Below are 144,179 nucleotides of genomic sequence, written 5' to 3'. Positions count from 1 at the left end.
TCTTTGGGCCGTCCATGACAGAAAAAACCGTGGTAGAAGCGAGGGGGAGGAAAATTTCAGGGAGTTGCCGGTTATGGTGGGAGGTCGGGGGCCGAGCGATGCACGTTTCTCTCGTACACGTACGCGCGTGTGTGCGAGGCATTGGCTCTAACTGAACCCGAGCGAGGCGTTGGGCTCTAACTGAACCCGACCGATTGCACTGCAGGCTAGACGTTACTGAACCCGAGCGATCGACCGATGGCTGTTAACTGAACCTGATCGAGCGATTCCTTCGCTACTGCTGCTAACTGAAGCCGATCGATTGGATGAACAATGAGTGTTGTGGGGGGGCTGGATGAACAGTGACGGTGGCATTGCCCCTGGATGAACAGGACCCCGTGGTGTGGAGGGCTGGATGAATAGTAGACGGTGGAGGGGTGCCCGTGGAGAGGTGGTTGAATAGGACCCCATCATGTGGAGGGCTGGATGAACAGTAGACGGTGGAGGGGTGCCCATGGAGGGGTGGTTGAACAGTAGCCGGTGGAGTAGCGCACGGTGGAGGCTGGATGAACAGGAGCCCATGGAGGCTGGAGGAGGTCGACGGTAGCCCGTGGAGGCTGGAGGAGATCGACGGTGGAGATGAACAGTATCCCGTGGAGTCCTGTTTTGCGGTACGCCACACCCTCCCGATGAACAGGGCCCCTATTTCGACCGTAGCGCTCCAACACAAGTCCGTTTCCTCCGTTTTGTGGTACGCCACACCCCTCCCGATCAACAGGACCCCCGTTTCGACCGTAGGAGGTCCGTTTTGTTTGTTTTGCGGTACGCCACACCCCTCCCGATTAACAGGACCCCCCGTTTCGACCGTAGGAGGTCCGTTTCCTCCGTTTTGCGGTACGCCACACCCCTCCCGATCAACAGGACCCCCGTTCCGAATGTAGGAGGTCCGTTTCCTCCGTTGTGCGGTATGCCATGCCTCGTTTCCGTCGCCTGCTCCGTCCAAGCCGGTTGGCTCCCACGCGTTCCGTTGCCCCCGATGAACACGACGCATTTCGTTGCCTCCCGATGAACACGACGCATTCTGTTGCCTCCCCATGAACACGACACATTCCCTTGCCTCCCCATGAACACGACAACGATGTTGTTTCTCCGTTTCGACCCAGCCATGTACACCGAGCCCTCGCCGTACGTATGCGCGAGTAGGCGTTCGAGACCCCGCCCGTATGTACACATACATGGCCGTATTTTCTTTCTTGCACCCTGGCCGTTGTACGTATGTGTACATGCTACGTGCGCGCCTCTACTACGACACGTGCGCATCTCTACATCCACCAGTATATATGTACATACACGTTCATGACCAGAATAAAAATGCTACGTACGCTTCGACCAGGTGGGTCCCGACTATCAGGCACTTCCTTGCGTGCGAAGATGTAGCTGGTGGGTCACAGCAGTCAGCGGGGCGAATCGTTTTTTTGCCCGGACGCACTTCCTTGCGTGCGAAGATGTAGCTGGTGGGTCCCAGCAGTAAGGGGGGCGAATCGTTTTTTTTTTGCCCGTACGCACTTCCTTGCGTGCGAAGGTGTAGCTGGTGGGTCCCAGCAGTCAGAGGGGTGAATCGTTTTGTTTTTTTGCCCGGACGCAGTTCCTTGCGTGCGAAGATGTAGCTGGTGGGTCCCAGCAGTCAGGGGGAAATATTTTTTTCACGAAATACAGTGGCCCGTCCGGTGGGTCCCAGCTGTCAGGTGGAGGAATCATTATTTTCCTCGTAATAAGGAGGCACTTCCTTGCTGCAGCCGTGGACCCAGCTGTCAACCTCTCCATGTACAGTCCACGTCCGATGGAAGTCGTTTCTTGACCATGTTGACCACACCGCGCCGAGAGCACCAGGGCGGTGGACAACGGTGAGGCCTAGGAAGGGAACGATGAGGAGCCGGGGAAGACGCGGCAGTGGAAGCCCGCGCGGAGAGGAGTACGAGGGTTCACTGGTTCGGCTGCGATGTGAGGCTGCCGTTGCCGCAGGGCCTGGCCAGCGGTGGGAATAGTATGGGGCAGTGAGGCCTCCGCAGCAGCACAGTCGGCCACGGGAGGCAGGAGCATGCGGCATGACCGGCGCTACTTTGGGCGGCTGGAGCAACAACACCAGAGGTTGAAGAAGCACTACGGCCGTTGGATGGACATCGTACGGTCACTGAAGCTAGAATCGTTCATATTGACTAAAGTTGAAAAAGGCCCCCGTCCCAGTCAACTTAGTAGGCCCACAAGTCAGCCTCCCACCATGGTGGGTCCCAGCTAGCAGGGGGAGTATTCATTTTTTTGTGCGTAATAAGGAGGCACTTCCGGTGGGTCCGAGCTGACAACAAGGGGAACGTTTTTTTCACGAAATACGCTGGCCCGTCCGGTGGGTCCCAGCAGTCAGGGTGGAGACGTTTTTTCGCGAAATAAGGTGGCCCGTCCGGTGGGTCCCTGCTGTCAGGTGGAGGAATAATTATTTCGCGCGTAATAAGGAGGCAATTCCTTGCGGCTGCCTGGACCCACCTGTCAGCCTCTCCACGTATAGTACTCTTCCGATGGAAGTCGGTCATTGACCACATTGACCACGCTGCACCAAGAGCACCAGGGCGGTGGTCTGGATGACAGCGAGGCCTAGGAAGGGGACGACGCGGAGCCGGGGAAGACGTAGCAGTGGAAGCCCGCGCAGAGAGGAGTACGAGGGTTCACTGGTTCGGCTGCAGTGTGAGGTTGCCGTCGCCGCAGAATAACAGGGGGTGTGGGTGAGTAGAGGGATGGCCTGGCCAGCGGTGGGAGTAGTATGGGGCGGTGAGGCCTCCGCGGCATCACAGCCGGCCACGGGAGGCAGGAGCATGCAACACGACCGGCACTGCTTTGGGCGGTTGGAGCAAGAAGACCAGAGGTTGAAGAAGCACTACGGCCGTTGGATGGACATCGTACGATCACTACATCTAGAATCGTTTATATTGACTAAGTTGACAAAGCCCTTGGTACGCGTCAACTTAGTAGGCCCACAGCTCGGATTTGGCAGAGAACATATGGCCCATTTGCGATTTGTAAGAATGTACAGCCCATTTTTTAATTCTAATGGAATTTACTACAGCCCATTTACAGTTTGTTAAAAGTACAGCCCAACTTCTAGCTAGGACAACGATTAATAATTTCAAATAACCGCTCAAAACAAAATTCAAAAACAGTTCCCACATTTTGATGAGATCCGAAATACTTTTATACGAAATTTCTAGTCATGTTAAATATAATTTCAAAATAAAGTTGTATCACATTAAAATCCAACGAAATATTGCGCATGCAACAAGTAATGAAATTAAAATTTCCAAATTCCAAAAATAATATATTTTTCAAACTAATTACGTGTTTGGTGCATAGTAATTGCCCAGTTATTATAATTACATCCCATTTATTATTTCTTAAAGTCCATTTTCTTGTTAAGCCTAATGCATACCTCCTAGGAAACTTTGCAGCCCAGCGGGGCGGATAACAAGTTGACTCGGATATTGTGTACAACTGTCGGCCCAGTTGCATTGCTGATGTTGAAAAAAAAGGCCTGTGTAGTACAGTACAACCTAACATGGTTACTCAGCCCACATTCAGCGACGCCGGAAAGGCCCAAGCAAGGCTTCTGTACAACTTTTTGAAGTCACTGAGCTCAATTAATAACTTAAGAAAAAAGTTACTCCCTCCTTCCATGTATATAGGGCCTAATGTGTTTTTCGAGACTAACTTTGACCACATGTTAGAGCAATAATATATGACATGCAAGTTACACAAAGCACATCATCAAATTCGTACATGGAAGGAGCTTCTAATAATATAATTTTCACATTATACATCTCATATATTATTAATCTTATCAATAGTCAAAGGCAACCTCAAAAAATGTATTAGGACCTATATATATGGAAGGAAGGAGTAGATTACAGTGGAACCTAATTAAAAGCTGTCATGAGCAATTAAATAATTCAACAGGTCCCACTTGTGCGTGTGCGCGTGTGTGCGTCTGTGTGTGTGTGTGTGTGTGTGTGTGAGAGAGAGAGAGAGAGAGAGACCCATCGGTCGATGCTCGTAAATACATCTTTCAGCCATATGCATTGCTGATGCTCAGTAAAAACTTATATAGTTGACACAATCATATAGAACATCATAGCACACTGAACTTGCATACAAAAATTTCACGCAGGCGGCACAATCAGGATGGAAGCAGTGGATCGCTACGGGAAGGGCTATGTTGAAACCAACGAAGTCGTACATAACGGTTCCTCGTCTTTATAAATGACGGAGAAATATCTTGAATGTTGTGCAAATAAAACAGATAGACAACACAATAAGTTCTGCTAGCACATTAAGTTGACGTACAACCCTTTCTAAAAAAGTTCAGGTACAAAATTAGAACAGGTCACAATCAAATGTACTGGCATATTAGTGCTTCAGACCCATAGCTCGGATTTAACTAGTACTATCTGACAAGATTTAGTTGTTACCTCAAATTAGAGCACATCCAGGCAGCCAGCCCTGCCTCTTCTCCCAAAGAAGCAGTGGCCTCCACCACGCGATGGAGTAGGCCCTATGCCATCCATCGTTCTGAGCAACACTGGGAAAGTCTGACGTTGACTCCTGTAATGGACGTCGTCGACGGACCCTGGCACCAGCGATGGCGGCAGGACTTCGATTGATGGATTGACCACTTCTTCGACATGCACGAACACTCGATACAAGTACAAGATGTATGTGGCAATTTCATGGAACATCGCAAAAAAAGGAGAGGCAGCGGTGAGCCTATACAGAGTGCTATGGTACGTCACTCCTCCATTGCAATCATCATGACATGTTATTTGTATGCCAGTTCTATTAGCCAAGTTTCTTAGGGACAGTTATTACGAGTTATCCTAAGAAAATAAGCACCTATGAATATAAGCTCCATGTAATAAGCCAACCAGTTCTTTTCATTGCGTTTTCAGCTGATCTTTGGTATGATCAGTGGAAAGTCTAGATTACATTATATATTTTTCATTTTGCTGCCCATATGGAAATTAATTTGACTTGCAAACATCACAAATTGAACCCAGTGCAGTAATTAATATGATAGGAAAACAGAACATCACTATTTGCTCAAAATGCAAATACAAAGATACCATCTACTTGGCAGAATCTACTTTGGTCAATGTTTTCCATAGAGATCCCATTGCCTAATTTAAACGAAGAACGCATGACCCACATTTAAATGAAGAACAATTATTTATTCAAATTCGATGGTCCAAGTGGCTGGTTATTATCATATAGCAGCACCACCTAAAAGTATCATATAGCAGCAGTAGCTCATAGCAACTCATCATACAGCAGCAGCAGTCTGCAATTCCTCATATACCAGCAGCAGTAGGAGCAGCTCATAGCAATTCATCATATAGCAGCAGCAGGAGCGGCTTATAGCAATTCATCATATAGCAGCAGTAGGAGCAGCTTGTAGCAACTCATCATATAGCGGAAGCAGCAGCTCATAGCAATTCATCATATAGCAGCAGCAGCAGCTCATAGCAACTCATCATACAGCAGCAGCAGCTCATAGCAATTCATCATATAGCAGCAGAAGGAGCAGCTCATAGCTTGATATTTGTGCAGACAGAGATGTCTGCCCGTTGCTATTTGGCAAACAAACAAAGTGTCCGCAATTTTGGTTGAACTGCACAAGAGAATAGTATAGTCACTGCATGCAGTGCCATTTGAAAATAGACACAGAAAGATTGGATAGTCACTTCATGGACTGCAGATAAGTAGTACTGTACTATTTATTGGCCAACACTAGGTTCTTCATTGCTTTGGTCTGATTATACAATAGGCATCATTTTGCCTAAGTTAAAGTTTGTATTCCAAAAATAGTCTCACGGTGTGATCGAGAGAAGACCAAATCATATTGCAGTGGATGTTCCTCCATCATGTGTGGTTCATTCTCATGGTTCCAGCTGTTGGTGAAACCACTTACATTTGCAAGAGGAATTGTAGAGTTCACAAACAAATTTTTCTTTCAGTATGTACTGAATGTTGGCCAGGAGAAGCATCCATTAGTAGGAAGAACAGATGTTTTTTCTAGATCTTTGCTTTTGGAGCTACATATTTGTATATGATCTGTGAATCATTGAGATGCATTAACATGTTGATCTTATGTATGGGAATCGTACTAGTTAGTTTTAGTTGCGACATAAGATCCGAAGTGGCTGATCTTTGCTTTTGGAGCTATATATTTGTATATGATCTATGAATCATTGAGATGCATTAACAGTTACTTATTTCTGTTCGCTTAGTGTTTACAAGTTACTGATCAATCACTAGCTAGCCTACAAATGCGCTCCTGGCAGTTTTATTTGCGACGCAAGATGCAAGGTGGCAGTTTTTTGAATAAAAATGCCTACCTCTGAAGAAACTGACAAGCTACACTATCGATCCTACACGGATAAAAATGCCTACCTCTGAAGAAACTGACAAGCTACACTATCAATCCTACACGGATAAATAGCGGATCACGCACGTACTACCTCCTTTCTGGTTTGCAGGGCTCAATTCAAGAAACGACCTACTCGATCCTACACGAATAAATAGCGGATCACGCACGTACTAGTACCTCCTTTCAGGTTTGCATGGCTTAATTCAAACCACTCACCAACCAATGTACTCCCTCCATCCGGGTTTATTAGTCCTGTGAGCAAAGCAGCAAGACCAAGGCATGGAAATAATTAACGGCATGCAGAAGTTTAAGCCTAATTAATTCCAGCGATTTAAGTGGCGCCATGCGTGTCCTCGGCTGCGACTCGTTGCATGCTGCTTCGCGTACTGCCTGCATGCGATTCTGAGTGCCTGCATGCAGCCGGCTGCAATTAAGGCAGCTAACTGATGCGAAAAAAGATACGCTTTAATTGTTTCGGGCTTTTTAATTCCGTGGAATCATTATTGACAAGGAGGGAGATGATTCGAGTGCACTCGTTTGACTGCCATGCCGGCGTGCGACCCAGAGGGACAGGACGGTGCAGTCATAATTTCAGTTTCTCTAGTTTTCCACAGCAAGCTGGCGCGCTAAGCCATTATGCATTGAATTCCGATGACCGTCGCGCTACCTTCCGCCTATAAGTACTATTTCCCGGCCTTCTCCGGTGCCACCGTGACCCAACTCGCCATATCCTCATAAGCCCCCACTGGCCCGACGTCGCTCGCTATGTCCGCCATGCCCCTGCCCGTTCGCGGTAGGCGACGCCGGAGGCGTTCACCGCCGGAACTAGTGTTCAGTTTTTCACCGGAAGGCAGACGGAGGGAGGAGGCTTTCTATCTGTCTTTAGATGGCAATGTGGAGATCGAGGAGTTGTTGGAGCGCGACCACATGGCAAAGGAGCAGGAGTTATTGGAGCGCGACTGCCTGGCCGAGGAGCAGCGTATCGCCGATTTGCGCCGCCAGCGAGACATGGAGCAGCAGCGCATCAACGCTCTGAGTCGCGAGGAGAGCGCCCGCAACTGGGCCGACTACGTGGAGGCCGGCTCCCGACAAATAGCCCTGGAGGCTGTTGGGCACGCAGGCGTTCGCGACGCCAATTTTTACTACCAGCTCGTCAAGTGGGTTTCCCTCTTGGAAGCCGAAGCTTCGGTGGACCACGCCGGCATTGAAAGGGCCAACGCGCGCGAGCAACGCGCCCTATCGCACCTCTTGCAAGTCCGAGGCGAGGCGCAGGACGCCGATGCCAGCATTTAGCGTGTACAACAGATGGAGGCCGACATCGTCTAGTAAGTTAGTACTTGTATGCTACTAGAGTATTAGTGGGAGTAGATAGTTAACTTGGCTATGATGGTTGTCAACGTGGAAGTTCAGTACTCTATATGTGGATCAGACCTGTTACTTTGCTCTTAGTGTTGAACTTTCCGTTTGAACGTATGGAATGGGTTGTTATTTTCTAAATGTGTTGTATTTGTCCTCCACGGGTTTAGAGGCTGACTTGTGGGCCTAGCAAGTTGACGCGTACACAATCAGGAGATGATTGTACGTGGAGAGGATGACCGCAGGGACCCGCCAAGGTCATGGCAGTACGCAAGCAAGTGCCTCCTTATTTCAAGCCAATAAAAAATGGCTCCTCCTAGTGGATTCCTGACATCTGGATCCCATGCCATTGTCAACGTAGTCAATAAATGAGAGAATTGCACAACGAGCGGTTGACACCAGGGACCCAGCAGCTCGCCCAGTTATTTTTGTTTTGGGTTAATTTGATAAATGCCACTCCAAATCTGATGTATCCGAGAAATGCCACTACAATTTCCAAACTTTGAAAAATTCCATTTCTAGTGGCATTTTTCGAAGTGTGGAGTGGCGTTTTTCAAAGTTTGCAAACTGCAGTGGCGTTTTTCAAAGTTTGCAAAAATTGCAGTGGCATTTTTCAAAGTTTGGAAATTGCAGTGGCATTTTTATGAATCGCCATAATTGGAGTGGTATTTATCTAATTTGTTTTTGAGACGCAAGCAGGGTGTCAACTGGGCTGCGCGGGACACTTTGGCCTGTCTAGACAACCTTTTCTTTTATGTTTACCACAGACCAGCCCAGTAGTTTTTTTTTCTTCACTGATATTTTATAGTATTTCATTGGATTTAACATGACATAGTACTAATTTATTTTTAAATTTGTTTTAGTATGGCTACTAATTTTTGGATTAAGCATATTTTTTCCCCAGACAAAATTTGCGAATTTTCAAAATTGCGCACATATTTAGTTAATTTTTTTAACCCTGGTACTGACCAGAAAATGGACAGCAATTCTAAAAATGGAAAACGGGCTGCAATAATTTCCATATGAATTAGAAAATGAGTAAAAATTATAAAAATAATAACAAATGGGCTATACACGCCACAAATTTCGAGGCTGACTTGTTTACGCAAGGCTTTGTCAGTCAACACACGATTCTAGCAGCAGTGACTCTTGGATGTCCATCCAACGGCCGAGGTGCTTCTTCAATCTCTGATCTTCTTTCTCCAGCCGCCTAAACTAGCGTCGCCGGGACTGCTTGCTCCCTCCTCTTGTGGCCCGCTGTGATGCCGCGCAGGCTTCCCCGGCCCACCCTACTCCCTCCGCAGGCCTGGCCGCACGCAATCAACTGCCTCCTTATTACGTGAAAAAAATGATTCCTCCCACTGACATCTGGGGCGCACCAGTTGGGAGGCTGACCTGTGGGCCTACTAAGTTGACACGTACACAGGGCTTGTCAACTTAGTCAACAAATGGTTGTAGCATCAGTAACTGTTAGATTTGAATCGAACGGTCCTGCTGCTTCTTCAAGTGCCGCTCTTCTTGCACCAGCCGTCCAAACCAGCGTGGGTGAGATTGCCTGCTCCTGCCTCCAGTGGCCGGCTGTGCTGCCGTTGAGGCCTCACCGCCCCCTACTACTCCCACCACTAGCCTGGCCCTGCGGCGACGGCAACCTCACACCGCAGCCGAACCAGTGAACCCTCATACTCCTCTCTGCATGGGCATCCACTGCCGCGTCTTCCCCGCCTCCGTGTCGTCCCCTTCCTAGGTCTCGCTGTCGTCCACCGCCCTAGTGCTCTCTACGCGGCGTGGTCAACGTGGTCATGGAACGACTTCCATCGAACGTGGACAGTACGTGGAGAGGCTGACAGCTGGGTCCACGACCGCACACAAGGAAATGCCTCCTTATTACGCGCAAAATAATGATTCCTCCAGCTGACATCTGGGACCCAACGGAAGGTCCTCTGTATTTCCCGAAAAAATGTTCCCCCCACTGATAGGTCGGACCCACCAACTATATCTTCGCATGCAAGGAAGTGTCTCCTTATTACGCACAAAAAAATGAATACCCCCTGCTAGCTGGGACCCACCATAGTGGGTGGCTGACTTGTGGGCCTACTAAGTTGACGGGGACGGAGGGCTTTGTCAACTTAGTCAATACTCCACTGACCGTATGATGTCCATCCAACGGCCATAGTGCTTCTTCAACCTCTGGTCTTCTTGCTCCAGCCGCCCAAAGCAGCGCCGGTCGTGCCACCTGCTCCTGCCTCCCATGGCCGGCTGTGTTGCCATGGAGGCCTCACCGCCCCCATACTACTCCCACCGCTGGCCAGGCCATCCCTCCACTCACCCACACTCCCTGTTATTCTGCGGCGACGACAGCCTCACACCGCATCCGAACCAGTGAACCCTCGTACTCCTCTCCGCGTGGGCATTCACTGCCGCGTCTTCCCCAGCTCCGTGCGTCCCCTTCCTAGGCCTCGCCGTCGTCCACCGCCATGGTGCTCTCGGCGCGGTGTGGTCAACGTGGTCAAGGAACAACTTCCATTGGACATGGGCTGTACGTGGAGAGGCTGACAGCTGGGTCCACGGCCGCGGCAAGGAAGTGCCTCCTTATTACGCGGAAAATAATGATACCTCCACCTGACAGTAGGGACCCACCAGACGGGACACTATATTTCGCAAAAAAACATTTCCCCCCTGACTGTTGGGACCCACTGGCTACATCTTCGCACGCAAGGAAGTGCGTTCGGGCAAAAAACGATTTGCCCCTTGACTGCTGGGACCAACCAGCTACATCTTCGCCGCAAGGAAGTGCCTGACAGTCGGGACCCACCTTGTCGAAGAGTACGTAGCGTTGACATTCTGGTCGCGAACGTGTACGTACATACTGGTGGATGTAGAGGCGCGCACGTGTCATAGTAGAGGCGCGCACGTAGCATGTACATGTACGTACAGCGGCCAATGTGCAAGAAAGAAAATACGACCACGTACATACATACGGGCAGGGTCTCGAATGCCTACTCGCACATACGTACGGCCAGGGCTCGTGTACATGGCTGGGTCGGAACAGAGAAACAACGTCATCGTCATGTTCATGGGGAGCCAACCGGCTGGGTCAGAACGGAATGCGTCATCGTGTTCATCGAGAGGGCTTGGACAAAACAGGCGATGGAAATGAGGCATGGCGTACCACAGAATGGAGAAAACGGCATTGTGTTCGACCGGCCACGTTCGAAACAGGATCCAGTTCACTGGGAGGGGTCCGGCGTACCGCAAAATGGAGGAAACGGACCTCCTACAGTCGAAACGGGGGTCCTGTTGATCGGGAGGGGTGTGGCGTACCGCAAAACGGATGAAACGGACTTGTGTTGGAGCGCTACGGTCGAAAGGGGGTCTTGTTCATCGAGAGGGGTGTGGCGTACCGCAAAGCAGGACTCCACGGGATATTGTTCATCTCCACCGTCAACCTCCTCCAGCCTCCACGGGCTACTATTCATCCACCGTTGACCTCCTCCAGCCTCCACGGGCCCCTGTTCATCCAGCCTCGACCGGCGCGCTACTCCACCGGCTACTGTTCAACCACCCCTCCACGGGCTTCTGTTCAACCACCCCTTCACGGGCTACTGTTCATCCACCCCTCCTCCATCTACTGTTCATCCAGCCCTCCACGGGGTCATCCTGTTCATCCAGCCCTCCACGGGGTCCTGTTCATGCAACCCCAACCGGCTCGATCGATCGGGGTCCTGTTCATCTAGAGGCAAAGCCACGGGGTCCTGTTCATCCACCCCCACCGCTCACTGTTCATCCAAACCCCCCTGCAACGCTCACTGTTCATCCAGAGGCAGCATCGATCGGCTTCAGTTAGCAGCAGTAGCGAAGGAATCGCTCGATCGGGTTCAGTTAACAACCATCGATTGATCGCTCGGGTTCAGCAACGCGTAGCCTGCAGTGCAATCGCTTGGGTTCAATTAGAGCCCAACGCCTCGCTCGGGTTCAGTTAGAGCCAACGCCTTGCACACATGCGCGTACGGGTACGAGAGAAAAGTGCATCGCTCAGCCCCCGACCACCCACCGTAACCGGGAACTCCCCGAAATTTTCCTCGCCCTCGCTTCTACCATGGTTTTTTCCATCATGGACGGCCCAAAGAATGTCATGCAGCTGCCTCTCCGGCCCGCCCAGGACGAAAAGCCCATTTTTTGTCATGATTTTTTGTCATAGAAGTAGGAGCCCACCACATCTATGATGATACCGGGTTTTGTCACAATTATCGTCATAGAAGTGTCATAAGTATGACAGAAAAAAAATTCATTCGTCCCAAAATTTCACGGATGTTTTTTGTAGTGATTATTCGATTTGACAGCGGGCGGCGCAGTTCCCGATACGGATTTAATGCAAACGAGGGAGAGGGTAGCGGTTCCTAAAATGTTGAACGGCCAATGATGCATCCTCCATCAATTAGCATCGTGTGAATGCATGAGGGAAGTAATGGGAGGAGGACCGGGAAAAGAGGCAGCACGATGTGAATGCAACGTAGTTTGCACTCATATAAAGGCGCCCCTCCATTCCAATGCATCTACCACATCGTATGCACGTAAGCATTTGCTTAAGCACCTACACTAATAAGCGCAAAAGTACTCACTCCAGACCCATGGCAGCGATGTGCGCGAGCGGCCAGCGGCTGTGCCAGATGGTCCATGACGCCGGCCTGCGGCATGGCACCGAGGATCGGCTCCAGACGGTGTTGGTGACTAGCTGGTGGATGGCCGCCTTCGCAGCCAGCTACGACTCTCAGTTGTACCAGGTGATCGTTTTCACCACCAACAAGTTCACCATCGTCAAGAAGCTCGCAAACGACATCGCCGTACTCCTCCAGCCCGTGCACCCGGGCTCCTCATGCCTGCCACCCTAATCGGCCTCCATGGTCGAAACCTCTTTTAAGCACTGGTGGCCCTACGACTGCCCGCCGATGCCATGAAGAATGTCCACCTGGAGGTCGCGCTCGCCGCGAGGTGCCTCGCCCTGCAGAAATTCGTCGACCTACACATCCACGTGTACGAGCAAATCATGTACATAGGTATCTACAAGGCCAGTGAGGACACTACGGTGTTGGCCTTCTTCAACCGGCTGGAAGCCTTGGATGCCTTTGCTGAGAAGCACCTTAACCTTGCCACAAAAGCCACCGCACCTTAGCTGCTGGTCGGTGGCTCGGCACACTGAGTTGAGGAGGAGGAGGTCGTAAAGTTGATTGATGCATCTTTCTTCTTGCCTCCTGTAACCACCATTGTGATCTCATCATCGTGGCCTTAATTCTTATTGTGCTATTGCATTCTTGTTTCAGTCAATACAGACATGTGCGATCCCTTTGCTTAATTATATGCATCACTGTAACTAGTACTCCATCCATCAATTTATAAGTTGTGCTACCAGTGTTTGGGGTCGGCGCACGATCATGCATGTTCGTGTGCATGCCGTTGCGCCGGGAGCGGCGCGACGATGCAGTTACCCGCTGCCAAAACTACCATGCCAGGGACATGGCATTGACCATTGGGCGGCAATAGTCGGTCATCCGGGTGCCCAATAAAGGATGCAAAGAGGGATCCTACAGCAGCAAGGACCAGCTTCCCTACCGATAGCTCATCTAACAGAACTCCCAAGTTAACTGTGCTGAGGCTTGAGTAGTCATCAGATGGGTGACCAGATGGGAAGTGGCCTCGATGTTAAGTTAACTGATTTGATGGGTCACTGATTTGATAACATTTAGTTGCATTGAATGTATATAGTGCTCCATCATATTAGTTGAATTAACCTCGAGGTCCTTGTCTTGTAATTTTTGACATTTTTTTGTTTTTTGTACACATGTTGATTGGCTTGAAGAAGGTCTATCTCGTTACTTCTTGATAAATTTTGTTTTTTTGAACACATGTTGATTGGCTTGAATGAAGGTCTATCCTGTTACTTTACGACATGTTTCCAAAACATGGACCTCGAGGTTAATTCAAGTAATAGGACGGAGCACTATATACATTCAATGCAATTAAATGTTTTCCAAAAAAAGTGATATGGTTTCTGTGAAATAAGTCATGTATGTCAAATTAACCTCTGTGTACTTGTTCTCGAATTAACCTCCAGGCCTTTTTTCCGCGTATCACACACATCTTGTTAAGTTAAACCATTTATTTTCTCTTCTGTAATCGAAAACAGCTCATTCGACTGAACTGTCACTACAAAAAAAAGACACATCCGTGACATTTTGGGCCGAACGAAAAAAAATTCTGTCATACATATGACACTCTATGACGATAATTGTGATAAAACCCGGTATCATCATAGATGTGGTGGGCTCCTACTTCTATGACAAAAAATCATGACAGAAAATGGGCTTTTGTCCTGGGCGGGCCGAAGACGCAGCTGCATGACATTCTTTGAGCCGTCCATGATAGAAAAAACCGTGGTAGAAGCAAGGGGGAGGAAAATTTTGGGGAGTTGTCGGTTATGGTGGGAGGTCTTGGGGCCGAGCGATGCGCGTTTCTCTCGTACACGTACGCGTGTGTGTGCGAGGCGTTGGCTCTAACTGAACCCGAGCGAGGCGCTGGGCTCTAACTGAACCCGACTGATTGCACTGCAGGCTACGCGTTACTGAACCCGAGCGATCGACCGATGGCTGTTAAGTGAACCTGATCCAGCAATTCCTTCGCTACTGCTGCTAAGTGAAGCCGATCGATTGGATGAACAATGAGTGTTGCGGGGGGGGCTGGATGAACAGTGAGCGGTGGCGTTGCCCCTGGATGAACAGGACCCCGTGGTGTGGAGGGCTGGATGAACAGTAGACGGTGGAGGGGTGCCCGTGGAGGGGTGGTTGAACAGGACCCCATGGTGTGGAGGGCTGGATGAACAGTAGACGGTGGAGGGGTGCCCGTGGAGGGGTGGTTGAACAGTAGCCGGTGGAGTAGCGCACGGTGGAGGCTGGATGAACAGGAGCCCGTGGAGGCTGGAGGAGGTTGACGGTAGCCCATGGAGGCTGGAGGAGGTCGACGGTGGAGATGAACAGTATCCCGTGGAGTCCTGTTTTGCGGTACGCCACACCCCTCCCGATGAACACGACCCCTGTTTCGACCGTAGCGCTCCAACACAAGTCTGTTTCCTCCGTTTTGCGGTATGCCACACCCCTCCCGATCAACAGGACCCCCATTTCGACCGTAGGAGGTCCGTTTTGTCTGTTTTGCGGTACGCCACACCCCTCCCGATCAACAAGACCCCCCGTTTCGACCGTAGGAGGTCCGTTTCCTCTGTTTTGCGGTACGACACACCCCTCCCGATCAACAGGAGCCCCATTCCGAATGTAGGAGGTCTGTTTCCTCCGTTGTACGGTACACCATGCCTCATTTCCATCGCCTGTTCCGTCCAAGCCGGTTGGCTCCCACGCGTTCCGTTGCCCCCGATGAACACGACGCATTCCGTTGCCTCCGATGAACACGACGCATTCTGTTGCCTCCCCATGAACACGACACATTAGGTTGCCTCCCCATGAACACGACGACGATGCTGTTTCTCCGTTTCGACCCAGCCATGTACACCGAGCCCTCGCCGTACGTATGCGCGAGTAGGCGTTCGAGACCCCGCCCGTATGTACACATACGTGGCCGTATTTTCTTTCTTGCACCCTGGCCGTTGTATGTACGTGTACATGCTACGTGCGCGCCTCTAGTACGACACGTGCGCGCCTCTACATCCACCAGTATATATGTACGTACATGTTCGCGACCAGAATGACAATGCTACGTACGCTTCGACCAGGTGGGTCCCGACTGTCAGGCACTTCCTTGCGTGCGAAGATGTAGCTGGTGGGTCCCTGCAGTCAGCGGGGCGAATCGTTTTTTTGCCCGGACGCACTTCCTTGCGTGCGAAGATGTAGCTGGTGGGTCCCAGCAGTAAAGGGGGCGAATCATTTTTTTTTTGCCCGTACACACTTCCTTGCGTGCGAAGGTGTAGCTGGTGGGTCTCAGCAGTCAGAGGGGTGAATCATTTTGTTTTTTTGCCTGGACAAAGTTCCTTGCGTGCGAAGATGTAGCTGGTGGGTCCCAGCAGTCAGGAGGAAATGTTTTTTTCATGAAATACAGTGGCCCGTCCGGTGGGTCCCAGCTATCAGGTGGAGGAATCATTATTTTCCTCGTAATAAGGAGGCACTTCCTTGCTGCGGCCGTGGACCCAGCTGTCAGCCTCTCCATGTACAGTCCACGTCTGATGGAAGTCGTTCCTTGACCACATTGACCACGCCGCGCCGAGAGCACCAGGGCGGTGGACGACGGTGAGGCCTACGAAGGGGACGAGGAGGAGCCGGGGAAGACGCGGCAATGGCAGCCCGCGCGGAGAGGAGTACGAGGGTTCATTGGTTCGGTGTGATGTGAGGCTGCCGTCGCCGCAGGGCCTGGCCAGCGGTGGGAATAGTATGGGGCAGTGAGGCCTCCGCAGCAGCATAGCCAGCCACGGGAGGCAGGAGCATGCGGCATGACCGGCGCTACTTTGGGCGGCTGGAGCAACAAGACCAGAGGTTGAAGAAGCACTACGGCCATTGGATGGACATCGTACGGTCACTGAAGCTAGAATCGTTCATATTGACTAAAGTTGAAAAAGGCCCCCGTCCCAGTCAACTTAGTAGGCCCACAAGTCAGCCTCCCACCATGGTGGGTCCCAGCTAGCAGGGGGAGTATTCATTTTTTTTGTCCGTAATAAGGAGGCACTTCCGGTGGGTCCGAGCTGAGAACGGGGGGAACATTTTTTTCACGAAATACGCTGGCCCATCCGGTGGGTCCCAGCAGTCATGGTGGAAACGTTTTTTTCACGAAATAAGGTGGCCCGTCCGGTGGGTCCCTGCTGTCAGGTGGAGGAATAATTATTTTGCGCGTAATAAGGAGGCACTTCCTTGCGGCCGCCTGGACCCACCTGTCAGCCTCTCCACGTACAGTACTCTTCCAATGGAAGTCGGTCGTTGACCACATTGACCACACTGCACCGAGAGCACCAGGGCGGTGGTCTGGACGACAACGAAGCCTAGGAAGGGGACGACACGGAGCCGGGGAAGACGCAGCAGTGGAAGCCCGCGCGGAGAGGAGTACGAGGGTTCACTGGTTCGGTTGCAGTGTGAGGTTGCCGTCGCCGCAGAATAACAGGGGGTGTGGGTGAGTAGAGGGATGGCCTGGCCAGCGGTGGGAGTAGTACGGGGCGGCCTCCGCGGCATCACAGCCGGCCACGGGAGGCAGGAGCACGCAACACGACCGGCGCTGCTTTGGGCGGTTGGAGCAAGAAGACCAGAGGTTGAAGAAGCACTACGGCCGTTGGATGGACATCGTACGATCACTACATCTAGAATCGTTTATATTGACTAAGTTGACAAAGCCCTTGGTACGCGTCAACTTAGTAGGCCCACAGCTCGGATTTGGCAGAGAACATATGGCCCATTTGCGATTTGTAAGAATGTACAACCCATTTTTTAATTCTAATGGAATTTACTACAACCCATTTACAGTTTGTTAAAAGTACAGCCCAACTTCTAGCTAGGACAATGATTAATAATTTCAAATAACCGCTCAAAACAAAATTCAAAAACAATTCCCACATTTTGATGAGATCCGAAATACTTTTATCCAAAATTTCTAGTCAGGTTAAATATAATTTCAAAATAAAGGTGTATCACGTTAAAATCCAACGAAATATTGCTCGTGCAACAAGTAATGAAATTAAAATTTCCAAATTCCAAAAATAATATATTTTTCAAACTAATTACGTGTTTGGTGCATAGTAATTGCCCAGTTATTATAATTACATCCCATTTATTATTTCTTAAAGTCCATTTTCTTGTTAAGCCTAATGCATACATCCTAGGAAACTTTGCAGCCCAGCGGGGCGGATAACAAGTTGACCCGGATATTGTGTACAACTGTCGGCCCAGTTGCATTGCTGATGTTGAAAAAAAAGTCCTGTGTAGTACAGTACAACCTAACATGGTTACTCAGCCCACATTCAGCAACGCCGGAAAGGCCCAAACAAGGCTTCTGTACAACTTTTTGAAGTCACTGAGCTCAGTTAATAACTTAAGAAAAAAGTTACTCCCTCCTTCCATGTATATAGGGCCTAATGTGTTTTTCGAGACTAACTTTGACCACATGTTAGAGCAATAATATATGACATGCAAGTTACACAAAGCACATCATCAAATTCGTACATGGAAGGAGCTTCTAATAATATAATTTTCACATTATACATCTCATATATTATTAAGCTTATCAATAGTCAAAGGCAACCTCGAAAAATGTATTAGGACCTATATATATGGAAGGAAGGAGTAGATTACAGTGGAACCTAATTAAAAGCTGTCACGAGCAAATAAATAATTCAACAGGTCCCACTTGTGCGTGTGCGCGTTTGTGCGTCTATGTGTGTGTGTGTGAGAGAGAGAGAGAGAGACCCATCGGTCGATGCTCGTAAATACATCTTTCAGCCATATGCATTGCTGATGCTCAGTAAAAACTTATATAGTTGACACAATCATATAGAGCATCATAGCACACTGAACTTGCATACAAAAATTTCACGCAGGCGGCACAATCAGGATGGAAGCAGTGGATCGCTATGGGAAGGGCTATGTTGAAACCAACGAAGTCGTACATAACGGTTCCTCGTCTTCATAAATGACGGAGAAATATCTTGAATGTTGTGCAAATAAAACAGATAGACAACACAATAAGTTCTGCTAGCACATTAAGTTGACGTACAACCCTTTCTAAAAAAAGTTTAGGTACAAAATTAGAACAGGTCACAATCAAATGTACTGGCATATTAGTGCTTCAGACCCATATCTCGGATTTAACTAGTACTATCTGACAAGATTCAGTTGTTACCTCAAATTAGAGCACATCCAGGCAGCCAGCCCTGCCTCTTCTCCCAAAGAAGCAGTGGCCTCCACCACGCGATGGAGTAGGCCCTATGCCATCCATCGTTCCGAGCAACACGGGGAAAGTCTGACGTTGACTCCTGTAATGGACATCGTCGACGGACCCTGGCACCAGCGGCGGCGGCAGGACTTCGATTGATGGATTGACCACTTCTTCGACATGCACGAACACTCGATACAAGTACAAGATGTATGTGGCAATTTCATGGAACATCGCAAAAAACGGAGAGGCAGCGGTGAGCCTATACAGAGTGCTATGGTACGTCACTCCTCCATTGCAATCATCGTGACATGTTATTTGTATGCCAGTTCTATTAGCCAAGTTTCTTAGGGACAGTTATTACGAGTTATCCTAAGAAAATAAGCACCTATGAATATAAGCTCCATGTAATAAGCCAACCAGTTCTTTTCATTGCGTTTTCAGCTTATCTTTGGTATGATCAGTGGAAAGTCTAGATTGCATTATATATTTTTCATTTTGCTGCCCATATGGAAATTAATTTGACTTGCAAACATCACAAATTGAACCCAGTGCAGTAATTAATATGATAGGAAAATGGAACATCACTATTTGCTCAAAATGCAAATACAAAGATACCATCTACTTGGCACAATCTACTTTGGTCAATGTTTTCCATAGAGATCCCATTGCCTAATTTAAACGAAGAACGCATGACCCACATTTAAATGAAGAACAATTATTTATTCAAATTTGATGGTCCAAGTGGCTGGTTATTATCATATAGCAGCACCACCTGAAAGCATCATATAGCAGCAGTAGCTTATAGCAACTCATCATACAGCAGCAGCAGTCTGCAATTCCTCATATACCAGCAGCAGCTCATAGCAATTCATCATATAGCAGCAGCAGGAGCAGCTCATAGCAATTCATCATATAGCAGCAGCAGGAGCAGCTTATAGCAATTCATCATATAGCAGCAGCAGAAGCAGCTTGTAGCAACTCATCATATAGCGGAAGCAGCAGCTCATAGCAATTCATCATATAGCAGCAGCAGCAGCAGCAGCTCATAGCAACTCATCATACAGCAGCAGCAGCTCATAGCAATTCATCATATAGCAGCAGAAGGAGCAGCTCATAGCAATGCATCATAGAGCAGCAGCAGAAGCATCTGATAGCAATTCATTGTATAGTGGATCAGAATGAAAATTTGGCAAAAAATCAGAGGAGATCCTCACCTTGTTGGATGAGCTCATCCTTCAACAGCACCTCAAGGCCATGGCCTGGGAGGAGGGGAGGGGGAATAAGATGCCTTCTGCCGCAGTGTGGCATCAGCCGTAGTTGTGCAGCGCCCGCCGGAGTAGTGCGTTGGACGAACCACAGTGGAGCAGCTACTGAGACCATGAGAATGAGGGGCGGCGCCAGAGGGAGGAGCAGCCAGGGAGATTTTCCCCTACCCGCCGGCCATGTAGCCTAGCTGGACATAGCATCATCAGGACCAGGCCAGATGGGACCAGTGGCGACAGCTCACTGGAGTAACCCTAGTGTTGCAGGCAGGGGATCATGGTAGAGGGAAAGGGGAGAGGAGATGCAAGCGGGCAAGGCAATGAATGCTTGCGTGTTTGTTTTTACTTGAGGGTCAGGTGTGACACGGGCGTTAACAGTTGCATTTTGAGTGTAATATAGGCAGACAGCAGAGTCATTTCACATTCCCCTTCCCTCCAATTTTTAGTGAGGTTCTACCCGAAACACCCCCCTCCAAAGCGAAATTAGTGAAGCCCAATCCCATAACTCAAAAATGACTTCTTTACATCTTTTATGGCTTATTTTGACAATATGCCCTGAAAAAACTGAATCGAACTGGCCCCTAACCTGCAATTTAATTTTGCGTGCAATGATGAATCACTCCTGCCTGCTATCTGTACATTTAGGCATCATCATACATGGCATAACCTAATATACGTGCATTCCATTGTAAAATCTGGAATATGCAGTGTTTATGTTAGTTCATACGTTGCACATGATGTTTAAATGCCCCTTAAATCTGGTCAGTCAAGTGATGGTCTTTAAGCCTCCTTCTTTGCTTCTTTTCTTGATATGTAAGATTTGCTCACACATCTGTTCAATTGCTTGTTTGCATCAGCTAGCCATACTAGGACTGTTTGCTTTGATTACTTGCTGTTCTTGACCTAACACTCTAACAGAGCTTGTCAACAATTTAAACACTAAGGGCTGTTGTAGTGGGGCCTTGTCTAACTCATAGGTGACATAAAGGTTTGGTTGTACACTACATTAGGCTCTCCAAGAGTACCTGGAGATCCAGTTCGAAGGTATGCCTAGTTTTTACATAGTGCAGACATAGTAAATGCTCATTTCATTGTGTGCAAGTGCAAGAGATGCGGCATGTTTCATTATGTGGTATTGTTTTGTTATAATCTCATCCTTTTGTGTTCACAGACTGGAAAGTATGCTTTATCTCCCAAGGAGACGAGTAACTAGTTTGTGTCACCTTGCAGAGGGGGTGCAATGAAGATAAGATTGAGGATTTCCAAGTACAAGATGTTAGGAAGGAGCCTTGCAAGAGAAGTAGGAGCTGTGCTGAGCCTCTTCAACTTGCTAAGGTAAGTCACTATATGCGACTCAACAGTTCCATTCCTTGTTTGTTTCAGGCATAGTTAATTTTCTCTTTTCAATTGCTTTATTTGTTCTCACTTAATGAGATGCCCAAATAATCATGCCTGATCTTCGGTACTTGTATCACTATTAGTTGACATAATTAAAGGCCTTACCATTTAATTACTCTACCGCGGTGTGCCTGAAGCTTTGAAGTCTATTAACCAACTATTATTGCATGAGGCTCATAATCTAGTTTATACTGCATTAATGATTGCATAGTTCTGCCTGCTGTAGTATGTTTGTATGAAACCCTCTTTTGTTCATTATGCTTCCTAAGACTTTAATTGAGGTACAGAATGGCCAACTGCTTGCTTACTTATACGCAACGTGCTGTCTAAATTTGTAACTTGTCTGTGTTTTCGATTGAGCCCCAACATCATGCTCCTCTGGTGAGCTAAGAGGGATTTCTGTATGCAGGCTGCACAGACTATCTTTTTTATAATTTTTAAAATATCACCTGCTTATGCTTCATGACGTGTAACATTTTTTTTGTGAAAGTGACGTGTAACATTATTGTTAGTCTTGTTTTGCCATGTAGTACAAAATAGTGTCTTGTTCGCTTCACTGTTGTAACTATATTTTTGCCCTAGTCATGTGTACTTACAGAAACATTTCAGGATGAAGTGACATCAACACAAAAATCTGCGAGCAGTGTGGCATGGCCGTTACCGAATGATTATGGATTGGAATTGGAATGTGCTGATGTTCTCGAGCATCAACTAGAGGTGGCAAGACAATGTGTACATGATTGTCAACGTATAATCAACAAGTTGAGACTGAACATGCAGGTATTAGATGCAGGAGTCAAAAAAATGAAACAAGACACCGAGGTAACCATGAAGGAATTGGAGATTTTGCAGACTGAAATTTGTGTTATCTGAATCTGGCCAATCCTATTTTCTGAAGAGATTATAGTTCAAATGGAGTTAAGTTGATGCGCGTCCATGATGTATGAGCTGTATTTGCCCAGTGTATGTAATTTGATGTTTGTGTATGCTTTATTATCACCTGTGCCGAACCATAATGTCCAGTGGGTATAATCGGTTGTAATTTCTTTATTGTATAGTATAGGATTATTCTACCTTTCTATGCCTTGATCTCTTTGTTGTATAGTGTATGCTTTTTAGAGGTGATAGTATTGAGTAGGATAATTCTTTGAATATGCTATATCGTTCAAACGGGGGCCAACTCGCCTGACCATGGGCCTTCACGGGCCGTCGGATCCATGGGCCTTCTACGTCTCGTAGGATCCATGGGCCTTCTACGTCTCGTAGGATCCATGGGCCTTCTACGTCACATAGGATCCATGGGCCGCCGACTCATTTATGGGTCTTGTACGGGCCTTTAATGGGCCGTAGATGGGCCTATAACAAAAATCGTACGTTTTATGGGCTGACCATAACGGGCCGTTAATAGGCTATATTTGGTGATGCTATGAAAATGCCCCAACAGACTAACGGACCACAAACGGGCCGACTGTAACGACGGGATGAATTTGGCCCACAAGCAGAAAATGACAGTAACGGGCCGTAAGTAACCAAATGCTGCAAATGAGCCCAAGAATTAATGGGCCCTCAGAAGGCCAAAAGTTAACTTGGGCGTGAAACGGCCCAACGGAATAAAGGCCCGTTAATGGGTATAATGTGTTACACTGTTCATTACGGGCCAGTTTCACCGCGGGCCGTTAATGGGTGTAAAGTAATACACTGTTCATTACGGGCCAGTTTCAGCACGGGTTGCTAATGGGCCAAGAGTTACAAAGGGCCTCATATGGGCCGAAAGACATCATGGGCCATACATGGGCCAGAAGTGAAAACGGGCTGGAATCATATTGGACGGCCGAGATGACGCTACTGGTCCTAATTCACATAGGCCGTAACGGGCCTTGGGTTAGCGGGCTGTAAATGGGCTATATGCTAACATGCCGTTAACAGGCTTTCCATGGGCCGGCCCGCCAGCTTTTGACCAAGTCAAACGGGTCGGCCTTTTCACAGGAATGGGCCACTGTTGGGCCGTGCCTCGTGTCTACGTATCATAGGCGCCTTCTGTCCAGTGAGTGGATGACATCTGTCCCAATGATGAGCCGACACGTGTTTCCTCCAGCCAATGATGATTTTACACGTGGAAAATCCCCATTGGTCGGGGCTGTTAACGGGTTATCGGATCCAAAACCCGACCCGATAGCTTAACGGCGTTCCGTTACGGTGGATGCCACGTGTCGGTCACCCTTGACGAACACACTTCTGTGACGCGCGATTTATCGTCATGGAAGTGGACACTTCCGTGATGATAATTTTGGTAATGTCATGGAACACTTCTACGACAGCACAGGTATGACTATCTTGATTCTGTCATAAATTTGTCATGGATGTACATGCATGACAAAAAACGCGACCTACTGTGACAAACACGTATCATCACGGAAGTGTATTTTTTTTGTAGTGTGTATGTCATATATGACACACACCTTGATCTGGCTAACCATTTCTTTTGTGTTGCCTAATCACAAACAGTTCATCCGAGTGAATCGTATGTTGTATATCACACACACCTTCATCTGGCTACCCGTTTCTTTTGTTCCTCCTCATCGCAAACAGTTACTTGAACTGAACCGTATGCCTTGTATCGCACACGCAACTAAAATCTAAATCATGTTCGATGCATCCTGCATCGCAAACGTTTTGCACCTTTTCTGATGTTTTTTACCACCGTTTGCAATTATCACACCACCGTTTGCAATTATTGCATCACAACAGTTTCGTCGAAGGGTCTCTGATCGTAGTGTCGCGTTAGCAGCATCCTGCAGTAGTGATTTGTCATATGAACCATTCCTTTTGCGTCACGATATATGTTATCAAGCTCAAGGCGAGTATTTGTCACCCTTGTTGGTAGAAGCTCGACATCTATTCTCAAAAATGTGATACAAGTCACCAAACTGAGTTAACACTTAACCCAAGTCGCATGGCCATGTTTTCTAAATCTGATCACTCGATAGGACCCAGAGAATATCTCTCTGAATTGGAAGGGCAAACCCCATCTTGGTCAACCATGTCTCACGACATGTCTCACTACTCATCAGGAAGATACCCAGTTACGGGGTAGCGTTTGATATACCCTAAGTGAGTTGGTCCTCATCCCGAGAACCTGCGAGGACCTCAAGTCTAGGACTTGGAATATACGTTGTACTTGAGACTACCAAACGATAATATCTCACTATGTCTCAAAGTGGGTATGTCCGACTCAGTGATCCCCATCCCTAGGTCCATACGATGGGGTTAGCATCTCTATGCCCATGACTTGTGAAACATAGTCATCAACTGAATCGTATACTAGCCAAAGGATATGTGTATGCATATCCTGATACGGGGTTGCCCGATCTTCATGGAGGATCTGCTTGACGAACAAATCAACGCCACCTGAAGGGTGCGAAGGAAACCTCGATCCTAGTCAACAACGTTTTCGGGTAAAGGATAAGTAGCGCAACCTAACGAGACCAATGCAAGCTACTGTATATGCAACAACAAACAAAAACTATTCCCCCAATGACACTCTTAGTTTCCAATCCACACAACCACGCACGAAGTTGGAAGCATGAACTGGTCGCCACCTCTATGGCTACTGTTGTAATATCACAAAGTGAGTTTACCCTCTCACAAGGCAAGATTACAAGAGCTAAGTAGGAAGTGAACTCTCAACCAAGATTCACTTATCTATGTCATTGTCTGCGTCTGTGTTATGTAGGTACATCATGGTGTTCATAGACACATCTAGAAGATGGTCTTAGGTGTGTATATCCACACATAACCATGCGTTTACTAAATTAAGTGCTCAGATTGACAAATTTAGAGTAACTTATCCTAAGGAATTGAAATGTCGTTGAAGTTGATTCACGAGAATTCAATGGTTATATTTAGTATATCGTACATAACCAGAATGGTTTGGCTTGATCTCTTTTGAAAGAGAGTCAATATTGCATAGCCAATGTTGCAGAATTGTGATTTACCAACATTTTGTTGATGGTAACATGCCGTCTCACACTCCGCATATTTGGTCAAAATGAGATCAAATGATACTGCACCCCCTTGCAGTTTGTATGTGGAAATAAGTGAAGTATTTCCCATCTGCGGTAACTCGGTTGCATATCGATATCACCACCCCAGCGTATATCATGGGCCTTCACATATGGTTGGGATCTATGTGAGGAATAATTGCGGTATGATCATTAATCGGTCGAATAACTCAACCCTATGAAGAGAGTTATTTACAACCCATACATCGATTGCTTTTGCAATAAGAACATTTTCTGGCATTAGGGGGAGATGTGTACCACAAAAGATGCCAAGAAATGAAGAAGAAATGTAATAGACATTTTGTCCACATACTTAAGAATCTGAACTGCAGGTTCAGGTTATGAGAAATTTGCAGCATATTGCAAGTAATCTGCCAAGTATATTTACTGATGACAAAGGTGTCATTGTTGTCAAGTACCAGAATGAGTGAAGGTACATAATAAATCACTCATCTCCCTAGATGAGAGCAAGAGGGGGAGAATTCTGGTCGCATGAGATTAGATACTCATATATTTTAGCAAAAGCAGAGGAGATTGGCCCCTCAAACGGTAAATATGATTCAACCTCGGGTTGAATGACGCTTGAGGGATGCGTGGCATCCAAAGTCCAACACATATGTGCACACATTTTTAGGTGTTGAGACATCGAAACACCTTGACCCTGTTGTTGTGGGAAATCACAAGGAGTTAAGAGGCGTAATAAGAATTCCACAATTATATTGATTCATGAGAATCGTATATGAGAAAATCTACATATGTGAACATAAAATTCTTTTCGAGAATTGCTAGAATCCTTTTGGGCCCTGAAACAAATCCATGGAGAGTGTTGTTGCACTTATATTGGTTCAAGTTAAAAGAAGCAATTAAGGAAGAGTGGCACTCGCTCATCAAAAGAGAGGTTTTACCATTGTAAAACCTGCTAATCATAAGTATCTTCCAGAGGGAAGAGAAGTGATTTTTTGTTTGGAAATGAAGATAAATAAGGTGGTGAGAAAGCGGGGCTTGTAGCACAAGGGTTTTTCCCTGAAACCCGACATCACTTACGATGTAGCATACCTTCTTGGTATGAATGGAATTATGTTTCGATACTGAATGTTAATGGCAGTACAGATCCATATGGTTGATGTATGTAATATCTACATACTCCCATGGGTCAATTAGTTTGGATGTATATATTGAAGTCATCGAATGACTTAATATTTTGAATCCAAAGGTAAATTGGAACATGCATGTGTGGAACTTCTGAAGTCATTCTATGACTTGAAGTAGTTGGAGAATTGTGTGGTGCAACCGACTAAGTGAGTTACTCCTTGACAAGGATTACTATCAAACTAATGATTGTTGACGTGTATTCATGAAGAAATCCTGGATTGGATTTTATATCATCTTAATTTGTGGTGTTGATGATCCTATCATCAAAGTATATATAAGACATGAAATACACACAATCATGTTAAGACAGATATTTGGGTTAAACCAAATTATGCTAAGTTTATGACTTGAGAATGTCCCCCTAAATATCAGTCTTAATATATCCAGAAGTAATGGAGAAGTTCAATATGGATATATTATATCAAAGACACATATGGTCATATTATACCTAATATGGTATACAAATCCTTGAGACATATGGGAGACGGTGAAGTGATAGTTGGACATGAAGTGCCATATCTAAATACCTCCAAAGCACTCATATATATTACAAAATATGTCAGGCCTGACAATATAGTTTTTGGCAATTTATTGAGATTGCAATTCATCAAAAGGTATAAGGAATATTCTTGGATATATGCAGGGCACAAAGGGTCTTGATCAATTCCATCCGGAAAATCAAGATGGGGCCATGGTTTGATATATTGATAGTAGCTAATTATCTGATCCCACAATGCCATATCAAAGACTGGGTTTCCTGGAAGAGAATTTTGAGGGAAGTCTTCAGAATAGACTCTAAACGAGTCCTTCCAGTGATCATTATATTTTATTTGAAGCATCATAAAATGTGGATGACTTCATAGAATGATTGGACACATGTAAAATCATGTGGAGATTATCATTATATACCAAGATAATGTCACTTGAATTGCTTATGGGTTATATTTATCCTCATGAGTTACATAAATGTGAGAGGGTAATTGCAAATAAATTATTGTGATATTCATAATATATCTACCAATGTTTATATTCCAGAACTAGGTTCGTGGAATTGGTATGAGATAACCTTGAGGTTTACAAAGTTCAGGGGGAGTAATATCCCAAGTTATAACCCGTTGGTGATCTTTAGATCACTCATATTGTACTCTTTTTCCCTTTATGAGTTTTCCATGATGGTTTCTCATATAAGGTTTTTAACGAGACAATATAAATACAAGTGCGGATATATGCCATATTGGTTTCTCCTTATATTTTTCCTACTAGGTGTAAAGGAGTTTTTGATGGCATATATATTATAAGGTTTTTCCTCAATTTTTCCCACACAGTTTTTGGAGGATTTTTTCAGTTTGCAATACACAGATGACGAATTGATCAAGGGGGAGTGTTGAGGAGTAAAACATGTGACCAATTGTATGGGAGGGATGCCTCCCAGGAGGTGTCTATTAGGAAAAAGGTGTCTCCCCAACACACCCCTTCATTATGTACTCCCTCCGTTCCTTTATATAAGGTGTATTTTTTTCAGCGACCAAAGAATTGAGGATGAAAATACCCTTGACTAATTCATTGATTAGTGGGAAGTAAATCAATTAGAAAGGAAACGAAGAGATCCAGACAATCAGGACATAGATACTTTTCTTGTTTTCCTATAAGGAGAGATACACACAATCGGGACAGAGATACTTTCCTTTTTTCTATAGGGCTGAGAAGGGAATTATGAGGAATTGAAAGAAAGGCATCTTACATTGTGGAATTTTATCAAAAAACAAATACACCTTATACGTAAAAAGAAATGGAGGGAGTATATAAGTGGGTCTCCCACATTGCAATGAAACCAGCAAATCCTTTGGAGTCTTCATTTGTCTCCTTTAGAGCATCTAAAACAGGCGCGCTATCTTAGCCGCGCGTTGGAAAAAACTGCTTTTTTGCGTGCGCGGAGCCGAAACGGGTGCTCCAGCAGCCGCGCAATAATCGCGCGCACGGTATAATGGGTTCAATGCGCGAAGGAAAAAGACATTGCATGTCGCTTATTTTGTGCGCCCCTCCCGCGTGCTGGACAGTCGAGCGTCCGCGACCAACTACCGCCAACCTCTCTGGCCACCCCGCCTTCGCCCCACCCCGCACCGTCGCCGGCGAAATTCGACAGAGGGCCGCCCCCACATCCCCCAACCCCTTACTACACCCGCGACCCCTCCGGCGCTGCCGGCGCCGCCGCAAACCCTAGCGTAGGGTTGAGCTTCGGCTTCGCCACCGACGGTCCTCCTCCAAGCACCGGTCTCACACGCGGCCTTTTCATGGCGCCACGGACAACCTCGCAGGGTGACGTCATGCCAACCCCGTCGTGAAGCCACAGGCCCCCGTCTCCAAGCGACCGAATGCGGCGGCGACGACCACGGGGAAGGTGTCCGGGAAGAAGAACAAGGCGGATGGCTCTTCTAGGCGGCCGAAGAAGAAGCTTGTAGGGTGTCTGGCCGTGCCTCCGCCAACTGAAGCGCCGGAGAGCTTGCAATTTGTTGCGCCGGCGGCTGATGCGCACAAGGTGCTTGATGAAGTGCCCGCAAGGTATAATTTCGCCCCCTTTTTCTGTTGGTGTTTTTTACATAAATGTATACATATGGATAGCTTAGTTTTCTTCTACATATTTTGTAGTTTCAATGATGACACCTATATGTCAACTATGGGTGTTGGCTCCAACAATTCTCATTGGTCTCAAACCAATGTAGTGCATGAAGATGATCATGAGTTTGAGGTGGAGGAGGATGGTGAGGATATCGTCGATGCATCAAAAGGAAGAGCGGGCAACTACACCATGGACGAAGACATCTTGCTATGCAATACATGGTTGCATGTGTCTATGGATGCAAACGTTGGAGGGGACCAAAGTAGAGATACATATTGGGTCCGGATGAAGGAGCACTTTGATATACACAACAAGAGTGGAATTGACCGCACCGATAAATCTCCTCGCTCCCAGTGGTCAACAATCAACAAAGATTGTCAAAGGTGTGGGCGATGACACTTAAGGCGGTTGACACGATAAACCCAAGTGGCACTAGTGATAGAGATAGGGTAAGTGTCATTTCTTTATGTTCCTTCCATGTTCATGCTTCTTCTTTGGTGTTTCAAGTGCTAACTTGTTCTTTTGTTTGTAGCTCACTATTAGACAAAACTTATTTAAGGAGAAGAGAACAAGACCAAGAAAGGGAAGGTCAAGAAAGGGAGACCATTTGTGTTGCATCATTGCTACAATGTGTTGAAGGATGAAGAGAAATGGAAGCCCCGTGATGACCAAGAGGAGAGCAAGAAAAGCAAGGCAACTATTGATTTGGATGAGGAGGAAGAGGCATCAAGTAATTGTGGCAAGAGAATCCCTACACCAAGATCCGTAGCCTACTCCAAGCCAAAGAGACCAAATGTATGCAAGAAAGAAGAAGAAGAAGAAGAAGAAGAAGAAGAAGAAGAAGAAGAAGAAGAAGAAGAAGAAGAAGAAGAAGAAGAAGAAGAAGAGAGGAGATGATGATTTAAAGAATGTCATGGAAGCTATTGTGAAGGCATGAAAGGAAGCAAACAAGGTGAGGATGATGGCAAGGAGCCAAGATGCGGCGGCCGAGGAGAGGAAGGTGGCATTGTAGGAGAAGAAATTGGCCATGGAGGAGCGAGCAAGATTATTGGAATGGGAGAAGTACTCATTCTTCATGGACACATCGACCCTCGATGATAGGCAAAAGGAGTACTTCAATCTTTGCCGTGATGAAGTCTTGGTCCAATAAAGAGCCAATGCCATGGGAGGCATGGGAGCTACCTTGGGAGGCTTTAGAGGCATGGGAGCTACCATGGGAGGCTTGGGAACATCTACGGGAGGCATGGGTGGCTTCAGAGCTACCATGGACGGCATGGGAGGCATGGGTGGCTTCAGAGCTCTCATGGGAGCCATGGGAGGCATGAGTTTTGGGTCTCTCATGGGAGGCATGAGAGCACCTCCGGGTAACATGGGTTGCTTCGGAGCTACCATGGGAGGCATGAGAAGCATGAGTTTTGTGTCTCTCATGGGGGGCATGGGAGCACCTTTGGGTGACATGGGTGGACGCATGGCTTCCGGTGTGCCTCACATACCTTAGTATGATGCCGTTGAAGATCTTGCGAACACCATCCAAGCTCCCGATGACGATGTGGCGCTTGAAAATAAAGAGGAGGAGGAAGAATCGTCATCGATGAGGAGGAAGAAGAGGAGGAGGATGATGATGTGGCATGATTGTTGATGTGCCATTTGTTTGTGTGAACTTTTATTTGTCATGAACTTGGTTAGATGATTTTTGAACTATGCCGTGCAATTAAATTATGCTATGTTGCTCCAACTCTTATTTTGCACATTTGTTTAATATTTGAAACATCATCATATTGTCAAATGGACATGTAAAATCATATTTGCAATCGCCGACTGCTCGCGTGCTGGAAATTTAACGTGTCTGCTGGAGCTGCTCGAGCGCGCCATATTTTGCAGCGGCCGCTAGAGCCAGCTACCTATTGCACGTAAAAAAGACTATTTTGACACTGTAAAAAAATTAGCATGCTGCACGGTAAAAATGCGATGGGCAAACCATGGAAATTGAACCCGCGCCTATTGGAATGGGAAATGTTGTGTGCCGGCTGACCGGCCGAAGCTTCGGTCGGTCGCTCGCGCACCAATCAATCCCGCAGCCCTACGCTAATACGTCTCCTGATCCATGCTTTGGGTTGTTGGGTTTTTCTCCTCGGCCCATCACGTGCCCTTGGCCCATCAAGACTGCTGTTTTCTTTCCTCATCATCTCCAATGCGTCGTCCTCTACTTTCCTGTTATCTTCTTACCTGCATGAGGAGTGCACCCCATATGTCGCCTCCAAGCTCCATCTCCACCACAGCTTGCGAAGCTCCGACGTGGAGGCGGGGAAAGGAGCTGCAACCCGCAGCTCTACGAAGTTGCATCCACGGAATTGCCACCGGTGAGCTATGACCGTGGTGGCCGCATGCTGGAACGAGTGTCTCAGCGTGCTAGAACCAGCGACAAGTTTTGCTACATGCATTCATGGCAGAGCTACGATCCACGATGGCGTAGATGGTTTTTTGCTGCAACCGGCGTCAGTTTTTGCTACAACCGGCGAGAAAATTTGTTACATCCATTCATGGCAGAGATGCTACCGGGGACGGCGGCGACGATGATTTTTGTTGCAACCGTCATTGTTTTTTGCTACTACCGGCGAGGTTTTTTGCTACATACATTCATGGTAGAGATGCAACTCGGGACGACAGCAACGACGATTTTTGCTACAACCGTAGTTGTTTTTGCTATGATCGGCGATGTTTTTGCTACATCCATTAAATGACTTTGACTGGTTGCTGCCGTTCGTGCAACCCCGTGCAGCGAGCATCGACGATGAGGGTGGCGGCTGCTCACCGAGCTGTCGTAACCAAGATACTTTGGTTTGCGGTAAGTGTTTGGTGATTCCGTAGTTCCTCGTGCTGGAATCTGCTTCAAAGATATTCTCCATGAGGATTTTTTTAGTGTTGGAATTTTTTAATTTTAATATTTTTGTTGCAAACAACTTATGAATATACTCCAAAGAAATTTCTGATGGAGATTTTTAAATGATTGGAATCATTATTGTTTCGTGATGGAATGCTACGTGGGTGCTTTTTAGTTGTAAAAATATAGAAAATATACTGGAAACATATGCCAATTTTGCTCCGTATTTTTTTGATTTTTTGTGTGCTTTTTTGCTGTAATCCTACATATGCGTTTTTTCGTTCTAAAAGTACTGAAATTTATGCTACAATGCTACATAAAACTACTTTTCCTTTGATTTTGTATTCTTCGGTTTTGTTATAAAGTATTGCTGCAATGATACATACTGACACACTTTTAATAACAAAGCACCGAGTCACAGACTTCCAGTGTAGATAGCAGTGAGAAGTTGTAGCTCCATTTGGATGGGCTCCACGCACGTGGCCATATGCAGCATCCACGGCATGGTGCTGATGTGTGTGGGGCAGGCGACGTGACTTCCGAACGTATAGGTGGACCGAAATGGCTTCACACACGACACGGACTGCACGATCTGCGAACGATACACAGTATGCATGCATCAGCGGACAGAAAAACCAACTCCCTCCTGCATGTACGTGCGCTGCTGTGCTGCCACATGGGATCGTGCACACGTCGGCTGGAGTTTCATCGTGTGTATAGCATCGCTCTAGGTGGACAGAGTGTACCGGAGCAAAGAAAGAAATAACTTGCGCAGCTTTTATCCCACCAGTTTAATTAGACGGGATTAGAAAAACCGTACGTGCTCGGTGCGACCGGCCGAAATTTGGGCCGGCCCACCAGCGCCTATCACTGGTCTATTGGAATGCTCTTACATCCGCTCTACAACAACCGCCTCACCCCTCCCCGTTGCCACAGCTGGGCCCCACGGGGTGATACATTCTCACCCGTCTCCCTTCGAGAACAGCATAGAAGGGGTGTTCCGCTGAAGAAAAGCGCCGTGGCTACAGTAGTACGCGACGCCCTCACCATCTTCTCCCGCAAGCCAGCCAGCCAGCCAACCCACTCACTTTTCCCCTCCCGTCTCTCCGCCGCCACTTCCGCCATGTCCGCGCCGGCGCCTGCCTCGTCGGACTGGACCACGGAGGAGGGGCAGTGGGTACTCCTCGTGTGCATGCCGCACGTGGTCTCCGACACGGTGCTCCCGCCGGGCACCGATCTCTCCATCGAGCGCGAGCGCCCGCCCCGCCCCTTCCGCCTTACCGTGCCCCGCCGCGTCGCCCCCGACCCCAAGGACATCTACAACCACCCGTACGTCTCGTCGGTCGGGGATTTCGGTCGCTTCGTGCTCTACGCCACCCACGGCACGCAGACTCAGCCGCCGCCGCCGGTCTTCGTCGACGATTTCGACACCGGTCCGGAGGCGCGGCTCGACCACAAGGACTTCCCCAGAGTATTGTTCCTCTGCGACCTCAACACCCGCTCGGTCACCCGCCTCCCGCAGCCCGAGCGCCCCATCTTCCGCCCAGACCCAGGCAGGGTCGGCCTACTCGCCACCAGTGCGACGAACTCTATCATCCTGCACCTAGAGCATTTGCTCGGCACCAACCAGGCCACTCTCCTCTGCTACATCTCCGACCACGGCCGTTGGACCGTCCAGGATCTCTACTGCCCTCCAGGCGCACCAGGCCAGCGGGAGTGGAGGGGAGGGAACGGCGTCATCAAGTTCATGGATCTCATGCTTTGGGTTGATCTGGCGTGCGGCATCCTCGCCCTCGACACCAACGGCCTCCTCCTGCAACGCCAGCCGGAACTGCGGTATGTGCCGCTCCCTGATGAATGCCAGAGTCCAGGCAACATTGGTCTAGCACGAGAGCGATGCCTTGGTGTGAGCGAAGGGTTGGTCCGATTCCTTGAGATCTCAAATTATGAGAGGATTAGGTTGTGGACACTTGTTGACATAGGCACAGGGGGCTGGACTCTTGATCATCAGCTTGACCTCGAGAACCTCCGGGACGAGGATGGTTTCAAGGCCATGGGCCTGGAACTGCCTAATGAGTGGCCCGCTGTCGCATTTATCCACCCTGAGCATGCCACCATGGCATACTTCTTTCAGGAGTCTCGACTATTCCATGTTGACATGAGCACCGGCAAGTTTATGGATGGCCAGTACTTCATGATGGACAACCCGCCGGCTGATTACCACTCTTCCAGATTTGTTCGCCCTTGGAAGCTTCCACAGCAACTCTTCTCAGGTAATCCTCTCATCACATTCTTCAGGTTAGATGTTCAGCCCTAGCTTGTAGTAGTGTTCAGTTGCTATATGGATAATGTACATGCTGCTTCAACTGCATTGCTCTGCTCTTATTGAAATTATGTTGCTGTCTTGCATTTGGAAGATCATTTTGTCGTGCCCAGCCAGTTGCCCACATCTCATATTGTCAGGCATACTAGACCCATCAGAACAAGATATTTCGTTGAGCCTTAGCAGTGTGATATTATTTGTTGGTGTGATACATTAGCTGGCAATGTGATCTTATTTGTTGGTGTGATATATTAGCAGCCTACAAGAATAGGAGACTAACTAATTGAAATTCATTTACATATCTCTGCACAAGCATGTTAAGTGGCTAAATGCAACGGGTATTTTTTTTTTAAGAAAATGCATGGATTTTTCGTAGCTTCTTAGGTTAGCTATTCAATAATCAGCTATAACTGACATAGTTGATAGTTCATGCACTAGTAAGAGATGAGGGCTTGTGGTTAATGACTATACATCTGAAATCTCTATCTTGTTGTGCTTCAGCAAGGCCTTAGAGGCTGCATTTGTCTTGGCTCGACGTCACGAAGAGAAGCACATGTTGGAAATATTACGTCGGTTGGTTGTATGTTTTGTACAATGTTGTATGCCTTGATGGTATAATAACTAGCATGTGCATAGTCTGATGTTGATGCTTAACAGAGGATAGGACTGATAACTACTCGTAGTAAAATGCATGAAATTGCGGCGCTTAATTGTCTCTTCTTTTTTTGCGGGGTGATGCTTAATTGTTACATGTATGTAAGATCTTAGTTGTACCAAGTAGCGTCGGAACTAGACAGTCAACTACTTTTTCCCACGTATAACTCTGTTCTGTTTGCATCTACTTCCCGTTGCTAGAAAGATATGAATGATCTACAACAGATATCTCAGTTAGTTAGTGCCATCAAAATTTCCCCATATGATTGATCGGCAATATCTAGATATCTGATGGCTTGTGTGTTTTGACTAATGTTCTTGTCTGTCAACTTTTAAAGGGATAGTTAATTTGTCTAATGGTCCGATTCGGAGAGCAAAAGACAAAACACCACCTGGTGGTTACCCACTGGAGGGACTTACCAGGCAGACATTCGTAGGATGAATTGGAGGAACATGAAGCAGCAAGTGTTATGGCTAACTGTCTCCTAGGTGAGATCGATTTCTCATATTGATCTGTTACGGTTTCTTGCTCTAGCTTCCAACCTCACACAGCTTTAGTGGTACTAACTTTTTGTTATGCCCGAATTTCCTTTGATGCAGGTGGATTTATTACTGAATTCCGGTTGTGGAGTGGTCTCATGGGATGATATGGTCTGTTCTGGTGGCATGCGTGTGCTGGCAATCGTGGAGTTCTGCGCTCAAAATCAAACTATGTTGCTGTCGTTTTTTTGGTCCTGTCAGACAGTGATAGCATGTTGAAACAGTATCGTCGCAATGTCGCATAGTTTCTATTCCTCCTCGAACGGAACGCTGATTCTCAGAGTAGTTTTGTCTTGGTTGATAGTGATGCTTCCAGACTTTTAAGTGATCACCTGAATCTGCTGGAGTGATATGAATCTCTCCACTGAATTATTGCTTCTTCATTTCCCCTCTCATTGTAGTTTAATCGTGGGGTTGAACCCTGGCCGGATGCTACTTGTTGCTCTTGAGTTTTTTTCTCGTATCGGAGGACAACAGGGAGAGCCTGTTGCTTGGCATCGAGCTTTATTACCCGAGGAAGGGAATGCAACATAGGCATATAGGTTGTCCCCGGCGCCGGAAATTAGTTCTTTTACTGTTACTTTAATGACTGTGATGTTTCAATAATCCTCGTGCGCACGTCGCGGATGCGTCCGCCTTACACATCGGCTGTTCTGTCTCATTTTTAGACTTTCCACCATCAAACGATGTCTTTGGTCGATTGGCTGATCTGATGTTCCCCAAGGAGGCTTTGCACTCTGACGAACTGTCTGTTGCTCTGGAGTTTCTTTTTTAGGTGTGTTGTCCTGGAGGGTTTGCGTTTCAGAATTTCTTTTGGAGGGAGACGAAAGGGTGAAACATGCGCCTTGGCGGGAACTTTTTTTGAGGGGATGGCGGGAACTCCTGTCCCACGTGGGATAGTGAGCAAACGCTCGTTGGGCTGCCGCCCATTATGCCTCGGTGCGTTTTGCCGGCGTTTCTTTTTTTTTCTTTTTTTTTCCGGGGTGAAAAGGGATTTCATTACTCAAGGTGGAGAGATATCCTCCAAACAAAGTTGAGGTACATTAGCAGGGCCTGATCGAGGCCAAACTGCTGTCCTAGCTTCTACACGACTAAATAAGGCTAGTCTATGACCGACAACATTTTGATGCCTGCTTACATGAGTAATGGAACACTCCCTTTCGCCAAGAAACTCTTTAATTTCCTTGATTATCATCGCGTTCTGCGATCTGTCCTCCGTATGCGCACGGATGGATTCAACAACAATGAGACAATCCATCTCCACATCTACTGGAAGCTGGGACCACTGCAGAGCAAAATGAAGGCCCTCCAAACAAGCTAGAAGTTCAGCCTGAAGTGGACTCGCACAGTTTTGTAGACGCCTACAGGCCGAGAAGATGATGTCCCCCTTACTATCACGTAGCACCATGCCTGCTCCCGCCTCGCCCGATTCCTGACAAAAGGACCCATCCACATTAAGCTTTACTCTCTCTGAGTCCGGCGGCTGCCACTGAGGCCTTGGTTTGGAATCAATCCCAGCATGCGATGACATCTTCTGTGGTCCTCCCCACAGTGGCATCTTGCCTTTAGACAGATCATCGTTTGGACAATGCTTGATGGCCAGAATGGATCCCTCGTAGCTGAGAAGGAAGCGCGTCGAGGCATCGGTCGGCGGAGGTTTTTTGTCATGGACGATCTCATTCCTGACGTACCAGATACGCCAAAGAACCATAAGCATCCGCATCCGATCATCCTCATTCATGTCAGCCAACACGTCGAAGATCCATTCCTTCCCTGTCGGCCGGACAGCAGAAGGGTCTGGCAGCCTCCAGAAGTTGCACATATTACGCCATAGCTCCACGGCCCGAGGGCATCTACAGATCACATGGTATGTGTCCTCTCACTCTATTCCACAGAGTGGACAAACATCTGTGATTTCCAGCCCATCGCCAGAGAGTTGGATGCCAGCTTCCACGCGAAAATACGCACCTTCGGAGAAGCCGGGCACTTCCAAATGAATGCCCAAGCGGCGCGCCGCCCGTCCGGGGCCCTGCTAGCAGCTGCCGAGGATGGTAGGAGTCGCTCTTCCAAGCCCATGCGGTAAGCACTCTTGACGGAGAAAGAGCCATTCCGCTCTGCCGCCCATGCGATGCAGTCCTCTTGCCGTGGGGGGGGGGGCCTTAATCTTGAGGGTTTCCATGACATCTAGGTGCATAAAATGTTGGTTCAACAGCGCCACCTTCCCGTTGCCATATTCGTCCATAAGCTGACTCACCCGCCGCAGCCGGCACCGGCCCTAGACAGAGATTGGTCCACGAGCCAATGGGTGAGGGATCCACTGATCTCTCCAAATGCGTACCGAAGTCCCATCACCAATACGCCAGATTAGGCCTTTCTTGAGGAGCTCAAGTCCATGCACAATGGATTGCCACGTTGTTGAAGCATTGCCTGAGAAGACGGTGTCTTCCAGTCGTCCTTCTGGGTAGTACCTTGCCTTAAGCACATGCGTGCACAAACTGTTGGGATTAGAGATAAGGCACCAAGCTTGCCTTGTGAGCAAAGCTTAGTTGAATAAGCGGAAGTCGCGAAAGCCGAGCCCTCCTTTCTCCTTTGGTTTGATCATACTATCCCAAGCTCTCCAATGTGTCTTCCTCTTTCCTTGCTTCGATCCCCACCAGTAGTTCCTGACCATCCTGGTAAGATCATCGCAGACACTCCGGGGCAGGCAGAACACCCCCATGAGATAGGTAGGCAAGGACTGAGCGACTGCTTTAATCAAAATTTCTTTACCTCCCTGCGACGCACAGTCCCCTCAAGCCAAAATTCTTTTCGTGAGTTGCTCCTGGAGACTTTGGAATCGGCCTTTAGATATGCGACCAGTTGGGGTTGGGAGCCCCAGATATCGTTCCTCGAAATTCAGGTTCTAAACCTCCAAAACTTGTGCTGCTGAAGTTTGGTCAGCCGGTCGACACCTCTTTCCAAAGAGAATAGAACATTTCTCCGGGTTGATGAATTGTCCAGTGCCTCTCTCGTACGTACCAAGGACGTCCCAGACTGCCGTTGCCTCAGCAGCCGTCGCACGAAAGAAAAGGAGTGTGTCGTCCGCAAAGAGCAAATGTTAGATGCCCGGCGCCCTCGGGCATACCCGTAGGGGGGCGATCAAGCCCTGCTATACTTTACGTTTAAGTAGTGCGTCAAGCCCATCCGCCACAAACAAAAAGAGGAAAGGTGAAAGCGGGTCTCCCTACCGTAGCCCACGCGATGGGACGAACGAATCTGAGTTGGCTCCATTCACTTTGACAGAGTATATCACCGAGGTTATGCAAAGCATAATCCATTGCACCCATCGGTGATCAAAGCCAAGCTGTTGCATCATCCGCCTTCACTAAAAGAAAAGACACATCCGTGACATTTTGGGCCGAACGAATTTTTTTCCTGTTATACATATGACACTTCTATGACGATAATTGTGACAAAACCCGGTATCATCATAGATGTGGTGGGCTCCTACTTCTATGACAAAAAATCATGACAGAAAATGGGCTTTTCATCCTGGGCGGGCCGGAGACGCAGCTGCATGTCATTCTTTGGGCCGTCCATGATGGAAAAAACCGTGGTAGAAGCGAGGGGGAGGAAAATTTCGGGGAGTTCCCAGTTACGGTGGGAGGTTGGGGGCCGAGCGATGCGCGTTTCTCTCGTACACGTACGTGCGTGTGTGCGAGGCGTTGGCTCTAACTGAACCCAAGCGAGGCGTTGGGCTCTAACTGAACCCGAGCGATTGCACTGCAGGCTACGCGTTATTGAACCCGAGCGATCGATCGATGGCTGTTAACTGAACCCGATCGAGCGATTCCTTCGCTACTGCTGCTAAATGAAGCCGATCGATTGGATGAACAGTGAGCATTGTGGGGGGGGGGTGGATGAACAGTGAGCGGTGGTCGTTGCCTCTGGATGAACAGGACCCCGTGGTGTGGAGGGCTGGATGAGCAGTAGACGATGGAGGGGTGGTTGAACAGGACCTCGTGGTGTGGAGGGCTGGATGAATAGTAGACGGTGGAGGGGTGGTTGAACAGTTGCCAATGGAGTAGCGCGCGGTGGAGGCTGGATGAACAGGAGCCCGTGGAGGCTGGAGGAGGTCGACGGTAGCCCGTGGAGGCTGGAGGAGGTCGACGGTGGAGATGAACAGTATACCGTGGAGTCCCGTTTTGTGGTACGCCACACCCCTCCCGATGAATAGGACCTCCGTTTCGACCATAGCGCTCCAACACAAGTCCGTTTCGTCCGTTTTGCGGTATGCCACACCCCTTCCGATCGACAGGACCCCCGTTTCGACCGTAGGAGGTCCGTTTCATCCGTTTTGCGGTACGCCACACCCCTCCCGATCAACAGGACCCCCGTTTCGACCGTAGGAGGTCCATTTCCTCCGTTTTGCGGTATGCCACACCCCTCCCGATCAACAGGACCCCGTTCCGAACATAGGAGGTCCGTTTTCTCCGTTGTGCGGTACGCCAGGCCTCGTTTCCATCGCCTGTTCCGTCCAAGCCCTCCCGATGAACACGACCACACATTCCGTTCCGACCCAGCCGGTTGACTCCCACGCGTTCCGTTGCCTCCCGATGAACACGACGCATTCCGTTGCCTCCCCATGAACACGACGCCTTCCGTTGCCTCCCCATGAACTCGACGACGACGCTGTTTCTCCGTTCCGACCCAGCCATGTACACGAGCCCTCGCCGTACGTATGCGCGAGTAGGCGTTCGAGACCCCGCCCATATGTACAAATACGTGGCCGTATTTTCTTTCTTGCATCCTGGCTGCTGTACATACGTGTACATGCTACGTGCGCGCCTCTACTACGACACGTGCGCGCCTCTACATCCACCAGTATATATGTACGTACACGTTCGCGACCGGAATGACAATGCTACGTATGCTTCGACCAGGTGGGTCCCGACTGTCAGGCACTTCCTTGCGTGCGAAGATGTAGCTGGTGGGTCCCAACAGTCAGGGGGGCGAATCGTTTTGATTTTTTTGCCCGGACGCACTTCCTTGCGTGCGAAGGTGTAGCTGGTGGGTCCCAGCAGTCAGGGAGAAAACGTTTTTTTTTTCGTGAAATACGGTGGCCCGTCCGGTGGGTCCCTGCTGTCAGGTGGAGGAATAATTATTTTGCGCGTAATAAGGAGGCACTTCCTTGCTGCGGCCGTGGACCCAATTGTTAGCGTCTCCACGCATAGTACTCTTTCGATGGAAGTCGTTTGTTGACCACATTGACCACACCGCGCCGGGAGCACCACGGTGGTGGACGACGGCGAGGCCTAGGAAGGGGACGACACGGAGCCGGGGAAGACGCAGCAGTTGATGCCCATGCGAAGAGGAGTACGAGGGTTCACTGGTTCGGCTGCGGTGTGAGGTTGCTGTCGCCGCAGAATAACAGGGGGTGTGGGTGAGTAGAGGGATGGCCTGGCCAGCGGTGGGAGTAGTAGGGGGCGGTGAGGCCTCCGCGGCATCACAGCCGATCACGGGAGGCAGGAGCACGCGACACGACTGGCGCTGGTTTGGGCGGCTGGAGCAAGAAGACCAGAGGTTGCAGAAGCACTACGGCTGTTGGACGAACATCGTACGATAACAGGAGCTGCAATCGTTCATATTGACTAGGTTGACAAAGCCCTCCGTCCCCGTCAACTTGGTAGGCCCACAAGTCAGCCTCCCACTATGCTGGGTTCTAGCTGGCAGGGGGAGTATTTATTTTTTTGTGCGCAATAAGGAGGCACTTCCTTGCGTGCGAAAATAGCTGGTGGGTCCGACATGTCAGCGGGGGGCACGTTTTTTTGCGAAATATAGAGGCCCTTCCGGTGGGTCCTAGATGTCAGGTGGAGGAATCATTATTTTGCGCGTAATAAGGAGGCATTTCCTTATGTGCGGCCGTGGACCCAGCTGTCAGCCTCTCCACGCATAGTCTACTTTTGATGGTGTCGTTCGTTGACCACGTTAACCACGCCGCGCCGGGCGCATCCAAGGTGGTGGACGACGGTGAGGCCCCGGACAGCAACGTGCCAGAGATGGGAAGACGCGGGAGTAGAGTCGCAGACGGAGAGGTGTACGAGGGTTAACTGGTTCTAGTGTGGTGTGGTTTGGCAGTCGGTGGAGAATAACAGGAGGTGTGGAGGGGTGGAGGGATGGCCTGGCCAACAGTGGAGTAGCGCTTCATAGCGAAGCATGCTAAGCAGAGCTTTTAGCAGCAGGAGGCGGGAGGTGGTCCCGGCAGCGCTGGAGGAAGAAGACGAGAGATTGAAGATGGATGCCGGTCGTTGGATGTAAATCCAACGGCTAACATTTCAGAATCATTTGTTGACTAAATTGACAACGACTTGCGTTGGCTTCGACCTATTGGCCCACATTTCAGCCTCCAAAAATGTGCCACGTATTCAACCCATTTTTTCAGAATTTACAGTCTTCTTTTTGCACGGTAGAATTTACAGTCAATTTGATCTTTTTTTTTGAATTACAGCCATTACCTGGGCTGGGTGAAAAAATAATGTAGCGTCCATGCGGCCCATTTATTTTATTTCCTAAAAAATTACATGCCATTTGCATTTTCTCGAAATACACGATTTTGCTGGGCTGATTCTAATTATAATGTTGGGTTGGGCCAGCAATGTTATCAAAAAATAAAAAGGGGCTGAGCATTTTGTTATAAATATATTTAAATAATAAGTGATATTATTATATTCGTCCTTAAATCTTACCAAGCTTTTGTACACAATCACTAGGATTTTCGTGCCAAAACAATCCAGGATTTTATTTGTTAAGAAATTATTTTTATAAGTTAATAAGATGTGGGATATTGTTTTCTAACATATGTAAGTATCTGTTAAATATATGATGAAAATAAAAATAATATATAATAACATAAAAAATAATTTAAATATATATAATATAGTTAGAAGGGAAACATAAGTTGGACCTGGCATTCCTATTCTTATATAGAAATATAGAACAGACCTCTACGTTTTCTTCAAAAAAAATACATAAATTGGGCTGCCAAAAATAAAACCTCGGATGGGAGGTCCATAGGCCGGTCGATATATGACGGCCCTAAGAAAATACAAACAGGCCTATGGACCTCCCATCCGAGGTCGTGGGCTACGCATGTTAAAAATGAAAGCCTAGACGGGGCAGCCCAAAACAACTTCCAACACTTGCCAAAACTTTGTCCCTCATTTTCTCTGTGTTTCGCACACTTGACATTGTGTGGGCATTTTAAATTGTGCATCATATGAAGATGTGCTATGCATGAATGTTGATCAGCATGATGTTAACTGGCTGGTAGTTCCATTTTCGACCATGAATAAAACTTCCAACATTATGTTAACCCTGTTTGAAAAGGCCGTGTTAATATAAATGCTCTGCCTCTGAAAGTTGCAGTTTCTTATCTGAAACTAAACTTGCAGTTTCTTATTTTAAACTGAAACTTGCAGTTTCTTCTCTGAGAATCACATTGTCTGCCCTTTTATACTCCTATGAAACTACATTTTTCTAAGTGCTAAAAATAGATCTCTAGAATTCATAAAATACTTCATATGCTCAATACTGCAAATCTGAAATTCAAAAGACATCCATATCTGAAAGTACTCTCAAAATACACAACACAAAAACAATTCACAACCTGCAAATACTGACAACCCTAAGCTCGTCCTGACAATTCACAACCTGCCCGGCTATTGGGCTGGGGGGGGGGGGCAGCCCCCTCCTATTCCTCGGCGGCAGACAGCCGCCCCATGAGACGATGTGAACGGCGAGGGAGACGATGGCGGGTAAGCGTCGTCGGGCCAACTGCTTTTCTCCTCTTGCAGTTGGGTTCGGTCGACGAAGACTCCACCGGCTCGCTCTGGCAGGACACCCTCACAAACGACACCCTGTAGATGCTCGATCCTTCAATCTCTAGTGGATGCTCCATCTAGGATCGATACTCCCACCACCGCTCCCTCACGATCGGATTCAGTGAATCTGTTTGCTCCATGGCCGAGAGGAGCAGCTCTATGTACTCCGGCGCGACTCCCTCCGGGAGTATTGCCGCTTTTTCGCTCTGTTGCAGATATTTGGCCATGGATGTCGCCATCACCGCTAGTTGGTCCTTCTTGTCAAACCAAGACTGTATCTCCAACATCCTAGCTAGCTTCACAGGGTCGCCGTCTGCGATCCTCATGTATCGGTTGTACTCCTCCATCGATCTACTTCTCCACAGCACCTTCACTCGCCGGCGGTGGTTTTTGAATGGAAGAGGAGAGTGATACTTCCATTTTGCATCATGCATTTATATCAATATTTATTGCATTATGGGCTGTTATTACACATTATATCTCAATACTTATGGCTATTCTCTCTTATTTTACAAGGTTTACCATGAATAGGGGGAATGCCGGCAGCTGGAATTCTGGCTGGAAAAGGAGAAAATGTTGGAAACCTAGTCTGCACAACTCCAAATGCCCTGAAACTCCATGAAACAACCTTTTGGATTTAATAAGAATTTATGAATGAAAGAAATAGGCCAGGGGGCCCACACCCTGTCCAGGAGACAGGAGGGCGCCCCCCTGTAGGGCGCGGCCCCCTATCTCCTGGGCCCCCTGGTGGGCCTCCGGCGTCCATCTTCCGCTATATGAAGGGTTTTGTCCTGGAAAAAATCGTGGGCAAGCTTACGGGACGAAACTCCTCCACCACGAGGTGGAACCTTGGCGGAATCAATCTAGGGCTCTAGCGGAGCTATTCTGCCGGGGACACTTCCCTCCGGGAGGGGGAAATCATCACCAACGTCATCACCAACGATCCTCTCATCGAGAGGGGGTCAATCTCCATCAACATCTTCACCAGCACCATCTCCTCTCAAAACCCTAGTTCATCTCTTGTATCCAATCTTGTATCAAAACCACAAATTGGTACCTGCAGGTTGCCAGTAGTGTTGATTACTCCTTGTAGTTGATGCTATTTGGTTTACTTGGTGGAAGATCATATGTTTAGATCCTTTATGCACTTTATTACCCCTCTGATTATGAACATGAATATGCTTTGTGAGTAGTTACGTTTGTTCTTGAGGACATGGGTGAAGTCTTGCTATTAGTAGTCATGTGAATTTGGTATTCGTTCGATATTTTGATGAGATGTATGTTGTCTTTTCCTCTAGTGGTGTTATGTGAACGTCGACTACATGACACTTCACCATTATTTGGGCCTAGAGGAAGACATGGGGATGTAATAAGTAGATGATGGGTTGCTAGAGTGATAGAAGCTTAAACCCTAGTTTATGCGTTGCTTCATTAGGGGTTGATATGGACCCATATGTTTAATGCTGTGGTTAGGTTTACCTTAATACTCCTTTTTGTAGTTGCGGATGCTTGCAATAGGGGTTAATCATAAGTGGGATGCTTGTCCATGTTAGGGAAGTACCCAAGTGCCGGTCCACCCACATATCAAATTATCAAAGTAGCGAACGCGAATTTTATGAACGTGATGAAAACTAGCTTGACGATAATTCCCAATGTGTCCTCGGGAGCTCCTTCTTCATTATTAGAATTTGTCCAGGCTTATCATTTGCTACCTAAAGGATTGGGCCACCTTGCTGCACTTTATTTACTTTATTTACTTTTTGCTCGTTACTATTTATCTCATCACAAAACTATCTATCACCTACTATTTCAGTGCTTGCAGAGAAAACCTTATCGAAAACCGCCTATCATTTCCTTCTTCTCCTCGTTGGGTTCGACACTCTTACTTATCGAAAGGACTACGATAGATCCCCTATACTTGTGGATCATCAAGACTCATTTCTGGCGCCGTTTCCGGGGAGTGTAGCGCGTTCGGTGAGTGGAACTTGGTAAGGAAACATTTATATAGTGTGCTGAAATTTTCTGTTACTTGTCACTATGGAAACTAATCCTTTGAGGGGCTTGTTTGGGGTATCTTCACCCCAACCAGAAGAGCAAAGAGATGCTCCTCAACCTACTGAACTTTATGAAAATATTCACTTTGAGATTCCTTCGGGTATGATAGAAAAACTGCTAGCTAATCCTTTTGCAGGAGACGGAACATTGCATCCCGACTTACACCTTATCTTCGTGGATGAAGTTTGTGGATTATTTAAGCTTGCAGGTATTCCTGATGATGTTGTTAAAAGGAAGGTCTTCCCTTTATCTTTGAAGGGAGATGCATTGACATGGTATAGGCTATGGGATGATACGGGATCTTGGAATTATAAGCGCTTGAAGTTGGAATTTCACCAGAAGTTCTATCCTATGCATCTTGTTCATCGTGATCATAATTACATATATAATTTATGGCCTCGCGAAGGAGAAAGCATCGCTCAAGCTTGGGGGAGGCTTAAGTCAATGTTATATTCATGCCCCAATCATGAGCTCTCTCGGGAAATGATTATTCAGAATTTTTATGCTCGTCTTTCTCTTGATAATCGCAACCTGCTCGATACTTCCTGTGCTGGTTCTTATATGCTGAAGACTATTGATTTCAAATGGGACTTATTGGAAAGAATTAAACGCAACTCTGAAGATTGGGGTTCCGACGATGGTAAGGAGTCAGGTATGACACCTAAGTTCGATTGTGTTAAATCTTTTATGGATACCAATGCTTTTCGTGGATTTAGCGCTAAGTATGGACTTGACTCTGAGATAGTAGCTACTTTTTGTGAATCTTTTGCTACTCACGTTGATCTCCCTAAAGAGAAGTGGTTTAAATATAATCCTCCTGTTGAAGTGAAAGTAGTTGCACCTATTACAGTCGAAGAAAAGACTATTACCTATACTGATCCTATTGTTCCTACTGCTTATGTTGAAAAACCTCCTTTTCCTGTTAGGATAAAAGATCATGCTAAAGCATCGACTGTTGTTCGTAAGAACAATATTAGAACTCATACACCTCCTGAGCAAATCAAAGTTGAACCTAATGTTGCTATTGTTAAAGATCTCTTGTCTGATAATATCGATGGGCATGTTATTTATTTCTGTGATGAAACTGCTAGAATTGCCAAACCTTGTACTAAAGATAAACATAGACCTGTGGTAGGCATGCCTGTTATTTCTATTAAAATAGGAGATCATTGTTATCATGGCTTATGTGATATGGGTGCTAGTGCTAGTGCGATACCTATTGACTTATACAAATAAATTAAGCACGATATTGCACCTACTGAGTTAGAAGATATTGATGTCACAATTAAACTTCCCAATAGAGATACTATTTCACCAATGGGAATTGTTAGAGATGTTGAAGTCTTGTGTGGGAAAACTAAATATCCTGCTGATTTTCTTGTTCTTGGCTCCCCACAAGATAGCTTTTGTCCCATTATATTTGGTAGACCCTTCTTGAACACCGTTAATGCTAGGATAGATTGCGAAAAGGATGTTGTTACTATTGGTCTAGGTGACATGTCTCATGAGTTCAACTTTTCTAAATTTCGTAGACAACACCGTGAAGAGGAATTACCTAGTAAGGATGAAATCATTGGTCTTGCTTCCATTGCTGTTCCTCCGACCGGTCCGTTAGAACAATATTTGCTAGACCATGAAAACGATATGTTTATGAAGGAAAGGGAAGAAATAGATGAAGTGTTCCTTAAACAAGAACCTATCACTAGTAGAAAAACACCTATTAGTCCCGGTTCGTAAGGGCCTTTAGTCCTAGTTCATGAAACGGGACTAATGGGTCGTTACTAATACCTCCACCCATTAGTCCCGGTTCAAACACGAACCGGGACCAATGTGCCTCCACGTGGCCCTGTGCGCTGAGCCCAGTCAGGGGGCCTTTGGTCCCGCTTGGTGGCTCCAACCGGGACCAAAAGGCATCCACGTGTCTGCATTCCAGTGGCTGGGGTTTTTGTTTTTTTTGAAAGGAGGGGGGTTGGGGGTTTTGGGGGGTTAATTTAGGTGTTTCATATATTGTGTTAGCTAGCTAATTAATAGAGAGAAGTGTCCTCTCTTATGTCCGTGCTTGGTCGACGCTACGTACTATATATACATAAGTGATCGAGAGAACCATTCAGTACAGAAGTTCGTCATGCATACCGAGAGAAGTGATCGATCGACCTCTCCTTCTTCGAGAGATTGGTCGAACAACAAGTTTTCGTATCATGTATCCGACGCTACTGGCTACATACATGTACAATATGTATAAGATCACTTAATTACAAACCCCTAGCATTTGAAATCAATTTCCACATGGTATTCTCCGGCTTTACTGATGACGTGTTCAAGAAAGAATCCCGCCAATTCCTCTTGAATTGCTTTCATGCGATCTGGTTCTAGGAGTTCATCCCGCATCTGCCACGTCTAATTTGATGAAGGGGGTTAATTAATACATATATATGAATGAAACTCAACAGAAATGATGGTGTAATAAAATGAAATTGTGAATATTATTGCTTACGCACTTCATATTGTCTTCTAGAGTAGCCCCGCTTGTTTTTCAAAGTCGCGGTGTGGATGAACTCGCACACGTAGTATCCACAGAAATCATTCCCTTCCTCCTGCCACAAGCACTTTACGAGAAATAGAGGTCAATCAAACTGATAATGAAGCATTATAAATGGCATTGATGAAAGTATAGCTATAGAATCAACGGGAGATGCGCGCAACTAGCTAGCCAGTAGTACTTACTTTCGGGTATGTATATCGCAGCTCCTTCGGCAGTCCCGGAGCTTCTGCGGTGAACTGTTTCCAAACCCTGCAAGACAAAGAAAATAATTATTATTACTTGAGATATCAGGAAATGAACAAAAAGTTTCCGATATGGTGCGATAATGATCGATTGAACTTACTTGCTAAGCATTTCAGTCATGTCCGCATAGGTTTCGGGATCTTTCCGTCTCGAGTCTAAGACGATTACTAGTCCACGCTCAACCTTAATCTCCAGAAGAATATAGTGGTACCTGCGCACGCATGCATAACTCATCAATTACATTACTATAACCTCGCTCGAGTAATAAGGGAAACCGAATATGCACACGACAGTAACACTCACGGGCCGTTGTAAGGAAAGAGTATGGTATCTTTGTTTTGATTTTTGATCAACGATTGTAGCAAGTTGTCCTCGGCCTCTTTGACGTTCTTTTCAACCAGAAATACATCTATGATATTTGTGTTAATGAACCCAATATCATAAATTTCTTGTTTTTTGCACTCTACGATCTTCAATCTGCATAATATATTGAGGATAATTAATTATAAATACATGCAATGAAAGAGCCGAGCTATATATAGAGACTTAATGACAGAAATAGTACTTACAGGCAGTAGCAAAAGACCATTAATTTATCGAGGGCCTTTTGATTGAAGAACGCGAAGAACTCCTCAAATGGAACACACAACAGATCATTTGAAATGAGGCCGTGCTCCTCTTTAATGTTCAGATACAAACTGTTCTTCCCCTCAGACTCTCTGCAGGTTTTCATGTACCAACTATGGAATCCTCGCATCATTGTTGTCAGAGATTTTTCATCTTTGATGAGAGGCTTCCCGTACTCGTATCTGTGTTCGTCCACTTCCATGAAATCAGGAAGTGCATCGTCAGGCAGGTAATCTTCAAGATTGTCATAACCGGGCACCGTCCCCGAAGCATTAGACACATTGAGCGGGGGGCACGATTGCTGTGCTTGTTCACCGAGCTGGGCAATTTTTCCCCTTTGCTCGTTCTTTTAACCTTTTATCACTGACAATAGTTCCCGACCGCTTGGCTTGGAGATATGTCTGTTCAGTAATGCGCTCATAGTTGGTTCTCGGCGAAGACTTTGGTGGTTTCCTCAGGGCATCGATAGTGCGCTTTGCTTTCACCGGATCTACCTTCTCCTCCGAAGGTGGATGTCTCTTTGCTTTCACCCCTTCAAAGAACTCCTTCACATGGGTCCGCACAATCGTATTGTTTTCCTCCTCGGACCTCTCGTACGGTAACTTCTCTAGAGGCTTGAGAGATGATGGACCGTATTTGTATTGCCTCCCGCCTCTGGTTGTGCTGCTAGACGCCGGAGCAGACGGAGCGGCTGCGGCGTCTGTCTTCTTTCGTGCTTGCTTACGAGGTGGAGGAGAAGGAGTACGACGCGCTGGAGCAGCCGGGGAGGCGGCGGGTCTGTTCCGCCCTTGCTGGCGAGGCGGAGAAGGAGGAGGCTGCTGGCTGCTCGGGAGCGCCGGCGCAGGCTGAGAAGGAGGCGGAGTGCCGCCACACGCCGGAGAAGGAGGCGGAGTGCCGCCACGCGTGCCCTGATCATCACTCGCCAGAGGAGGAGGCGGTGGAGGAGGCGGAGTGCCGCCACGCGTGCCCTGATCATCACTCGCCGGAGGAGGAGGCAGTGGAGGAGGCGGAGTGCCTTGACTCACCGGAGGAGGAGGAGGAGGCGGAGGCGTCCAGTTCAGAAGGTTGATGAGCTCCTTCCGCCATAGGTATGGAGTCTTCAGAGCAGAACCCAGCCTAGTCTCCCCTTCACCAGTAGGGTGCTCAAGCACGAGGTCCTCAAATCCCTCCGTTATTTCATCCACCATCACCTTAGCATATCCTTCTGGAATCGGCTGGCAGTGATAAGTTGTGCCGGGTCCACTAGGATAAACTTGGCCAACGGCCGCCTTGACCTTCAAATTCATCCATCGTGCCAGAATGTGGCAATTTTGGGACTCCGTGATACCATCCACGGGATAGCTGGCAGAGCCATCAAGACATGCTCCGGCTGAAGCAGCTCGGTGGAAGCGACGCTGCTTCTCCGCTGAGATGGCGGGGTAGCTTCGGGGGAAGCTTCGGCAGGTCGTTTGTTGCGATCTGCTGCTTCTCGTACCTCTGCTCGTTCCTCTAGCCCCATTACCCTTTCGTGCAGCGCCTGCATTTGGTCCTGCTCCAGTATCTTCCTCCTCTCGTGGGTTTTGTAACCCCCTGCGTCCGGAAAACCAACCTTCCACGGAATGGAGCCTGGCGTGCTGCATGTCCGTCCAGGGTGCTCAGGATTCCCAAGGGCCATTGTGAGCTCGTCCTTCTCCCTGTTTGGAAGGAACGTCTCTCGCTGCACTGCATCGATATAGTGTCGAAGGTTCTTGACTGGTGTTTGCAGTTGCTCGTCCGTCCACTGACACTTCCCTGTTAGAGGGTCCAAGGTTCCGCCAGCCCCGAAGAACCAAGTCCGGCAACGGTCTGGCCAGCGCATTGTCTCTGGTTCGATCCCTTTTTCAAGCAGATCATGCTCAGCCTTGGACCACTTAGGACGGGCTTTGAGGTAGCCACCTGACCCCTTGCGATGGTGAAGCTTCTTCTTCGCAGCATTTTGCTTGTTTGTCACCGACATCTTCTTACTCTTTTCCGATGTCTTGTGGGCCACAAATGCGGGCCAGTGATCTTTGATCTTCTCATATTTGCCGATGAATTCTAGTGTCTTTTTTTTCTCGACAAACTGGTTCAGCTCTTTCCTCCACCTCCTCATTAGGGTTGCCATCTTCTTAAGAGCACAAGACTTGATTAATTGCTCTTTAACTGGCTTCTCCGGATCCTCCTCTGGCGGTAGGGTAAAATTTGCCTTCAGCTCAGTCCAAAGATCTTCTTTCTGCATATCATTGACATAAGGCACCTTAGGGTCTTCCTCCTTAGCAGGCTTATACCATTGCTGGATGCTGATCAGGATCTTGTCCCTAACAAGAACCCTGCACTGAGCAAAAAATGCCTTCCTTGTCCGGATGGGTTCAATCGGTTCGCCGTCGGGCGCGATTTCTATGATCTCAAACTTTTCATCCGAGCTCAACTTTTTCTTCGGGCCTCGTCTCCTTACCGAAGTTGTGCTCGATCCGGAGGGCTAGAGATTATAAGGAAGAAAGACAAGAGTAATTAATATGTGTACATATACCAAAACAATGGATGCATCAGTTAACTAGTCAGCACGGGCTTAACTAATATATATACCTGGCCGGACTCGGTTCGGTGACCGGAGCAGTCAGCACGGTCTCCTTCTTGTACCTCCATTGTGTCACCGGAGCCATCATGAACATAGTCCTCTTCTTGTACTGGCATTAATGGGTCGAAGCCATCATGAACAGAGCCCTCTTCTTCACCCAGTCCTTCCTGACCATCGGTCTCGTTGAGAAATGATGCAACTTCATCACTTCCTTGTGCGATTATGTCCCCCAACATCGCTTCTGTTTCTTCGTCTCGGGAGTGCTCCATAGTTTCTGCAAATATTTACAACATGTCAATTATTATTCAAACATGGTACAGATGGATATATATATATATATATATATATATATATATATATATTAGTGGCAAACGTAGAACTAGCTACCTAATCACAATAAGGAATCATGTTAGTGGCCTCGATGCTGCTTCTCTAGGGTTTGGGGTCGCCTCGACAGAATGCTTCAAGGGTTTGGGGTGGCCTCGATGACAACGCTCTTTTAACTTGATAAATTTGGGTGGCCTCGAGAGAGTTAATTTGTCGGGTAGGGGCGCGGCGGGAGGGGGTAGGAGACCAACATCGTTTTCTCTCTAGGGTTTGGGTGTCCTCGAGAGTTTTGGTCGAGCGAGAGGGCCGAGGGGGGTGCTGCAGTTGTATAAGTTATCACGGTCGAGAGGGGGTATATATATCGACCGCCCCTCATGTCGAAGTTATCTAGAGGGGGTTATATCGACAACGACGCGACATACATATACATGGGAAAATAATGTTATGGGGGGGGTATCGGTACCACCCCCTAGCTCATGTTGAAGTTTCTTCTTTCTCGTCTATTCCTTTCTTTCTTCTTCTCCTCTTCTTTTTCTTCTTCTCCCTCGAGAAAGGAAAATAATTAAGGAAAAGGAAGAAAAGAGAAAGAAGGAAGAAGGAAGAAGAAGAAGAAAAAAAAGAAAAAAAAGAGGAGAAGAAGAAAGGAATAGAGGAAAAGAAGAAAAAATAGAATTTTTTTCTTCTATTTTTTCTTCTTTCTCCTCTATTCCTTTCTTCTTCTCCTCTTCTTTTTCTTCTTTTTTCCTCTTCTTATTTATTTCTCCTCTTCTTCCTCTCCTCTTTTTCTCCTTTCTTCCTCTTCTTATTTCCCTTTTTCCTCTCATTCTTTTTCTTCTTCTTCTTCCTTCTTCCTTCTTCCTCTTTTCTTCCTTTTCCTTATTTTACTTTCTCCTCTACACTAACCTAAAATGCACTAACCTGAAATCGATATCTACTAACAACCTAAATATAAAATTAATACATATATGAAAAAACATATATAAACAAAAAAAATGCTATGAACATTATATTCATACATACATATATAGCCACATCCATTCATCATATATATAGCTACCACATACATATATACATTATATATATGAAAAAAATGCAATGAACAAAAAAATACACTTATGAAAAAAATACATATATACTTGCATATATGTATAAATTTTTGCATATATAAACTTCTGCATATATAAAAAAAGAGGAAAGGGCGCCGGCGGCCGGACCAAAGGCGGCGGCGTGTGGTCGGGGCGACGGCGACGGGGTTGGGGAAGGGGCGGCGCGCGCGGCGACGGCGACGGGGTCGGGGAAGGGGCGGCGCTCGCGGCGACGGCGACGGGGTCGGGGAAGGGGCGGCGCGCGCGGCAACGGCGACGGGGTCGGGGAACGGCCGGTGGCGCGCGCGGCGACGACGATGGTGTCGGGGCCGGCAGGGGCGGCGGGCACGGCGACGGTGTCGGGGCAGTGGCTTGGCGGCGGCGACGGTGAGCTGGACCAGCCTGACGGCGTCGGGGCAGGGCTCGGCGGCGACGGCGACGAGGAGCAGAGGCATCGGGGCGAGAAGAAAGAGATGGGTTTTGGCGAAAACTGCTAAGTCCTGTATATATAGCAAGAGCATTGGTCCCGGTTCGTGGCACCAACCGGGACCAATGCCCCCTTTAGTCCCGGTTGGTGCCACCAACCGGGACCAAAGGCCTCTTTTTCGGCAGCCCAAAGGGTGGGAAGCGGCGACCTTTGGTACCGGTTGGTGGCACCAACCGGGACCAATGCCCCCTTTAGTCCCGATGGTGCCACCAACTGGGACCAAAGGTCCCTGTGCTGCCCGTGTCGGGGCCAAAGTTTAGTCCCACCTCGCTAGTTGAGAGGGGCGCGCAGTGGTTTCTAAGCCCCACTGCCGCACCCCTCTTGAACTCCTCTCGACCGCAGGCTTTTGGGCCTACTTGCTAAACTTTGCCTGGTGGGCCTACTGGGCCTACCGCGGGCCTGAATCCTGGCCCATAGTAGGGTTTCATGTCGTATTCAGGCCGTGGGGGCCCAGTAGGAGGCATTTTTTTCTTTACTTATTGTTGCTATTTTTATTTTTTTCCTGTTTTTTTGTTCTGTTTGCTGCATTATTTATTTTCTTTTGTTTTTTGCTTTATTTTTTAATTCTTTTTGCTTTTAGTTTTAGGAAAATTATAAACTTTCTGTTAGTGCCATTACTTTTCAAATTTGAAAACACTTTTTTTGTTTTTTTGTTTTCTTTCTTGCTTTATTTATTTTATTTTGTTTCTACTTACAACAAAATACTTATTGTTGCTATTTTTAATTTTTACGAGGGCCGAACCATAAGACATTAAAGCATTTCAAATGAACTCTGAAAAAGTTGAAAGTTGGCATGGTATCATAAATTGACCCACACATAGCATGTGCATGTACAAAACGGACAATGGTATCATACTCGTCAGTTACAAAGTTGGCATGGTATCATCATAATAGTTGCGGGAGAAAGTCTTCACTTTTTCTTCGCTTGTGTCATTTGCTTATTGCGCCGTAACCATGGATAATCTTCATCGTTTATCAGGATGCTGGGGTCAGCCTTGACTTTAAAGGGAGGAATTTCATGAAACTTTTCATAATCTTCAGACATGTCTGTCTTGTCCTCCACTCCCACGATGTCCCTTTTTCCTGAAAGAACTATGTGGCGCTTTGGCTCATCGTATGATGTATTCGCTTCCTTATCTTTTCTCTTTCTCGGTCTGGTAGACATGTCCTTCACATAGATAACCTGTGCCACATCATTGGCTAGGACGAACGGTTCGTCAGTGTACCCAAGATTTTTCAGATCCACTGTTGTCATTCCGTACTGTGGGTCTACCTGTACCCCGCCTCCTGACAGATTGACCCATTTGCACTTAAACAAAGGGACCTTAAAATCATGTCCGTAGTCAAGTTCCCATATGTCCACTATGTAACCATAATATGTGTCCTTTCCCCTCTCGGTTGTTGCATCAAAGCGGACACCGCTGTTTTGGTTGGTGCTCTTTTGATCTTGGTCAATCGTGTAAAATGTATTCCCATTTATCTCGTATCCTTTCCAAATCAATACAGTCAAAGATGGTCCCCTGGACAACAAGTACAGCTCATCACAAACAGTGTTGTCACCTCTGATACGTGCTTCCAACCAACTGCTGAAAGTCCTGATGTGTTCACATGTAATCCAGTCGTCGCACTGCTCCGGGTGTTTGGAGCGCAGACTGTTCTTGTGTTCATCGACATACGGGGTCACCAAGGTAGAGTTCTGTAGAACTGTGTAGTGTGCTTGAGACCAAGAATATCCGTCCCTGCATATTATTGAGTCCCTTCCAAGCGTGCCTTTTCCAGTCAGTCTCCCCTCATACCGCGATTTAGGGAGACCTATCTTCTTAAGGCCAGGAATGAAGTCAACACAAAACCCGATGACATCCTCTGTTTGATGGCCCATGGAGATGCTTCCTTCTGGCCTAGCGCGGTTACGGGCATATTTCTTTAGGACTCCCATGAACCTCTCAAAGGGGTACATATTGTGTAGAAATATGGGGCCCAGAATGACAATCTCGTCAACTAGATGAACTAGGACGTGCGTCATGATATTGAAGAAGGATGGTGGGAACACCAGCTCGAAACTGACAAGACATTGCACCACATCACTCCTTAGCCTTGGTATGATTTCTGGATCGATCACCTTCTGAGAGATTGCATTGGGGAATGCACATAGCTTCACAATGGCTAATCGGACGTTTTCCGGTAGAAGCCCCCCTCAATGCAACCGGAAGCAGTTGCGTCATAATCACGTGGTAGTCATGAGACTTTAGGTTCTGAAACTTTTTCTCTGCCATATTTATTATTCCTTTTATATTCGACGAGAAGCCAGTCGGGACCTTCATACTAAGCAGGCATTCAAAGAAGATTTCCTTCTCTTCTTTGGTAAGAGCATAGCTGGCAGGACATTCATACTGCTTTGGAGGCATGCCGTCTTTTTCGTGCAAATGTTGCAGGTCCTCCCGTGCCTCAGCTGTATCTTTTGTCTCCCCATACATTCCCAAGAAGCCTAGCAGGTTCACGCAAAGGTTCTTCGTCACGTGCATCACGTCGATCGAAGAGTGGACCTCTAGGTCTTTCCAGTAGGGTAGGTCCCAAAATATAGATTTCTTCTTCCACATGGGTGCGTGTCCCCCAGCGTCACTCGGAACAGCTAGTCCGCCGGGACCCTTTCCAAAGATTATGTCTAAATCATTGACCATAGCAAGTACGTGATCACCGGTACGCATGGCGGGCTTCTTCCGGTGATCTGCCTCGCCTTTGAAATGCTTGCCTTTCTTTCGACATTGATGGTTGGTCGGAAGAAATCGACGATGGCCCAGGTACACATTCTTCCTGCAGCTTGCCAGGTATATACTATCGGTGTCAAGTAAACAGTGCGTGCATGCGTGGTATCCCTTGTTTGTCTGTCCTGAAAGGTTACTGAGAGCGGGCCAATCGTTGATGGTCACGAACAGCAACGCCTTTAGGTTAAATTCCTCCTGTTTGTGCTCATCCCACGTACGTACACCGTTTCCATTCCACAGCTGTAAAAGTTCTTCAACTAATGGCCTTAGGTACACATCAATGTCGTTGCCGGGTTGCTTAGGGCCTTGGATGAGAACTGGCATCATAATGAACTTCCGCTTCATGCACATCCAAGGAGGAAGGTTATACATACATAGAGTCACGGGCCAGGTGTTGTGATTGTTGCTCTGCTCCCCGAAAGGATTAATGCCATCCGCGCTTAAAGCAAACCATACGTTCCTTGGCTCACTTGCAAACTCATCCCAGTACTTTCTCTCGATTTTTCTCTACTGTGACCCGTCAGCGGGTGCTCTCAACTTCCCGTCTTTCCTACGGTCCTCACTGTGCCATCGCATCAACTTGGCATGCTCTCCGTTTCTGAACAGACGTTTCAACCGTGGTATTATAGGAGCATACAACATCACCTTCACAGGAACCCTCTTCCTGGGGGGCTCGCCGTCAACATCACCAGGGTCATCTCGTCTGATCTTATACCGTAATGCACCGCATACCGGGCATGCGTTCAGATGGTTGTACGCATCGCGGTAGAGGATGCAGTCATTAGGGCATGCATGTATCTTCTGCACCTCCAATCCTAGAGGGCATACGACCTTCTTTGATGCGTATGTACTGTCGGGAAATTCGTTATCCTTTGGAAGCTTCTTCTTCAATATTTTCAGTAGCTTCTCAAATCCTTTGTCAGGCACAACATTCTCTGCCTTCCACTGCAGCAATTCCAGTACGGTACCGAGCTTTGTGTTGCCATCTTCGCAATTGGGGTACAACCCTTTTTTGTGGTCCTCTAGCATGCGATCGAACTTCAGCTTCTCCTTTTGACTTTCGCATTGCGTCCTTGCATCGACAATGACCCGGCGGAGATCATCATCATCGGGCACATCGTCTGGTTCCTCTTGCTCTTCAGCAGCTTCGCCCGTTGCAGCATCATCATGCACATCGTCTGGTTCCTCTTGATCTTCAGGAGCATCACCGTATTCAGGGGGCACATAGTTGTCATCGTACTCTTCTTCTTCACCGTCTTCCATCATAACCCCTATTCCTCTGTGCCTCGTCCAAACATTATAGTGTGGCATGAAACCCTTGTAAAGCAGGTGGGTGTGGAGGATTTTCCGGTCAGGGTAAGACTTCGTATTCCCACATATAGGGCATGGACAACACATAAAACCATTCTGCTTGTTTGCCTCAGCCACTTCGAGAAAATCATGCACACCCTTGCCGGTTCATCTGCGTGCATTATATATAATTAAGTGTGTCAAAAATCATTAGAGAACATCATGAATAGATAATTAAGTGACCAAATTAATAGAAGTTCATCATCACATTAAAACCAAAGTACATACATAGTTCTCAACTAACAACATAAAGCTCTGCAGAGCATCTAAATTAATTAAACCATACACTGAAACTATGTAAAACATTTCAATGCGAAAACAAATGCGATCATAATCGCAACCAATGTAACAACTGATCCAACGGCATAATGATACCAAGCCTCGGTATGAATGGCATATTTTCTAATCTTTCTAATCTTCAAGCGCATTGCATCCATCTTGATCTTGTGATCATCGACGACATCCGCAACATGCAACTCCAATATCATCTTCTCCTCCTCAATTTTTCTAATTTTTTCCTTCAACAAATTGTTTTCTTCTTCAACTAAATTTAACCTCTCGACAATAGGGTCGGTTGGAATTTCCGGTTCAACAACCTCCTAGATAAATAAAATCTATGTCACGTTGGTCGGCATAATTGTCATAAACAATAAATGAACCAATAGTTATGAAAATATAATATATACCACATCCGAATCATAGACTGGACGAGGGCCGATGGGGGCGGATACCAAAACCATCGCACTATATAAGATGCAATAATAAAAGTAAGAAAATTATACAAGTATCTATATAAACATACAAGTAAGAGGCTCACCACGGTGGTGCCGCCGACGAGATCGGCGCGGGCGATCGACGGCGGTGAAGACGGGGAAGGGACGTGACAGACCGCTAAACCTAAACAAATATTGAGGAAAATGGAGCTTGGAGGTGGAGCTTGGAGAGGAGAAAGCTTAAGTAGTGTGGCTCGGGCATTCCATCGAACACCTCGTGTGCATAGGAGGTGAGCTAGAGCACCACAAAGCTCCCTCCTCGCATGCCACGAAAAACAGAGCAGTGAGAGTGCTCTGCTCGCGGGGTATATATAGGCAACTAATTGGTCCCGGTTCGCGGCTTGAACCGGGACTAAAGGGAAGCCTTTGGTCCCGGTTCAGGCGACCAACCGGGACCAATGGTGGTGGGCCAGGAGCAAGGCACATTGGTCCCGGTTCGTCCCACCAGCCGGGACCAAAAGGTCCAGACGAACCGGGACCAATGGCCCACATGGCCCGGCCGGCCCCCGGGGCTCACGAACTGGGTCCAATGCCCCCATTGGTCCCGGTTCTGGATTGAACCGGGACTAATGGGCTGACCCGGCCTGGACCATTGCCCCCTTTTCTACTAGTGTATGCTGAAACATAACCTTCCCATTGAAATTCTTGGGGATCCCCCTCCACCCAAGGGTGATCATGTGTTTGAACTCAAACCTTACCTGATAATCTTAAGTAAGCTTATCTTGATGAAAAAGAAATATATCCTGTTATTATTAGTGCTAACCTTTCAGAGAAAGAAGAAGAAAGATTATTGAAAACTCTGAAGAAGCACAGAGCTGCTATTGGATATACTCTGGATGATCTTAAGGGCATTAGTCCCACATTATGTCAACACAAAATTTCAGTGGAGAAAGATGCCAACCCAGTTAGAGATCCTCAAAGATGATTAAATCCCAAGATGAAGGAAGTGGTAAGAATGGAGATACTAAAGCTCCTTGAGGCAGGTATTATTTATCCCGTTGCTAATAGTGAATGGGTAAGCCCTGTGCATTGTGTCCCCAAAAAGGGAGGTATTACCGTTGTTCCTAATGATAAAGATGAATTGATCCCGCAAAGAATCATTACAGGTTATAGGATGGTAATTGATTTCCATAAGTTAGATAAAGCTACTAAGAAAGATCATTACCCTTTACCTTTTATTGATCAAATGCTAGAAAGGCTATCCAAACACAAACATTTTTGCTTTCTAGATGGTTATTCTGGCTTCTCTAAAATACCTGTGTCAGCAAAGGATCAATCTAAAACTATTTTTACGTGCCCTTTTGATACTTTTGCTTATAGACGTATGCCTTTTGGTTTATGTAATGCACCTGCTACCTTTCAAAGATGCATGATGGCTATATTTTCTGATTTTTGTGAAAAGATTTGTGAGGTATTCATGGATGATTTCTCCATCTATGGATCCTCCTTCGATGATTGTTTGAGCAACCTTGATCGAGTTTTGCAGAGATGCGAAGACATTAGTCTCGTCCTGAATTGGGAAAAGTGTCACTTTATGGTTAATGAAGGCATTGTCTTGGGGCACAAGATCTCCGAGAGAGGTATTGAAGTTGATAAAGCCAAAGTTGATGCTATTGAAAAGATGCCATGTCCCAAGGACATAAAAGGTATAAGAAGTTTCCTTGGTCATGCCGGTTTTTATAGGAGGTTCATTAAGGACTTTTCTAAAATCTCTAGGCCTCTGACTAATTTATTGCAAAAAGATATTCCTTTTGTCTTTGATGATGATTGTGTAGAAGCATTTGAAACACTTAAGAAAGCTTTGATCACTACACCTATTGTTCAACCACCTGATTGGAATTTACCTTTTGAAATTATGTGTGATGCTAGTGATTATGCTGTAGGTGCTGTTTTAGGGCAAAGAGTCAATAAGAATTTGAATATTATCCAGTATGCTAGTAAGACTCTTGATACTGCCCAGAAAAATTATGCTACTACTGAAAAAGAGTTCTTAGCAGTTGTGTTTGCATGTGATAAGTTTAGACCTTATATTGTTGATTCCAAAGTTACTATTCACACTGATCATGCTGCTATTAAATATCTTATGGAAAAGAAAGATGCTAATCCTAGACTCATTAGATGGGTTCTCTTGCTCCAAGAATTTGACTTGCACATTATTGATAGAAAGGGAGCTGAGAATCCCGTTGCTGCCAACTTGTCTAGGCTAGAGAATGTTCTTGATGACCCACTGCCTATTAATGATAGCTTTCCTGATGAACAACTAGCGGTCATCAATTCTTCTCGTACTACTCCTTGATATGCTGATTATGCTAATTACATTGTTGCTAAATATATACCGCTTAGTTTCACATACCAGCAAAAGAAAAAGTTCTTTTATGATTTGAGACATTACTTCTGGGATGATCCACACCTTTATAAAGAAGGAGTAGATGGTATTATTAGACGTTGTGTGCCTGAGCATGAACAGGAACAAATCCTACGCAAGTGTCACTCTGAATCCTATGGAGGACACCACGCTGGAGATAGAACTGCACACAAGGTACTACAATCTGGCTTTTATTGGCCTACTCTTTTCAAAGATGCTCGTAAGTTTGTTTTATCTTGTGATGAATGTCAAACAATAGGTAACAATAGTAGACGTCAAGAAATGCCTATGAATTATTCTCTTGTTATTGAACCGTTTGATGTTTGGGGCTTTGATTATATGGGACCTTTTCCTGCCTCCAATGGTTATACACATATTTTAGTTGCTGCTGATTACGTTACTAAGTGGGTAGAAGCTATTCCAACTAGTAGTGCTGATCATAACACTTCTATTTTCTTAAAGAAGTTATTTTTCCGAGGTTTGGAGTCCCTCGATATCTTATGACTGATGGTGGTTCACACTTTATTCATGGTGCTTTCCGTAAGATGCTCGCTAAGTATGATGTCAATCATAGAATAGCATCTCCTTATCATCCGCAGTCTAGTGGTTATGTAGAGTTGAGCAATAGAGAGCTCAAATTAATTTTGCAAAAGACTGTGAATAGATCTAGAAAGAATTGGTCCAAAAAACTTGATGATGCATTATGGGCCTATAGAACTGCATGCAAAAAATCCTATGGGTATGTCTCCATATAAAATGGTTTATGGAAAAGCATGTCATTTACCTCTTGAACTTGAACATAAAGCATATTGGGCTATTAAAGAGCTCAATTATGACTTCAAACTTGCCGGTGAGAAGAGGTTGTTTGATATTAGCTCACTTGTTGAATGGAGAACCCAAGCATATGAGAATGCCAAGCTTTTCAAAGAAAAAGTCAAACGCTGGCATTGTAAGAGGATACAAAAGCATGAGTTTAACGTAGGAGATTATGTGTTATTGTTCAACTCACGTTTAAGATTTTTTGCAGGAAAACTTCTCTCAAAATGGGAAGGTCCCTACGTTATCGAGGAGCTCTATCGTTCTAGTGCTATAAAAATCAACAACTTCGAAGGCACAAATCCGAGGGTGGTAAATGGTCAAAGAATTAAACATTATATTTCAGGTAATCCTATCAATGTTGAAACTAATATTATTGAAACCATAACCCCTGAGGAATACATAAGCGACACTTTCCAGAACGTTCTAGACTCCGAAAAGGCATAGGTACGTGGTACGGTAAGTAAACCGACTCCAAAACAACTCTAATGGCAATTTTTATCAGTTTTGGATTATTTAAGAATTTTAGGAAGAAAGAAGTAGTCCGAAAGGGACACGAGGCTCCCACGAGAGAGGAGGGCGCGCCCCCCTGTAGGGCGCACCCGCCTGTCTCGTGGGCACCTCGTGTGCCTCCCGGACTTTGTTTTCTTGTATGTTACGTATTTTGGTAGGTAAAAGTTCATTATATATACTCCCGAAGGTTTTGACCACCGTATCACGCAAATATCCTCTGTTTTCGTTTCGAGCTATTCCTGTTGCAGAATAAAGCAAGATGTCTTCTCAGGAGTCAGTTGGGGAGAGCCGGGTGTCTCACCCAACACCAGGTCCAGGAGAAAACAGCGATGCCTATCACTTTGGACCATCAACGGAGGATGAGATGGAGGCTGACTTGAAAAGGACAGATGCCATGGAGGAGGATCAAGAAGTTACCTCTCGTCTCCGAGCAGAATTCACTATGGGGGAACTACCTAGCCTGGCTGTCCCTACTTCGATCACTCCTTTCAACTCTAGATTTCTTTCTTATGAAAATATGAAAAAGAGTTTCACTTGTTCTCCAGAAGCTATGCAGCATCCATGGGTAAAAGGAGCTTTGTCCGTTACGGGCAAGCTCCGTAAAGAAAATATGGACCTCAAACAACAAGTCAATAAGCTCGAGGAGGAGAACCGTATCCTGAAAGGCATCATTGCCAAGAAGATCATGTCACCAACCGTGAAGAAGGAGAAATAATAACCTGGGTATGGGCACTCCCCTTGGCAACTGCCAAGCTTGGGGGAGGTGCCCCGGTATCGTATCACCATCACACTCCTATCTTTACCGCTTTATTTAGTTTGATCCTTTTAGTAGTATCTTGATCTAGTAGATTGAAGTTTTAATATCAAGTAGTTTTGAGTATTGCTTTGTGATCTCTTTATGTAATCGAGTCCGTGTGCTATCTATAATAAAGATTAGTGTTGAGTCAAGGGCTTTGCTATGATTGCTATGATCTTGAGAAAGTAGAAAGAACAAAAGAGTTCATATTGATCTAATGGATAGTGATAACTTCACACATAGAAAGTATGAGGCATAAAAATTGTTGAGAGTTGATGAACATAGCCTTGGTCATCGTTGCAATTAATAGGAAGTGATAAGGAACAAGGGGTTCACATATAAATATATTATCTTGGACATATTTTATGATTGTGAAGCACTCATTAAGTATGACATGCTAAAAGAGTTGATGTTGGACAAGGAAGACAACGTAATGGTTTATGTTTTCCGACATCTCAGTTAAAGTATATTGTCATTGACCTTCCAAAACATGTTGAGCTTGCCTTTCCCCCTCATGCTAGCCAAATTCCTTGCACCAAGTAGAGATACTACTTGTGCTTCCAAATATCCTTAAACCCAGTTTTGCCATGAGAGTCCACCATACCGACCTATGGATTGAGTAAGATCCTTCAAGTAAGTTGTTATCGGTGCAAGCAATAAAAATTGCTCTCTAAATATGTATGACTTATTAGTGCAGAGAAAATAAACTTTGTACGAACTTGTTGTGGAAGTAATAAAAGCAACAGACTGCATAATAAAGGTCCACATACAAGGGGCAATATAAAGTGACGTTCTTTTGCACTAAGATTTTATGCATCAACGCTAAATGCGCATGACAACCTCTGCTTCCCTCTGCGATGGGCCTATCTTTCATTTTATGTTTTTACTTTATGCTTGAGTCAAGGTAATCCTCACCTTTCCCTTTTTCACTTTATCCTTTGGCAAGCTCTTTGTGTTTAAAAGATCATGATATATATATCCAATTGGATGTAAGTTGGCATAGGCTATTATTGTTGACATCACCTAAAGGTGAATACGTTGGGAGGCAACACAATAAGCCCCTATCTTTCTCAGTGTCCAGCTGAAACTCTATAACCACAAGTATTGCGTGAGTGTTAACAATTATGGGAGACTACGAGATAGTTGAGTATGTGAGCTTGTTGAAAAACTCTATTATTGACTCTTTATGATCTTACGATAAATTGCAATTGCTTCAATGACTGAGATTATAGTTTGCTAGTTCCCAATGAAGTTTTTTGAACCATACTTTACATTGTGAATTGCTTATTACTTGAACATAGGAAATCATATGACAAAATCCATATATGTTGCTGTTATTAGAATGATCATGATGCCCTCATGTCCGTATTTTATTTTTATCGACACCTCTATCTCTAAACATGTGGACATATTTTTTGATTTCGGCTTCCGCTTGAGGACAAGCGAGGTCTAAGCTTGGGGGAGTTGATACGTCCATTGTGCATCATGCTTTTATATCAATATTTATTGCATTATGGGCTGTTATTACACATTATATCTCAATACTTATGGCTATTCTCTCTTATTTTACAAGGTTTACCATGAAGAGGGGGAATGCTGGCAGCTGGAATTCTGGCTGGAAAAGGAGCAAACGTTGGAAACCTATTCTGCACAACTCCAAATGCCCAGAAACTCCACGAAACAACTTTTTGGATTTAATAAGAATTTATGGGCGAAAGAAATAGGCCAGGGGGCCCACACCCTGTCCAGGAGACAGGAGGGCGCGCCCCCCTGTAGGGCGCGGCCCCCTATCTCCTAGGCCCCCTGGTGGGCCTCCGGCGTCCATCTTCTGCTATATGAAGGGTTTTGTCCTGGAAAAAATCGTGGGCAAGCTTACGGGACGAAACTCCGCCGCCACGAGGCGGAACCTTGGCGGAATCAATCTAGGGCTCTGGCGGAGCTGTTCTGCCGGGGACACTTCCCTCCGAGAGGGGGAAATCATCACCAGCGTCATCACCAACGATCCTCTCATCGAGAGGGGGTCAATCTTCATCAACATCTTCACCAGCACCATCTCCTCTCAAAACCCTAGTTCATCTCTTGTATCCAATCTTGTATCAAAACCACAAATTGGTACCTGTGGGTTGCTAGTAGTGTTGATTACTCCTTGTAGTTGATGCTATTTGGTTTACTTGGTGGAAGATCATATGTTCAGATCCTTTATGCACTTTATTACCCCTCTGATTATGAACATGAATATGCTTTGTGATTAGTTACGTTTGTTCTTGAGGACATGGGTGAAGTCTTGCTATTAGTAGTCATGTGAATTTGGTATTCGTTCGATATTTTTGATGAGATGTATGTTGTCTTTTCCTCTAGTGGTGTTATGTGAACGTTGACTACATGACACTTCACCATTATTTGGGCCTAGAGGAAGACTTGCGGAAGTAATAAGTAGATGATGGGTTGCTAGAGTGACAGAAGCTTAAACCCTAGTTTATGCGTTGCTTCGTTAGGGGTTGATATGGACCCATATGTTTAATGTTGTGGTTAGGTTTACCTTAATACTCCTTTTTGTAGTTGCGGATGCTTGCGATAGGGGTTAATCATAAGTGGGATGCTTGTCCATGTTAGGGCAGCACCCAAGTGCCAGTCCACGCACATATCAAATTATCAAAGTACCGAACGCGAATCTTATGAACGTGATGAAAACTAGCTTGACGATAATTCCCAATGTGTCCTCGGGAGCTCCTTCTTCATTATTAGAATTTGTCCAGGCTTATCCTTTGCTACCTAAAGGATTGGTCCACCTTGCTGCACTTTATTTACTTTATTTACTTTTTGCTCGTTACTATTTATCTCATCACAAAACTATCTATCACCTACTATTTTAGTGCTTGCAGAGAAAACCTTATCGAAAACCGCTTATCATTTCCTTCTGCTCCTCGTTGGGTTCGACACTCTTACTTATCGAAAGGACTACGATAGGTCCCCTATACTTGTGGGTCATCAGAGAGGTGCAACGCTGGTTTTGGATTAGAACAGAAGAGGAGCGATGCTGGTTTTGGACTGGAACAGGAGAGGAGGGGCGGTGGTTTTGAAATGGAAGAGGGGAGGAGCCGCGCTGGACTTAGATTGGAACAGGAGAGGAGCGGTGGTGGTTTAAGAGGAGAAGAGCAGAAGAGAGGCGCTGGTCTTGGAAGTATTTTTTGTTGTTTTGCGTATTTTGGTTCAAAGTTTGACCACGTACTGTATTTGACAAGCAAAATGTGACTACATGTCACCAAAAATGGTATCGTTTGGTTCATATCTGAATGTACTTTCAAATTATATTATTTTTGCAATGTATAACATATATTTTATGTGCGAAAATCATGGTCAATTATGACCCAGAATAAAAGGGAGACTAGTTAATGTGGGGTCGCTTTCTTAATGGAAGGGTAAATTGATTTTGATTTTGATCCAGTCACAGCGCGCCGGCCCTCTCGTCCAATCCTAAATCGCTACCGCACGCTCCTCTCCCTCTTCTCCATTGCAAAATCTCCTCCTCTCCTCTCCCTCTTCTCCATTGCAAAACCACTTCCTCTCCTCTCCATCATCTCCATTCCAAAACCACCGTCTCGCCTCTCCCTCTTCTGATCTTCTCCATTGCAAAACCACCTCCTCTCCTATCCATCATCTCCATTCCAAAACCACTGTCTCGCCTCTCCCTCTTCTGATCTTCTCCATTGCAAAACCACCTCCTCTCCTCTCCATCATCTCCATTCCAAAACCACCGTCTCACCTCTCCCTCTTCTCTATTGCAAGACCACCGTCTCTCCTCCCATCTTCCAAAGCTAGCACCGGACCACTCAGAAGGACATCTATGGAGAGGATGCATCAGTGAATCAGGCAGATCGCCGACGGTGATAACCCACAAGTATAGGGGATCGCAACAGCTTTCGAGGGTAGAGTATTCAACCCAAATTTATTGATTCAACACAAGGGGAGCCAAAGAATATTCTTGAGTATTAGCAGTTGAGTTGTCAATTCAACCACACCTGGATAACTTAGTATCTGCAGCAAAGTGTTTAGTAGCAAAAGGTGGTATGATAATAAAGGTAACGGTAGCAAAAGTAAAGATAAATGTTTTTGGGTTTTTGTAGTAGTTGTAACAGTAGCAATGGAAAAGTAAATAAGCGAAGAACAATATATGAAAAGCTCGTAGGCAATGGATCAGTGATGGATAATTATGCGGGATGCGATTCCTCATGCAATAGTTATAACATAGGGTGATATAGAACTAGCTCCAATTCATCAATGTAATGTAGGCATGTATTCCATAAATAGTCATACATGCTTATGGAAAAGAACTTGCATGACATCTTTTGTCCTACCCTCCCGTGTTCAGCGAGGTCCTAGCGTAAACTAAGGGATATTAAGGCCTCCTTTTAATAGAGAATCGGAACAAAGCATTAGCACATAGTGAGTACATGAACTCCTCAAACTACAGTCATCACCGAGAAGTATCCCGATTATTGTCACTTCGGGGTTGTCGGATCATAACACATAATAGGTGACTATAGACTTGCAAGATAGGATCAAGAACACGCATATATTCATGAAAACATAATAGGTTCAGATCTGAAATCATGGCACTCGGGCCCTAGTGACAAGCATTAAGCATAGCAAAGTCATAGCAACATCAATCTCAGAACATAGTGGATACTAGGGATCAAACCCTAACAAAACTAACTTGATTACATGGTAAATCTCATCCAACCCATCACCGTCCAGCAAGCCTACGATGGAATTACTCACGCACGGCGGTGAGCATCATGAAATTGGTGATGGAGAATGGTTGATGATGACAACGGCGACGAATCCCCCTCTCCGGAGCCCCGAACGGACTCCAGATCAGCCCTCCCGAGAGAGATTAGGGCTTGGCGGCGGCTCCGTGTCGTAAAACGCGATGAAAGTTTCTCCCTGATTTTTTTTCTCCATGAACGTGAATATATGGAGTTGGAGTTGAGGTCGATGGAGGTCCAGGGGGCCCACGAGATAGGAGGCCGCGCCCTAAGGGGAGGGGCGCCCCCCTGTCTCGTGGACAGACTGTGGGCCCCCTGGCATTAATTCTTTTGCCAAAAATTCTTATTAATTCCAAAAAGTGCCTCCATGGATTTCCAGCACATTCCGAGAACTTTTCTTTTCTACACATAAAACAACATCATGGTAGTTCTTCTAAAAATAGCGCCAGTTCGGGTTAGTTTCATTCAAATCATACAAGTTAGAGTCCAAAACAAGGGTAAAAGTGTTTGGAAAAGTAGATACGTTGGAGACGTATCAACTCCCCCAAGCTTAAACCTTTGCTTGTCCTCAAGCAATTCAGTTGATAAACTGAAAGTGATAAAGAAAAACTTTTACAAACTCTGTTTGCTCTTGTTGTTGTAACATGAAAAGCCAGCATTCAAGTTTCAGCAAATATTATGAACTAACCATACTCACAATAACACATAGGTCTCACAATTACTCATATCAATAGCATAATCAGCTAGCGAGCCATAATAATAAAACTCGGATGACAACACTTTCTCAAAATAATCATAACGTGATATAACGAAATGGTATATCGTTAGCCCTTTCTGAGACTGCAAAACATAAATGCAGAGAACCTTTAAAGATCAAGGACTGACTAAACATTGTAATTCATGGTAAAAGAGATCCAGTCAAGTAATACCCAATATAAACCAATAATAATGAATGCAAATGACATTGTGCTCTCCTGCGGGTGCTTTTTAATAAGAACGGTGATGACTCAACATAAAAGTAAATAGATAGGCCCTTCGTAGAGGGAAGCAGGGATTTGTAGAGGTGCCAGAGCTCGATTTTAAAATAGATATTGAATAACATTTTGAGCGGCACACTTTTGCTGTCAATGCAACAACTATGAGATGGCTGTATCTTCCATACTACATGCATTATAGGCAGTTCCCAAACAGAATGGTAAAGGTTTATACTCCCCCAACCACCAACAAGCATCAATCCATGGCTTTCTCGAAACAACGAGTGCCTCCAACATACAACAGCCCTGGGGGAGTTTTGTTTAATTATTTTGATTTGCTTTGATCTTTTTGGATCATGGGACTGGGCATCCCGGTTACCGGCCCTTTCTCATGAATGAGGAGCGGAGTCCACTCCTCGTGAGAATAACCCACCTAGCATGGAAGATATAGGAAGCCCTAGTTGTAGCATGAGCTACTCGAGCATACAAAACAGAATTTCATTTGAAGGTTTGGAGTTTGGCACATACAAATTTACTTGGAACGGCAGGTAAATACCGCATATAGGAAGGTATAGTGGACTCATATGGAAGAACTTTGGGGTTTAAGGAGTTTGGATGCACAAGCAGTATTCCCGCTTAGTATAGGTGAAGGCTAGCAAAAGACTGGGAAGCGAGCAACTGAGAGAGCGACAACAGTCGTAAACATGCATTAAAATTAATTCACACTAAGTACAAGCATGATTAGGATATAATCCACCATGAACATAAATATCATGAAGGCTATGTTGATTTGATTCAACTACATGCGTGAACATGTGCCAAGTCGAGTCACTCAATTCATTCAAAGGAGGATACCATCCCATCATATCACATCATAATCATTCTAATAGCATGTTGGCACACAAGGTAAACCATTATAACTCATAGCTAATCAAGCATGGCACAAGCAACTATAATGTCTAAATGTCATTGCAAATATGTTTACTTCATAATAGCTGACTCAGGAACGATGAATCATCATATTTACAAAAACAAGAGAGGCCGAGTTCATACCAGCTTTTCTAATCCCAATAAGTCCATCATATATCGTCATTATTGCCTTTCACTTGCACGACCGAATGATGTATATAATAATAAGAGTGCACGTGCATTGGACTAAGCTGGAATATGCAAGCATTGAACTCAAGAGAGAAGACAGGGTAATATGGGCTCTAAGTTAAATAAACAATCATGCATGTAAGAGCCACTAAGCATTTTCAATATGGTCTTCTCGACCCCCAAAAGAAAAAAAAGAAAATAAAACTATTTACACGGGAAAGCTCCCAACAAGTAAGAAGAAGAACTAGAAATCTTTTTGGGTTTTCATTTTAAGTTCTACTACAAGCATGGAAATTAAACTAACTATTTTTTTGGTTTTTCTTAAGTTTTATCAAACACACAAGAAGAAAACTAGAAAAAGAAATTTAAACTAGCATGGATAATACAATGAAAGAGTATGAGCACCGACGACTAGTGTGTGAACATGAATGTAAAGTCGGTGAGAAATACGTACTCCCCCAAGCTTAGGCTTTTGGCCTAAGTTGGTCTAGTACCAAGGACCGCCGCTACTCTCCCCGATGTAGTGGGAGGTGTCATCAGGATACCACTGGCTGGTCATCTCCGGATCCCACTGGAAGATGATGCACGATAAGGGTCCAGCTCAGGTTCCGGCTCAGGTTCAGGTTCTGGAGTAAAAGCTTGAGCTCAATGATTGTTCACCGCTTCCGGCGTGACAAGACAATTTTATACAAGCAAATCAAACAACAGAGGCGCGGGCAGAATAATAAACTCAAAGTGTTTCTTATTGAATCTAAGTCTATACAAGAGCATCTTCTCTTCGTTGTCAACAATAAACTTGTGTGCTACCATGCTCTTGTAATCTCAAAATATGAGGATGCAATTTTATCTCATCCTCCTCATAGTGCCAAATGGGTACCTGAAAATGTTCAGCAAGACGTGCCACATAGATACCTCCAAATATGGGGCCTTTTGTACGATTCAGGGCTAGCCGTTTAGCAACGACGGCGCCCATACTAAAAGTGTTGTCTCCCAGCAAAGCATGTTGAAGAATAATAATATCTGGAATGCTCAAATTTCCACTATTTCCACGACCAGTCAAGCATCTACTAGAAAATATGGCAAAGTAGCGTAAAACAGGAAAGTTTATGCTAGAGACTTTTGCCTCAGAGCCCTTCTTTGGCTCTTCTACATCAATAGTATTAACGAAGCCATCCACATCTTCACGATGGGGTTCCTCTAATTCTCCCTCATAAGGTATCCTACATACCGCACAAAAATGACGTAAAGACATTTCTTTGAATTCATCATATAAATGAAATGATACTGCAGGCGGTGACTTCTTAGGATAATAATAAAAGTTTTGCACGAAAGTATTGGTAAGTAAGAGATACTGATCGATTCGGTCGTTGATGAAACCGATGAGGCCTGCAGTCTCGATTAGAGTATAAAATTCTTCATGAATTCCGGCTTCTTTCAAGAAATCCTCACACGTCCATTCACACGACCGTACTTCCGCTAAGCGAGGAAGATTATACTTGGGTTTTTCCTTCTCTTTGTCTTGTTTTTCCTTACAGCTTTGGCTAGAAGAGCCTTTAAAGAGCCTCCTTAACATTTTCTGAAAATTTCTGAAATTTTAGTAACTTCAAAATGAAAGTGAATAAAACTAAACAAGATTGATAGCAACTACTCCTACAAGCGCCTAGAGCCTATATCATGCATTGGAATTTCTTGGAACCTCAAAACTTTAACATGCAAGCTCAAGAACATGGTCACCTATGCAACAAAAATTTGCAATGAATAAAGCACTAGAACAAAAACTATTTGGACCAATGAAGGAGTCACATACCAAGCAACGATCTCCCAAAGCAGTTTTGTGAATGGAGCTTTGAGCTAAGGGATCGAAAATCGCAGCAAAACGAGCTAGAACTCGTGCTTGAGCTGGATGGGGATTTTTTTGGATAGACGTTGAAGTGTGTGGGTGCTGGCATAAGTGGAGGGGAGCTACTAGGGGCCCACGAGACAGGGGGGCGCGCCCTATAGGGGGGGAGCCCTCCTCTCTCGTGGCCTGGTGCTTGCCCCTCCTGAGTGTTTTCAGTGCCTAAAATCCTCAAATATCCAGAAAAAATCATACTAAATTTGCAGGGCATTTGGAGCACTTTTATTTTCGGACTATTTTTTAATGCACGGATAATTCAGAAAACAGATGGATAATACTATTTTTGCTTTATTTATTCTAAATAACAAAAAGTAAAAAGAGGGCACAGAAGGTTGTGCCTTCTAGTTTCATCCATCTTGTGATCATCAAAATGAACCCACTAACAAGGTTGATCAAGTCTTGTTAACAAACTCATTCTGAATAACACGGAACCGGAGAAATTTTGAATAACACTAAGTTACCTCAACGGGGATATGAAAATCCCCAACAATAAGAATATCATACTTTTTCTTGACAGTAGGAAGAGGAATTTCAAAGCCTCCAAAAATGATAGTTGGAACGTTTTCAATAGAATTGATGCTATGAACTTGAGATTGTTTCCTTGGAAAGTGTATCGTATGCTCATTGCCATTAACATGAAAAGTGACATTGCCTTTGTTGCAATCAATAACAGCCCCTGCAGTATTAAGAAAAGGTCTACCAAGGATAATAGACATACTATCGTCCTCGGGGATATCAAGAATAACAAAGTCCGTTAAGATAGTGACATTTGCAACCACAACAGGCACATCCTCACAAATACCGACAGGTATAGCGGTTGATTTATCAGCCATTTGCAAAGATATTTCAGTAGGTGTCAACTTATTCAATTCAAGTCTATGATATAAAGAGAGAGGCATAACACTAACACGGGCTCCAAGATCACATAAAGCAGTTCTAACATAGTTTCTTTTAATGGAGCAAGGTATAGTTGGAACACCCGGATCTCCAAGTTTCTTTGGTATTCCACCCTTAAAAGTGTAATTAGCAAGCATGCTGGAAATTTCAGCTTCCGGTATCTTTATTTTATTTGTGATGATATCCTTCATATACTTAGCATAAGGATTTACTTTCAGTATATCAGTTAAGCGCATATGTAAGAAAATAGGTCTAATCATTTCAGCAAAGCGCTCAAAATCCTCATCATCCTTTGACTTGGATGGTTTAGGAGGAATGGGCATGGGTTTCTGAACCCATGGTTCTCTTTCTTTACCGTGCTTCCTAGCAACAAAATCTCTCTTATCATAACGTTGATTCTTTGATTGTGGGTTATCAAGATCAACAGCAGGTTCAATCTCTACATCATTATTATTGCTAGGTTGAGCATCAACATGAACATTATCACTAGGTTCATGTTCATCACCTGATTGAGTATCAGCATCTGTGATAGTGATATCATTGGGATTCTCAGGTGTGTCTACTGTAGGTTCACTAGAAGCATGCAAAGTTCTATCGTTTTTCTTTTTCTTCTTTTTAGAAGAACTAGGTGCCTCTAAATTATTTCTCTGAGAATCTTGCTCGATTCTCTTAGGGTGGCCTTCAGGATACAAAGGTTCCTGAGTCATTCTACCAGTTCTAGTAGGCACTCTAACAGAAAAGTCATTTTTATTATTTAATTCTTCAAGCAAATCATTTTGAGCTTTGAGTACTTGCTCAGCTTGAGTAGCAACCATAGAAGCATATTTGCTAATGCGGTGAAGTTCATCTTTAACTCTAGCCAAATTATCACCTACGCTTCCTGTCTCGAAAGCATTATTCTTTAACTCTCTACCAACATAAGCATTAAAACTTTCTTGTCTAGCCATAAAGTCATCGAATTCATCTAAGCATGGGCTATGAAATTTAGTAGAGGGAATTTCAACTTTATCATATCTATAGAGAGAATTTACCTTTACTACCTGTGTCGGGTTATCAAGACAATATGGTTCTTCAGGCGGTATATTCAGACCATGTATTTCTTCAATAGGAGGTAAATTCTTAACATCTTCAACTTTAATACCTTTTTCTTTCATTGATTTCTTTACCTCTTGCATATCTTTAGGACTGAGAAATAAAACACCTCTCTTCTTTGGAGTGGGTTTAGGAATAGGCTCAGGAGTTGGTTCAATTGGTTCAGGAATTACTTCAGGAACTGGGTCGGGAAGAGTCCAATTATTTTCATTAGTCAACATATTATTCAATAGTATTTCAGCTTCGTCAATTGTTCTTTTCCTGAAAACACAACCAGCACAACTATGCAAGTAGTCCTTGGAAGCATCGGTTCGTCCATTATAAAAGATATCAAGTATTTAATTTTTCTTAAGAGGATGATCGGGCAAAGCATTAAGTAATCGGAGAAGCCTCCCCCAAGCTTGTGGGAGACTCTCTTCTTTGATTTGCACAAAATTATATATTTCCTGCAAGGAAGCTTGTTTCTTATGAGCAGGAAAATATTTAGCAGAGAAGTAATAAATCATATCCTTGGGACTACGCACACAACCAGGAGCAAGAGAATTATACCAAGTCTTAGCATCACCCTTTAATGAGAACGGAAATATCTTAAGGATATATAAATAGCGAGACTTCTCATCATGAGTAAATAGGGTGGCTATATCATTCAACTTGGTAAGATGTGCCACAACAGTTTCAGATTCAAGGCCATAAAAAGGATCAGATTCAACTAAAGTAATAATATCAAGATCAACAGAGAATTCATAATCCTTATCAGTAACATAGATAGGTGAAGTAGCAAAAGCAGGATCGGGTTTCATTCTAGCATTAAGAGACTGCTGCTTCCATTTAGCTAATAATTTCTTAAGATCATTTCTATCATTGCAAGCAAGAATTTCCATAGCAGCTGCTTCATTCATAACATAACCCTTAGGAACAACAGGTAATACATAATCATTGGGGGAACCTTCATCATCACTATCATCAATAATAGGTTCTTCAATATTTTCATTCCCCCTAACTCTAGCAAGTTGTTCATCAAGAAATTCACCTAATGGCAAAGTAGTATCATGCACAGAAGTAGTTTCATCATGCATAGCAGAAGTTGCATCATCAATAACATGCGACATATCAGAATTCATAGCAGTAGTAGGTTTAGGTGTAGCAAGCCTACTGATAACAGAAGGAAAATCTAGTGCAAGGCTAGATGGCAGTTCCTTACCTCCCCTCGTAGTTGAGGGCAAAATAGTAGTTCGATCGTCTTTGAAGTTCTTCATAGTAATCAATAGATATAAATCCAAGTGACTCAGAGAATAGAGCTATGCTCCCCGGCAACAACGCCAGAAATTAGTCTTGATAACCCACAAGTATAGGGGATCGCAACAACTTTCGAGGGTTGAGTATTCAACCCAAATTTATTGATTCGACACAAGGGGAGCCAAAGAATATTCTTGAGTATTAGCAGTTGAGTTGTCAATTCAACCATACCTGGATAACTTAGTATCTGCAGCAAAGTGTTTAGTAGCAAAAGGTGGTATGATAATAAAGGTAACGGTAGCAAAAGTAAAGATAAATGTTTTTTGGGTTTTTGGAGTAGTTGTAACAGTAGCAACGGAAAAGTAAATAAGCGAAGATCAATATATGAAAAGCTCGTAGGCAATGGATCAGTGATGGATAATTATGCCGGATGCGATTCCTCACGCAGTAGTTATAACATAGGGTGATATAGAACTAGCTCCAATTCATCAATGTAATGTAGGCATGTATTCTGTAAATTGTCATACGTGCTTATGGAAAATAACTTGCATGACATCTTTTGTCCTACCCTCCCGTGTTCAGCGGGGTCCTAGCGGAAACTAACACTACAAAAAAATACACTTCCGTGATGATACGTGTTTGTCACAGTAGGTCGCATTTTTTTTCATGCATGTACATCCATGACAAATTTATGACAGAATCAAGATAGTCATACGTGTGCTGTCGTAGAAGTGTTCGATGACAGTACCAAAATTATCATCACGGAAGTGTCCACTTCCATGACGATAAATCGCGCGTCACAGAAGTGCTTTCGTCAAGGGTGACCGACACGTGGCATCCACCGTAACGGAACACCGTTAAGCTATCGGGTCGGGTTTTGTATCCGATAACCCGTTAATAGCCCCAACCAATGGGAAATTTCCACGTGTAAAATTCTAGTTGGCCGAAGGGAACACCTGTCAGCTCGTCAGTGGGCCAGATGTCGCCCGTCCATTGGAGGAGACATGCCTATGGTATGTTGACACGTGGCTAGGCCCAACAGAGGCCCATATAGGTTAAAAAGGCCGGCCCAGTCAAAGGCCCGTAGAACTTAATCAGGTACTAGTGGGCCAGCCCAATAACAGCCTGCTTAATAAAGGCACATTTACAACCCGAAACCAGATCTGGCCCGTTAATTGTTCGCCCAATATTTGGGCCCTTTACGGCCCGAAGCCAGATCTGGCCCGTTAATTATTCGCCCAATATTTGGGCCCATTTGCGGCCCGAAGCCAGATTTGGCCCGTTAATTGTTCGCCGAATATTCGGGCCCAACTACAGCCCAGTGACTTTTGGCCTGTTAGAGGCCTGATATAGACATGGGCCCATTTCAGCCCGGTGTAACTTTCAGCCTAGGAATGGCCCGTGCTGCCCATGGGCCATATATGGTCCGACGGGACATCGGGCCCACTAACGGCCCGTGCAAAAGGTGGCAACAGTTAAGCCCAACGTGACTTTGGGCCTGTTAAAGGCCTGTCGCGTAATTCGGCCCGTTGATGCCTGTACTAAGCTTTTGGCCTCTTAAAGGCCCATGATATCAGTGGGCCAACTAAGGCCCGAGATATGTTTTGGCCTGCTAACGGCCCGTGAGCTAACTGGGCCCATAATGGCCCGATCTACATTTCTGCCTGCTGAAGGCCCGTCGACGACTAGTGAAAACTGAGGCCCAACATGCATTTTGGCCTGCTAAAGGCCTGTGGTTTCATCTCGGCCGTAACAGGCCAGTACAATATTCAGCCTGTTAATGGCCCAATGCTACCTGGGCCAAACTAAGCGCTGGGTCGACAAAAGGCCCAACTAAAATATAGGCCGGTGAAAGTTTGGGCCTGGCGCAATGTGTGAAGGCCCCAATCATTCGTGCCCAAGAAAGACGCAGGCCGGCCCAATTGTGGCCCGCTAAAAACCTGGCCCGTTATCGTATGTTTCGGCCCGGTCGACTACATCTGATTTTTTCAGATAGCGAATGATGGCAGTAACTATTAGGAATTAAGAACAGACCTACTCTACACAATAAAGAAATTACGGCATAGTAACTAAGAATAAACCTACACTATACAATAAAGGATTTAAGGTATATTACATCCACTGGGCATCGAAGTTCGCCACCAGTGATCATAAAGCGCAACGAAGAAGCAGATTACAAAAACTGGGCACCATTGTAGCTGTTTAGCGATGAAGTTCTCATTGATGTTCTCCGCAATCTTTCTTAGAGATAGGACTTCAAGTCGAAGTTGAGTTGCAGAATGCCTTTCTGCTAGAACTTGGGACTGAAGAAGTCAAACTGATTCAGACAACGAATTCTGTGAGCTTGTCTGACTGTTAGTCTCAAGTAACTTGAACACTGCATCAAGACAAGACTTTGGGGTTGTCTCGCTATCTTCAAGATGTTTTGCCTTCTTTGCTGCAATATATGTTGGGTTTGTCTCACAGCCTTCAGCAGACTTGTGCATGCCATCAGGCATATCACCCTGAAACAAAGCAGAGAGATGACAGGTTTTGCACATGTATAAACAAAGATGATAACTATTCTCTCAATTCTATCCAATTTCAAATTAGAAAATAAAGAGTAAGTTCAAAATATCAATAGTATAATTTGGCATTGTTCATAATGCGAGGAGCTTCACCACACTACTGGATTACCATGTCAACATAACAAGCATAGATGAAGGGCAAAGAAAATCATTGTATCTATTTTGGATAATGTGCATGGCATGTTGTTCATATCATCAGCCACATCAGTAAGATAAAACAGGAGATGACAAGGTGCAAACGTGGGCTGCTTCACCACACACTGGATTATAGATCCGCAAAACCAAGCATACATATAGGGAGTATTAAGTAATGTGCATGGTATGAATAAGAAATTTGGTTTTACGAGTAAAACTTAGAACTTACGGTTCTTACAAACATGCATTTTGGTAGAAACAGCAAACTAAACAACAGTAAATGATAGGGAGTATGAGCAAATTAAACAGCAGTTGAGGATAAAGGCTTTAGAAGGACTGACTTACATTAACAGTTAACACCGGCTTTATAATGCCCTTCTCCATGTCAAGGGAAGGATAACTTAAGAATTTCAGCATAGAATCTTCTTCATAAGCATTGCCTGTACTCTACATTTTTTAGAGAGTAATTATAGATATGATAATACTAGAAGGGATAAAGGATAATGAAGATAAGATGCAGATTGATGCTACATAATCAACTACCAATCCCTGGAAGTACAAGCGTTACAGGACAAAATGTACTGACAAGAGCAATGGGCTACACTTCTGCACTGGCATTGTTCGTGTATTCTACTTGTTGGTAAGATTAATTATAGATCTAATCTTTTTTAGTAAATGGTGGGCGAGGGAGATAAGATGCAGAATGCTACAAAATGAACCAATCCCTCTTCCCATAATACAAGAGTGTTTTGAACATTGGTGTACTGTACAAAACGTTCTTATATTATGGGACGGAGGAAGTAGCTGTTAATGTAAGTACAGTGATAGACCACGTTCAGTCCTTACAAGAGGACTGCAGAGCTAAACCTCTTCAAAAGCATTGGGTTGATTCTAAATTTGTGTAAGAGTCCATACGGATCTTATAATGTCCACCAAATGGGCGATTACGAAGCTAACATGTGCAGTGATGCTACATAATCAAACAACTATGAACGTAAGTATGGTCATACAGGGCAAGAGGTACTCACGAGAGCAATGCAGTGTGCAGTATAGTTGCGAGATTCTGTGGTCCCTTGAGAACAAATGTTCTTCTGCTAACAGTTTTCGTACAAGTGAGACATTAAGGCAAATGCAGAAATGTAGTTCAAATTGTGATGTGATATCATAGACAGTACCTTATGCTGCAGCCGAGACCAATGTGTAACAAGATTATTCCAGTCACCGTCGGATAAATGTAGCACTAGATACTTTATAGAAATTTCGTTCAGAGGCTTGCCATTGAAGTGCGCTTGCCTCAGGTAGGAACGATACTTCATCAACGAGTGCTTGAAAAGCGCAACCAACTCTTGCTCATCATCACAATCCAGTTTGCTCCTCGCCTATTTAAAAGAATGAAATCTTGTGTCTTCTGTCAGGAGAAACATATGCAGTAATGACCATGAACAACATTAGTACATTACTTACGCGTAAGTTGTGGAGGAAGACTGGAAATTGTTCTGTGTCTGCATTATAATCTTTCCATGAAGGAAAGATGCGCACAAAGTTCCTGACAACAACATAAGCTTCGTCTTCTAAACTGGGAAGAAATGGAACAGGGTCCTATTTGCTGCAATTGGGGCTCTCTCTGGTTCGAAAAGGGATTTGGCAACTGGATTTGGTGTACTCTTTGCTAGAATGGGGGGTTTTGCATCGTACAGCTGGTGCTATGTCAACTGGCATAATCATACTGTTTGCTGCAGTTGGGGTATGCTGAGTTGGGGCATCAGAAATGACCAGTGTAGTAGGGCTAGTGTCGGTGTCAAAACCGGCGGATCTCGAGTAGGGGGTCCCGAACTATGCGTCTAGGCGGATGGTAACAAGAGACAAGGGACACGATGTTTTACCCAGGTTAGGGCCCTCTCGGTGGAGGTAAAACCCTACTCCTGCTTGATTAATATTGATGATATGGGTAGTACACGAGTAGATCTACCACGAGATCAAGGAGGCTAAACCCTAGAAGCTAGCCTATGGTATGATTGTTGTTCGTCCTATGGACTAAACCCCCCGGTTTATATAGACACCGGAGAGGGCTAGGGTTACACAGAGTTGGTTACAATGGTAGGAGATCTACATATCCGTATTGCCAAGCTTGCCTTCCACGCCAAGGAAAGTCCCATATGGACACGGGACGAAGTCTTCAATCTTGTATCTTCATAGTCTTGGAGTCCGGCCAAAGATGATAGTTCGGCTATCTGGACACCCCCCAGTCCAGGACTCCCCCAGTAGCCCCTAAACCAGGCTTCAATGACGACGAGCCCGACACGCATATTGTCTTCGGCATTGCAAGGCGGGTTCCTCCTCCGAATAATTCATAGAAGATTTTGAACACTAGGATAGTTTCCGACTCTGCAAAATAAGTTCCACATACCACTGTAGAGAGAATAATATTTACGCAAGTTCAATCTGCTGACGTATTCCGTGGCGTGACATCACACCACAGCCAAGCCTTTATTCGAATTGTTTTTATTGTTCCACCTCAGCGTGTTTAGCGAAGCAATTTCCTTGGCACATCTTGTCAAAGCAGAGATCGTGTCCCCTTATTCCGGGATTCTCATCAATACGGGCGTGGGTAACCGTGCCATTGATTACGGCGCTTGGGAGATAAGCGAGTTTTACCAGGCTGGTGGGGACGCATAGTTTCATCCGCCCACATATATAAGGGGATAAGGATCCACCTTTTTACCTACGCCTTCTTCCTCCTTTGCTTATCCATTTCCGCGCACTCGAGCTCCAACGCCCAAGCCTGCACATCTCGCCTCAACCTTCCCCAGTCATGTCCGGAGCGGGAGGCAAGTGGATGGCCTCCTCCATCACGGAAGGGCACATCAAAAAGTTGAGGAAAGTTGGATACCTGCACAACGATATTGCGCACCGGCTTCAAGACGAGGGGCAGCTTGTCCCCACCCCCAGGCCCCATGAGAGAGTGGTGTTCCTTCCCCATTTCCTCCGCGGACTGGGCTTCCCACTCCACCCATTTGTCCGGGGACTCATGTTCTACTACGGCCTGGATTTCCATGATCTGGCCCCGAATTTCATCCTCAACATCTCAGCGTTTATCGTTGTGTGCGAGGCCTTCCTCCGCATCAACCCCACTTTGGCTTATGGCTGGAGACTTTCAATGTCAAGCCGAAGGTAGTGCGCGGCCAGCAGGCAGAGTGCGGAGGCGCCATGGTGGGCAAGATGCCCAACGTCACATGGCTCGAGGGCTCCTTCGTGGAAACCATCAAAGGGTGGCAATCGGGGTGGTTCTACATCACCGAGCCGCGTGACCCTGAATGGGCAGCAGCCCCCGAATTCAAATCTAGCATCCCCACGCGGCTCACCTCCTGGAAAAAGAAGGGCCTGACATGGGGTGATATAGAGGAGCTGACCGGACTCCAAACCTACGGCTAAGACCTTGTGAACAAGAAGACCAAGCTCGTCAACGTGGTCCAGGTCATGCTCGTCCACCGGATCCTCCCATGCCAACAACGGGCCTTCACTTGTGGGAGTTTGATCCGGCACGGCACCAGACCTTGAGCAGGCTCTTCGACACTACGTACAAAGACGCCTGGAGGGTGCTGTTCAAGGGCGCCGAAGCTCCCGCATCCGCTACCGAGGATCGCAGATTCAGCTCGCAGCGTCAAGCCGGCGAGGTAAGCTATTTTACCCTTTACGAGACACTTGTTTTCCATAGTTTGACTCTATGCGGGATCTAAACTCCCCTTACCTTTGACAGGCTTGGCAGAAGAAGTCCGGGCAGGTTAACTGTCCGGCTCCCTTGCCAGAAGGCCCAACGGATGCCCGATTAACCGGACTGCTGGCTCCGGCGCCTTATGTGGTGCCGGAGAAGAAGGCCAAGAAGAAGGCCACGAGAACTCGGAGGAGTTCCCGGCGCCAGGTGTTATCGGACTCATCGTCCGATGACTCCAAGGCGGACTCCTCCCGCGAAGACGAGGAGGAGAAGAAAAAGGCCTCTCCCCCAGTGGGGGGAGAGAAGAAAAGGAAGGCTTCCCCAACGGAGGAGGCCGAAGGGTCCAAGAAGGGAAGGACCCTTCCTCCGGACTGTTCCACGAACGCCGACGACGGCGAAGAGGAGTGGCCTTCCAGGGCCAAGCCCCTGGCGAGATCGTAAGTGTCCGGATTCCAGAATAACTCATGATATTTCTTTCGTCACATAGTGTCTTCTAACACCGAATACAACCATGTAGCCCGCCCAAGGACGATCTCCCCGCTTCGTCGAGCGGGTCCCTGGGTTCGTCGGATGTGAATAGCACTTCACTTCCGACCGCCTCCTCCCCCCGTGACGCAGACAATGCCGAGGTGGGGTCCCAGAAGGGGCTCAGCCAGGGCAACCTCCCGGACTTTGGACCGGACTCCGCACCGGAACCTTTAGTGGTTCCGGAGTCCGGCGGGCAGCCCCTTCGTAAGAAGGGCGAGACTGCAACGCCGTTGACCTCCGTCCAACCAGAGGCACCGGATAATTTGCTGGAGGCGCTCAACGGCGCTTCCATTGACGAGGAGCACCGCACTGTTATGAGTGCGGTGATTCAGAAAGTTCAGTCCGCCAAGAGCGGGCTGACTGAAGCCTGTACCAGCCTTCTAACAAGCTTTGAGGTATGTGATTAAGATATGTAAAAATAGTACCGCATAGACAGTAGCCCCTGATGCTCAGTTTGGTGTTCGGAAAGAAAAGCCAAACTGAGGATCTAAAAAGATATACGCAGGAGTCTAACACAAATATGTCAATATGGGAATGCAGGCTGCACTGCTGACCTCTGCTCCACTGACTGCGGAGGTCAATGCCTTGAAGCGGAGCCTCGAGCAGTCCGAGAACGAGCTCGCCCGTGCCAAGAAGCAGCTCGAGGACAAGGAAGGTAAGTAATACCTTATTAAAGTAATACCTTATAGAAAAGAATTTGGTTGCAAAAAATGACAGGGATAACGTGAGTATTGCAGGGGCCACGAACGAGGTGGCGACCCTGAAGGAAGCGGTGTCCGAGGCCAAACGCAATGTGGCCGCGGAACGCACCGAGCGGGAGAAGCAGGAGGTGCGGGTGGCGGAGGTGTGGCAAGAGCTCCAGGCTCTCGTGGAAAAACTTGAGAGTTTGGAGCGTGACTCGAAGACTCGAGAGTCCGAGCTTGCCTCGGCTCTTGAGAGTGCCAAAGCCGCTAAGGCCGAAGCCCAGAAGGCCCTCCAGGAGATTGAGGAGATAAAAAAGATAGCGGCGGGTAAGGCATTCTTCATGCAAAGCAAGCATGTAAAAGTGAATTATCTGTTACTTACCCGGATTCGGAGCTCTCCAGGAGCGTTCGCAGATATGCCCCATAGTGTGTCCGATGCCGCTGCATTCTACCGGGCCGAGGAAGGGAGCTCGACAGAGAAGGTATTCTGGTCGCAGTATGCTGAGGCCGGACATCCGGTGCCCCTGAGCGACCAGCTGAAGCAGCTGGTCGAGCTCCACAAGGTGGCCGAATAGGCCATGAAGGGCCTCATAGTTCGGCTGTGGCCCAAAGAAGCCATACCTGGAAGTTACTTCGGTCTGGTGCGGCGGCTGGTGGACGCCTATCCATGGATTGAAGTCATCAAGCACTCCGTCTGCATTGAAGGTGCCCGTCGGGCCCTTGCCCGCGCTAAAGTGCGCTGGGGCAAGATGGACGCTGATAAGCTTGTGACGGACGCTCCACCGCCGGGAAAGGAGTATCGCACGCCCGAGATGTACTATAAGGGTGTCCTGAAGGGTGCCCGCCTTATAGTGGGTGAATGCTCCAAAGATGTAATTTTTGAGTAGACTCGCATTTTGTTATCCTGTGCGCTGAAAACTTGTTCATATGTGCTAAGCAATGCTTGTTAATTTAAAATATTACCTTCTGTGCGGCCGTTTATCAAATTTGAGAGATGGCAAGTCGTCGGCTTCAGCCCCCATGCCGCGAGTGCTGGGGTGTTCGGGATAAACTTGAGCGTTCTTTTCCCCATTTGTGGGTCCTTCGAGGGAGGCGCTCAACACAACGAACGAGGCAACCGGACTTATAATGCTTGAACACTCCCACTTAGCCATAGAATTCTATAATTTTATATTTCGGCGAAGCCCCTAGTGTTCGGAAGGCCGAATTCGGGGCGCTATCCACGCCTGCGGCCGGACAAAGCCGGCTCCTCGCTCTAAGCGGCATAAGTCTTTAGGGACTCGAAAAAACCTCTCGAACAGCGACCGGCTCTGGCCCCATCATGACGGTCAGTTTTAGCTTTCTCCACTGAGGTGCTCAACCCAGCTCAACTGGGGCACAATCGCAGTGGTTCTCCCAGCGCTACCTTAGCCGATATAACGGAACGTAAGGTACCAAAACATGGGAGCCGGGAAAACCCAACTATTGACCCAAGACATGATTCAGAGCCGATGCATATAATGCTATAAGTTCGGGGTGCCGCACTTGTGAAAGTGTTAGGACTTATCACACCATACTTTGGGGAACTTAAGCCCCTAGTGTATTTGGCCGTACCAAAGCGTACGGGTGCAACATGTCATAAGTGAACATATATAGATAAAAAGGAATGCAATGATAGGCTAAAAGCGATGCATTGTTTATTCAAAAAATACTGCAATGAAAGCAGAACGATACAAATAGTGCGATAAGAAAGGGATGGGACTATTTAACATGTCCCCCTCCAGGGGTAGGCTGCGGAATGGTATGTAAAACAGATATAATGCTCGTAATGGAGACCACCTGGATACTCGACGTAGCTTTTCTACTTCCCTGGCTGTTGCATCGTGAGTTCGGCAAGTCCACTGCCGGACGGGGCTTCTGGAAAATGGAGTCCTATGAATAAGAAGAAAGAAAAAGAAGAATGACACAATTGGGAGCCCCTGGTGTGGTTGAGCCGCACTCTGGGCATGCCGTGGTCGTGCCCCTCCCCCTGTGCCCATGGTATCTCCAGAGGGTAGTTATGTACGCGTGGTACTGGTCTCGTGATTTCGCGAGGGCTAGGGTTGGGGCCGCATTGCTATGCGTGCTCGGAACGTGCCAAGTGGTCTTGTTGTAGGTTACTCCGGGCGCGCTTGACGGTGTCCGGCCGCTTAACAGCCGGACTCGAGAATTGCCTTAAGAGGCTGCTTTGTATTTCCGCCGTGAGAGCCGCTGTATGCTCCTCCGTTTGGAGAGAGAGTTTGGTGTTTCCGTTGACCGTAATGACTCCTCGAGGGCCTGGCATCTTGAGCTTGAGGTATGCGTAGTGCGGCACCGCATTGAATTTTGCAAATGCGGTTCGTCCGAGCAGTGCATGATAGCCGCTGCGGAACGGGACTATGTCGAAGATTAACTCCTCGCTTCGGAAGTTATCCGGGGATTTGAAGACCACTTCAAGTGTAACTGAGCCTGTACAATTGGCCTCTACACCTGGTATGACGCCTTTAAAGGTCGTTTTTGTGGGTTTAATCCTTGACGGGTCTATGCCCATCTTGCGCACTGTATCCTGATAAAGCAGGTTCAGGCTGCTGCCGCCGTCCATCAGGACTCTAGTGAGGTGAAATCTGTCGATGATTGGGTCTAGAACCAATGCGGCGAATCCGCCATGGCGGATGCTAGTGGGGTGGTCCCTTCGATCAAAAGTGATCGGGCATGAGGACCACGGATTGAACTTTGGGGCGACTGGCTCCATCGCATATATGTCCCTAAGTGCACGCTTCCGCTCCCTTTTGGGTATGTGGGTTGCGTATATCATGTTCACCATCCGCACTTGTGGGGGACCTCTATTGTTTGCGGCCGGGTCTCCTCCTCGTCATCGCTATGCAGCCCCTTGTCATTATTTTCGGCAATTAACTTGCCTGCCTGCTTGAACACCCAACAATCCCTGTTGGTGTGATTGGCTGGCTTTTCAGGGGTGCCGTGTATCTGGCACAAGCGATCGAGTATTCGGTCCAAATTGGATGGGCCTAGAGTATTTCTTTTGAATGGCCTTTTCCGCTGACCGGGTTTAGAGCCTCTGAATCCGGCATTGACTGCTGTATCTTCAGTATTATCGCCGTTAATGCGGCGCTTGTGCTTATTGCGACGCGACCTGCCATTGCTGTCCTTTGTATCCGAACTACCAGAGTTTTTGGTCAGGTTGTTACTGCGAGCTAGCCAGCTGTCCTCTCCCACGTAGAAGTGGGTCATGCGTGATGTGAGGGCTGCCATGGATTTCGGCTTTTCTTGTCCTAGGTGCCGGGCAAGCCACTCGTCGCGGATGTTATGTTTGAAGGCTGCAAGGGCCTCTGCATCCGGACAGTCGACGATTTGATTTTTCTTGGTTAAGAACCGTGTCCAGAATTGTCTGGCCAATTCGTCTGGCTGCTGAATTATGTGGCTTAGGTCATCGGCGTCTGGTGATCACACATATGTTCCCTGGAAGTTATCAAGGAATGCGGCTTCCAAGTCTTCCCAACACCCAATTGATTCTGCTGGTAAGCTGTTGAGCCAATGCCAAGCTGGCCCTTTAAGCTTGAGTTGGAGGTATTTGATGGCATGTAGATCATCACCGCGGGCCATGTGGATGTGAAGGAGATAGTCCTCAATCCAAACCGCAGCATCTGTTGTGCTGTCGTATGATTCAATGTTTACGTGTTTGAAACCCTCGGGGATTTGATGATCTATTACTTCGTCTGTGAAGCATAGTGGGTGTGCGGCACCTCTGTATTGGGCTATATCGCGACGCAGCTCAAACGAGCTTTGTCTACTGTGTTCGGCCCGGCCAGAATTGCTGTATCCAGCGTGATGGTTGTCGTCACGTATCGTGGGGCACCCACGCGATCCGTAGATCGATCTTGTTTGTCTTGCCTTATCCTCCAATATGTCCCGTAAGTCCGGCGCATTCCCCCGTGGCTTTGTACTTTTCGAGTGACGCCGGGGTGCGGCTTTAGTGGAGGGCCTAGAGGCCTCTCTGTCACGGCCACGAGGTGGCCGGTCAGCCGTATTGTGCGCTGGTGATGTAGGTTTATGTGCTTCCTCCTCTGATCGGGGTAGCAGCTTGCGTTTGGGGTAGCTTTTGGAGGGGCGTTCGAGTTCATACTCTTCGGCCGCAAGGACTTCAGTCCATCTGTCGGCTAGCAAGTCTTGGTTAGCTCTAAGCTGTTGCTGCTTTTTCTTGAGGCTGCTTGCCGTGGCCATAAGCCTACGTTTGAAACGCTCTTGTTCGACGGGATACTCAGGCACGACAAATTCGTCGTCGTCGAGGCTTGCCTCATCTTCGGAGGGAGGCATATGATTGTCGTCCTCCACCTCTCTGTCTGCCGCTCTCTCATGAGGGCTGGTTTCTCCATCCTCCTGTGCTGAATCTTGCTGGAGGGGGTTGTCTTCGGCACTGTCCGGGGTGTTATTGTCTCCAGTGCCGGAATCTCCATTTTTGCTGTGGCGGGATTTAGAGCGGCGCCGCTGACGACGACGCTTAGGCTGTTTCTTGGAGGGGTCATCCTCCGTTGTTCCATCGCCATTCCCATCCTTTGGGATGTCCACCATGTATATGTCGTATGACGAGGTGGCCTTCCAGTGCCATGTAGGCGCTAGTTCTTGGTCGTCTCCGGCATCGTCGTCCATACCGTTGATGTCTTCAGAGTCGAAGTCTAGCATGTCAGTTAAGTCATCGACAGTGGCTACGAAGTGGGTGGTGGGTGGGCTTTGAATTTCTTCGTCGTCCGCATCCCAACCGTCTTGACCATAATCCGGCCAGGGCTCTCCTGATAAAGAGAGACACTTTAGCGAATTCAGGATGTCGCCAAAAGGCGAGTGCTGAAAGATGTCCACGGCGGTGAACTCCATGATCGACGCCAAATTGGGTTCGATTGGCAGGGGCGCGGAAGGTTCGGGGTCCGGAGAGGAGTCCGGCACCTTGTCACGAGCTTCACAAGGGATACGGTTGGTATTCGGCTCTATTGCCGTAGAGGTAGCAGCCCCCGAGGCGGTGTCCAGCCACCCATCCTTGATCGGCGCAGTCGGCTCCGAGCTAAGGGTCGGAGCAGATTCTTGTGCGGCCTCCAGGGCACTATCCGGCAGCAGAGCTAAATCATGCCCATCGTGACAGTGTGGCGCGCTCGGCTGTGGCTCGAATCCGTCGAAGATCAAGTCTCCGCGGATGTCAGCCGTATAGTTCAAACTTCCAAATCTGACCTGATGGCCAGGGGCGTAGCTTTCGATCTGCTCCAGATGGCCAAGTGAATTGGTCCATAGTGCAAAGCCGCCGAATACGAAGATCTGTCCGGGGAGAAAAGTCTCACCCTGGACCGCGTTGTTGTTGATGATCGAAGGATCCATCGGGCCTATAGGTGACGACACAGAGGAACTCTCAATGAAAGCACCAATGTCGGTGTCAAAATGGGCGGATCTCAGGTAGGGGGTCCCGAACTGTGCGTCTAGGCGGATGGTAATAGTAGACAAGGGACACGATGTTTTTCCCAGGTTCGGGCCCTCTCGGTGGAGGTAAAACCCTACTTCTGCTTGATTAATATTGATGATATGGGTAGTACACGAGTAGATCTACCACGAGATCAAGGAGGCTAAACCCTAGAAGCTAGCCTATGGTATGATTGTTGTTCGTCCTACGGACTAAAACCCTCCGGTTTATATAGACACCGGAGAGGGCTAGGGTTACACAGAGTCGATTACAATGGTAGGATATCTACATATCCGTATTGCCAAGCTTGCCTTCCATGCCAAGGAAAGTCCCATCCGGACACGGAACGAAGTCTTCAATCTTGTATCTTCATAGTCTTGGAGTCCGGCCAAAGATGATAGTTCGGCTATCCGGACACCCCCTAGTCCAGGACTCCCTCAGCTAGAGTCTGCTAGAGTTGGGGTATTTTGTGGGTCAGGTGATATTGCAACTACACCTAATGGGCTATTTGATTTATCAGGTGCCACTACCTTTTCCAAACACTTTGCTTGTGCTCCTCCACGACCAGCAATCGCCCTCTTCCTTTTGAACGTCTGATACACAAGAACAACATTTGAATGGATAAATATAGTATGATGACAGATGGAATATGTACTGAAAATGGATAGGCAGGGCGTATTCACATACACGATGTGTAAACTAAGCTAATGGTAGTTCAACAAAGTAGAAACAATGCAAAGCATCAGTTGCAAGAAATGTGCGAGCATTGTAACCTTGGAAAGTTAGAGCAAGTACCTTGATGGGTGAATAAGATAGGGCATCTTCCTCTTACTCCTCCACTAGGGAGCTACATTGACTTAGGTCTTCCTCTAGCTCAGAATCACTGTTAGGATCATATTCTGAGCATGAATCTATAGGTGGAGAGCGTTTGCATTGCATTGCATCCAGACTTGATTTCAGTCCCTTAATGCGAAGTTTGACAGCCATGGCATTGTTCTGCTTTATTCTTTTCATGCGCGCAAGCTCATAATCATTATGATGCTGTTCAGAATCTAAGATTCATGAAAACATAAAAAGTAGTCAGATTATCTATGGAATGCATTGCGGATTCAACTCGGAGAGTGTCTCCCTATAAACCCCTGCATATGCAAAGTTCACCTCCCCAACCGTGCTGACCAGACCACACACAGAAATACAAACCCCTTATGTCTCTATAACAGGCAGGCACACATTTCAAAACTGAAGTAGGAACATTAGAATCATATGAAATTCGTATTTGAACAAATAAACTAAACAATTATGAGTGGCATAATGTTTAGCTTCAAGGGTGGAGTGTTGGTAGTGCGACACAAAGCAAGTAGGCAGATTGTATTCCATGTAAAAGATCGAAACCTATGTAAAAGCTGGAAATGACACTTTCTTTCTATCTATACAATGCAGTGTTCATTACCCACACATGATGGAAGAGATCACATAGATAAATACTATTCACTCAGGTCTACGGTTCCAGTATTTAGAAACAGGGTGGTCCACCCTAAAAGAATATTGACAACAAATATGCCAAGGCAAGCATAGATGTAGTGAATCAATCATTTACTTGTGAGCTTATTAGGACAAGTATGCATAATTGTAACTGCAGTAAGAAACCGTCCAAAATCTGAATGAAGAAGTTTGTCTAGCACTTATTGTTTGCAACTAATCGACGTGAATAATTGGATATTACATCGAATGAGTAAGAAAGACAAGTAAAATTGTCAACAAACCTGTCTTGCAGTAGTAATCTGGGTCAATGTCACTACGACCAACAATCCAAAATAACTAGTTTCTGTTCCGAGGGCTGAAATTTTGAAAACCCTGTGAACTTTAGAGGTACTAAAGATTATCGAAATACATCTGAACCATTAAGTGTAGGTAGCACTGAGCACACAACAAACCCTAATGACAGTCCTGCCTAATGAGTAATGAATCAATTAGAAAATGGGTGATGAGGAGTGGCTGCTGAGTGTTGAGGATGTATCTCAGGATAAATCAGGTTGGCTTGGTGGGTGCTGCACGCCTGAGCCCTGAACTGACTTGGAAGGTAGGCACAGCGGCGCGCCCGGGCAGCGGTGACGCTGTTGGGCGAGCGGCTCCTGGCCTCCTATTAGTCTGGCGTCTCCTCCTAGAGTCATGCCGTCTGAGGACGGCAAGTCGCCGACGAGGCAGGCGGCTGGGGGCGAGTAGAGATTGGAAGCGCGCAGCAGAATAGAGGGGAATCGGGGCCTGGGACGACCCAAAATCCTAGGGTGGGCCGGCCCACCGTGGGTACCCTGTAGAGATACACACCCGAGCGGCGAACATGCATTTTCGAAACTAATTTAGGAACATTTAGCTGACCAATTAAACAACTCTGTTTTAATAATATCATATTCGTATTTGAACATCTAAGCTTGTTTAGCTTGATGCGTGGAGCGGTGTTATTATGACACGAAGCACGTATTCTGATCGTATAGTGATCATAAAAGGGGGAAACTCTAAGCATATTTTGTTTAGCAAAACAGGGTTTTCCCTCTGATTTCTATTAAAGAAACCACCACGGAACCAACATGATCAATTAAACCCTAAGAATGATCAATTAAACCGTATTATGGCTGCGCCATGGCAGATTTGAAGCTGCAAACCGGAGAATTGATATTTAGCATCCATTGTTTGCTTCGAACTAAGAACTATATTCTAAGAGCTGAAAAGAAAGTAAAGTAACCAAGTTAAGATCCATTTTCTGGTTGAGATCAAAAAGTTGAGGAGATATGAAGTACCACCTCTCTTGCGGCGCCGTGTAGGCATCGAGGGTGCGATGGCTGTCAGTGGCTTTGAAGCAGATCTGCGACGGTAGACGGGTGCATCGGGGGATAAGTCCCGTTGCGGTGGGAGAGAAGGTCGTGTGAGCGGCCCCGGCAAAGAGGACGACGGCGCCGATGAAGCGAGAGGACGCGATGCAAGGCTATTGGTCCGTCGCCGTGGATGAGAAACGTCCATCTCTAGTAGTGGACGATGCGGTCTTGGTAGGTGCTCCGACATGGTGGAGGACGATGGCGATGGATGTGGTGGAGGACGGCGGCGAGGGATGGGGTGGCGGACGGAGCCTGGTGTGGGGATGGGGTGTTCTAGCGCGGACGGTGTATGAATGGGAAAATGGAGGGAGAGGTACAGGGAACCATGTTTTTGGGACGCGCCTGTCTAAAATATGGGAAAGTTACGAACTTAGCCCCCGTTTAAAAGTTGGACGTCTCATCGGTTGGGGATAGGACGGTAATCTCGCATCTCGCCAATATTTGCCCAGAGCGATTTCGGGCGAGGAGAGGGTGGTTGGCGCCCATGTTGGCACCCACGGTGTATGAACGGGACTGACAGGTAGGGCGGTTATGTCACGTCTGAGTGAAGTTACAAACCTGCCCCTATTGAAAATATTTGCCTACATCGATTTCGGCCGAGTCGAGTTTGTTTTGCCGCCCACCGTGTATGAATGGGGAATGGAGGGAGAAACAGAGGTCTTTCGGACGAGCTTGAATCAAATGAGTTTTGCCACCCATGTTTGACGCCCACCGTGTCGGAATGGGCTCAGAGGCGGTCGTGTCACGTCTAATTGAAGTTACTAACCTACCCCTATTTAGAGCAGTGGAAATCAGGCCGATGGATTGTCCGCGTAATGGGTAGACAGTAATTTCCATCTCCCAAACACTTGGCTTCGGGCAGCCGACGTGGGAGTGGACATTTTGCAGCTTCTTTAGAATTTTGGGACAATAAGCATCCACGTTTACCCTGGCAACTAAATTCGAATCCATTTTGTATTCCTATATGATTCTTTATAAATCGTTCTATGTGTTTGTATATATCTTCAAAAGGACGACAAAGATGTATTCCACTGTCATATATGAATATGGTTTACAAATGCCAATACTCAAATTCAGAAACTAGTATCTAGTTTAAGGCGAATTCAAATATTTGGAACACTTCATGTCCAACTCAAATGTCACACGCAGCATAATGTGTACTCCGAGTCAATCAACCAAGAATGTACAGAACTAACATACATATAAACACTTATAGAGTATATGGATCAATAATATCAACTAACATACATAAGCCAGGCCGCTGCACTTTTTATTGGCTACAACATCATCCTTTTTTAGCCAGCATCTTGGCCCTTTCCGATGCGTGCCACGGTCTATCTATACTACTACTATTGCTGAATGCACATTTAGCCCGATTGGCATATTTGTAGGTCTGCCACAACAATCCAAATGAAATGTTCCGAGTCTTATCAATTAATACAGACTTGTGCTCAAATAAAATTACAAACCAAAAAACAAAAAAAATATTATTACATGATCTCTAAAACAAATGGTTTGATTGATTACATGAACAGACAACACAAAGATTATTCAATTATGGAAAGAACATTTCACCTATGATTTACCAAGTAGGAATTTAATTTCCTTTTTTCCTTCAGGACCTTAACAATCTGGTCAGTCTCAGGTTGCTTCATTTTGAAATCCACCAAATATTTAATGGTTGTCTTGAGTACTACTTGTGATTGTGCTGTTTGCTTCCTCAACATGTCAACTTCATCTCTAAGTCCAGAAATAGAATCTCTTTCTACCACTAGTTTAGCCTCTAGAGCATCAGCAGTTGGCAATTCATAATGCACGATTGGGCCGGTGCCACTGCTGTGGGATGATGCAATGTCCATGGGGACCTCGCTCTTTGATCTTGGGCTAACCTGTTTTGCCATTAAAGTTCCGATTGGATTCAGAAAAGTTGAAGTTAGCAAAACATCTCAACTGGGAGTTATAACAGCAAACCAGTTAAACAAACAAGGAATTAAAGAGTTTCAATTGGATGCTGAAAAATACTCCCTCCGTCCCATAATGTATGACATTTTTAAACACTATGCTAGTGTCAAAAAACGTCCCATATTATGGGACGGAGGGATTAGTTATTAACATCATTGTAACCCGCCGTTGTAGCAGCAAAGCAGTTAAACAAACAAGTAGATATTTAAGTTAAGGCAAACAGGTAATTCTTAACAGTAAGTATCAAACACATAGATAGGCGCAGTCTACAATATGATTAACAGGCTGTGCCATTATGTAATCAGTAGCAAACTAAATTAAGCCAAGCAACGTAATTGAACAATTTTGCAATAAGTGGCTAAATAAAATTCCGAGAAGCAGGTAACTGAACTTATGCTAGTTCTTTGTACAGGCACACTGCAACTTCTTTTTCGCTTACAAGGTTGTACAAAGGAGTCCATGGCATCAATTGCTTGGATACGCAGTCCCAATACTTCTTTCTTCCCACACTGCATGGGTAAGTCGAATGGTTAATCTGGTAAGATGGTGCGTCCTTGATATGTTATATGAGGACGTGTAGTCAGACTAGTTGTAGCCAAACACATCACACTGGCTTTTATTGTATATTTCATGCGATTATTTTTGGCATATCGAGATCTAAGCAATCTACAATAGGATGAAAAGACTGGCATCCTTCACATTATTGGCGAACTCAGTTCATAGAAACAAGTAATTCAACCATTCTGTGGGTAAATCAAAAGCGCCACTGGAATATTTTCACTATCCAATCATACACGCAAAAAGGGGCGACTCCACCATAGGGGCTGGTATGGGCGGCTGCCTCAGGTGGCTGGAAAGTGTGCACCTAGTTTGAGTCGTCCAAGTTGGCCCACGCTAGTTTTGTTCGTCCCAACGCACAACAAGGCAATGTAAAAAATGAAGAAAAATGTTTCAATTTGGATGGGCCAATAACATAAGTGCAAGGCAGGCCCTATAGCAGGCTCGCGTTCCAAACGAGCGCCTCCCATATCGATCGACAGCAGGAAAAATCCCAATTCATTCGCTCCAGCCTCCAGTCTGGTTCGCTCCTAACCTAGCCGCCGCTGGACAGACCGATATAGCACTTCCTCGCGCCCTCGTTGTAGGGCGGTCGCCGGGCTTCAAGTGAACGGAAGGACAAGAAGATGAAGATCCAACCCTGGGTGTAGCCTGCGTGGGAGGCAGCAACGGCAGCACGGGCATGGCATCGAGCTTGCGCAAACGGACAGTCGCAGCTTGCAAGAGTAGCATGCGCAACGAGCAGGTACATCACATCCCTGATTATATCTAATTCAACTCTTCAATTTCTGGCCAATAGTTAAACCTGATGGTGTTGTAAAACTGCTTGTATGTAGAGAATCTATGAGAAAATGAAACCAATTTCTACTTATTTTATAACTCCCCCAATCAATACTGAACTGACTGAAACTAATGTATCTAATCAAGTTTCCGGTGCAAACATACAAGCTCATGTTGTTCTTGAGCCTGAAGTGTCTAATGAACAGACTGCTAAGGAAGGATTTGATGCAAACATTTTACATGCTCCTGGTGATGAACATATAGTGTCTAATGAGGGATCTAATGCAAGCATTTTGCAAGCTCATTGAAGGATTTAGTGTCTACTGATGATCTACTATGTTGAGAGAGACAGAGATTTGCAGGCATTGATGACAAGCAAATTATAGTGCATTTTCATAGCTTGAGGAAACGTCGAGGTCATCTACCAGAAAGTCCCCGTATCATGACAACATAGCATAAATACTTTTCTAATCTGTTGTTTGAAACTATTGGCATACTTGTGCAGGATAGATATATTGATATGCAGTTTGCGCACTGGTTATACGTGCAATTACACTTCGATATTTTCAGCCAGAGAACGAATAATTCAGGCAGGTACAGACCATGTTTGTAGTCCTTGTACACCATGTTGCATTTTGTGTTTTTTGGTGCTTGCATCATTTAGTGTTTATAATCTGAACTACTTTGGATCATTAGCTGGTTTTCAAAGTGCATGTAGCTTCACATTTCTCAAGTTATGTTGATTTCCGGAGTGCAAGTGCCTTCGTATTTTTTAAGTTAAATGTTCGCCCCTGGTAACTTGAATTCGTGGATCAGCCACTGCACACAAATCATACACGAATGCCAGTACGAATTAAACGAAATGCAGGGACTTATGGTAGCTCGTTGTATAGGCTCGCTTCAGCTCTGCTTGCGCTTGGGATGTTCCATGTACAAGTCCATGTTACCACTTGCTTGGATGTGCAGGCCTTGTGCTCCTTGCACCCCCCTCTGCATTTTTGACACGGCGAATGGTTGGTCAAATAAGAGGAATCGACCTTGATGTTGTACTGGTGGACAGATACTTACAAGGTTATACGGGTGTGCAGGATGTGTACCAGATCCCGTAGCCCCGTCATGCTTCGCTAAAAATGGATTTGCTTGTTTCAGATGATATCTCCAGAATAAATAAGAGTTAAAGTCAGAGTTGCATAGGCGTGTAAGCTAAGAGTGTAGTGAAAGGATATCCAAACATCGTCGGAACAGTGCACAAGGGAGTGATGTGTGGATACCTAGTTCGGGCCGGCGTTTGGGCATGCTCGCCTAGCTAAAGTGCGGGTCACTTCAGAGCGTTGAGGGTGATGCGCTGGCGTTGGCTGGCTGCACACGGATGCAGATCTTGAGTGGCAGCGGAGCGCTACGATGCAGTGGACGAGACCGTTGGTGAAGCCCCAATGACCTTGGGGGCGGAGGTGAGACGATGTGCTCGGTGAAGTAGCCCCGGTGAGCTGGGATACGGCATCGGTGAAGCGCACCTAATGCGGTGGAACTCGGTGTCTGTGAGGCACGTCGGTTGCGGCGCCCGACGTTGTCGGTGGACCACCCAGTGCGGCGGACGAGGGCGTAGATGAGGTAGCTCCGGTGCGGTGGTGAAGCGCGACCGTCGTCTTCGTCGTCGTCGTCCGGCACAGAGGTGGGGAACGGTGGGGAAAGAGACGAGACGAGGGGCGATTCGAGGGATGGTGGCGAATTAGGGATTTGAGCAATCTGGGCGCGGAAGGGGATGGTGGAGAAAAGAGATTTTGCAGGGCTAGAATTGGGGCCGCCAGATATTTCAATCTGAAACGTGGAAGCGAGAACTTATATTGTCGTCGTCCTTTTTTTGGGGGGAGGGGGGTGGGTGGCTGGGTGCTACGCGTCCGTCCGACACACGCGACCACCCCGACAGGACTCGCTTCATTGCCTTAAGGCACCTGCCTTTGTGCCCATGACATGTGGGCCCAACTGGTGGGTGGCCCACATGTCAGTCACCCAAGGGCTGTTGCCTTTAAGGCACCGAAGCAGCATCCACCCCGACACGACCCTGGTCTGCCTGGTGCGCCTACATTTGAGAATGCAAACGAATCTTCTTTCATTTGCAAACAAATCTGTATGTATTACCATGCCCGTGTTTTCCTTGCAATAATTAGTCATTCGAAACGAGATACTCCATCCGTTCACTTTTGTAGGTCGTTTCAGACAACTTAAAATGAATTGTTTTGCACATTGTCTGAAATGTCTTCAAGGTCTTATAAAAGTGAACATAGGGAGTACTATAAATTAATTAATGAGGAGTTATTTGAAAAAAAATCAAAACGGTACCCACGCTAACGTGGATTAGAGTGTGTCACATAATTAGTTATTTGAATTAGAGTGTGTGTCACGTAGTTAGTTATTTGAATTAGAGTGTGTGTCACATAGCGATCTCCAATTCTAACGTGGATTTTGCATTTCACTGTATCCACGCTACTTTTTTTAATACAAATTCATATGTATATGATGAACACCATGGTAGTGAGAAAACTTTTGGATGGATTCAAACATATGACCTACAAAATAGCACAACAAATTGAGCCAATGTCAACTTTTCGAAACTTAGTATGGCATGAATTCGAAATAATTACCCGTATGCCTGGTCCTCGGTTCAAATCTTACAATGTACACCGAATTGAAACATCGATATTAAGTCCCGTACTATGTACATTCAAATGTTGTTTTTAGTCCCCCCCCCTGCGCACAAACGCTACATACTTCCTGTATCGGTCAATCTTCCTCTCCTAACCACCTTAGCAAGCTATCGGTTTCCAACACACGTTCATTCTTTCTCTCCATGTTTCGATCTCTAAGTCTCTCAACTACACAACCCCTTTTTCCACTCCTGTTACCAAATGTATTTACCTCACACACCCGCCATTGCACCCCATGCCGAGCTCTCTCTCTCTCTCCCTCTCCCTCTCACCCTCTCGCGCTAAATACATGCATTGCTTATCTTGCCCCCCCAACCTCTCATGCGCACGAACGCACGTTGTATATCTAGGTCACTCCCTCAAGACTGTCTCACTCTTTCTTCCGCACGGCGGGCCACACTCTCTCAATCTCACTCTCTTTATCTGAGTCTCGTTTAACCTCATTTTCTTTCACACACAAATGATATATCTCCCTGTTCGGGCCTCGATCGACACACTCTATACTCTCTCACGCAGATTGTCTATCTAGGTCAGTCCATCCAAGCCACCGCCACTCTTTCGACCTCATGGTGGGCCACGCTCACTCAATCTCTCTCTCTCTCTCTCTCTGTGTGTGTGTGTGTGTGTGTGTCTCGATTTACCTCGCTCTTTCTCGGACAAAAACAATATATCACCATGTTTGAGCCCAATTCAACCTATTCACATTGTATACTCTCTCACGCACATCGTCTATCTAGGTCACTCTCTCCAACCCGTCTCACTCTTTCGATCGCACGGCGACCCTATGTGATCGGTTGACCTTGCTTCCTCCCACACACAAAATATATCAACACGTCTGTGACTGGATCATCTCTCAGGCTCTATCTTACAGCCCTCACCCTTACCAAAAGCTCAATCGGACAATATCTCTCCGGAGCATATATGTTTGTTCAATGAATGTCGGACCACACTCCAACCTTGGATTAATTTGTCTAGGCATTTATTCCGGTCGGTTTAGATTATATTTTCGTAGCATTCGGCCCACAACTACTTCAAACGCTGTTACAACCCACGCAACTCCCCTAGTTGATTTCCCTCTGGCTCGGTCATCGCTTTCTCACACGTCCTTTCTCACCTTCAACGTCGCACCATGGTATCATTGAAAAAACTATGTTGTTCTCTTTAATTATTATAAATAAGCTACAAAACTACACACCGATAGTCCACTTGGAATGGAACAAATTTTGACCCACAAATGAAAGTGCTACAAACTACACACCAAGGGGCCCACATGTCATAAAACAAATTTGGACCCATATACAAATTAAGAAATAAAGGACGAGGATCGAACATGCGACGGGCCTTCAAGCCGCACGTCAATAGGCAACATACGTAGAATAGCAATGTTTGTTGTACCCCCTTTGTTCACATAATATTTTTATATTACCACAACCTAATTAATGGATAGCATGTAATATTATTTTTAGTACTATTCGCCTTCACTTACTGGTGGGTTCCATGTGTTCTCTCTTGCTCTCCTCCCCTTCTGCGTTTTGACGCACAGGCAAACAGGAAGAACTCGCGGGCGATGTTGCCGTTGACCATATCTGGACGCGTTCACAACTCACAAGTCACGACACCAGTTTCACGTACTAGCAACACAAGTCAGTGTGTACGTGCAATGCACGTTAACTTGGAAGTATATTAAGTGCATGCGGATATTAACTATACTAGGATATTATTTGCGTGTTGTCATGTGATTAGCACTATTTTTGGCATGAAATTAACTGTATGCTAAACGTGTTGAGCGCTCGACATTGAAGCAGTCTAGGTCGTTGGATGACAAGGAATACATGTGGCTTGATGACGTTTTATATTTAATTTGATACGGCTCTAGCAGAACATTTAATCGATCAAACCATACATTTCGTTCAGTCTGACTCCAACTTTAAATTATACGACGATCGATATAAAATAAACGGAAATGATAAACGTTCGGATTTTAAGCCTGGCAATCCGAACATTTTTCATGGAAAATTTAGATTACGCGGCAGCGGCGGGGGCGTCTCGCGGTGGGAAGCGGCTCCTCTGCCGTGCTCTGTGTGTCGTCGGGACACTGACCGACGGCGACGGCGGCGTCTTGCGCCGTTGTTGGCATACTCCTGGACGTTAGCCTAGCTCAAGGAAGGCCAAAATGTTCTGGACTTCGGAGCGAGTCAACTGGCGGGAGGAGGCGACTGGCGTTGGTGCAAAGAAGCGGTCGACGGCGGCCATCCATGCCGCCGAGGGGGGCACTGGCACCCGCGCGGGGACATGCGCTGTCAACGGCGCGGCGGAGACATTCGTGTGCATGGGCACCAGCACAAGCGCGCACGTCAGTGCACACGCAGGCGCATGCGCTGGCAGGTCCACGGGCACCGGCACGGGCGTGCGCGTCAGTGCTCGCACAGGCGCATGCGCTGGCAGGTGCACGGGCGCGTGAAAGTCAGCGAGGACCTCATGGAACCCCGTGGCATCAAGCTCGTCGACAATGTGCGGCTCCCAGCCCATCAATGCCATGGGGATGGGCACTGGCGCAGTCGGGGCGACAGGAGCCGGAACGGGAGTGGGGACAGGCGCGACGTCTTCCCGCAAGGCCAGTTCAACCTCGTCCCAAAGTGCCTTATGTTCTTGATACTCCGGCTGGGTGTCTTCCTCATGAAACTGGAACACTAAGGGAAGACCATCGTGATGCGGCATGGCGTACGTTTAGGTCAGGCTAGTTGGAGGTAGACGACAGGAGAATCAGAGAGGAAGAGAGAGGATTGTAGCGATACCGGGTAGTGCGGGGTTGATTTTAAACTGCAGCGCCGGCGACATTAAAAGTGGGAGGAGTTGGGACAACGGTGGGCGGCGGAGCCTGGTCAAAGGGCTCGCCTCCCGGTGAGTCTGCACAGCGGTCTGCTCGCACGCCTCCCTGACAGCCGACACAGCGGTCTGCTCGCACGCCTCCCGTCGACTCACACGCTTGCTGGGATGGCACGTGCCGATGAGAAGCGGGGACTCGTGGCGGCACATAAACGCCCACGGTTTCAATAGTGAAAGCGTTCACCTTAACGTGACATGTCTTTTCCCTCAAAAAAATATGTGACAGGTCTTTGTTCCAAAATACCTTGGCTCTTCATTTGTGCAACTTGTCATAAGCAGCTTGTCTCGAATTGAAGAAAAAACTTACGAAGTAATATTTGTGCCATATCACGTGACCATGCTCAGTTTCAAGAATTTATGCTCCCTTTTGGATTTTCTGAAATTCAAGACCCAGGATTCGAAACAATATCATAACCTGCATCATGCAATAAATTTTCAAGCCGTACATCTGTCCTGTTGTATTTCTTAAGAAAGGATTTGGTCAAACATTTTGCTTAGTTAAACCTCCTTTCCGATTTATAGGGCTCAATTCAAAAATCTCACCAACCAAGGTAGATGGTGAGTGGTGGAACAATTGTTGTAGTTTGCAAAACTACTCAATTACTGCGCTTGTTTTCCTCAAAAATTGTGTTTACGAATGCATTAATTGCAATGCATGCACGCATAAAGTACATGCATTGGTCAATTTTCTCTTAGTACTTTCATGTAATGATTTATTGCACCTTGAAATCTGAACATGTGATGGGGAACAACCAAATTGAGACTTATAAAATGGGAAAACTAAAATTTTGAGATAAGCCCTATAAACCGGAAAGGATAATCCCTTCGTACTAGTGCATTGCCTGATATATTAACTCAAGTACTAGGCACAAACAAAAAAAGTACTAGGCATGAACAAACGGGCTCAATTCTGTGCTCATCCTGTAGTAGTAGTAGTAGTAGTAGTAGTAGTACTAGGCAATGCAGTTGACGGGTGACATTGACGAGCGGCGACCGAGGGAATTGAACCGTGCTCGGCACGGTAGGTAACATTGTCTAGTTACTAAAGCATCCCTCCATTGTTCATCAGTAGTCATTATGGACCGGGGACATGAGGGGAATTTCGTAGGGCTGGAATTTTGGCCGCTAGATATTTCGACTTGAAACGCTGAGGCTCGACTGGTTGGGGTTGCCTAATGTGCGTACCATGCACGCCATCGAAGGACACGAGCCTATTTTTTTTAGGATCAACACGAGCCAAGGTCTGGCTGGTACACCGTTGGGTCCTACCATTTGAGAATACGAAAGGAACCTTTTAAATTGCCGAATGAATCTATGTGTATTACAATACCCGTATTTTCCTTGCAAATACTAATCTCAACCTGGTAATTGATTTATGATGAGCCATTGAATTAGAGTGAATTTGTGATATAGTGATCTCGACGTGGATTTCACATTTCAAGGTATCCCTAGTAAGTTTTCCAATGCAAATTCAAATTTAAAAGATGAACAATATGGAGGTGAGAAAACTTTGTACTCCCTCCTTCCATCTATATAGGGCCTAATGCGTTTTTCGAGGCTAACTATGACCAAATATTAGAGCAATAATATATGACATGCAACTTACACAAAGCACACCGTTAAATTCATGTGTGAAATCTTTCAATGATATAATTTTCACATTGTGCATGTCATGTACTATTAATTTTGTCAATAGTCAAAGGCGGTCTTAAAAAACGCATTAGGCTCTATATAGATGGAAGGAGGGAGTATGTATCAAGCATATGACCACACACACACACACACACACACACATAGAGACACACACGCACGAACACGACAACAATCCAATAAGTATAGTGCATCTATTTTTCCAACCCATCCATGTATGACACGAGTTCAAAAATATTCCTTTTATTCCTAAATATTAGTCTTTTAGAGAGTTCAACAAGTGACTACATACGGAGCAAAATGAGTGAATCTAGACTCTAAAATATGTCTATATACATCCGTATGTGCCAGTCCATTTGAAGCCTCTAAAAAGACTAATATTTAGGAACGAAGGGAGTAAAATGTAAGACATCCATGGTCCTCAGTTCAATATTTAAAATGAACATGAAACTGAAACATGAATATTAAGTCTAGTACTACAGTACATGCAAATGTTGTGTTTAGGCGGAGCTATGATTGTCGGGGGTTAACCCCTCGACCTTAGATAAAACTGTGGAGCTCTGTTTAGGGTTGTTTAGATTATATTTGTTCCCACCCTCCCAACCACCGATTGGTTGTGCACCCCCACCCCTCCTCCCCGGGAGAATATCATGTGCCCCCATACCTTACATGCTATATGCCGATACAAGTTGCTTGGAGCTTGTAGATCTGAGATATAGTAGCTCACATGATGTGTCTTTATTTTTTGCAGGAAACCTTGATGAGTTTGAGAATTGCACACAATTTGTACAAAAACTACTTAGATGCCCTTTGATCCCATATCCAACGACCTCGAAGCTTGTATCACTGTAGCATCTAAGATGAAGGAGGACATCATATTCTCCTGTATGTAAGAATATCATGTGCCACCACACCTAAGATGCTTTGGTGATACAAGCTCTTCGGAGGCGTTGGATTTGTGACCCAACACCTCCTCGGTGGTTCGAATGGTTTTTTGTAGAAAAGCCCCAAAAGAGTTCGACCACTGCTTACAAGCACAAAGATTGCTCAGATGCCATTGGATCTCAGATCAAACGACCTCCAAGCTCGTATCACTGTAGCATCCAAGCTGCGATAGCACCTTATGTTTTCTCGCACGGGAGAGTATGAAGTGCTCCCGCACCATAGATTCTATGGTGATACGAGTTCACTGAGATCTAACGGCCCACAGTAGGACGTTTGAATGTTTTTGCAATATACGGCTGATAGAGTTTGGGAAATGCGCAGAAAGTACAAGTACTATGCATGTGCCATCTGATCACTGATCATACGACCTAGATGCTCATATCACCATAGCGGGTAATTAAGCTACGGGGAGCACCTAATAGCACCGGGGAGCCATTGGATCAAAGATGCAGCAGCACACACGAGGCCTAAATGTTTTATTTGCAAATAAAAACTTTGGATAGTTTGGAAATTGCGCATAATTACAAAGACTACTCCCAAGCCATTGGATCTCACTTCCAGCGGTGTAAAAACTCGTATCACCATAGTATCTAAGCTGCGGGGTGGATGTGATATTCTATGCCGCTGTCATTTTTGTTCGTAAACTTGCAAAATACGTGTAACTCGTGCCGTTACTTGTCTAACCGCGCAAAGTGTTTGTTCAAAAAAAACATCCTACACTAAAATATCGGAACAACACACGGGGGTCCCACTTGTCATTAATCAAATTTGGACCTAAAACTAACAAATCTGAAAGACGAGATTCGAACTGGCAACCTGGACTACAAAGCGTAATTCGATAGCCTGAAAAAACAAACGGTTGTTGGCTTTGTCCCATAACTTGATTTTATACAGTACTTGCGTTGAGTAGAGTAGAGGGAGTGCCTCGTCAACACGTGCATGACCGTTGTCTCACTTACGGGTGGTCCCAGGTCTGCGATCTCAATCTCTCTTCTCTCCATTGTCTAACCTTTGCATGGGCACACAAAGAGCGGCGCTAGCTTGCCGTGGTGTTATTACAACTTAAAAAAGCTTGGAAAATAGAAGAATCGCCTAGAACAAGAGATGTTGCGGCTGGTCGAGACGGAGCTAACCGTGCCACGTTTGCGTGATGAAGTTGTGTGGCTAGTGGGGTGTTTTCGACCGACTGGCTGGGTCCCGAGCTCGAACCATAGGTACTACGTCTGTTACAGTATATTTTTACATGCACATTTTTCAGGGTCCGCGCCGAGACGTGGCACACCCTACCGCGTGGTTTCGGGGTCCTCCCGGGTGGTGCACACATATATTATTCCTGACGTGGGGCGCCCTACCACGCGTTTTCTGGGTCCTCCTCCGTCGTAGCGCCGAAGCAAGTAAATGAGTCATCAAATCACGAAAGACCACCTTTCCCGCTGAGTACATCAGTGAAGCACGGTGGCTAGCTAGTTGGGCTAGTTTGACCGATTAGCTAGGCCACCACCACATTTGTTTTTTCACCCCTTTTTTATCTACTTGTCGGCAGGTAAGTTTAAATATCCACCGTGGCGTTGCTCTGGTGTTTGGGCATGACAGGATTTTAATTTTTTTGATTGACGGGAGCAGGAGCGGTAGGATTTTAAATTTTTTGATTGACGGGAGCAGGAGCGGTAGCAATTAGTCACAATGACTCCGCCTGTAAAAACCCACTGCTCCCTGATGTGAGAAGTCATCGACTGGTGTTTTACTGTGGTGAAAACCAAAAGATTCCCCGCTCCTCGGCTGGCTCCCTCCGCCTTCCCGTAGATTGCATTGCCTTTCAGCCGTTTCGCCCCCTTTGCTTCCTCTCCCCATTGCTTCTACCTGGTGCGATGGCGGCGCAGCAAATCATGGAGTCCGAGGTGAGGCGCCTGACATAGGAGCTCTATGCCAAGGATGCGGAGCTCAGGGCCAAGGAAGTGGAGCTCTGCGAGCTCAAGGAGGAGAGGAGTGCCATACTCCTCCATTATGTGCGGGAGTTCACGAAGCTTCAAAAGCGGCAGGCGTCCACCACAAAGATGCTCGAGGAGTTGGCGGTGTTGCTATAGAAAGCGGGAGATACGATAGGCCGTCAGGGGAGCCCGCTGGAGCGCGAGTGGGCCGAACGTGACGAGGTCCAGGATCGCCTCATCCACTTGGTGAACCAAGTTGCCACGCACGTGTTGCAGCCGCGCGATCCCTACCGTCGTGCCAGTGCGACAATGCCGACCGTCGGGCTAAACCCGTTCGACCACCCGGTCGACTTCAACGAGCTGCGGCTTCCTGACCTGGTCTCCTTCTTCACCTATATCTCCGAGGAGCTGAGCCGTCTCCGCGCGATGGTGGGGGCTGAGCTGGACAAGGAGGGGTTGCGCGCTGTCGTCGCCATTGCCGAGCAAATCCTTTCAGGGCTCCGTCACCGGAATCCATTCGTGCCATTGGACGCTGGCTTTGACGAGATGGCTCCCGTCGACCGGGAGCGGGCTCTACGGGTGGTTGCACCCTGCATCACCAACGTCGTGCGCCTCGAGAAGCAGAGGGACTTCGGTGGTGTTTAGGCGCCCTCTGCATGGGCGTGTCCATGTCTCAGCGCAACATGACCGTTGGATCAAACTCAGACGGTGCAGATCCGTCACTGTAGCACAAAGTGTGTGGGTGTGTTTGGTTGCATTCTCATCTCAATATAGTTGTTTCCTCTTCGTGTATTTTTGTCAACCTACTAGTGTGGACTCATGCACCCTTGATGCACTCTGCCAAACACCCAAAAGTGGGTCGAGAAGGGAACTTTTGCTCCCATCCCGTGCACCCTTCATACACCCTGTCTAACACTATAGGATGTGCTTCATATGGTTCATGTTTCGTGGAGTATTGTAGCACCGTACTCTCCATGCGCTGTGGACCTAGTTCTGTTAACATCGATCTCACCGTTCATTCTCGACCAGACAGTCGAAAAAGCGGTACTATGTTACATATAGGAGTAGTTGACATGCGCACAACACAGCAACAAGATTGTGTAGTACTGACGTATGAACCACTGCACATGCCTAGTAGTAGGAGCACTGTGTATGTTCAAGTGGCTGCCGTGTTTCGCACTCCCCCATCGTAAGAGTGGAAATGCTTGCTGTAATCATTTTTTCTTTAGAATGAAAAACAGTGGACACGCTCTATCGTGCGGATCCTCCTCCAGCCATGCACTAAATCACTCACTTTCGCCGACATGTGGGACAGCCAGCACCTGGGTCCACCAGCCATGCACTAAATTACTCAGTAGTAGAGTGACGGTAGACTACGCTGATCGAACCGCCGCAGTAATGCCCAATGAGCCATCAAATCACAAAGCCCCCTCCTTTCCAGCAGTAAGTTCGACGAACGAAGCAACCATCATTTCACTCTTCTCTCTCAGCTTCCTCTCTTGAAGAAAACCCCCACTCGCTTCGCTTCTCCCTCATCTCGTTCCTCCTTTCACTCTTCTCTCTCAGCTTCCTCTCTTGGATGCATGCCGGAGCACCTCTGGCCAAAACCGTCGAGGCTCATGGTACAAAGAAGCGCAAGCACCCCGCCGAGACTACCGCAGACAAGCTCAAAGCCATCGCCCTGTCCAAGCCCCCCTCACCGGGATCCCTCATTAAGCAAGTCCAGGTAATGTCTCTGGTTGACGATCTTTTTCTCGATCTTGATCGTGTTTTTTAATCTAACACGCAGTACTAGTACTGGTAGTACAACTTTCTGGGTGATCTTGCATGTGATTTTAGTGTGCCAAATGACGGTTCTAAATTCCTCTTTTGACCAAAACATGCGAGAGGTTGGCACTGATTTCTTATAGATTACTTTCAACTACTCCCTCTGTCCCAAATTTCTTGTCTTAGATTTGTCTAGATACGGATGTATCTAATACAAAATGTGACTTGATACATCTGTATCTAGACAAATCTAAGACAAGAATTTTAGGACGGAGGGAGTACTTTATGAACATCAATGCTACCTTTTAAGGGGGTATATTTGCCTCAGTAACTTGTGTTATGGATAATGCATGTAATCCCTCTGCTCTCATGCCTTTGAAGACATGTTCTAGTGTCTTTGTTCACTCATTTCTGTGCGTATATGTAGTCATATATGGAGTATAATATCGAAAATCATCTTATATTTCTGAACGGAGGTAGTAATGAAATATGGTTTCTGTTTGAACTAGAACCAGGTCCGCGGTGGAGATGAAGTTCTCAAAGTCATACCGTGTGAACTGGAAGACCTGATGATGAGTTCTACTGCTGAACTATCCAGCTGCTGTGTCCTTGTCGCCACGTGTCCTGAACTAGTGTTTTCCTGTAGCATTGTTGTCAGGCGTGTTCTCGAGGCTGTACTTGACCACAACAATTTCCTAGTTGTGCCTTCGATTACGAAGGGTGTGGTTCTTGTAAAACTTCCCTACAAATCTGATGCGGCCTGTCTTCATCATCATGTTTATGAGTGGAAAGACCACTCTTTAGTTCTCCAAGGTTGACAAGATGGTGATGGTGCATGTAGACATCTCACACGAAGTCCATGGCCTAGTCAGTTATGCGGGGTTCATCCCGTAGGTCGGTGGCAAGAAATAGTCTGCAGAGTTTAGTTAGTGCAACTTTGCTTGTTTGTAGTAAGTACTATTGTTCAGTACTTGATTTGTGTTTGTGAACCCTGTATTGTTTATTAGTACTGCTGCTTTTGGTGTGTGGTCAGTCCTGAGAACAGTCTATGTTAATGTCTGTCCACTCAATTCAGTCTGTACATTTTGAAGTATCCAGATCATAATTTTTGTGAGGACGGTTTATCAATTATGGTTACACTCCAATATCTGTATGCATTGCAGGGTTTATCGCACCCACCAGGATTTCCAGTCCCATGGATGTTCGGTCCATACGATTTGTCACGACCTTTGGACTGTCCTGCTTGTGGGAGTAGGCAGGGCCCCTGCATGCCACGCGTAGTTGGACGATCAATCTTCTGTTTAGTACTTCAACATAGTGATTTCCTGGTAAGGATTCACTCGTGTCACATCAAGTAAATCTTATTGATTTGCTGTCTAAATCTTATTGATTTAATGTCATGTTTTCTTTCTTTTCCTGCAATTTTATGATGCATGTTTTGCGATGTGACAGTCATCACAGAATAAACTGTTTGGTTTGCTCTATGATGGCTATTTTTGCAGGTTTCACTTCTTATGTCGTGTCAGTAATGAAGGCACTGTCCATCACTTATATTACTGGAAAAAATTGGATCAGTTTGTTGTTTGAGTACAAGCTGAATCCCTATGATGAACTGCAGTTTGGTTTAACAAAAACGCCACAATTAGTCCTTCTCACGTTTAAAAGAAATGAAGAAAAAAACTGGATCACGGTCACGGATCCTAGTCAAGTTAGAAAGCTGATCATAGCAGACCAGACACGATCGCCGCTGTCTCGCACAGACCAAGCACCGGCAGTTGCTCTAGCACTGACAGCGGCAGCAGCTCAGTCTGATCTAGCTGAGGATTGGGCACCGACCGCGTCAGCGGATCAGTCTGATCTATCGAAGGATCGGGCATCGACACCGGCACCAGCTCTACAAGGAGCACCATCTCCGGCAGCAGCAGCGGCTTCGGCACCTGCACCAACACTTGGACTTGCATTTGGTCCGGCCCGTGCAGTTGCATCGGCAACAGACTGGGCTGTAGTTCGCACTTCATATACCAAAGTCCTTACAAAAACCGACATGTCCACCTTCTTGGTAAGCATTGGCCGCCCAAGTGCTTCATTCTTTTTCCTTTCCATGTTCTTTCACATGATTCACTGTGTTGATCTAACTGTTTGGGTATGTCTTCTTGTTTTCAAACAGAGAATTCCTAGAGCAACGAGGGAGCCGTTCAACAATCCGGGCGACCGCGGCCAAGTTTCTCTTACCATGCGCAGCCTTGGTGTGAATGAACCTGCTCAATATACCATAAGTACAAAGGATGGTCGCATGATGATTGATGCTAAAGGATGGTCAAGGTTCAAATCTAAATCAAATCTTGCGGTAGGGGATGATGTCAAAATCGAACTTTCTCGGCAAGGAGAGCTGGTCCAAATCAACATTGAAATTCTTCAGTAGCAGCACGCAACTGCCGAACTGATCTATCCTCCGAGAGATTTTGATGTAATAATCTGGCATGGTGAAACAAGTGTCCTGTGTGTATAAGTAGTATGACAGTATTATTTATCACATGGTATATTGTTGATAGAATTGCAACTCGGATTGCTGGTTAGGAACTGTCGTTCGATTTCATTCCAACAGCTGCCGTGCTTTATTCAATTTTGTGTATTCGCCTTGCGACAGCATCTAAAACCAGCGCAGTACCGATCGCTTGCAATATGAAAAGTGCTGAGGTAGAACACATGGGCCCCCAAACATGCAGGGTCGGCTTGCGGCCCAAAGTCCAGAACCGTGAGCCTATCTGAGTATTATATTCTCAGCTGAACCCCCATAAAAAAAGCTGAACCCCCATAATGCCCGTGAATTGCAGAGGGAGTATATTTCTTGGCAAGCTGAGCCTGTGATATAAAAGATTTGTATATTTCTTTACAGAGGGAGTATCTCTCTGTCAAAAAATATATTTATGTGTAACTAGTTACTCCTGTCTTTCTACCTCCTTTTGCTGATATGTGGGGCAACCGGCAACGGGGTCCACGTGCCATATGCACAAATTAGAGTGCACAACTTCACGGTAGACACACCCCGGTCGTAGCGCCGCAGTAATGCCCAATGATCCGTCAAATCACAACCCCCCTTTCCAGCTTTAGCAGTAAGTTGGACGGACGAAGCGGCAATATTTCACTAGGCCTGAATCCCCTTCTCCCTCGTTTGCTTGTTCAGAGAAAACCCCCGCTCGGCGATTGCATAGGGTTTTCTCATGGAGAACCAGGTATGAATTCTTCATCCATCCCCGATAAATCCAAGTCCCTTGGTCGCAGGTAATCCTAGGATGGTAGCCGCCGCCGTTGATGCATTTTTCTTCATACTGAATCTAGTGTGTTTCAGTTGCATTGCCCAAAGTGCGAGTACCCTACAGATTTCTGCGCCCACGGCAAGACGCCACACTTGTTCCTTCTCATCCTACCACAGCATTTTGAAATGCGCATAGTATGTTCCTAGAATCCTCTTCTCTATCCGGGAGGGTGGGGTTTTTTTGAACATGCTGTGTTCTCATATTATTTTTCCTGCAGTGTATTATTTGCTCTGCCAGAACAATGTACTTAAGATGCTCGGCCTTGCCATAACTAAATACACTAGTTTAATGGTCACAGTGAAGACAATCCAAGGATATTGCTTCTAAGTTGGGTTCATGAACCAAGAAGATCGCTGCTTTTTTTATGGCCGAACTTGGATAAACTTTCTCAAGTGTTACGGACTGAAAGCTGGTGCACGAATGTTGATGGAAATAGCAGAACCTGGTCTCATCTTCACTGCGATCTTCCACCCCGACGTCGTTCCAATTGTTCATCCATGTTAGTTTTGTATCTGGTTCTTGCTTGTTGCCTCGATTACTTCTTAATCCACCTATTCTATCTAACTAATCACAATTTAACTTTAGAAGTAGCAACGGATCTCTCACGAAGATGCTACTTCTAACTAATATTGTCTTATAATTGGTGGCACATGTAGGTTTTTTCAGAGTTAAGCAGTCTGCTCGTTTGTTACTCTGTAATAACTCAGCTATTACTAATGGCACTGAAGTTGGCTGGATCGACATCCACATGTTCCTACACTTTATTGATCGTCTTGAGGTCCTTGTGGGGCGTTTCAATGGTGGAAGGCCACGTGGGATATGTGTGCCACTGCTGCACTCGTTGAACAGGTCCAATTGTGTCGAGAAACTTATGGTACGAGCTGTTTTCTATTATATATGTTGTTCATAAACTATTGCTTATACACAGTTTTACAGCTGTGATCTTCTTGAAACAGGAACTGCCGAGTTCTATTGTTCCTATACAGATGCCTGACCATGGTCGGGTCAGACTTGCGCTTGGTCACAATATGATGTTTATGTCGACCTACTCATTTCCCCTTGGAGGCGAAAAGATACTTATTCGTGGGTGGTCTCAGATAATGAAGGCCCGTCCATCTTGGAGAATAGGACAGAAGATTATGTTCATGCTTTTCCATGGCTCTAAAGCGAATATCCTGTTTATTGACCACATTGCGAGATGAAGCCGCTTTTAGAAGGTTGTGGATGCGCGGGGTGGCGCCTGGGCCTTGTCCTGGGGCTTGGCGGCCTCACCCTTGGTTTAGTGTAGGCAAAGTAGCACTGTTCGAGGCGTGCTTTGTACGGTTGAACCTGTATAAGTACTCATACTGCTTTCAGCTTTGGTTGTTAAGTGCCCCTGCTGGTTTCAGTTAAGGTTGTTAAATACTCCTGCTGCTTTTACAGTCTGTCGTGTTTCTTCAGTCCTGTCTCCCTCCAGCCGCCAAAACCAAACCAGCGCCGGCGGGGCTGCCTGCTTCCGCCTCCCATGGCTGGTTGTGCCTCAGTGCACGCATCGCTGCCCCATCGTCTCCTAAATCGTTAACGCCGACGTCCTCCGCGCGCTTTGGTGCGCTCGCCGCGGCACCGCCCTCTTGCGTTGTCAACATGGTCAACAAACAACAGGAATTGGCAGAAGTACGTGGAGAGGATGACAGTAGGGGCCCACCACGTCAGTGTATGACAAAATAAAATGCTTCCTCCTAGTGTTTTCCTGACATCTGGGACCCACGACATTGTGAGCGTATATAGTCAATAGACAAGAGAACAGCACAAGATCGGCTGACACCTGGGACGTAGCTACTCGAGCAGTATTTTTTAGTTTGGTATTGTTGAGACGGAGCAGGGTTTGAACTGGGCTGTGGCCCGTCTAGCCCAGGCTTATATTTTATGTTCACCATGTGACCAGCCCAGCTATTTTTTCTTTGTGCAAATGAGCCCAGTTTATTTTTTCTGAAGAATACCCAATCCAGGCCTACTTATTTTTCTACGCCTTGAAAGTAATATGAAATGGGTTTTAAATATAAAAATAGATGACAAATTGGCAATTACTTTATATTTTCTGTTTTTTTTCACATTTTCAGATTCCTATTTCACTGGGCATTAACTATATTCAAATATATCTTCAAAGTACTTTAAATCTGGCTCGACATTTCGGTATTAAAAATAGTTTGGAACCCACAGAAATATGCGAAATTGGCCCTGGCCAACTTAAAAAAACGACTGCAATAAATTGCATAAGAAGTTGCCATGAGCTATATATAAATTATTAAAAAAAGAGGGAGTGGTCTGACTTGTGGGCCTGTTTAGTTGACGCGTATGCAAGATTTTTTTAGTTATTATATACTACGTCAACAAATGATTCTAGCAAACGTAACCGTTGGATGTCAATCCAACGGCCGTCGTGTTTCTTCAATCTCTGATCTTCTTGCTCCAGCCGCCAAAGCAGCGCCGGTGGGACTGCCTGCTCCCGCCTCTCGTGGCTGGCTGTGCTGCCGCGCAGGCCTCAGCGCCCCCTACTACTCCCACCGCTGGCCAAGGCATCCCTCTACTGACCCACACCCCATGTTATTCTCCGGCGATGGCAGCCTCACACCGCAGCCGAACCGGTGAACCCTCGTACTCCTCTCCGCGCGGTCTTCCACTGCCGCGTCTTCCCCGGCTCCGCGTCGTCCCCTTCCTAGGCCTCGCCATCGTCCAACGCCGTGGTGCTCTAGGCGCGGCGTGGTCAATGTGGTCAATGACTGACTTCCATCGAAAGAGTACTGTACGTGGAGAGGCTGACAGCTGGGTCCATGGCAACCGCAAGGAAGTGCCTCCTTATTACGCGGAAAATAATTATTCCTCCACCTGACATCTGGGACCCACTGGACGGGCCACCAGTATTTCGTGAAAAAACGTTTCCCCCTGACTGTTGGGACCCACAGGTCGGGCCACCGTATTTCGCGAAAAAACGTTCCCCCACTGTCAACTCGGACCCACCGGAAGTGCCTCCTTATTACGCACAAAAAATATGAATACCCCCCTGCTAGCTGGGACCAACCTTGGTGGGAGGCTGACTTGTGGGTCTACTAAGTTGACTGGGACGGAGGCCTTTGTCAACTTTAGTCAATATATGAACGATTCTTGCTCTAGTGACCGTACGATGTCCATCCAACGGCTGTAGTGCTTCTTCAACCTCTGGTCTTCTTGCTCCAGCCGCCCAAAGCAGCGCCGGTCGTGCCGCCTGCTCCTGCCACCCGTGGCCGGCTGTGATGCCGCGGAGGCCTCACCACCCCCTACTACTCCCACCGCTGGCCAGGCCATCCCTCTACGCACCCACACCCCCTGTTATTCTGCGGCGACGGCAGCCTCACACCGCAGCCGAACGAGTGAACCCTCATACTCCTCTACGCGTGGGCATCCACTGCCGCGTCTTCCCCGGCTCCGCGTCGTCCCCTTCCTAGGCCTCGCCGTTGTCCACCGCCCTGGTGCTCTCGGCGCGCGTGGTCAACGTGGTCAAGGAATGGCTTCCATCGGACGTGGACTGTACGTGGAGAGGCTGACAGCTGGGTCCACGGCCGCAGCAAGGAAGTGCCTCCTTATTACCCGCAAAATAATTATTCCTCCACCTGACAGCAGGGACCCACCGGACGGGCCACCATATTTCACGAAAAAAATGTTTCCCCCTGTCTGCTGGGACCCACCAGCTACATCTTCGCACGCAAGGAAGTGCGTCTGAAAAAAACGATTCGCCCCCTGACTGCTGGGACCCACCAGCTACATCTTCGCACGCAAGAAAGTGCGTTCGGGCAAAAAAAACCAAAACGAGTCGCCCCCCTGACTGCTGGGACCCACCAGCTACATCTTCGCAGGCAAGGAAGTGCCTGACATTCGGGACCCACCTGGTCGAAGCGTACGTACCGTTGTCATTCTGGTCGCGAATGTGTACGTACATACTGGTCAATGTAGAGGCGCGCACGTGTTGTAGTAGAGGCGCGCACGTAGCATGTACACGTATGTACAGCGGCGAGGGTGCAAGAAAGAAAATACGGCCACGTACGTACATACGGGCAGGGTCTCGAATGCCTACTCGCGCATATGTACATGGCTGGGTCGGAACAGAGAAACAGGGTCGTCGTCGTTTTCATGGGGAGCCAACCGGCTGGGTCAGAACGGAATGCATGGTCGTGTTCATCGGGAGGGCTTGGACGGAACAGGCGATGGAAACGACCTTGTGTTCGACCGGCCACGTTCGAAACGCGGTCCTGTTGATCGGGAGGGGCCTGGCGTACCGCAAAACGGAGGAAACGGACCTCCTACGGTCGAAACGGGGGTCCTGTTGATCGGGAGGGGTGTGGCGTACCGCAAAACGGAGGAAACAGACCTCCTACGGTCGAAACGGGGGTCCTGTTCATTGGGAGGGGTTTGGCGTACCGCAAATCGGATGAAACGGACTTGTGTTGGAGCGCTACGGTCGAAACGGGGGGGGGAGGGGAGGGGTGTGGCCTACCGCAAAACGGGACTCCACGGGATACTGTTCATGTCCACCATCGACCTCCTCCAGCCTCCACGGGCTACCGTCGACCTCCTCCAGTCTCCACGGGCTCCTGTTCATCCAGCCTCCACCGCGCGCTACTCCACCAGCTACTGTTCAACCACCCCTCCACGGGCACCCCTCCACCGTCTACTGTTCATCCAGCCCTCCATACCACGGGGTCCTGTTCAAGCACCCCTCCACGGGCACCCCTCCATCGTCTACTGTTCATCCAGCCCTCCACACCACGGGGTCCTGTTCAACCACCCCTCCACGGCCACCCCTCCACCGTCTACTGTTCATCCAGCCCTCCGCACCACGGGTTCCTGTTCATCCAGAGGCAATGCCACCGCTCACTGTTCATCCAACCCCCCCCCAAAGCTCACTGTTCATCCCAGAGGCAGCATCGATCGGCTTCAGTTAGCAGCAGTAGCGAAGGAATCGCTCCATCGGGTTCTGTTAACAGCCATCGATCGACCCCTCGGGTTCAGTAACGTGTAGCCTGCAGTGCAATCGCTCGGGTTCAGTTAGAGCCCAACGCCTTGCTCGGGTTCAGTTAGAACAAACGCCTCACACACACACACATACGTACGAGAGAAACGCGCATCGCTCTCCCACTTTAACCGGCAACTCCCCGAAATTTTCCTCCTCCTCACTTCTACCACGGTTTTTTCCGTCATGGACAGCCCAAAGAATGTCATGCAGCTGCATCTCCGGCCCGCCCAGGACGAAAAGTCCATTTTCTGTCATGATTTTTTGTCATAGAAGTAGGAGCCCACCACATCTATGATGATACCGGGTTTTGTCACAATTATCGTCATAGAAGTGTCATATGTATGACAATTTTTTTTTCGTTCGGCCCAAAATGTCACGGATGTGTCTTTTTTTAGTGTAAGGGATATTAAGGCCTCCTATTAATAGAGAACCGGAACAAAGCATTAGCACATAGTGAATACATAAACTCCTCAAACTACGGTCATCTCCGAGAAGTATCCCGATTATTGTCACTTCGGGGTTGTCGGATCATAACACATAATAGGTGACTATAGACTTGCAAGATAGTATCAAGAACACACATATATTCATGAAAACATAATAGGTTCAGATCTGAAATAATGGGCCCTAGTGACAAGCATTAAGCATAGCAAAGTCATAGCAACATCAATCTCAGAACATAGTGGATACTAGGGATCAAACCCTAACAAAACTAACTTGATTACATGGTAAATCTCATCCAACCCATCACCGTCCAGCAAGGCTACGATGGAATTACTCACGCATGGCTGTGAGCATCATGAAATTGGTGATGGAGGATGGTTGATGATGACGACGGTGACGAATCCCCCTCTCCGGAGCCCCAAACGGACTCCAGATCAGCCCTCCCGAGAGTGATTAGGGCTTGGCGGCGGCTCCTTGTCGTAAAACACGATGAAACTTTCTCCCTGATTTTTTTCTCCTCGAACGTGAATATATGGAGTTGGAGTTGAGGTCGGTGGAGGTCCAGGGGGCCCACGAGATAGGAGGTCGCGCCCTAAGGGGGGGGGGGCGCCCCCTGTCTCGTGGACAGGCTGTGGGCCCCCTGGCATTAATTCTTTCACCAAAAAATCTTATTAATTCCAAAAAGTGCCTCCGTGGATTTCCAGGACATTCCGAGAACTTTTCTTTTCTACACATAAAACAACATCATGGTAGTTCTGCTGAAAACAGCGTCAGTCCGGGTTAGTTTCATTCAAATCATGCAAGTTAGAGTCCAAAACAAGGGCAAAAGTGTTTGGAAAAGTAGATACGTTGGAGACGTATCAGGCGGCGACCAGGCAAAGTTAGCCAGGTTGAAGGAGATGCTTAGTTGGTTTGACAATGAGTGGGAGATTTCGAGGACGGTGCGGGCCATGTGGAAATGTATGCGAAAGAGCGAGACGGCGGCGATGAGGGCGAAGATGTACATGTACTCCTCGACGGCAGTGACGCCGCAGTCCTCCGAGTTCATCGAGTATCTCCTCTGGGTGATGGAGCAGACAGATTCGCCCGAGGCGACAGTCAGGCGGAGGTGGTGGGCGTACAGGTCGAAGGTCGAGCACCCAGAGGATAACGAATCGATCGAGTATGGTGTGCCGTTCGTGAGGGTGCAGAGCCAGCCGTAGCCACAAGAGTATTCGTTCTCCCACCGCAAGAGGAGGCCGGATGGCGCGACGTCGCTTCCCTGCCGTTCTCCACTGTTCCCTCGACGCTTGCCTCATTTCAACGGCGGCGGTAGGGTTTAAGGTAAGCTTCGCACTAACCTAATCTTCCACCTGCTCATGCTTACAATCAGTGTGACAGCTAATGAAAATCATGCTTACAATCAGTCTTCGAGTACTACACCAATCACCCTAAAATAGCTCTGGACCTTTGGGTCAAAGTTGTGACATAGTGTACAAATAAATAAAATAGATTGGTGCTTCTTTCAGAAAAGAGTACTCCCTAGAAAACTGCCAATATAAGCTACTAGTATTTGGTTAGAGGATTTGCTACCGAGAAAGATCCGTCCACAGAGAGCGCCACACATCCCACTGGTGGTGGTGGATGCCAATGCGTGCATGCAGCATGGTTTGTGTTGGTAATTTTTACTTGGCACACCTCGCACTCTGCATATATGTCGGTTCCATACGTACATTTGTGCAGTTCCACCAAAATGCAGCTGAATAACCCTGTTTGCATAGATAATGAAAAAGCATGATTACATTATAGTGGCACTAGTTTATGAAACACACAAAATAAATAGAAGAAAATATTTCGATAGTATCATAGTATGCCATGCTGCGAGGGCGAGATGGGCCCTGCAACGCCTCATACGGTACGCCTCATACTGGACATCGTCCCAAGTCTCCCAGATAAACCTTCTGCCAGTGATGAACATCAGTGTACAGCGGTAGTACAAGGAGGCGCCTTGAGACACTCAAATCTCTATTTTTGTACATATCAACTAAAATTAAGCACCCCAGTTTGCAGAAACGCTTAAACATTAACAATGGGACTAGTTGATGAAACATACATTAACAAAGAGAAGCACTTTCTTTATCTACATTGGAAATGAAATGATAGAGATGACACTCGCTCTATTTTAACTGTATTATTACTTCATTTTATCAGTGACACTAGGGTCGAGCAGGTGGCAAACGAGGTGTATCGTGTGTCGCAAGGATGGAGGCCGGGGGTGCTTAGACTAGGATGCTGAAGCTGGCTCTTTCAGTCACCAACATGGATGATTCAATTCATTTGACCTTTTGGTGAAGTTCACCTAAAATGGTGCAATGTCCTGTGAGCTAGCAGCTTCTTCTTCAATTTTTTTAAGAAAAGGGCTCCAGCCCCGGTTCCATTTCCATCAGAAAACGAAACCCACAGAGCTTCTTCTTCATTAGTTGCAATAAAATTGAGCAACATCAAGGTTGGTTGTGAAGCTCCTGTAATGCTCAACTATAATTTGGATATCATTTGTGCGGTTCAACTAAGATCGAGCGTGAAATGTATATCTCTATTTGCACAAAAAAGGTGGAAAGGAGGGTGACTAACAAGTGATGAAACATGCATCAAATGAAAAGAAGCATGTTCCTTATCTGAATGGCAATCCTACAAGGACAGTAGAAATTTCTAACGTAGTGGCATTGCAAGATATTAGTGTGGGCATTAGGATTAACTATGACAACCGTTAAATATGACATTACTTTGGGCACGGGAGAGTAGGCGGACCAGGACAGTTGCATTTCTAACGAAAAGAACCAACTTATCTTAATGGGAAATTTTAGCAGGACATGTAAAGAAGTTCCATTGATTCATATTATTCGAGGCATTACATTGAAAGCAACATTGGTTTAACGTGTCCTTACTTTTAACAGTGAGACTGCTACATTTTACCAGTGGCATTACATAAGAGTGGCTCGGGGCAACAAACATCAGAACAGGATATTTGGGTTGGTCCCATTTTTGTTTGGTATAGCCACCTTATACTGTGTGAGGCTAGCAAATCTAGTGCTAGACTTACTCTGTTCACTTGTCCCCCAGCCCCCACTTTCTTTCCTTTTTCAACCAATAGATCGGGTTTATATTAGGTTTGTACTGTGTTTCCCTTTATTTCCCTATTAGACCTAGAGACCAGTTGGATAGCCAGTCTCTGCTACTTTTCGCCCCCATTATTTCCTCTTTCGACCAAGTCCTAGATTCACGTAACAAATCCTCCCCCACCCCACCCCCTTTCTTCCTTGTTTGAACCAAGTAGTACTAGATTCGAGTGCATGAACTAGTTTTACCTCTTAAACACACAAAAATTAGGTGGTTTTCGAACAGCCGATCGATCCTATCTACGAGGGGCCTAAGAAATAGTAAAAGATACAAATGCAGCGACGTCAGGGGCTCGAGAAGTAGAGCAAGGCCGATTTTGAAGGCAGTTATACCTGATGGTCGCCGGGATGTCGCTAGGTGGGCGGCGGAAGGCCAGATCTGCCCACACTACGGCAGCGAGGAAGAAGGGGTCGAAGGCCCTCCCTCGCCAGCGGTGCTTGGGAGAGAACGGCAAGGCAGGCTGATCGGGATGCACCCAGCAGTGGGTAAGAGCCATCGCTGAGGATGACTGCGTGAACGTTGAACCTTCTCACCTTCCCCGGCAGAGAGGATTCGGCTGGATCTGTGACCAGCGATGAGCAGAGAGAGAGAGAGAGAGAGAGAGAGAGAGAGAGTGGCCACCGCTGTCGTGTTTAGATCTGGAGAGGCCGCGGACAGTGCAAAGAGAGAAACACTAGCAAGCAAGCGCGGAGGCTCCTGCCTATATAGTGGAGTAGTACTAGTTTTCTTTTGTGTACTGGAGCCGGCTTGACCTCGTCAATGACTGTCGAGAAGTCTTCATGCACGTGGCCCGAAGGCGTAGTTGTTGTCATTTTGACCTGAAGCGCCGGATTATAACATATAACACACAAAAATGCCACATGACAAGAAATCATAACCTCACTGCCCAAAGGAGACAACATGAATCCCGACGGACAAACTAGACGAGGAACGAAGCTCAAATTAAAGATAAACTCGTAGAAAAGGGGTCCGTCGATAGATGTCCTAATTAACATAGCCGGCTTGACCTAGATGGCAGCCGAGTAGTCACTGTTCGTGCATGTGCCCCCAATGGCTAGCCCAACTTAGTTGTCGCTGTTTAACCCTCACAGTGATCCGAAGCACATGACACCTAATTTTGCGAGATGACAAGAAACCTTTTTTTAGATTTCTCACCACAACTACAGCCATGTACAACACAGCCTGCACGATATGTAGACGATAGCCAATCCAGGCGTGTCTGCTGGAGTCTGGTCACATGCATGGACGAACTGATCTTCCGTGTCTTGCAGGGATCGTCCAGGCACCAACGTAGTACAACACTTCTCTAGTACTATCGCTCGTCTCCCTCTTCTATTCAGTCACCCGACTTGCGGGGCCAGGGAGTGTGCCTACGGTCGGTTCTCAATTGTCGTCCCACATGTGTGTGCAAAGCAATATGACGCGCGTCCCATTCGGAGAGCAGCGTGCCAGACCGACCGACCGTCTGGGGCGTGACGCGAATGCGAGGGCGTGCTATATACTCCGTACATGTGTACCGCTGTTTTCTAGACGCTTTGCTTCATGGCGCGGGCGCAATCCATGGATACAAAATTAGAATACTACATACTATTTAAAAGTCAAGGGCGGGGCTTTTCCTGCGCGGTAGGCGGCGGGGCAGTTCCGTCTAGTCGGTTCGACAGAGACGCGAGAAGATGAGGGAGTAGGCTGCTGCAAACATAGGGCTGTGTGATTTGACAGCGAGTTACTGCTGGACAGGTGGGGCCCCATGATTTGACTCGCCGCTATCATTTTAACTGCGGCGCTACGACCGGTGTGAGTCTCCCGATTCCTGACCACCTCCATACAAGTGCCTCTCCCAATGCTCCACCATGTAGTAGAGGCTGGCTCTTGCATGAGAGCCCACATCTCCACTTTTTCATTGCCTCTCTTTCCTCCACATATGCAAAAATGCCATGTAAAGCGCACTATTGTACTTCCTTGCTCCTACAGGTGCTTAAGCTTTCCACATAGGCATAAAATCTGATGTGGAAAGTTAATCAAGAAGAGAGAGACTAGTTTGGTGACCCAAGGAAGAAACGGTGCTAAGCGCGTGTACCTAGGTGAAAAGACAATTTTGAGTCTATAGCTAATTAAATGAAGCAAACTTAGCAACACCATTTCATTGGAAGAGGTCACTCCTTGGCTAATGTAATAAATACTAGTACTCCCTGTGTCCCATAATATAAGAACGTTTTTGGCACTAAACTAGTGTCAAAAATGTTCTTATATTATGGGACGGAGGGAGTACGAAGAAAGAGATAGAGAGAAGTAAAAAAATACACTTATAGCCAACCTTATAGCCAAAATCTTGTTGTAGTATGAGTGACTAAGTGATGACTATGTATGACATGCCAACATCAGATAGCCTAATGCACCATGTTAAATCTCCAAGGGCGCTACCGCGTGAGCGACGCGACGGTCGTGGTAGGCGCGACCATGATACGGGCTGCTGGCAGCCCTTGGATCTGATTTCAAACGGTCGCATGCTAAGTTGCTGAAAATTTGCAGAATAACCCTCCAGGATAGGATATTCACCCGTAGGTCTAGAATCCCGCCATGCAACCCTTCGATCTCAGATCCAAGGGCTCTCGGAAGCCCGTATCATGGGAGAATGGAAAGCCACTACCCTGCCGTTTGCACGCTCGCAGTTCGCTCCTACTCGTCCCCGCACGTCCTTCAATACTACGACGGTTCGCTCCTAGTCGTCTCGTCCATTCACATTACGACAGTTCCACTAATCCTAACCCTCCTCCCAAATCCATGGTGTCCCAAATCTCCATGATCGACGGTGAGTACAAGGTTAGAACCATCACCGGCGATGAGTTCGACGTCATCTACACCCATTCTTTTGCGATGGTGAAAGGATGCCTTTCTTGCTTCAGACGCATGTTCGAAGACTCAGATGATGAGTGGGTCGCTGGGCTAGATGTTGAGTACAGCACAGTCCTGGGACGAGAGAAGGATCTAAAGGACGAAGAGAGGAAGAAGCCCGCCGTGATCCAGGTTTGCGTGCATGACTTATGCTTGGTCTACCACATATGCCATGCCGACGTTGAGTGCCAGGATTTTAAGGACTTCCTCGAGAGCAACCTAGTCAAATTCATTACTGTAGACTTTGGTAACAACAAAGAAGTCCTGCGTCGGATAGGCCTCGTTGTAGGCAACACCTTCGACCTCCAGAAGAATCGGCTGGTGTCCTCTCGTCAGCCTTCAATGCTGACCCTGGCAGGAGCCATGGTTCATCCTTCGTACGGTAAACTGGAGAAACCTCCATACACGTTTCATCGTCATGCATGGCAGCGGAATGTACTAGATATAGACCACATCCACTACGCTGCAATGGATGGCTACCTTTGCTTCAATATCTACAAGGGTTGGATGAAGAGCAACAGCCAAGTGTGCGGTTCAAGCAAAGAAGTATCGGCCAAGAGGAAGAGGGACAAGGACGAAGTCGAGGACGTGGACGAGGACTCCGAGTAAGGTGGCAGTGTCGTTGCTCATGGTGGTTCTAATGCAGTGTCTACCGGAATAGTTGCAAAGTTTAATTTCAGGTGTGCTTAATTTAATTTGAGGGGTGTGTTGTGCTGAGCCCCCAGCAGAACTATGTTATGTTTCTTCTTGTTACTTTAACTCTTCAGTACGTACATACTAGTATTTCTTACATTTCATCTTTTAGTTGGTATAGTACTACCACTCGTTTCTTCACATTATATACGTACAATATATATGACCAACATCATATAGCTAGCAGTTTAGTTGTCAAAGAATTTCAGGGTGCTTAGTTTTGTCAAAGAATTCCAGGATGCTTAGTTTTATTTGAGGGGTGGGTTGTGCTGGACACCATTATTGTGACTAGCCTTTTTAATAGTACTATATGCATAATTTGGCGACGAGCGCTCTCTATATGTACCACCTTTTTTTAATTTCAAGTTTTGCTCCATGGCGCAATCCATCGATACTACTGCTGTACAAAAGTATACATTTTTTAAAAGGCTAGAGGGCGGGGCAGTCTAGCTTGGTCGGTTTCACGAGAGGCGAGGGCCTTTGTGATTTGATGGCTCATTACTGCTGGAAGGCGGGGCCTTGTGATTTGACTGCTCGTATAAATGCGCCGACGACCTGATCGAGGAGGAGCAAAGAACCGTGCGGTATACTCAAGTTTTCCACTGGAGTAGTACTGCGACGGAGGAGCACGAAACACGGCAGCCCAGTGCCATATGGCGATAAAAAATGATCTAATTTGCTAGTCATCTCATTGTTAGCATTGTTCTATTCATTCCCTAAAAAAAACCATTGTTCTATTCATGCCTCGCAGAGAACGTGACACGTGCGGGAAACACCCGAAGCAAAAGATGAAACACAGGAGCAAAAGAAGAAGGAAGATTATCACCCCAAATGATCTAATTCGCCGCGGAGTCGTAACTGCTTCTTCATCGCCTCCACGACCTCCATCTCCTTGCGCGTCTCCTCCGCCATCTTCTTCATTCTGTCCATGACGCGGGATTTCTCGACGCGAGCCTTCATCATCTGTTCCACGGCCGCATTACGTACCTTGACAGCAGCCGGGTGCTCGATGCGGAGCTTCGCCAACTCCTCCTTCTGTTCCATGACGAGGGCCTGCAGCATCTTCATCGAGGAACTACTATTCTCATGCAGCTTCTTCCAGCCGGCGTTCTTCTCCTTCAACAGGTCGATCTCGTGGCAGAGCTTCGCCTTGTCCTCCTGAAGTCGCAGGATTTTGCCGGTCGCCTTCTTCTCCGAGGCAATGCTCTTCTTCAGCAGCATCACCAAGCTGGCGGTCAACTCCCCCTGCTGATTGAGCTCAGCGGGCATGTCGTCGAGGCTCTCCTTCAGCAACTTCATCAAGCCTTGGATGAACTCCTTCTGCTTATTGAGGTGCTTATTGAGCTGATCGGGCATGCCGTCGAGGGATAACGACTCCAGCTCCGCCGGCTCGGCATGTTCGCCTCCGCGGCTAGGGCGCTCCTGGGAGCCATCGCCTGCCCGTGAGAGATCTTTCGAGGTCTCTGCGTGGTGGTGAGCCCTCTTTTTTTCCGCAGCCTTGGTTGCCGCTCCCTTGTTACGAGTAGTTCTCGACCTAGAGCTCTGCTCACCGGCCATGGCAACGACGGACGAAGAAGAAGCACTTATGAGGAGGAAAGGTAGAGTAATTTTCGGTTAGGTAGTTCCCCTTTTTATAACCTAAGTACTAGCACTAGTACTAATACCTGCATAGTGGGAACACGTTCAGGTTTGGTACGTACTAGTAGGTGTGAGCAGGCTTTCGAATGTGATGGGAACAAGGTAAAGATTAATTGATGGTTTTGGTTTCGAGGCCCGAAACGGCTCCCGATGAGTTTAGCGGAACATAAATTTCAAGTACTACACTGCTCAAATGCGTAAATATTATGTTACTGTCAAAAATTGGCACAAAATACGAAGGAGACCAATGGAAGTACTACTAGCAACCCACGATTTAACTACTCGCATGCGCGCAGTGGAGTAATAATGTCTTTCTTCCGCCCTCACGTCCACTCAATTTGCATGCGCTGTATTAATTGACCATCAATGAAGTGAACGACTTTACACGCGTCAAATTATCACATGGGGTGGATCTTGGTACAAAATTGCGTCCGCCCGTGTACCCGCGTGTGCGTGCGAGGGAATGAGTGCGTGCGTGGCGTGCGTGCACATCTTCGCTTCGTGCATGTACCGCCAGTATGGCTCAGGGAGGACGAGTACATTCTTCTGGAACCAGCAGCACGTCACTGTGATCAATCCACGCAAGGAGGTCGCGACAACGCCTCCACATGTGCCACGTGGCTTCATGAACTGTAAGAGAGACACTGTGTAGCGTGCCATTGGTATTCTAATTTACGTGTTTTGCACATACTCGAAGTACTAGTAAGGTACACGTGCATTGCACGCATCAGATTTTGCAACCAAATTATGAATAAATACCACACTATAGCATGTAAGCTCTGAGTCATATATGCCTGATGTAGCCCTTCGTTTAATTCTTATAGTTCATCTCATTCAAAATCAATTAGTTTTTATAAAAAAGCTAAGAACGCGGGAATAGGAAAAACATGGGATTATAGTGGAATGTCGTCTTGAATCCTACAGGATTGTACGAGTGTTTGATTGTGCATAGAAAAAACGCAGAATTCTTTCAAAGAGGTTTGAGTGGATGGGATGTTTCCTATGAAATCTAGTGCAAATGAATCATATGGAAAAATTCCTATGGTTTACAATCCTACGAATCAAACAACCAAGATAGGAAAAATTCCTAATGATTAGAATCCTCCAAAATTCCTTTGAGAATCCTTTGAATCAAAGAAGCCCTTAATCTATTTTATGATTCATGGAATTGTGCGTTGTAAAGCATAAAGTAAAAACAAATAATGGCAATTCAACTAGAAAAAAAGTTTGGGCAGTTATGATACGGAAGATTCTAGAACAAAAGAGAACCACTGTTGTTTTGAGGTTTGTGCATTATGCTTAAGTTCAACCATGGAGTCTGCTAGATTGTACATGTGGCAAAATCCGGTGGGGGGCTAGAAGATGGTGCGAGGGGCCGAGTGGAGGGAGACTATGAAGGAATGCACAAGTGCGAGATCGATATTTAGAGAGAGGGGGCGAACACGTGCGCTGTTGCACGCAGTGGCGGAGCCATGAAAAATAAATGAGCTAGGGGGCCAAGCATTGCTAATCCTTTACGAGGAGGGTCAATTCATGAACTTAAACCATTTTTAGCAGCAATTGTCTAATGATCACATTCATATTAGCCTCGATATATAGTGATGTTAGGGGGGGCAGGGCCCTTACTGCCCCCTGTCTTCGCCATTGTGCACGCGTCTGAGAGATGAAGCGGAAGGCATGGATGATGAGAGGGGGACGTTGGATATATAATTAATGTGGGTGTATTAGCTATATATGTTAATCCTATATAGAGAGGTATAGATTGATCGATGTGGACGTGGGAAAGAGGGTGAGACCTCACTGGATATATCGATTGATCGGTTTGTGTGGAAAACTATGAAAGACCTAGCTATATACACACATACATAGAGGAACATCGATCGTTGCGCATGCACGCGTGAGAGATAAAGAATGCCCGATATGATGGAGAGGGGGATGTGTGTGGGTGTGTGCCTTCATGGGAGACCGACCTGAAGAAAAAGATTGCATGCGTGCGATGGATAATGCCGACTGGTAGTGTGTGTGCATGCATGCACGAGAGAAAGTTAGTGGTACAATTATAAAGAGAAGACTAATGTGTGGGTGTAAAAGAATAGGTGAGGTCATAATCAATGTAAAGTTGAATTCAAATATTTGAATAAGAGATCCTGATGTTTGAAACCCATGCATGCATGAATATAACGGAGATCTGCGCGGTGTGGTTTGGAAACGAGCATGTTGTAATGTATACACATTGAACAAGGTCAGACTGATTTGAATTTGAGATACCGATGGCAGACATCATTTGGCCACGTCGCATCCGTGCATGGACACACTATTCTAATTGGAGATGATGGGCGGCTTTCGCATCACATATCTATATCTATACCCCTATATATATATATTTTATATTTTTTTATATTGTGTGCGGGTAACTTTAACTTTGAAAGATGGTCGTTGGATGAGGCGAATCCGATGGTCCAAAGATGGCAAATTTGAGCACTACTGGCCGTTGGATATCATCTAGATTCCACCAGATTTCGCCACATGTATAATCTAGAAGACTCCATGGTTGAACTTAAGCATAATGCACAAACATCAAAACACAAGCACTTCTTATTTGTTCTAGAATCTTCCGTATCAGAATTGCCCAAATGTTTTTCTACATGATTTGCCATTATTTGTTTTTACTTTATGTCTTACAACGCACAATTCCATGAATCTTAAAATAGATTAGCTTTCTTATAAAAACTAGATGATTTTGAATGAAATGAACTATAAGAATTAAAAGAACATCTACATAATGCATATATGACTCAAAGCTTGCATGCTATAATGTGGTATTTATTCATAATTTGGTTGCCAAATCTCATGCGTGCAATGCACGTGTACCTTACTCTAGTCTAAATGGTGTTTGTGTGTGTGTTGTGCGTGTTGAGGTGCAAATTGTCTTTTTTTGGGTACACGTTAAGCTTGTTCTTCCGAAATTTCAAGCCACGCCTTGTTATGCTGAAAATTCAAGCTAGCATCTCTGTCTATCATGCTGCGAAACTCCCGCCTCTTCAACCCATGCCTTGTTAGCCCAAAATATTTAAGATATATCTTTGTCTCGTTGTGCTCCGACAACTCGCTCCATCTCAACCCGTGCCTTGCTATTCCGAAGTTACAACGCGCGCGAAAACTCCCACCTCCTGTGAAATTCCGACACGCGAAATGCCCGTGGTACCCCTGAACCGAAAGAACCGGCTCAAATCGGTGGGGGTACTTTCGTAACGTACCCCACATTTTGGACAAGCGCGTCTCTAAGCCATGGTTCCCCACTGCCATCCCATCCGCCCACCTATTCGTACACCGAGGCCGCGAAAACCCGCGACGAAACCCCACACCTTGCTTCGTCCGCCACCCAGCCGGAGCCTCTTCCCCGACACCGTCATCCACAGCAACACCTCGACGTCCCTCATCCACCGTACTGGATGGGGATCCGTCGTCGATCTCATCGTCCCGCCGGTTCAGCCACCCCGTCCTCCACCTCCAAGGAGCTGCCGCGATGTTCCCCTCGTCTTTCACGCCACCTCCATTCCCACACCGCCGTCTTCACCTGCACCACCGGAAGAGCATCATCATAACCGTTTCGTCGGATGAAGTTGCGGCCTAATCGGCGCCACCAAAGAGGTTGTACACTAATCACCGCATTTTCTTCTTGATTCGATCTCATGGTGCTGCCGGCGCTCGGTCCTGAGCCGACAAGGCGCGGCTCCATCCACGGCGGCGTCACCGGCCACTTCCTCCACGGCGTCGCTCCCTCAGCGGTGACGTCCACATCAGTAGGAGCTGCTGCTGCTTTAGCTCTCGCTCGCACTGCTACTCTGCTCTTGCTCTCGGTCCCTTGCCTGGTCTGCTCTTGCTATTGCTCTTGCTCGCGCTGCTGCTCTCTCTCTTGCTCTTGCTTGCGATGCTGCTCCGATTTAGCTACACTTCAGTCGGCTGAATCGACTTTTGGGTCAGTCGATTTTCAGGGGGTGGGGTGGGGGGGCTCACCGGGGTGAAGGAAGAACCAGCCGCAGCAGGGAGGGGGGCTCGCCGGAGAGGTACCCCACTATCTATCTTAGGGTTCAGGATGGGGGCGGTGGTCGACGGCGGTGGCCGGGTGTTGGCGGGGCGGTGGCGTGGGGATCGCCGGAGAAAAAGCTCGGCACGGGGGGCCTAGAGGGATGGCCGGGGCGGCAGCGGACCGGCGGTGGGGAGTGTTTTCGTGGCGGGCAAGGCGGTGCACCGCCGGCCGCGGGTGACGGTGGGATGTTGTTTGGCCGGTGGTGGCTGGCGGCTCAGGGGGTGGAGGTTGAAGATGAACCACATGCCCTTGATTTCGTATCCAACGGCTGCAAAATCGACTGATCAGAGATGAAAAAGTAAGTCGACCGACATGTAGCCTCACCTTGCTAGTGCGTTCAGTTTGGACAACAAAATTCAGTTTCGACAGCAAAATTCAGTTTCGACAGTTAAGTTCAGTTTCGACGGTTAAGTTCAGTTTCGGCAGTTAAGTTCAGAGATGAGCGGCTGATGTATTTTACATCTAGCACTTTGTGGTTATGTATTTTACGTCATGTATTGGAGATGCTATTAGAATTCCACTCAAGTTAACGTTGTTCGTTGTCTATCTTGTCCTGCTTCAGCCTCGGCGTCGTACAACTCACCAGAGCTGCTCCAACAATGAAACCCTCCATCACAGCGGAGCAGTACCTCGGGCTCCATCTCCAGACGCCTAAGATCTTCTTCCCCTCCTCCGACAGCCAAGTCAGCCGGAGCATCCTCACCGGCCAACCCAATCACGCTGAGATTAACATGGCTTCGCCAAAGAGGTTGTATACTTGTTGCATCTCTTTTTTATTCTACATGTTATATATATTGTCCACTGAGCACTCGTAGTAACGGGAAATACGATTATTTTATCCTACTATATGACAAGCAGTGAGGTACCAGGCAACTTAGCTATCCGTGATGGACTCTCTTGAACGCCATCATTATTTATCTTTGCGCGTTTGAGCTGTGCATTTGTCGATGGGCCTGGGAGTTGAGCTAGTATGGCAGTGGCCTGGGTCCAAAGTAATAGAAGTAGCACAAAAACATTTTTTAGTGTAGGATTTTCCTTGCTCAAGCCTGCCTACTAGAATCGCCAGTGCTTGAAAGGAAAAGTGAATGAAAAACATAGGAATTGGAAAGTTTCCTATGGTACTACTTTTCATGAATTTGGTGCAAAGGAATGGAGCAAAGGAAAACTGTAGGATTTGTTCCTTTAGTGTCTCCTTGAAAGAAAAACCGTAGGAATTCTAATTTCCACTTCTCCTCCTTTTCATATTCCTATTCATCAAGCACAAGACTAAGAGATAGTAGCATAATAGCATTATAACCGTACATTTTCTTGTGGTTTGACTTAATCTCACCATGCTTTTTTGCATCGTGTGATCTTCCAATTGTTGTGAATCAAACACCCAGATTGGCAGAAATCCTGTGTTTTTAAATTCTCTGTTTTGCACGTGCATTCCTATCCTATTCCTGTCTATTTCCTATCCCTGCATTGTTAGAATCCTCAAATTCAAACAAGCCCTTACTCAATTACTTCTGTTACAGATATGTGTCAAAGAAAACCTTGTGTGGTTTGTCCTGCTCCTGCGGCGCTGTGTTCCACCCCAGCTCAGCTGCTCCAACGACGGAAGGGTTCACCACAGCAGGGATCCGCTCTCCAGACTGTCTTTCGCCGCCTCAGATCTTCCTCCCCGCCGCCGGCAGCCACGACAACTGCATTACCATCATCAACTGAGTAGATGACCTTGAGGACTACACGGGTCCGCAAGAGAGGTCGCACTCTTCCGTGTCTGCTTACGTTATGCGTCGCTTAATATGATGACATGCTACATTATCGTCGTGTTCACCTATTAGACTCCGAGTCAGGTCCAAACTAATGCTGAAACTTGAGTTTTTAAATGGTTGTGGGGTACATATTGGGGCAGCAATCAGTACTATCTGTCTACTATCTGGTTAATCTCCGGTGTCTACTATGAGTTTCATGTTGGGTGCAAACAAACATTAAAGGAGCCATTATCTGTATTTTTTAACTAAAGCTATTATCTGCCTGCTATCATTGGTTTGGGTCTATCCACAGTTTGCTACCATCACTCTGGATTTGTGCATGCACTCCTTACATAATCTCACTATGTTTTATTCCTATGCATGCCAGTTATTGTACACAATGGAACTGATCATGTAGAGCAAAAGAGACGAGCCTTGCGTGGCAATAAAATTTCATGCAGACGTCGTTCCATGGTGGGCGCAAAGGCAGCCCCCCTCCACCCATTTCGATCGTAATCAAGAGGAAGATAACTGTTCTGAGGGGGATTCAGAAGGAGAAGACCACTCCTATTTACCCCATGAGGTCTTCGCTCTAACTTGGCATACTGATGTTGGTAATATCATGCATATGGTGCCTTGCATTGCTTACTGTATACATTAAAGATGTCATCTGCTTAGTTTAGACATGCTTTGTGTCAATGCCATTTGTTTAGTTTCTTTATCGTATATGTGAATCATGCAATGCCATCTTGTCTAGCCAGGCATCATATATGTGAATTTTGCAATGCCACCCTGGTTAGCCAGTCATATTATATGTGAATTATATCATGCCATCATTTTTTTATTACGTGTTAAATTTGTCAACAATTTTAGTACATTCGATTACTCTTTCTGTGCATCAGCCATTCGACACGGTCATGGAAAAATCTGGAGTGAAAACTAGGTCTTCAGAGCAGACAATGCTATCTGACGAAGCGCATGTCTTGCTGGTTACCGATAGCTCCTCAGAGGAGGATTCAGAGACAGATGACCAGTCATACTTCCCCCCGAGGTGCATGCCCTAACTTGGGAGGGTTATGTTGCTCATATCGTGCGTATGGTATCTTGCATTGCTATGTCATTTGCTTAGTTTAGACATGCTTTGTGTGAATGCCACTTGTTTAGTGTCTAATTACCATATATGTGAATTATGCAATGACATCTTGTTGCAAGACATTATATATGTGAATTGTGCAATGTTATCTTGTTGCAAGGCATTATGTATGTGAATTATGCAATGCCATGCTGTTTAGACAAGCGTCATATATGTGAATTATATCATGCCGTCCTTTTCTTTGTATTTCTCATTGCTTTTGTCGACCATGTTTGCATATTCAACTGCTCTTCCTGTGCATCAGCCATTTGAATTGGTGATGGAGAAATCTGGAGTGAAAACAAGGTCTTCAGAGCAGACAATGCTACCTGCTGAAGCAGATATCTTGTTGGTTACAGATAGCTCTTCAGAGGAGGATTCAGAGGCAGATGACTAGTCCTATTATCCCCCTGAGGTGTATGCTCAAACTTGGCAGGGTTATATTACTCATATAATGCATATGTTGTATTGCAATGCTTAGTTTTTACATCATATACACAATATTGAATGCCATCTCCTTAGTTCACACATCATATATGCGATTGCCCTCTGCTCACTTCCTTAGTGTATAAATCATATATTTGAATTATGTCATGCCATGATGTTTACATAGACATCATGTATCTGAATTATGGCATGCCAACCCATTTTCTAAAGACATAATATAGTTATATCATCTCATCATTTTTACATAGTCATCATATTTTAAATTATGTCATTCTATCCGTGAATTAGATCATGCCATCATGTTTCCATCAACGGCATGTTTGTGATTTATGGCATGCCAATCACTTTAATAGACACATCGTATAGTTATATCATGTCATCCTGTTTACATAGTCATCATATTTTGAAGTATGTCATTCTATCCTGTTTAGTTAGCCATCATACATGTGAAATTGTGTCATGCTATCCTGTTTAATTAGCCATCATATATGTGAAATTTTGTCTTTCTATTCTGTTTTCTTAGATAACATAAATGTGAATTATTTCATGCCCTGTTTTCTTCCCAACTATCCATTGCACCTGTCTATCTTACAGTGTCTGTACATTCAATTACTTTTCTTGTTTATCAGCCATTTCAATTGGAGGGAGTGATGGCAGTATCTGTGGGAGTAAAAACACGGTATTCAGAAAAGATCGTGCCACCTGTTGATGCAGATAGAACCACGGTTGTACTTGCCCAAGAACCAGCCCCACCACACATAACCGACACTCATGCAGATTGTACCCCTACCCAGTTGAACAGAGAACTAGCTACACCCCTTCTAACCCAAACCCAGCACATAGACACCCAGTTCCCGTTGATATAGCACCGTCTCCACCTGTAGGACCTTGAGAAGAGGTGTCTAGAGGGGGGGGGTGATTAGACACTAAGTATGAAAGTTGCAGTTTTTAACTTCTTTAAGTTTAAGTGGAGTTTAGGCACAAGTTTAACATTCACAATACATAACAAGCAAGCATGCAAAGAGTATATGAGCAGCGGAAAGTAAAGCATGCAACTTGCAAGAATGTAAAGGGAAGGGTTTCGGAGGATTCAAACGCAATTGGAGACACGGATGTTTTTGTCGTGGTTCCGATAGGTGGTGCTATCGTACATCCATGTTGATGGAGACTCCACGAAGGGTCCACGAAGAAGCAACCTTGTCTATCCCACCATGGCCATCGCCCACGAAGGACTTGCCTCACTAGCGGTAGATCTTCACGAATTAGGTGATCTCCTTGCCCTTACAAACTCCTTGGTTCAACTCCACAATCTTGTCGGAGGCTCCCAAGTGACACCTAGCCAATCTAGGAGACACCACTCTCCAAGAAGTAACAAATGGTGCGTTGATGATGAACTCCTTGCTCTTGTGCTTCAAATGATAGTCTCCCCAACACTCAACTCTCTCTCATAGGATTTGGATCTGGTGGAAAGAAGATTTGAGTGGAAAGCAACTTGGGGAAGGCTAGAGATCAAGATTCATATGGTAGGAATGGAATATCTTGGCCTCAACACATGAGTAGGTAGTTCTCTCTCAGAAATGGTAAGTTGGAAGTGCAGGTTTGTTCTGATGGCTCTCTCCATGAATGAAGAGGAGGTGGAGGGGTATATATAGCCTCCACACAAAATCTAACCGTTACACACAATTTACCAATCTCGGTGGGACCGAATCAACAAACTCGGTCGGACCGATTTAGTAAATCTAGTGACCGTTAGGGTTTTCGGTGGGACCGACATGCAACTCGGTAGGACCAATATGGTTAGGGTTAGGGCACAACGTAATCTCGGTGAGGCTGATTACACAAACTCGGTGAGACCGATTTTGGTAATTAGCTAACCAGAGAGTTGGTCAGGCAAACTCGGTGGGACCGATTACTCAAACTCGGTGGGACCGATTTTGGTAATAAGTTAACCAGAGAGTTTGCATTGTAATCTCGGTAGTACTGATTGCTCAAACTCGGTGAGACCGATTTTGGTAATGGACATACACAGAGAGATTACAATCCCATCTCGGTGAGACCGAGATCCCTATCGGTGAGACCGATTTGTCTAGGGTTTGTGGCAGTGGCTAAGACATTTGAACTCGGTGGCGCCGGATAGAAAGAATCGGTGGGGCCGAGTTTGACTTTAGGTTTAGGTCATATGTGTGGAAGTGGGAAAGTAGTTGAGGGTTTTGGAGCATATCACTAAGCACTGTGGAGCAAGAAACTCATTAAGCAACACCTCATCCCTTCTTGATAGTATTGGCTTTTCCTATAGACTCAATGTGATCTTGGATCACTAAAATGTAAAATGAAGAGTCTTGAGCTTGAAGCTTGAGCCAATCCTTTGTCCTTAGCATCTTGAAGGAGTTCCCACATCCTTTAGTCCATGCCACTCCATTGTTGAACTTATCTGAAACATACTAGATGAAAGTGTTAGTCCAACAAGAGATATGTTGACATTAATTACCAAAACCACCTAGGGAGCACTTGTGCTTTCAATCTCCCCCTTTTTGGTAATTGATGACAACATACATCAAAGCTTTAGATAAAGATATAAAGAATAGCAGATAAAGCTTTGGAAGGACATGTAACAAGCATAGGCTCCCCCTACATGTATGCAATCATGTGAATATGGAATATAGAAGCATGTGAGAGCATAACCATGATAGAGTAGGCAATGCGTTACATGTATCTTGGCCATATGCATCAGAGCAAAGAATATTTAAGAAAATACCCTCATGCCCATGAGTCCTTGCAAATAGTATGTACATTAGCAAGAATTCCTCATACACATGATTGTGATGCATATATTTACCTTGTAGTCTTGAGTTGGCTTAGGATGGAATGATCCTGTGTAAACAAGGTTAGATAACACAGGTACATCTACTAGCCAGAGCAAACAGAAGAAACCACAAGAATACCAAGACTGGGATGACATGTAGAGAGTGAGTACTAAGTACCACATTGGATTAGACATGTCCCCAAGGGTAAAGATATGCAAAGAATTTAAATGATTTCTTTCCCTTAGGTGTCTTGCTCCCCCTGAATCTAGCATGGGATACTGGGAGAAGATAGGGAACAGAAAATCAGAGCTGAAAGATATAAATGAACAGGGCTAATGCAAATAAGCACATATAAACATGTCTTTCCCCTCAAGAAGACATGTGGCATCTCTCCTCTTGAACACCAAGCATCTGGGATCCTTGAGAAATACTTTCTACTTGATTTTTCACTCCCCCTGAGATCTCTTTCTCCCCCTATGGAAGTAATGCTTTCTCCCTTTTGGAAGTGATAAGCTTTGATGTGATCACTCTCTCCCCCTTTGACATCAATTTCCAAGAAGGGTTTGATCCTTGAGTCACAGCACAAAGCATTTATATAAATGTGATGCTTGTAGAGGACAAGATTCATTGAGTGGAGCTAGATCAGAAGAAACACAGAATAAGTGGCAAACTGTTTTTCCTGTTGTGAAATCGGTGGCACCGAGTGGTATGCTTTGGTTGTACCGAAAAGATTCGGTTGGACCGGAAACAACAAATCGGTGAAACCGAGTTCATCGCAGAGAAAACACTTGTCACCTCAGCTCACTAGACTAGTAAGATCTCACAAAGATTTGCAAGGAATTTACTGAATGATATGCAATGAATTGGATGCAGAAAATGCAGAGCAAACAGAAAGAAATCTAGATGAAGTTTTTTTTTGAAAGGGGAAACAAATATGCATGAGACAAATGCAAAAACATAGAAAAGAACACAAGAGAACTTCATCTAGAGATGGTCGGCGACAAAGTCAACTATGTTAGAGTATATTGACTTAGGAGTCAAGTGAGATCACTTGATCATAGGTCATACTCATCGTTTAAGCTCAAAATGGGGTTGCCATTTTTCGTTTAAGCATCTTGATGTATTCACATCTTGTCGAGTTGCTTTAGCTCATGACTTGGAGTAAAGCTTCTCTAAGATGGAATAACATACCTTGGTTGGTGGTGTTGAGCATGTAGTTGAACTTGTGTGGGTTGCTCAAGGTTGATGTAGCTCATCAAGAATTGGGAGCACCACTTGGAATTTGAGTCCATCTGCCTACATGGGTTAGTTCTTTCAAGGAAGAGCACTTGTGTATCCAAAAAAAATGACAATCATGAAGCTCAACATAGAATTTGTCAAAGGATATGTTCGAATGGTTCCGTGCTTCCTTGTCTTCAACCACCATAGTGTAGAAACTTGGTGATGTAGAGATTGCTCAAGATGTGAGTAGATTACAATCTCATGGAATTTGATTCAACCAAGTACCTACATGGGTTATATAACATGCAAGATGCAAATATATCCAAGACATAAGATTTTCATCATAAGAGAAATATCAAGGATTCGTCATAAGCTCATGTCTTGCATGTATCCAATGGAGTTCCTACTCCAAGTTTGAAGCATCAATGATGTTAAATTCTCCTCTTAACCTGCAAAACACTTTCTCATCAAGAGGTTTAGTGAATATATCCGCTAATTGCTTTTCGGTGCAAACATGCTTAAGATTAATGTCACCCTTAGCAACATGATCTCGAATGAAATGATGACAAACTTCAATATGCTTAGTTCAAGAATGTTGTACAGGATTATGACCTATTTTGATAGCACTTTCATTGTCACAAAGCAATGGAACATGTTTCAATATAGGGACAAATGCATTTTTACCCCTAGTTGGTTCCTACCCACGGGTTTTGCCCTTACTTTTCGAGCTTGCTCAGTTTTGCCCTTACTTTTTCCATCGAGGTCCCTCGGATGCCCTTTGACTATTTGACCAAAACTTTAAAAATTCATAACTAAATCATACAAACTCAGAAAAATGCAAATAAGATATCAAAATGTTCAGATAAACATTACCTTTATGGGCATATCATTTGCATTCAGGACAAAAGCATTGTTTAAACTACCCGAGGTAATTAATATTATTAACATTATTAAAAATAAATAGGTATAAACAATATTTTTTTCATGAATAAAAATTACATGCAAATGTACGTGATGTTTTCTAAACATCCTAATAACTTATTTGCAGTTTTATGAGTTTGTATCAACTTGTTATGAATGTTCTAACGACTTTGACCTTTATTTGGAAACTTCATAACAAGTTGATACAAACTCAGGAAAATGCAAATAAGGTATCAGGATGTTCAAAAGAAATCACCTACATTTGCATATAATTTTTATTCACGAAAAAAATATTGTTTATACCTATTTATTTTTAATAAAGTTAATAACATTAATTACCTTGGGTAGTTTAAACGATGCTTTTATCCTGAATGCAAATGATATGCCCATAAAGGTAATGTTTATCTGAACATTTTGGTATCTTATTTGCATTTTTTTGAGTTCATACGAATTAGTTATGAATTTTCAAAGTTTTGGTCAAACGGTCAAAGGGCATTCGAGGGACCTCGATGGAAAAAGTAAGGGCAAAACTGAGCAAGCTCGAAAAGTAAGGGCAAAATCCGTGGGTAGGAACCAACTAGGGGTAAAAATGCAATTGTCCATTCAATATATCCCATAATCTTTAAGAGTTTGGGTCATCCAAAGTAATTGAGCACAACATGAACCAGCGGCAATGTATTCCGCTTCGGCGGTGGATAAGGATACTGAATTTTGTTTCTTGGAGGACCAAGACACAAGAGATCTACCAAGAAATTGACAAGTACCCGAAGTGGACTTTCTATCAACCTTGTCTCCGGCATAGTCCGAGTCGGAGTAGCCAACAAGATCGAAAGAGGCCCTCTTAGGATACCAAATGCCAAAATTTGGTGTATGGATTAAGTATCTCACTATCCTTTTCACGGCCTTAAGATGACATTCTTTAGGAGCAGCTTGATATCGTGCACACATGCACACACTTAGCATGATACCGGGACGTGAAGCACATAGATATAACAATGAACCAATCATAGAGCAATAAACCTTTTGATCAACCGGTTCACCATCATTGGTCAAGTCAAGATGTCCACTAGTAGGCATGGGTGTAGTCATACCTTTGCATTCTTGCATATTGAACTTCTTGAATAGGTCCTTGGTGTACTTCGTTTGAGAGGCAAAGGTACCTTCCTTAGTTTGCTTGATTTGCAAACCAAGAAAGAATTTGAGTTCACTCATCATAGACATCTCAAACTTCTCCGACATTAGCTTCCCAAACTTTTCACTAAAATGAGGGTTAGTTGAACCAAATATAATATCATCAACATAGATTCGGCACACAAATAGTTCTCCATTAACCCTTTTAGTAAAAAGTGTGGAATCAATTTTCCCAATTTCAAAGCCTTTTTCAAGGAGGAACTTGGTCAAGCATTTATACCACGCTCTAGGAGCTTGTTTAAGACCATAAAGGGCTTTGTGAAGTTTGTAAACATGATTTGGTTTCTTAGGATTGACAAAGCCGGGAGGTTGCTTAACATAAACTTCCGCCTCTATTTCACCAGTTAGAAAAGCACTTTTAATGTCCATTTGGTACAAGGTGATATCATGGTGATTAGCATAGGCAAGTAAGATGCGAATGGACTCAAGTCTAGCAACGGGAGCGTAAGTCTCACCATAGTCCATACCTTCGACTTGTGTGTAGCCTTGGGCGGTGAGACATGCTTTGTTGCGAACTACTTGTCCATCTTCATCTTGCTTGTTGCGAAACACCCATTTGGTACCGATGATGTAGTGGCTGTTGTCGGGCTTCTCAACCAATGTCCAAACTTGGTTCCTCTCAAAGTTGTGTAGCTCTTCATGCATAGCATTTATCCAATTCGGATCTTCCAATGCTTCTTCGACCTTCATAGGTTCAATGCTAGAGATGAAAGAATAGTTTTCACAAAAGTTAGCTAAACGAGTTTTAGAGCGAGTGATTCTCCCGGTTTGAATATCATTGTAGATTTGCTCGACGGGATGGTCTTTAGCAATTCTTGCTCGAACTCGTGAAAGATTTTGCTTGGTTCTTGGTTTAACTTCTTCTTCATCTTGTTCTTCTTCTTGGCCTTGTTCATTGTTGGCGTTGTCGTTCTCTTGTCGTGGTGGAGAAGGAGGTTGTTGACGTTCATCTTGATGCACTTCCTCGTTTTCTTCATCTTGGTGTGTCCCACTTGTGGATGCTTCTGTATCAACTCTTGGTTCACCTTGTCATGAAGTAGAAGCTTCCACTTGGATGGACGAGGTACTCTCCTTCACCTCCATTGGACGGGCGTTGTAATAGACAAGTCTTGGATTGCTTCCGAAGGATCTTTGTCTCCTACATCAATTGGCAATTGCTCTACTTGTGAGCCGTTAGATTCATCAAACTTCACATCTACCGTCTCTTCAACCTTTCATACGAAATTGTTGTAGACACAGAAAGTGTGAGAGTTTGAGCCATAACCTAGTAGGAAACCTTCATGAGACTTAGGAGCAAATTTAGAATGATGATGCTCATCAAGAATGTAGCACTTTGAGCCGAATACTCGAAAGTATCCAACTTGGGGTTTGTTACTAGTGAGGAGCTCGTATGCCGTCTTGCCGAGTAGCTTGTGAAGATACAAGCGATTTGTTGCATGACAAGCTGTCTCAACCGCTTCTACCCAAAAGTGCTTCGGTGTCTTGTACTCATCAAGCATCGTTCTCACCATTTCGATGAGCATCCGGTTCTTCCTCTCAACAACTCCATTTTCTTGAGGTGTGTACGTAGCCGAGAACTCATGTGAAATCCCTTCTTCATCAAGAAAGGTGTCCATGTTTGCGTTCTTGAAATCCGTTCCGTTGTCGCTGCGAACCTTCTTGATCTTCACTTCAAACTGATTTTGAGCCTTCCTGGCGAAGTTTTTGAAGATCTTTTGGACCTGCGACTTATCATCGAGAAAGAACACCCACGTAAATCTTGAAAAATCATCAACTATAACTAGACCAAAAGAATTTCCACCGAGACTCTTGTAAGCGTTGGGACCAAAAAGATCCATGTGAAGTAGCTCAAGTGGCCTCCTTGTGGTCATGATGTTTTTCATGGGATGCCTTCCTCCAACCTGTTTACCTGCTTGACAAGCACTGCAAAGTCTATCCTTATCAAATATGACATCATTAACACCAAGGATATGATTCCTTTTAATAAGCTTGTCAAGGTTTCTCATGCCAACATGACCTAGTCGTCTATGCCATAACCAACCTTTTGAGGATTTAGCAATGAAGCAAGTTTTAGGTTGAGCCTTTTTAGAGAAATCAACAATGTAAAGATCACCTCTACGTATACCGGTAAAGACCATTTTATGATTGTCTCGACAAAACACTTGGCAATCTACTTCAGTAAATAGGACACTGAAACCGAAATCAGCAAGTCTAGATACTGAAAGTAAGTTGTAGCCAAGAGATTCAATGAGCATAACATTCTGAATGGAGCTATCATGTGAGATGGCCACCTTACCGAGGCCAACCACCTTACCCTTTGAGTTGTCACCGAAAGTGACATACTTTCGAGGACTATCATTTTCAGCAAGCTCACGAAACATGTCTTTATCTCCGGTCATGTGATCGGTACATCCACTGTCAAGAACCCATTCCTTTCCTCCTGACATATATCCCCGAAGATTTGCCATAAGACCAAAATGTATCATTGCATCGTCAAGATCGAAGTCACTATCATCATCCTCATCATAGTATCCATGGTCAACATCGTCATGTGGTGGATCAAGTCCTAGAGAGGGTAATTCGTTAGAGTGAGTTTGACAATGATCTTGCTTATGAATCCTTATAGCTTCAGAAATAATATCACCAATAATTCGAACATCTCCTTTGGCACGCATGAGGTTTGTAAGTTCAAATAGACGATCACCAAACATAGGATCACTAGTATTCATCTTACTCAAGGCAATAGAGTTATGGAGAATTTCATCTAGATTTTTCAAGGAATAATTTGGAAAGCGTTCCTCAAGAAATTTCCATATAGTGCAGTCACACTCAATAGTAGGCAAGTTTCTAATTAAGTTTCTAGGCAAGCCTCTAGTGATAAGATTAACAGTTCTAAGATTCCTAATCATGTCAATTGACTCATCAAGAGTAGGATGCATAGGATCAACATGAGGTGCACAAGGGCTAGCAATGTACTTGTTCAAATGATATTGATAGAAAATTACAAGCATCTCATTTTTCCACTCATGAAAATACTCTCCATCAAGTATAGGCACTCTATGTCTAAGACTTCCCAAAGTAGACTCATCCATCTTCCTCCAATGGTGATTAAACCAAGGCAATGGAGACCAAAGCTCTGATACCACTTGTAGGACCTTGAGAAGAGGTGTCTAGAGGGGGGGGGTGATTAGACACTAAGTATCAAAGTTGCAGTTTTTAACTTCTTTAAGTTTAAGTGGAGTTTAGGCACAAGTTTAACATTCAGAATACATAACAAGCAAGCATGCAAAGAGTATATGAGCAGCGGAAAGTAAAGCATGCAACTTGCAAGAATGTAAAGGGAAGGGTTTTGGAGGATTCAAACGCAATTGGAGACACGGATGTTTTTGTCGTAGTTCCGATAGGTGGTGCTATCGTACATCCACGTTGATGGAGACTTCAACCCACGAAGGGTAACGGTTGCGCGAGTCCACGGAGGGCTCCACCCACGAAGGGTCCACGAAGAAGCAACCTTGTCTATCCCACCATGGCCGTCGCCCACGAAGGACTTGCCTCACTAGCGGTAGATCTTCACGAAGTAGGCGATCTCCTTGCCCTTACAAACTCCTTGGTTCAACTCCACAATCTTGTCGGAGGCTCCCAAGTGATACCTAGCCAATCTAGGAGACACCACTCTCCAAGAAGTAACAAATGGTGCGTTGATGATGAACTCCTTGCTCTTGTGCTTTAAATGATAGTCTCCCCAACACTCAACTCTCTCTCATAGGATTTGGATCTGGTGGAAAGAAGATTTGAGTGGAAAGCAACTTGGGGAAGGCTAGAGATCAAGATTCATATGGCAGGAATGGAATATCTTGGCCTCAACACATGAGTAGGTAGTTCTCTCTCAGAACTGGTAAGTTGGAAGTGTAGGTTTATTCTGATGGCTCTCTCCATGAATGAAGAGGAGGTGGAGGGGTATATATAGCCTCCACACAAAATCTAACCGTTACACACAATTTACCAATCTCAGTGGGACCGAATCAACAAACTCGGTCGGACCGATTTAGTAAATCTAGTGACCATTAGGGTTTTCTGTGGGACCGACATGCAACTCAGTAGGACCGATATGGTTAGGGTTAGGGCATAAGTAATCTCGGTGAGACTGATTACACAAACTCGGTGAGACCGATTTTGGTAATTAGCTAACCAGAGAGTTGGTCAGGCAAACTTGGTGGGACCGATTACTCAAACTCGGTGGGACCGATTTTGGTAATAAGTTAACCAGAGAGTTTGCATTGTAATCTCGGTATTACCGATTGATCAAACTCGGTGAGACCGATTTTGGTAATGGACATACACAGAGAGATTACAATCCCATCTCGGTGAGACCGAGATCCCTATCGGTGAGACCGATTTGTCTAGGGTTTGTGGCAGTGGCTAAGACATTTGAACTCGGTGGCGCCGGATAGAAAGAATCGGTGGGGCTGAGTTTGACTTTAGGTTTAGGTCATATGTGTGGAAGTGGGAAAGTAGTTGAGGGTTTTGGAGCATATCACTAAGCATTATGGAGCAAGAAACTCATTAAGCAACACCTCATCGCTTCTTGATAGTATTGGCTTTTCCTATAGACTCAATGTGATCTTGGATCACTAAAATGTAAAAAGAAGAGTCTTGAGCTTGAAGCTTGAGCCAATCCTTTGTCCTTAGCATCTTGAAGGAGTTCCCACATCCTTTAGTCCATGCCACTCCATTGTTGAACTTATCTAAAACATACTAGATAAAAGTGTTAGTCCAACAAGAGATATGTTGACATTAATTACCAAAACCACCTAGGGAGCACTTGTGTTTTCACCACCACAGAGCACCCAAACACAAGCAGTTAGTAAGGCAACTGCAGTGCCCAAATCACGAGGACCACCACTCCGAACCCGAAGTCAACGCTTAAAGCAGAAGAAGAATTGTTCTTAGGTCAGGTTCCGTAGCTATGGTTCATACTACTTTGTTCTTGCATCACTGTATTTACTGATACCAACTAATTTCAAATTTGAAGGATGCAATTGAAACTCCAATGGCGCAACAGGTATCTTTTAAACCTGTTTCTTCAACGTGTTTGGCTATTTGCTGTTGTAACTTGCTCTATGTTGATTTCAGTTTCAATTGAATAAACAGTTATGTTCTCATGCCATGCACATTGCTAGTGTTGTTATTGTTGTGTAGTTTCCCACACTTATATTCTGTCTATGCTGCTTTGTCTTAAATAGATATGATTCGAACTGTATCTATCTTGATTCGGCAACATAAACTAGAATGATATAGACCATACAGTGACCATACTACATAGATATATGTTTGTTTCATGTTGTTATCCTGTCCACCTTACTACTGAACTGGTTTACCAAAATGAGTTTCATATACTACATTGTGAACCTGAGATGTGTTTGTTTGTTTCTCTTTTAGAACGTGGATAAAATATTGGAGAAGAGTACCCTATTATGCAATGGTAAAGGAAGTAATGCAGATAAGGTTCAAGATAGTGAGACATCCATGTTGGTCTCCCAGAAAGCTGATAAAAACTATATTGAAGACACTAAGACAACCCCAAAGTCCTGTCTTGATGTAGTGTTCGAGTTACTGGCTAGCACTGCTGGCACCAGCTCTTCGAACTCGTTTCCTGAATCAGTTCGGCTTCTTGAGTCTCAACTTCAAGTTGAAAGACATCGATCATATGTTATGCGACAGGAAGCCGAAGGACTGAGGAAGTCCCTGCAGAATTCAGATGCATACTTTCTGGTGCAACAGCAAGCGCTGGAGGACTTAAGCGCCAAACAAGAGAAAGTTAATAAGCTTGCTAAGCATCTTGCCAGCATTATGGGTACCGAGGATATTGTTTCTTGAGCTCTTTTGAAGTGGTTTCAGTTTTGGACTTGTTTTGCTGCGGCGTTTATGTGCTGCTGTGTTCCCTATATTTGCACTGGTGGCGAGCTTGGATGCCCAGTGGATGCAATATGTGTAATAGCCGTGATAGCCTAGTGTAAGTTGCTTGCTTATTTATTTCCTTGTTGTCTTGTTTATTTGTTTGCTTGTAGTCACTGCAGTTCTTTTTCTGCGGTTTGCTAGTGGCTACAATAACCTATTTTTTAAAACTAGGCCACAATAACCATGGGCTAATATTTACTGTAGTGACACTGGGCCTCTACAGGCCGTATAAACAGTGAGCCTCCTACGGGCCGTAGAAACATTGGGCCTTCTACGGGCCGTAGAAACAATGGGCCTTCTAAGGGCTGTAGAAACAATGGGCCTTCTACGGGCCGTATCATCAATGGGCCTTATACGGGCCGTATGATCGATTGGCCAAACATGGGCCAAACATACCGCATTCTGGCCGTAAACGGGCTAGAGTTGGAATCTTCTGTTCATGGGCCGACCATAATGGGCCATCATTAATAGGCCGTATTTGATGATGCTATGAAAACGGCCCAACGTATTAACAGACCACAAACGGGCCGACTGTAACCACAGGCTGAATTTGGCCCACAAGCAGAAAATGACACTAACGCGCCGTAAGTAAACGAATGCTGGAAATGAGCCCAAGAATAAATGGGCTCTGAGAAGGCCGAAAGATAGCATGGGATGGAAACGGCCCAAGGGAATAATGGGCCGTTAATGGGTATAAAGTGATACACTGTTCTTTACGGGCCAGTTTCACCACGGGCCGTTAATGGGTGTAAAGTGATACACTGTTCATTACGGGCCAGTTTCACAACGGGCCGTTAATAGGCCAAGAGTTACATAGGGCCTCATATGGGCCGAAAGACGTCATGGGCCATACATGGGCCAGAAGTTAAAACGGGTTGGAATCATATTGGATGGCCCAGATGACGCTATTGAGCCTAATTTGAATAGGGCGTAATGGGCCTTGGGTTAGCGGGCGGTAAATGGGCTATATGCGAACGGGCCGTTAACAGGCTTTCCATGGGCCGGCCCGCCACCTTTTGACCAAGTTAAACGGGCCGGCTTTTCACAGCAATGGGCCTCTATTGGGTCGTGCCACGTGTCAACATATCATAGGCGTCTTCTGTCCAATGAGTGGATGACATCTGTCCCAGCGGTGAGCCGACACGTGTTTCCTCCAGCCAATGATGATTTTACACGTGGAAAATCCCCATTGGTCGGGGCTGTTAACGGGTTATCGGATCCAAAATCCGACCTGATAGCTTAACAGCGTTCCGTTACGGTGGATGCCACATGTCGGTCACCCTTGACGAAAGCACTTCTGTGACACATGATTTATCATCATGGAAGTGGACACTTCCGTGATGATAATTTTGGTAATGTCATGGAACACTTCTACGACAGCACATGTATGACTATCTTGATTCTGTCATAAAATCATCATGAATGTACATGCATGACAGAAAACGCGACCTACTGTGACAAACACGTATCATCACGGAAGTGTATTTTTTGTAGTGCTTAGGAATTCCCAATCCACTCTATCATATGCCTTGGATAGGTCGAGTTTATATGCACAAGCACTCCTGTCCGGATCCTTCTCTTGCTTAATAGAATGAATGCACTCAAAAGCGATGAACGCATTATCTGTTATGAGCCTGCCTGGTATGA

The 144,179-nt window shown here is 46.0% G+C and overlaps 1 protein-coding gene across 1 annotated transcript; it reads left to right on the top strand.

Annotated features, from left to right (window-relative positions):
• The first annotated feature begins 33,047 nt into the window (after nucleotides 1-33,047).
• On the top strand, nucleotides 33,048-35,995 carry LOC123069507 (uncharacterized). The gene is made up of 3 exons (XM_044492385.1): nucleotides 33,048-34,356; nucleotides 35,399-35,549; nucleotides 35,661-35,995. The coding sequence occupies exons 1-2, from the start codon at nucleotides 33,207-33,209 to the stop codon at nucleotides 35,500-35,502; spliced, it is 1,254 nt and encodes a 417-aa protein (XP_044348320.1). The 5' UTR covers nucleotides 33,048-33,206; the 3' UTR covers nucleotides 35,503-35,549; nucleotides 35,661-35,995.
• The last annotated feature ends 108,184 nt before the right edge of the window (nucleotides 35,996-144,179 follow it).

The sequence above is a fragment of the Triticum aestivum genome, chromosome 3B, assembly GCF_018294505.1.
Source record: "Triticum aestivum cultivar Chinese Spring chromosome 3B, IWGSC CS RefSeq v2.1, whole genome shotgun sequence".
NCBI classification, from domain to species: Eukaryota; Viridiplantae; Streptophyta; class Magnoliopsida; order Poales; family Poaceae; genus Triticum; species Triticum aestivum.
The sequence above is the reverse complement of the archived record's forward strand: the minus strand, read 5'-3'. Positions and strand labels throughout refer to the sequence as shown.

Coding starts and splice junctions, on each gene's coding strand:
- LOC123069507 (XM_044492385.1), top strand. CDS start 33,207: ATGTCCGCGCCGGCGCCTGCCTCGTCGGACTGGACCACGGAGGAGGGG. Junction 34,357..35,398: donor TCCACAGCAACTCTTCTCAG/GTAATCCTCTCA, acceptor CAACTTTTAAAG/GGATAGTTAATTTGTCTAAT.